The sequence below is a fragment of the Xiphophorus maculatus genome, chromosome 1, assembly GCF_002775205.1.
Source record: "Xiphophorus maculatus strain JP 163 A chromosome 1, X_maculatus-5.0-male, whole genome shotgun sequence".
NCBI classification, from domain to species: domain Eukaryota; kingdom Metazoa; phylum Chordata; class Actinopteri; order Cyprinodontiformes; family Poeciliidae; genus Xiphophorus; species Xiphophorus maculatus.
In genome coordinates, this window is record NC_036443.1 from 18,515,695 (window position 1) to 18,659,873 (window position 144,179).

At 37.9% G+C, this 144,179-nt stretch overlaps 3 protein-coding genes across 3 annotated transcripts; 1 reads left to right on the top strand and 2 right to left on the bottom strand.

Annotated features, from left to right (window-relative positions):
- Positions 1-11,421: 11,421 nt before the first annotated feature.
- Positions 11,422-43,023, bottom strand: slc9a8 (solute carrier family 9 member A8). Its single transcript, XM_023336767.1, has 16 exons — positions 42,652-43,023; positions 42,135-42,319; positions 40,657-40,737; positions 38,179-38,237; positions 27,911-27,994; positions 26,015-26,116; positions 25,778-25,812; positions 24,787-24,930; positions 19,735-19,876; positions 19,539-19,644; positions 19,327-19,443; positions 19,157-19,239; positions 18,955-19,066; positions 17,127-17,347; positions 16,386-16,532; positions 11,422-12,706 (listed from the first exon to the last, which is right to left on the bottom strand). Exons 1-16 carry the CDS (start codon positions 42,897-42,899, stop codon positions 12,593-12,595), a joined length of 1,980 nt encoding a protein of 659 aa, XP_023192535.1. The 5' UTR covers positions 42,900-43,023; the 3' UTR covers positions 11,422-12,592.
- Positions 43,024-44,799: 1,776 nt separating this feature from the next.
- On the top strand, positions 44,800-88,052 carry b4galt5 (beta-1,4-galactosyltransferase 5). Its single transcript, XM_014469743.2, has 9 exons — positions 44,800-45,486; positions 76,440-76,559; positions 77,180-77,293; positions 77,554-77,681; positions 80,994-81,110; positions 81,247-81,434; positions 81,865-81,987; positions 82,452-82,553; positions 83,909-88,052. Exons 1-9 carry the CDS (start codon positions 45,378-45,380, stop codon positions 84,054-84,056), a joined length of 1,149 nt encoding a protein of 382 aa, XP_014325229.1. The 5' UTR covers positions 44,800-45,377; the 3' UTR covers positions 84,057-88,052.
- Positions 88,053-95,313: 7,261 nt separating this feature from the next.
- Positions 95,314-111,123, bottom strand: emilin3 (elastin microfibril interfacer 3). The gene is made up of 6 exons (XM_014469753.2): positions 110,472-111,123; positions 99,169-99,291; positions 98,083-98,333; positions 97,680-97,993; positions 97,226-97,576; positions 95,314-97,130 (listed from the first exon to the last, which is right to left on the bottom strand). Exons 1-6 carry the CDS (start codon positions 110,654-110,656, stop codon positions 95,994-95,996), a joined length of 2,361 nt encoding a protein of 786 aa, XP_014325239.1. The 5' UTR covers positions 110,657-111,123; the 3' UTR covers positions 95,314-95,993.
- Positions 111,124-144,179: the final 33,056 nt, after the last annotated feature.

The following is a 144,179-nucleotide window of genomic DNA, read 5'->3' on the forward strand; positions in this document are numbered from 1 at the left end:
CGAGGGAGTTCACCTGATTTGGAGTGACAGTGATTCAAAACAGCAATGGATAATCACCTCAGTTAGAGAAATCTCACCATGTTTTTCTAACTCTGACTCTCAGCACGATTATGCAAAGAACCAATCAAAGTGATTTTTATTAAACATGCGGTGCTTCTTGTGGCATGAGCTGAGCTTGGTGTTGTCTTAGTGTAGTTTTACTTTTGTATCATGTATGTTATGTTTATTCCAAATAATAGCCCTCAGCTATATTACTTTAATGCAATAGTGTCAGGTTGTGTTTCTTTGAACGTACATAATGTAGTGACCTATTGTTTATAAGTAACTCACTTAATTCAGATTTAGGACCAAAGTCAAAATGAGAGAGCATGCTGACATATTATAGATCAAATATACTTTCAACTTTTTATATCAAGAAAAAAATGAAACTGATCTGCTCTTTATTTGGTTCTAGAACGGTGTTTCTCAATTCTGGTCCTCAGGGATGCCTGCTGTTCCGGAAACACCTGATTCAAATGATTGCATGATTTCCTTTGGATGCCAACAAGATTTGCAGAATCCTGTTAGAAGGAAAGCAACTAAAACATGCAGGTCTGTGGTCCCTGAAGACTGGAATTGAGAAATGTTGTCTATGATCCACTAACCTCAAGTGTCCAAGCACACACAACACACTTCAAGCTGCCAAAATTTATTAAACAATGAAGCTCAAATGAGAGATATATGTGAACAGTCATTTTTGCTACCTTAAGATTTGCCTGATGAAATAGGAACCAGGTACTGCTAATCAGACTCTGCTTCAGTTCTTCAGTGTAATAACATTCTGGACTAAAGTCTTCACCTCAAGGTTCCTCAATACCATCATTCTCCAAACACCCCTGTTCACCCTCACAGGCTGTCATAGTATATTTTGCTGCACCATAAACCTCCTTCAATGTGTTCAGCAGTATGTGGTTATGAGGAAAAAGCATCACTACAAAGGCTAAAACCAAACGACAAAATCAGCTCTCTAACCATCTTGTTGTAACAAATCTGTTGTGTAATGCAGAAATTAAGGACGGTGTTCTGTCAAACTTTTTGCTTCATACTTAGATGTCTTTTGAAATTTAAATGACTTAAAAAAGAGGTTCCACCGTGCATCTGGTGTATCTTAATTGTGTATCCTCCTACTGAGAAAGCAGGTATATTCTTAATCCCTTTATCCATGAAGATATTGCCACCAGTTTCTCCTCCGTATCACGACTGATCATTTTTCTGCCAGAACTCCTGCAGAGTACTAGAAGACATGCTGTGTAATATGACAGCGTAACATATGAGATAATGAAACTGAACGGTAGTCCCCCGGAGATCATTTGTGGCAGGAAACAGGGTCTTCAGTCGAAAATGTTGCATAAATTCGGTGGAAGGAGAGAATGCTCAATGGCGTAATGGCAGAGAACAAAACTCAGAAGGCATCTTATTTAAATCACCTGCCCTGAATGTGTTCAATTAAAGGGCCAGTTAAATTTCACATTCAGTATAAAACAGACATTTGAACAAAAGTAACTTGAGTTAGCACTCCCTTAAAGCCATTTTAACTTTTACAAGAGGTTATTGGTGAATTTTGTTTCCTTCTATAGCAAGTTTCTGTTTCTGTCAGTGAAATAAATAGAAAAGTATAAAATCTAATAACTGAGGCAATTTTGTCCCTCATTGCAAAGAAATTGGTCTTACAAATGCACATTAGCTAATGTTACCAGCAGGATTTAATGCACTTGATATTTTGTCTAATTATGTTACTTGTGATGACGTTACTAATAGACTATAAATTATCTCTTTTTTCTCCACAGTTCAGTTTGTTTATAGTAGATGAGTAGATGATCCAGAAAGGATCCAGAAAGGATCATGTACTCACTTATTTATACAAGTATCGCAGAATACCTCAAAGTTTTTATTTTGTAGCCCTAACTTCTGTGTTTATTCAGACTGCATAAATCTGACCAAAGTTTCATCTTTTTTTTTTATGGAGATGCAAGCCTCTCATTCCATCAGGCAGTTTGGAAACGATTTTGTGAACACAAAGACCAAGGGCAGCTCCACTTTATAGTCTTCTTAATGTCAAAAGTCTTCGACCTTTGTTGCCTTACAAACTTTCGATTTTATTTTTTGACTGGCAAAAGATTGAGAGAATAAAAAGAATCAACACAAATAAATACATATATAACTGGACAAAGAACAAAATAAAGCAGTTTTGCTGGCAAGATTTTGCATTGCTAAAGTACAGCATCTCTTTAAGCAGTCCAGATGTAGTGTTTGACAATGGTATTCAGAAAGCATAAAAGTGTTTTAAAAAATAATTACATTAATCCTATATGGCTGTTTTATCTGAAGACTTTGAATAGAGTGGAGTTACAACATCAGTCTAAAAGCCAGCCTTCAAGTTTCTGTGCTTCTTTTAAATCATGTAAATAGACCACCGAGTCTGGTCATCTGGTCCTCATCAGCTTTCTAAAACTAAAATCGCTCAAATAGGGCAAACTTTAAAGAACTGTTAATCTACATCACTGGGTGAATAAACCTAACTAAAGACAAGCAAAGTGCCATTTAACAAAAAATTTATTTGTATACTTCATGGATTAGCTGATCTCAAGAGATAAATGTTTGTTTGATTTTTGATAATTAGCCATCGGTCTTTAGTAGGTGGGAGGCATAATGACGTGTGGTCACTTTGCCTTCCAAAGGTATTTATCTTATTCGTTAATGTTTTTTGACCTGCTGCACTATTACTGCAAGGGACGGAAATGGCAGAACCCTTCAGAGAGAACCATCAGTTTATTATAGAAACAATAATTCTGGAGAGAGATGAAGCATCAACAGAGGAGGAAAAAAGAACATGTTGAGGCAAGAAACAAGAAGCCAAAGGATTAATGAAGCAACCCAGAGATTTGTGGAAAGAGGCAACACATTATAGCAATGCAAAGAGTTTAGATCATCTCTGAGGCCAGCTTTGCAAAGTCAAAGGTCATGTGAGAAAATTAACTACATCAGATTTTCATCAACAAAGTTGTTGGTATGTAGAGAGATGCAGCTGAGAAAAATGGGAACAGGAAAAGGAGTAGATCATGGGACCAAAAAATAGAGCCGCAGATGCTACTTGTGAGATCTACATTTAATCTCACAAGTAGCATCATTTCCTCCTCAATAGTGTGCTATCCTTACAACTATGTTTTTCGTCTCAGCTCTGAGTTATTTGGTGGAAGAGGAAGAGATTAAGGGAAGGAAACCAAAATGACTAAATAGACAAGATGAGTCTCTAAAAGATTAAAAATGACAACTAGAAAGGTTGAAATACAACCAATTAGAGCATTCAGCAGTAATGTTCATAAGTGCAACAATGATTTACAATAGAAAGAGACTTACAGAAACCACACACACTGTAAAACATTGAGATTTAAGAATTTGTTGAGATTACTGGGACAGATTCAATTTTATATTTTTGGTTTTGAAAAGAAAGTTCGACAGTTTTAATTTCTATTTTTGAATAAGAAGCCGTTAATGTAGCAGCCTACTTCCTGGTTAAATTAGCAAAGTGAAGGTGCTGATTGATTGTTCTTTCATTTGATAAAGTACAGGTAGAAAAAAACTAAATGTAAAAAAAATGAGTTCACCTCCCACATTGACGCTACAGGTAAGCTAAATCTGAACATTTAAAAGATTTCCAATTGTCTAAATTAAAAAAAAGAATTATATATAAACAAATTTAGCAAATAGTTTTGATCCTTCTTCCTGTGAGTTCAAATTAAAATTCAAAAATACTTTATTTCCAAAGAAAAATTAAATAAAGTGGCCAAAGCCTGAACAGTTTGAGAGCCATTGCTCTAGAGATAACAGTGCCAGTCTGTTTACGTTTTTGTCCTCATTTTACACCACTGGAGAGACTCAGACGGAGATAAGAACACAATTAGAAGAGTTTATTGACAAACAGAATTTAAAGTCTTTGGCGCTCGGGCCCCGGCTGGGGATAACGGTTATCGCAGCGTTAGCGATAGGCTTCAGATGAGCATCCCCGATGCTGTTAGGAACGTCATCCCCCAGGGCCCGGCACTGGTGGTGGAGGTTGAAGAAGGGTGCGGGCCTCAGGACCGGGCGAATGGAGGAGAAGGGGTGGTGGTGGGTTGAGCTCGGCTTTAGAGCGAAGGACGCCATGAATGAAGGTCCTTATCAGCTGGGACTTGGTCGGTGATTGGACGTGACGTGGCTTGGTCCGGCGTTGATAGGTCGACGATTGTGGGCAGGTCGCTTCAATTAACGGGTCCCGGTGGGGATAAAAGAGTCTTCCAGTTTGAATTTGCGCCTAGGCTTCATGACAGTTATGTGTCCTTGGGAAAACTGGCACATTATGTAATAAAATGTGAAGACTGTGTGACTTTCAGGTTTCATATAAGTCAATTATTCTAAAGCAGCTGTCTGATTGGCTGACTTTATGAATGTTACTTTTTTTTTTTCAACTAATTGAAGGACGTCATAATTAACTTGAATGATGTCGTATTTCACCTCTTTAAAACATGATTTGTTTATGTCCACATTATAATCAGATGCTTTACATACAAACACAGAATTGGGTAAATGCTAAAAATTAAAAGGAGTATATGTCTAAAACTACTTTTGAAAAGTTGTGTTGGACAGCCCTATGCTAACTCTTATTGATTTTGGGGGTCAGTTTCAGAGAGGGCTGTGACAAACTTGTTTGAGGACTGAAGACTGCAGGACAGCGTATTTAAATAAATAAATAAATAAATAAATAAAAATGTTTGTAGCCATGATTTTGATGTTTAAAAGACAGGAGTAGCAGGGCATCTTAAATGAGCTTAGAGATGGGAATCCCTTCATTCTGGTAACAAACTTTTGTGGCCTTTGCTTGAGGAGCAGGGAACAAACTTGAGCGGTTGCTAGTCAATCAAAAGCGATATGAAGGTAACTTAAAGAGACCAATAATCAGTCATTCTTCTTTTACTGAGGAAGGAAATCGTAGTACCAAGAGAGGACACAAAAGGAAATAATGTAATACATTTTAACAGTTCTTGCAAATTTGGAAACAAAAACACAATTACATGAAATTTTACTTGCTGTATAATTCTGTCTTCTGGCAGAGCTTTTCCCTATTGTGTTTGAAGAGTGCAAGTACATTATTTTTTTACGGTCAGCTTAACTGACATGACTTGGTCTCCTGATCAGATCCTAGTCATGAAGACTATCATTATAAAACAGCAAATGTAATCAGGAAGCCTGGATGTTCCTGCCTCCTACCCAGACAACCGGCCCAGGGCACTGATACACGACTCCGTCTTGTCCTCCGCTGCATTTTCCCAGCAGCTTCCACAAGTTCACAGAAGAAGACAAAAAATGAGTCAGTTGCCTAGTATCTAGCATTCATTTTAGATTCAATGCAAGATATTAATGAGAAACAACCCAAAATGTATTATTAATGGTTTTGAGGAAAGCACTATGAATATGATAGAGATAAACAGCCTGAGCAATGAAGCAAAATATGCATGCATATTTATATGTAATCAGTCATGTGTTTTTATCTGTTCATTTATTTTGACTCTGCAAATTAACAACAATTAAGGGCATGTGAAATATGAAAACCTTCCAACACTGGACTATGCTGACATGCCGGAAATCTGCATTAGAATTAGAAAAATGTCAGTTTTTGACACACATGCAACTAATTTGCAATAATCAATATAATTTTACAAAGTACCCCATCTTTATTAATTTGTTAGGGCTGTCATGTTGGACCTTACCTTACCATGGTTTGAATTCTGGTTGTTGATATTAGTTCATCTTTGTAACCAGGAGGCCAGTTTGTGTTCACTCTAGACTGTTTGCCAGTCTTTAACAGAGGTAACACAAATGAAAAAAAACAAGTACACAGACACAAAAACATACCTAAAGTCAATTTGGAGTCCAGTTTTGCCTACCAAGCATGTTCTGGGATTCTGAAAGAAAACTGTGGTACCCAGAGGAAAACCTTTACCTCCTGATGGGGGAAGACCACAAAACTGTATTAATACCAGGGATACTGTTCATTGAGTAACAGTTGCTTCATTTTTCTTGACTATTGCTTGGATTTACTCACAATTTCACTCAATGACCCAGTTTAACCTTTCTGGAATGTAATCCAAAAAAAAGTCAGGCAATTAATTAACATAATTATTATTCAAAGGAGATCCAAATAAGTCAGCTTCAAGGTCAAATGGGTTTTGCTTCCAGGCTGCAGCAAAACGATTCCAAAACAACAGCTTGGACTGCATACAAAAAAGTTTATTTTAATCTATTAACAACTTCCACCCCAGACAGCTTGTTTTCAGATTTCTCTGGATTTAAATTACTTTGACTTTAAGGCATTCAGTGAAACCCCATTTAGATCTTATCTGGCTAAGCCATCTGAAGTGTCCAAAACACATCTAACTATTCTGCTCTTCTGTGCATTCATGGCTCTTCTTCTATTCACGGCATTATTCTGTTATTAACCAAATTAAAACTGACTGAGAAATGACACTGCAGCCTCAACAGCATTTCACAATTATTGTCATGTAAATGAGATCAGTGTAAGTAATTCAATTATGCTGTGTGGAGTATGCATATCTTAGATGCATTATGACATCAGTCACAGGGAATATTAACTGGAAGAATTTTAGGAACACTTGTATAGTAATCTGCCACGTACGTTGTTGAGGATGCACAACAGTTTCTGTTTCTCTGTTGAACACTTTTCTGTAGCAAAACTTTTCTTTTGTTGCTGCTGCTACAATGGCTCCATTGGAACTGAGCCAAGCTGCTTCTCAGAAGATTACCTTTCTGTTAATCAGTCAATTTCTAATCATCTTGGCTAAATTGAAGGAAGTACAATTCGCAGAAAATTAAGGCATCATACTGGAGCTAAAGTTGGAAGTCTGATTTAAAACTGCAACTAATGATCCTCCATTTGAAATAAAAGGGAGACTGATTAAAAGCCAACAGTGTGCGCAACTAACGCAAACTTATTAGCCTGATCATGTGATTCAAATCACAGTGTTATTCATTATTCCGTGCTGCACATCATTGATTGCTCTTATTGCCACCATTGACTTTATGTCTCCCTTTGCTGATTGGCCAATTCAACCTGAAAACATACTCTGCGTTCTCTCTCATTTACACCAGTATCAAGTCAGCACACACTCAACCGTCCGCAGAGCACACACTCATTGTTGTTCACATAAAAGACCGTGTTTTATGTGTCGGAAAGCTGTTAGAGATTATTACAAATCCCCACGTCACATATCACCTCGAGTGCCAGGACAACCACAAAGTATCTCAATTTGTGTAAAATTTCTCTTCCTCACTGATGACAGCCAAATGACGCCAGTCCAGTTGGCCCAGCTTCTGTATCCATCTGTAACTCTCTTTGTAACAGACATAAAAGGAGAAAAGAACTGCACTCAATATTTTTCCGCTGACATCTAAATACAAAGCTGAGAGAAAGAGACAATAAACAGTAGAGATTGTAAATTAAGGAATTTTTTATTTTATTTTATTTTAATAGATCATTCAAAACCAAAAAAAAAAACCCAGCACAATTGTTAGTTTAAAATAGGTGCAATTATAACAAATATTATGTGCTGTTAATATTTAAAAAACAAACTTGAAACAATGAAACATATTTTTTGAGCGGTAAAAATAATCATTTTTGCAACTTTACCCTTTTAGTTGTGTTAGGATTGTTGGCTAAAGATGCAGGAGGATTATGGTTTTTAAACATAATATTTCCCATTTAGTTTTGTCATGCTTTAATATATAAGGTCTCTTCACATGTTTAGGTTCACATTTTGCCAAATTCTCTCATACATTAGTGGTATGTAATATTCATTGCTTGATTCTGTCAAACATTCACATGAAGTGCATTTTAAATTCTAGCCCAGTTTGGCTGTTTTGGCTTTACTCCAAAAACGTGTTTTGTATGAACTATAAACTTTGCGAGCACCACTGCAGAGAAATTTTAACCTTCCTATTTTCTGCCAGTATATTGTTTCCCTTTTGTATTGTAAGAGGTGTGCCTTGTGTGCTTGTTTAAATCTGACCCAGGTTCAAAATCTCCTGAGCTCCACAGCGGGGTCCAGTTTGGGTCATCTCAGCTCCCTGGCTGTGCAGCTTATTCTGATCTTGTCCTCTTATTCCTGCACCTGTGACAAGTGCCCCTGTCTGACAACATTACAATAAAATGTCGTCATAGTAACCCCTAAGAATTTAGTAAATAGCGTATATATAAACTCTAAAACACTGTCAATATAAATGGATGTAAAACAGTTCCTGTTAAAATGTTTCATCACTACTGTATATTAATTAATTGTTCTTAATTAACTATGAATATATGCTGTGTTTAATAGATGGAATTCATTTTTCTCACAACTTGCTTGAGACATTCAATGTTTACTTTGAAAATGTGTCATTTGCTCTTATTTTTATTTTTTTTATTTTATTTTACGGGGGAAAAATTTAAGTTTGCATTAAGACAATATGAGGGAATCACTTCATACAAGGAATATTAAACATGCCAATAAGTGAGTTTTAAAGACAAAGTGATTCAGCACTTTTTGTGATTCCAGTCGGTACCAATCACAACCTCAAGGAAGAGAACAGGAAAAAAGCGCAGGAGAAAATAGGATTCCACACTTCCACGGTGAATAAATGCTGTCAGGAAATTTGGATTTCAGAAATCCCCACAGGAGACTTGGAGACAAATAAGAATTCGTCAACATTCTCCTTTCCAAAGGGAAGCGGGGGGGGGGGGGGGGGGGCACATAAATAACATGCATAATCAGAAACCATCCATGTGTGACTGTGAATCATGCAGTGTGGAAACTGAAGTAAAATATCACTGCTGCTGCTCCTCTCTGTGTTTTCCTAACTAACGTGGTGATATTTTGTATCTGGCTGAGGCTGTAGCTTAATATACTGACTAATTATTAATCTTTCATTGAATTTTTCATTTAAAAAAAAAAAGTTGTAGGATAACATGAGTCATGATCTGCTCTCCCTTCAGGCAGAACATTTGGCTCCAGCAAAGGATAGATGAATAAACCCCAGATCAGAAGAAACAGTGGAGTGGAAGAATCAAAGCAACATGATAGAATGTGGTTACTGATGCTCTCTGGTTTCTGTGTTAGACCGCTGAAGCAAACAGAACAAAACAGTTGCACATATGAGGGGAAGATCGAGTTTATGTGGTTTGTGAGAGTAAAACATTCTGATAAAGGGAATACAGCTGATGGTCTGTGTTCAGTCATGGTGTGGTCAGTCTGTTTTAATATGCTGTGAAAATTGATTTATTGTATTTTATTTTTTAAATCACATATTCAGTGAAAGTCATTTACTCCTCTCCCAATGGTTTATAATCACTGTAATTTATTGGAAATAACTGGCTAATGGACCGTCAGTTATAAAGCATTATCATCCACTCTTATCTGCCGTCATTATTTTTTACGGACCAATGTGGTGGCTTAAGACGCCCCCTGCTGGCTCTAAATTGTTATTGCAAATCTTCAATCGGCAAATTTCAGGGTTGTTGTTGTTTAATCCACTCAAGCACATTTAAAAAGTCTTTCAAACAGCGAAGTGTGATCTCCTCCTACTTTAAATAAACTATAAGCTCTTCCCTGAGATGCACTCAAACCTGCTGCTGCCAACATCAATTACACTTCAGACTTGAAGAATGCAATATGACTTTTTATTTATTTATTTCTCTGCTGTCTACCATCAGCGCCTTCTCATCAATATCCTAATGAGATCTCAGGAGAGGTTTTTCAGACCATGACAGTATGGTGTTGCACTTGGGTTGAACATAAAAGCTTTGACCGTCAATCAGGGTATTTTTCCTTCAGCAGGACTATGCATTAACCTTCTTTATGTCTTTTAATTACACAGAGTACTGCGCCAGTCCGGTCCAGACTCCTTGTAATCTCCCGCTTCATGTAATCTATCAGCTAATTAGCTTAGACATCATATGAAAAGAAAATGGAAAGTGAAATGGAAAACCATCAGAATAATGATCAATTAGTGGGTACAGCTGAAGGTTTTCAGTTTAAGTGCAACCTTAATTTATTCAAATCTCTTAAAAGGCATATACACTTTCAACTAAAGTTTCAACTTATGGCTAACTTAGAGCCTAAAATTCTGTTTATCTATTTAAATAATAAGTAAAACTTTTATTTGATACACAAAGGTTATCTCATGAGGAAAGTTTTCAGACTTAGATACCAGCAGAGTCACTGACATCCTGCATCCTGGAGAGGATTGTAAAGTAAAACCCATCTGAACTTTGGACGCAATCCACAAGGCACAGACACATCTCAATCACATGGCTGAATGAGTTCCACTCAAATCCTCCAGAGTGCTGCTTATAACCGGATCATTTGACTCAGGCGTAGTGAAGCGGAGTCACGTATAATACCTGCAGGACGCCGGGCCTTGAGGCCTGGATTTGAGAATCTCTGCTCTAGAGTCTCTTATCAGACGTTACAAATTTCTGCCTTTCATTTGGAAGTCAAGCTCAACAACGGAAAAGCACATAATATGTAGTCCAATGTGAAGCTTCAACAGTCAATGATGATTTTGGCAGTCACGTCATCTGTTGGTGTCGGTCCATGGTGCTTCATCAAGTCCAAAGACAGCGCAGCGGCCTGCCAGGAAATGTCAGCGCTCCTTATGCTTCCCTCTGCAGCTTTGCTTTATGGGCATGCTGATTTAATTTTCCAGCAGGTCCTGCCACTTGCCAAAAGTAGCAATACCTGCTTTAATGACCATGGTTTGACTATGACTGATTGGTCAGTTAGCTCTGGTTACCTAAATCCCACAGAGAATCTACAGAGTATCGCTAAGAGGAAGATGAGAGACACCAGACTCATTAAGGGATAAGAGCTGTTAGTAGCTGCCATTGTTAAAGCAACCTGAGCTTCTCAGCAATCACAGGCTTACATTAACAGTATTGCAGTAATTCATTCAAAAGAAGAACAACAGTATTAAAGGAATACACTGAACTTCTACAAATGTCTGTAATTCTATAAATGTCCCAAGACATCTGTTAACTGAAACTAGCAGCTGGAACCTTTATGAAATCTGTGAGCTTTTAATTCTTGGCCTCCACATAAATTTTTTTCTTTTTTTTTCCATTTCTTGGTCATGAAAAACTCAAGTTTGGATTTTCATCATGTAGAAGCCATAATCATCTCCATTAAAATAAGTAAGTGCTTTCAATATATCCCTCTGTGTGTAAAGAATCTAAATGGGTCTCTGATTTATTTATTTTTCTAACTGAATTAGCAAAATCAACTTTTCATATTTTAATTTGAGATCCATGATCCTTCTCAAACATTGATGATTTTGAAGAAGAAAAAGTGTGCAGAATTTAGTGCATATAAGATTTAATTTATAATAGCTCCTTTCTTTTCCAGTAATCCTATGAAGGTCACAGAATTTGTACAAAATTGAACAAAAAGTAGATAAACATCTCATAAATAAAGAAAACAGCAGCGAATGCGATATGACAACAATACCCTTTACCCCACATTCATATGTATGCATCTGTTTGCAAAATGCATAAGGAAGCCTCTAAGGCCAGGTTCAGACACAGTGTAGATTCAGAAAATGTACCAGAAAATGAAAATAGGTGCAGGTATCGCACTCCGAAAGGAAAGTAATTTCCAATTTTCTGGGGCATAATCATGCTGTCGTAACTATGCTTTCTAATTAAAATGGCTACTTTTCCTCGACATGACTCACTTGTTTTAACTTTCTTCTGAATTTATCTTGGCTGTCTTGTTGCTGAGGGGGGGAGCCCACTTGTCATTTGCATTTCAGCTTCATGGCATATGGTTTACCTATATGTTTTTAAAAATAAATTAACTTGGACACCTTAAAGCTTACAAATGAAGAGGCACAGAGAGAATTAATGCTGGTAAACAAGGAGATACACAAACATGTAGCCAATTAAAAATTCCACTTTTGAAATCTTGCTTGAAGTCAGACTTATTTTTACTTCTCCTTTCTGATCCCAAGTGAAACTTTTACTTTAAGTGGAACTTAACCAAATATTGATAACACAAAATTCAAAGACACAGAGGAAAAATGTGTCGCAGTGTTGATTCACATTAGAAAAACTTCCCGTCACAGTTTCTTTGCCAATTTCCCTTTGGACAAAACCTTCATGAAAGTTTAAAAAAAAATTTAATCTAAACACATTCCTGTGTGCTGTTCAAAGAAAACCAAACCCAGTGAAACAGCCCATCTGTTCAATAATATTAAGAAACTAATAATAGAATATATTTTTTCTTTTTTATCCAGTGTTATAATTTCCCTTCATTTACTGTGAAGATAATTTATTCCAGTTTAATCACAGAGAAATAATTCTCCACCTTCACTGCCTAGAGATGTTTCACCAACATGAATTTGGTAGCAGGTGAAGAAATATGAGCTTCCTTTGACTAACAGTGAAAACAAATCATGCCTTCACTGAAAGACAGATCCACAGCCAAGGACAGATAATATCTGTTTCTTGTTTTTGTAGAAGCTAAATTGTTCATAGAAGTTCTGTTTCTTCTTCGTCATCTTCAGATCCTGACGGTCCCTGGCGGACTTCTTCGTACCACTTGTTGGTCAGCGTCTTCATCTGGATCCGTCCGTGTAACAAGTCCTGTGAGACACACGTTGCACACATTAGCAAGCAGGTATACAGATTACGAGCATGCTAATAAATAGAGGAAGTGACGAAAAGACTGAAGCTTGAGTATAGCAGTTTAGCACTGAAACTACATTGACTAAAGCACCTAATATTTTATTTTTTGTCAATGGTGTGAGAAATCTTCATAAAATATTAAAACCTGCAAGTTTAACTAAACTTAGAACTTCAGCACTGCCAATGTTTGCTTTTTATTTTGCATAATGTTTAGTTCAGCAACACTTTATCATGGTGTGACTAAAAATGTAAGTGATACCCACTGCAGATGGCGTGTGCAGGACTGGGAGACTTTAAAGACTGAATTTTATTTAATTTAATTTTTTACAGAAGAAATAATTTATGATCTTCTAGAGATGTTACATTACCTACTTGTGCTTTGCATAATTTTCTATGTTTTGTCCTGTTCCTAAAATTTTGCATTCTGAGACGTTACTAATGTCATCGTATCGTGATCCAGTTTTGAACCATGAAGGGAAAAGAAAGTGAATAAGAAAGATATTGTCCACCACGATGAGGTGGTTTGGGATTAATCGACAGACGAGGCTGCAGCAACATGACTGACACGTTCAGAGCTGCAACAAGCTGCAGAAATTCAGCTTGTTGCAGCTTTCCTTCTGCTGAAACTTTAAGTTTTGGGGTTTTTTGCCTTACACCAGGTCAACACAGATACTTTTGGTAGAGAAAGAAAACTTTATCTGCAGTTAGCACATTTTCTACTAAGGTGTGTGTCAATTAGTAGGAGTTGACTGACTGACTACTGCAGAGACTGTCACCTGATAAAACCCCACATGGACAACAGAAGGGAGAGTGAAACAGGAGCAGGAAGTCCACAAGTAAGAACAGAATGTGACTGTTTGATTTTTCTGCTTTAAGAGGCTGTTAAGAAAAGTAAAACTAAAAAATATATATTTATCTTCGTAAATGTGAGACGATCCATGCATATAATACAGCTTTCGATAGGATGAAGATGCAATTAATGTAATCATGGGTACAGTAACTAAATCACTTTACTCTTTAAGTTGGACAAAAATGTAACTTTTTATTTATCATAAGCTTTACTGTTAGTTTTTTATGTCAGAGTGGGGATGAAATTGGGATTGAAACTAAATTGCACTTGAACCCCAAACACGTTTTGACTAAATTTAATGAAAATGTGCCATCAAAATGAACACTGCTCAGTAACGCTTTTCCCCATCTATTGATTAGCTCATTTTGCTGCAGGGCTAAAACACGGCACAAATAAGGTTTTTGTGATTAAGTTGAACTTCATTAACTTTGCAATTAATTATATTAGCTTTCTTCATTGCAAAGATGATTGCCATCACAAAACCTAAAGCAGTAAAGTATATGAGAAACAAGATTTGTCAGTGTGTCTCAGTGCAAGAGACCAAAAGGAATAACCAAAAACTCTAGTTACACGCCAGTCATAGCCTTCTTTAAACAGAAATAACTAGACTAATGATTTTAATGTTACAGTTAAACAATGAGGGCAGCTCATTCAGTCTTCTGGAATACTGCTAAATGATTTTCTCATCTTAATTAGCTTACTGTGCTCCCTTTGCAGCAATGATCTGTGGTTCCAGCACTAAACAGAATTTTATCTTGAAGTGTCTCTTGCTATCTGTCACAACATGTCCAGAGAGAATTATAAAAGAATTTTAAAAAGTCACTTTTCAAAGATTAGAGTAGAGGGATGATGTACCTTTACATCATGTAATTCATAGCATTAATGTTCAACAGCCACCCAGAGACAAGCTGTCTAGCTCTGTGTGATGTGTCTGCATTTTTAATGCTTAGGTGCCTCTTTGATTCCACTGAAGCTTTGTAAAGTTTTGATGGCAACTTCTGTGCATCACACTCACAGGCAAATACAGAATCTTCTTCCATTTTGCACACAGAATATATCTGAAGGAGTGAGATGATGAAATGTGATTCTCTTCAGAGCTTACTTGCTGATCCCAACACCAAACTCCCCCAATCTTTAATCTTCTAAGGATTTCCTGCTGTAGCAGACGGGTGGAGTAACAAAGAGAGGTGAGGTCCTCAGAAAGAACCTCAACTAATCACCAAAAGTTATGTTTTAGAGGGGAAAAAAGGGATTGTTCTTTCTGAGGCAGTGATGTGTTTGATTATGCTAAAAATCAAATACATCACATCATTAAAACTTAGGGGCAATTTGGAGAGCAGGCTGATCACATGGAAGATTTCATCTGTGCTACAGTAGCTCAGCCCACAGGGGGAGACCAAGGACAATTCCAGTTTTTTATGTTTCACATGTCCTGTTCACATAATGATAGTTGTGCATTTGAAGCCCTTACTGTTACAGCATAGATACTTCCACAGCCTTTTTATGTTTTTACAAATGTGAAAAGTGTTTGATCTAGGTGTGTTGTAGAAGGGATGTATCTGAAATAAGCAGAATTCAATACAGTTTGTAATGCAAATACAAACTTGTATAAGTACTTTGACAATAAATACTTTGTCCATAAATGGACTGAATTCATTTGGTGCTTTTCTAGTCATACTGCTGACTTGAATCACTTTACACTGGAGGCATATTGACACAATTGCACTCACAAATGTGCACACACTCATACACTGACAAGCTGATTGTTACGGCCCCTGGCCTCTTGAGGCTGTGCAGGCTCCTTGTTTTTTTCTGTTATGCAGGATCAGCTGTGCGGGCGCACCTTTCTGATTGGCTGCCTAGAGGCTGCAGGAGAGCAGCCACCCGATTGGATCAGCAAAGCCAATCATACGTTGATGAGGCCCACCTGCACCATATTAAAGAAGTCTGAGTTCATTCTTCCAGTGGGGCAGCTAGCAGGAAGAGGTTGCGTAAAGCTGACCCCCACCTTTGGTGTTTGGTAACTGCTTTCGGACAGTTTGAACAATTTTGTTCTTGCTTATTTTGCTAAGTGGTTTGAATCTGCTTTAGATAAATCTTGAAAAAGCTAGAGGCTTGTGTTTGGGAGGTTTTAGTGCTCCCTTTTGTCCTTTCTTTTGGGTTGTTTTGAGTTACTTTAGACTGACGTGTTTGAACATCTTATTTAATTTGCACTCAGTGATTTCTGAATTTGTTGGTCCTTTACTTTTGTTTAATTGGGTTAAGTTGTATTGTGTTTTGGTTTTGTGAAAGCCATCTTTTGTAATAAATCATTCTTTCATTCCACTTTTTCTCTGGACACATTTTCATGTTACCGCCCCAGAACCCCTAGACCATGGGGGCGTAACACTGATCTATAGGCAAGATAAATGCATTGTGCAGCGGCCCATTGACACGCGACAAGAGGACCTCAAAACCACAACTTCAGAGTTCAAGATGAATACTTTTCCGACCGAGCCACAGTTGTCTCAGTGTGCAAAAGACTTCTTCTGAAGACTTGTATTCACTCCTAGATTTTGCACCAAACCAGAACTTCAAGACACATTGACAGACTGCATAAGGCCAAACAGCCAAATATGCATCTCTGCATGTCTTACACTAATCACCGTTGACGGTGCTGGTTTAATCATGATAAACTTAAGCAGGAAAATTGACAACATATCAATTGTACGAGTGTGGTACAAGCGGGAAAACTACAAACTGTGTTGAACAGATGGAGAATATCTAGCTTACACAAGTTTTTCTTACCTCTTGTGTAAGTCTGCGAGTGAAGAAGGGGTTAAGATACTTTGCATCAAGCCACATGAAGCCCTTTAGATCTTGTTTCTGGAAAATCTGAGCCTCATACTCTTCCTCTGTCAGTTCTGATAGGTGCTCTGTATCAATAGTGTTACCCTGGAGACAAAAGCCAAGGAGAAAGAAGGCAGTCAGACAAATAGAATAAAATAAAAAGGAAAGAGGCCCTAAGAATGAGCACTGGGTAAAAAAGAAAAAACCTAAAAGAGAGTACTGAAAATGATGCATGCAAACAAAGATTTAATTTCAACACGTTATAAGAGTAATGAGGGAAAATGAAAATTTACTTTATCAGGCAGCTGATAGTTAGCTTTGGAAATAGGTGAGACATAAGGCAGACACACTACCCAATGCTGACAGTGAATCCCCAACAGTGGAATGTACGTCTAATAAATGATCCATTATCTAGAGTTGGAGCCATCAGAGGCAACTGAAATATTTAACACAATGGCTGGTCTTCTTGCTCCTAGGAAATTGTATCGATGCCATGGAGTGCATCTGTGTGGGGAGAGAGCTATGCTCCCTGCTGACTCAGTGTCCTCATCACAAAGCCACATTCAACCTCTTTGATGTTTCCCACTCTGTGGTGAGCAAAAAGGACCAGATTGCAGATGAAAAGATGGCCCAGCTAACATAGATGGAGACAGCCAACTAACAATTCATCCAACCAAAGTGCTGCTTTGATTTCATTACCATTTTCTGCGTCTTGCTGAGATTAACATCCTTCTTGTTTTTTCGCCGTGACTGGCTGTCTTCAATGTCCATAATGCGGATGAGCGGCATTGTCCCGCCCCCAAGGAAGAGGATGGTAAATAATACAATAATAATGGTTGTGGTGCCGATTAGCTGACGCTTCTCGATGGGTTCCAAGCCCAAATGGAGGCTCAAAGCATAAGGAATGGCACCTCGTAACCCTAGCAAAAAGAAAGATATGAAAATTTATTTAAAAAGCTGCTAATCTCCATAAACTGATTATGGAGTATCTATCTGACTATTTTTTTTGTCTTATTACTATAATCATGTGGCTGTGAATAGAAGAGAAGATAGAGAATGACATTTTCTCTTTAGAAGTTACGAAAATTCTATGACCGCTCCGAATGAAGGCTTCTGATTCTTAAATAAAGCAAATCATAAAACAGATAACTTGAACTGAGGTTTACACAATCTAATATTGCTATTATGACAGGGAATTATTCATTTTCCAGGCACACAGTGTCATTTTAAAGCACAATCAACTAACTACGTTACATATAATGCTGTATGCATCAAAAAAGTCTTTAAAAAAATTACTTTTTAATTTGACGTCCTAAAATTGGGCCTTTGTCTCTTTAAGAAGCCCCTGCTCTTTCTGACACTCAACAGATGAATAGTTCCACCAGACGTTTGCTAATTACTGCTGCTGCTACTCTGGAGGAGCGGAGGGGGGAAAGTGCAGTGGATGGGTGCTCTGAGCGGCATAAACTCAGCTGGAGACTGCAGCTCCAAGTAAGAGGTTTGTGGAAACAGACACAAACGTCTTTTTGAGAACAAGCGTTTAGGCTCTCCAGAATGGCTGCCACAAAAATTAACGGATACGTCAAATATGCATGAAAGAATCAAACTCCAGGTATATTTTTGATGAGGGAATAATATCATAACATGTCATAAAGCTCTAAACAGCCACTTTTACATTATAGCCTCCCTTTATCTGAATAAATTATGTATATGTAACAAAAAGGCTGAGTGACTATTTCTTATTTTCAGTTTTTTTCTGGCCTGTAGTACGGTGTGGTTTTTACACTCAGCAACAGAACGAATGGTAATTCACACATGCAAAGGCTTGCAGTTTAATCTAACACCTGCACTGACAATTGCTATAATAACAAAGAAGCACAACTATTTATATCTGTACACAAATAATAATAATAATATAAAACAACAAAGATGCAGCCACTGTCCGCCTGACACAGACTGGTGGTAGTGTAGACTAATAATAAACAACAGCATGGAGAAAGAACCTCCAGATAATTGGAATACTTTGGACTATTCTGAAATGTGATCAAGGACTGATTACTGATTTTACCCACATCTAAATTTTTCACAATCCAATCACATGAAACAGTAACACAAGGAATAAATGGAGCTCCCATGTTTCTGGAGTGGTGTCTTAAAACATACAGTACAGACCAAAAGTTTGGACACACTTTCTAATTGAATTCAATGAGAAGGTGTGTCCAAACTTTTGGTCTGTACTGAATACAGACCAAAAGTTTGGACACACAGTTGTGTCCAAACTTTTGGTCTATACTGTATGTCAGTGACAGTAATATTGTGAAATTAGTTTTAAAAAAATAGATATATGTATATCAGAAATGCAGTTTGCTTTTGTGTGCACTCTTTGCAAACTGGTTTTTGCTAAACAGTGTTGTGAAATAATGGTCTATCATTTCCTGTTGACTGAGTTTGGTGCCCAAGCATTTTAACAGGATGTGGGTTGACAAGCAATTATAAAATAAATTAACTTGCAAAATTATTATCTCACCACTAAACCACATGATGAACATCATCTTTGGCGTAATCTTGTGATCTCTGAAAAAGTTCAGCAAGAAAGACAAAGGGAAAATGTTGATTGCTCGGCCAAGAAGAATCAGGACCTACACAGAGAAGCACAGAAATCAAACACTTTGAATCCAACTCAACTCACACCAACATTTTGTGCTGGCCTTTGCATAAAAACTACTTACAATGCACCAAATGACAAAGGATATTTCAAAGTTATGTGGGAAGCTGAAGATGGAGAGGCCAAGAAAAGCAAACACACAAGTCTCTGTGGACAGAAATTAAAAATAGTAACTGAAAATGTCAAATGAAATTAAATGAGAGGAACCAGAAAGCTAAGCAGGAAATTACTCACCACACATAAAGGCGACTGTGCGCAGCGTCTGCTGCATGAGGATCTGTGTAATTGGTGAAAGGTTGTGATGGGTGTAATGAGACATCACAATCCCCGCAAATAGGATAGACATTATGCCTGTGGGTGGGAGAAGGAGCTCAGCAAAAACTGCAGATAAACTGAAAACTTGCAACTGTGTGTATAAGTGTATGTCTTTTAACATGTGTGCCCACCTGACAGTTTGATTCCTTCTGCTAGGCCATAGGGAAGATATGCAAAGATGATCATCATGCCAAACTCAAGTGATGGCGTCTTCCTCAAGTCAAAGTGTTTTAGAAACTAAACAGCTGAGTTAAGAAATTTAAACTAAAACAGGGAAACACAAATATGAAACACAAAGAGGCACACTCAGCAAACCAGTCAGGATACAAGAGCTGAAATGAGTCCAGTCAGAGTTCCTAGAGCAGCAGAACCGAAGAACATTTTGAGGAAATACCCCAGCGCTTGCACAAAAGTCTCCCAGCCTGTTACCATGGAGTTATCAGAGCGAGAAAAAAAGCCTTCTGCTGTGCTGAAAGGCAAGAAAATGAGAGAATGATTGATGATGGCAAAATCCCTGTACCTTCTGTGTTGTAATACCTCAGTCTGACATGAGAGGGCAGTAAAACTCCACCACTGATGCTGGTGGAAGAGTCCATGAGCGGATTAAAATATGTTTGTAATCCTATCATCAAAATCTTGTTGGGTAAACAAAAAAAGATTACTTTGCATAACCCTTTCGTACATTTCATGACATGGGAAATTACCTGTTCAAAATAAAACTGGATGCTATCTAAGCCACAATCATTTATTTTTACATGATCAGCACTGCAAAAGTCAAGAGTCATTCTTCAGTTATTTATATTTGCTTCCTCTGTAGTGCTTGAAAATGGCTATGAAAATCATTTTGAGGTCTTTTTTTTGGTTTACTAAGCCACTAGATAGTGGCCAATGAATCAGAAAAAAAGCTTTTAAACTTAAAGGATGAGTGGTTGTGTCTACACATACTACATGACATTAAAAAAATAAAAAAGTAAACAGTTTCAGGTTGACTGTACGCACCTTGTAACCTGCAGCCAGGCAAGTGGTTCCTGTTTTACAAGCCGAACAGATCAAAATAGTAAACTAAGCAAATGTTACAAATAAAGCAGCAAATTTTTTGTGCCAACTTGGTGATTTTGAAAGAGCTGCTAGCTGGAAACTGGTCAGATCTTCGCTGGAGGTTTTTCAAATTTAAATGAGACCAGTACTATTCTTCTGATGCACTTGGCCCAGTTTAAAACAACAAGATAAATTAATATGTGTTCCTGGTCAGGTACTGAAACCGAACAAGTGAAACAAATTCAAATTTTAAAAGGAAAATGAAAGGCTAACAGAAAGTCAGCAGCACTATTGATCAAAGCAAGTTTAAAAAGATAATAGTAAACCCATAGACACAAACCTAAAGAGAAACAAACCAGAGAAACTTTGCCCACGCAGTAATATTACATTTTTTAAAGAATATTTAGAATAAAAATGTCCAGGTAATGTATACATTTTGAAGAGGAGGTAGTAGATGTCCAATTTTTCTCCTAAAACCTATAAGATACCGGAGGTTTTGTAATTACTGATAAATACAGTTATGTAAAAAACAGCAGTAAAATACTCTATAACTAATAATCTCTTTGTATTGTTTATCATCAGGTTGCAAAGTGAAGTAACCAGCTGCCCTGCTGCTGTAAACAATCTGGTTCAACCGTAAAGTTGCTTTCTAAGAAAGTCACAAAGCAAGGTGTTAACGGCAAACAAACTGCCAGGTCTGTTTAGTCCTTCTATTATTAATGGTTTCATTTACTCTGCAGGGGCACCCTGACACTTCAGATCACTTTACACTATTAACTAACTGTGAGATAAGGTGGGTATAGAGTGAGCATAAAGACAGAGAATAGAATGTCACTGATGATTACAAACAAACTGTAAATTCTTAGGTTCCATGAAACTCGTCTAGCTAGTTTCTGTCTGCGGCTCAGTATGTTTGCTGATTAAGTGCAAACAGTTCTTTTGCTCTGAGTGGAAACTAATAACAGAGAGTAGTGTCTGGTGTCAAAGACATTTAAATCAACATATCTCTCAATATCTAAAGAAATCTACAAAAATCAAAAATAAAAACACTGAAAAGCTGAATGCTGTGTAAGCCACTCTACATTCAACACGTCAAGTTTCAAGCAAATTAATCCTCAACAGGTGACAATGTGGATGTGTCTAAAAGTAGGGCGGGGAGATTTTGATGATATGATTCTTTTTCCTGTTGGTAGACAACAGAAACCACTGTTTCTATTCTCATCCTTCTTTCCTGTCACAGTTTATTGTGTAACCCTCAAGAACCAGATGGAGCGAGACAATCTTACTAGTTTAATCTGTAAAAGAAAAACTGAACAATTTACAGTCTACCAGGCTCAAATAGATAACAAAACTTTTAAAAGAGGGCGTGGTGTTGTGATCAGAAAAAGGACAAGAATATTTACCATAAAACTTTGATCTTATATATATATTTAATTATGCTACTGACAAGGCAGAAGGAGATATTTACGTGATGATTGTTAAATATAATCACCAAGCTTCTCTTGGCTGGGAATCATCATCTAGATAACAGGAAATTAAAGAAAATAAAAAAATATATATATACTGTAGATCATTCACTCTACCATTTGATCTGATTCATGGAATTAATTAAATATTAGACTGTGTCTCACCCCACAAATACAAGCAGGGTCAGGAAAAAGCAAGCAAGATGTCGCCTCATTTAAAGTGAATGAGAAGAGTGACGTCTGAAACCTGAACCATGTGCACACGGTTAACACCTTCCCAAATGGAAACCTGTGAAATTTAGCTTCAGAGCCTTAAGCAGAAAAACTAAAAAAGCTAGGCTCTCTAAACAAAAAAACAACTAAGAATAAATACATTCTGTGCTTATTTATATCCCTTAAAATTCTTCAATTTATCTTGTTATGACCATACCTGCATGGACTTTATTGGGTTTTTTTTGTGATATTCCAAAGCAAACTTTAGGGTAATACACAGTGTTAGACTTTATGCAGGCCAAAAGATTTATTTTCGTCTCTCCCAATAAAAGTGTTTCCTGTTTATGTTTTTGGATGGTTTGTGGTAAAGTGCAAATAAGTTTCCATTGGCTTTCTTCTTGTGACTCTCAAAACTGACTAGACCGCATGCCTGGCTGACCTGTCATCAGATTCTCCAAACAGAGCTGTGGATCTCTGCAGTTCCTCTTGAGATACCATGTGCTGATTGGCTGCTCTGATTAATGCTCTGCGTGAACAGCCTGTCAATTTAGATGGGTGGTGACGTCTTGATTGCTGTGCTGTTGTGTCCTCCTATTTTTACTTTTGAATGCTACATTGACCTTACTACAAAGTCTGTTTTTATCTTTCGAGCCTGCTTTAAAGAGTCCCTGAAGTTTAAATTCACTCAAAAGCAACAGCATTTCTATTCATCTTTTGCTAATGCATAATTGTGTGTTTATTGCAAATTTTCAGCAAAAACTGTAAAAAAAAGTATTTCTTACATCTACGACATTGCCTCAGGCTAACTTGATATGAAGTTATAGTCCGGAATCAACATGCAGAGTAACAAAGATCGAGCTGTTTAAGTTCTTTAAAGGGACAGTATTATGTGTTCTCCAGACAGGCCATTTTATAGCTCAATCAAGTAACTGCTATGTTAACTTCTCCATTAGCCTTTAACAACATTTTTACCAGTGCTGCACTAAGAAGTAGCTTGTGCTTGTTCCACCAGATATTTGCAAATTGCTACTGGCTAGTCTGCAGGAACTGAGAGGGGGGCACTCTGTGAAGCGAAAACTCAGAAGCTTAAAAAGTGAAGCTCTAAGGAAGAGCTGCGTCTCGAACTCTGGGTACTAGGCCCACCCAGGCATCTTGCACAGCAGAACGGCTGCCACGGGTGGTCAAATAATTTTTTTAACATGCATGAAAGAATCAATGCAACACTCCAAGTATGTTTTTGACCAGGGTATAACATTACAACAAGATGTAAAGTTCAAAAAAGTTGCTTTAACATAATACTGCTCCTTTAAAGAATTAAAATATCCCAATGAAACATATTACATTTCTCAGTTATAATAGAACACAAAATGTAGCAAAGTTCAAGAGGTGTAAACAATTCTGCAAAAACCACTTTCCTAACTAGTCACACTTATGACTCCCTGTCAATATAAGAAACTGCTGAGAAAAACCTTGTGTGAACACTGTGTCAATGACTATGAAAGTTACCATGGAGATTCCTTTTAGCCTTCTTTAATCAATGAATATCTAAAGCCCCTTTTTGACAAGCTTTACCTCAGATGTGAATGTGAGATATTTCTAAGATCACCTGCTGTGGTCATTTATTTTAGCTTTTTCAAAACTATGCCTTTGACTTCATGCTAATGAAACATACAGCAATATTGTCACCACTTGGGTTAAAAAAATGTTTCACGATCTAGACGTATTGTCTAATTAGCATAGCAACAGTGTTGGGAAATTTAGGTTAAAGGTACACGCTGCTGACCCCTTTTAAGACGAGTATCTCTTTTTGTAAATTATGCATTATAATAAAATATTTCTCAAAACTGTTATGACAATTTCTGTGTTCTTTTCTGCTTCAATAGATTTTAAAATTGCACCTTATTCCACTGGACCCAACTAAATGTTGGCCTTAAACAAGGCTAGGGCACAACATTCTGAGTTACAAGGCTATAAATACATGATTTATGCATCAGTTAGATTCTGTAAAAACAACTTTGTGTTTTTATATGTTCAGTGATTTGTAATAGTATTAACACCCCATGAACCTTCTCACAATTTATCACATTACAGCCACAAACTGATTTATTTTATTTGGATTTCATATAATAGACCAACATAAAGTAGTGCATAATAGCAAAGCAGAAGGATTTAGAAAATTTACTAGAAAATAAACAAAATCTGACAACTGTAGTCAGCATCCAGCCCTCTTTTATTCTGAAATTCCAAAAGGAAAAATAAGGTAAAACCTATTGTATTCAGAAATTACATAAAAGTACAAGACAAATACATCTACTTATCAGAGGTATGTTATGTTGAAGACACTAGATATAATATTTTCTAATAATGTTAATTTATCACATGAAATTCCAGTAAAACACTTTCAAGTTTACGGTTATAATGTCACTAAATGTAAAACAATTTAGTGTTTCCATTTTTTAGAATGGAAACAAGTTTTAGAATACGAAAATATTTGCAAGATGCACGACCCATAACTTTATGCAATGTCTGAGTATTATGGACTTCTGGTAATGTTGTTTTGGATAAATACGCTCTGTGTGTCATCATGAAGGCAGTTGGTAATGTAAATCTGTGTCATCATAAAGTGTGGAAGAGCTTAAAGCAACTACAGTAAGACTCTTACTTGGTGAGAACGATGGAGACGGCGTCGTTCAAGATACTCTCCCCAAACACCAGCATGTTGAGGACTGGGTCCACGTTGAGAGCATTGAATATGGCAATAGTGGCTACAGGGTCCACAGCTGAGATCAAAGATCCAAAAGCAAAGCTGCAATGTGATTGAAGAGAATTAGAAAGAGAAGATTGTGCTATAACAAATTAAAATAACTTTAACGTAATGGTATCTGTGAAGCAAAGGAGCAAAACATAAGCATAAAACAGCCCCATGCAAAACAAGTTTTCCAACTTTTAAGAACGCTAGAGTTCACATGAAAAAAAAAAAAAGCAAAAACATTTGTGACCTAAATGAGGAAGTTGGATTGAAATGGGAAGGCAAATTTGACTGTTAAAATATCAGAAGACATTTACAGAAATTCTGGCTTACTATTGTACAAAAAGGAGAAGTTAAAATAATTTACCAAAAAAATACTGAAAATACTACAGATCTTTGTGAGCAGAAAAGACTGTGTGTTTAGTCAAAGGTGTTCAGGCACGTTCAACAAACATTTGTTTGTTGGTTTTGTAAGGATTTATTCTGCAAATTATATCAAAAAGTATAGTTTGAGCAGTTTGTGACCAATCGTACAAAAACATGCAAGCAGGAAGGCTGAAAGACATATCCTCCTTAAAGGCAAGAATATGAATAGCAAACACTGTGCCTAATGCCAAGTTACACACCTTTGAATGTGGGCCAAGAAAAAATTTTGAACAACCCAAAGTTCCACCCTAATAACACATGGGTACGTAATTATGTTTGTGAGACACGTCTGATATATCATCTTACTTTCTAGAACCATTCAGTCAGAACGAACCATGTTCATAGTAAGCAGTTTGTGTCAGCAAAGGACATCATCCTAAAATTTACTTCAATGTAATTACAGAAAGAAACAATGTTTATACGTGAAATATTTTCTTTTACATGAACAAAATTGCAAATGGTTCTATTCAAACTTTACCTATCAGTCATGGTCATCTTATAAATCACATCAGCCTGTCAGAAAAAAAAAAAGAAAAGACAAAGGTCCACTGTGAGATTCTAGACATGATGATCCAGACACTAGTTTCATATTCATTAACATTTGGCTTTCTAGTAGAAAAATAATAGTTTTTCCCTTAACATTTCATTTATGGAAAAGCAATTTTAAAAATATCTTTTCCTAAATACCAGACTTGTTGACAGCTGGTTGTCTCACCTGGCCTAGGAAGTAGATACCTCCGCCCACTATGAAGGCAGAGATAGCTGTACCAATCACAGCAAAGAGGGTGATGGAGCCAATGTTCTGGAAGAAGTTACCCTGAATACACACACAAATACACAGTTCAGATATTCATGGACAGTATGCAATGTCAAATAGAACTATTATATAGCATGTGTCCAGCATTATAATGAAAGCTAGGCCACAGTACAGGTACATACGTATGTAAGAAAAGGCTGTGGGCATATGAAATGATTTGTACTTGGCAATAACTCACTGCCACTCCTAAATTGATTGACACTCAAGATACAAATACAGATATGCACACCAAAACATTAGAACGTTTTTTTTATTTAATCACAGTAGTGATTAAATAGGACATAGGAAATAAAAAAATATTTAACATGAATTTAAGTACATGTTTTCAGTGGGCAACGAAAATCCCACAATAAGAAATATTCTAATTATAGAATCCCCACTGCCAAACTGACTGGCACCCTAAGAAAGTCATCTAAAATAAATGGGAAAAAAAGTATTTCCTGTTATTTACATTTCAGTTTATGAATTCAGTTTGTGTCTGGAAATGCTGGAAATACTTCCTGTTCCTGCAACATAAATATGTCACAGGCTGCATTGTTGAATTACAGGAAGAAGGTTCTGGCGTTTGAAATCCGACCTGTTGCGTTTCTGTAAAGAGTTTAAATTCTTGGGTTCTTTCCAGGTTCTGCATTCCTCCCGCAGCCCAACAGGCTGTGGGAGGAAAAACAGGCTGTCAAGTTAATTAGTCACTCTGACGTTAGACAATTTAGTGTGACCAATTTTCAGTTGTGCAGATGAATGATTCAAAATACATGCGGAAGTTTAACCCAGAAATGGTTCAGTGCAAACACACTAAACCTTTCTTCTGTGGCATTTATTGGTTATAACAGTGGCCTTCAACTCCAGGACTTTAGGTCTGGGGTTCTGCAACTTTAAGACGCGTCTTTGCTTAAACTCACCTTAGTCAAATGCTGAGGGAATTGGCAGGACTTGAGTGCATACAGAGGAGGTGATTCAGTCATTTGATTCATGTATGTTTGACCAGAGACAGACCTACATGCTTCAGGACACAGAACTTCAAGGCCTGGATTTAAATATCCCTGAACTAAATTTACATCCCATTTAAAAAAACAATGACGAATGTAAAATAGAGAATTGGAAATTTTAGACGTTTAAAAGAAAGTGGAGAAATAGTAAAAAAAAAAAAAAAAGATCCCTGTTTGTTCCAGCCTTGTAAAATATAACAGGAAAAGATTAAATGCTATTGTTTTAAAAAATTAGGTTTTACAAAGTATTAAAAGAAATGTGGTAAAAAGTGCAAAAATGTTGTAAAACACAGCTGTCCTTTGAGGTGGTGTTTTCCCCCACTGAATTAATGTTCTAAGCATTCACACAATTATGATCCTGCAGTTAACGATATGGCTGCCAGTGGTCCCAAGAAAACTGGATGATTGCTGGATATATAAACTTGGCCACTGTTTGTAGACGGGCATGGCAATGGCTGCCGTTCAGCAGCCTTTTTAAACAGGAGGAGGAGGACGAGAACATGAATAATAACCCACAGAAACTAAGCACACCCAACTGTATTGACTTTTCAGTCAGAAGGCGGCCCAACCCAAAACCATATGACATATCATTCTTTGTGAGTTGCATGCTCATTCAGCACATTGTTGCCTCATTTTTTCTGGAGTCATTACTTTTTACGGTAATTATTGTTTTACCACCTACATAAACTGCACTTTTTATTTGCATTTTTCCCTTTTTTGTCCACAGGTTGAACCTGGAATTGCCACTTTAACTCATCAAGGGGTATGTGCTGGAAATAAGGGTGCACAGTTAAAAATGTGACCATACCTTATGTAAAGAGTATCCAGATTCAAATATGATGGGTGGAAGAAGCAGGAGGAAAAACATGTTGGGTCGAAACATTTCCTCTTCCTTGAGAAAAAAGAGAGAAAGGCAAAAGAAGAAGCACATTAAAAATACGCATGAAACAATCCGCAACATCAACTTTGGCTCTGAGTTGTCCCAGCAAGAATTAGAAAATGCATAACATACAGAAACAGCAGCTAATAAACCAACAATTGAAATAATGCAATGAGCAACTACTAACATCTATTCATTTTACAAAGCTGACTCCAGGATGACCACATGCAGACATCAGCTGCTTGTCAGGAGGAATACCTGCCTGCCAACACATGCCTTCAACCTCCATTAGCAACACATCCCATAAAAACAGCAGTAAATTTCTAACAATTCTTTTTTTAATCTCCAAGTGTCTTATTCATTCACAAACACACAAACACGCCCACGCATGCACACCCAGAATCCCAGTGACCTTAGCTCTGTGATTATTTCTGCAGTATAAGGAAGTCATTGTTGCTTCCCAGAAAAATGGGCCAGCCGCCCAGATAAGGCTTTGGCATCATGTGCCCGTGCGCTACTCTCTGGCTGTGCATGACGCACATGTGTTTTTGTAGTAGCGACATGTGTGTAGTTGTGTGTGCATGTACCTATTCTGTGCATATTTCATGTTTGTAAAACAAAAATCAAAAGACATTATGCATGCAAGAGTTTTTCATCTTCTTATTCCTGGTAGACGCTGGCATTGTTTTCTATCAGAGAAACAGAAAAGAGGCAAGTGAGTGTTTGCTGCAGCTGCTAAACAATCTTCCTCTTTGTTTAATGGAAGTGGTTTTTGACAGCTGGTAGAGCCTGACTCTCCACCTCAATAAGTCCACAAGACGTTGGCGATAACAATCGCCTCCATATTAACAAAAAAGTACAGGGGCACGTTCACAAAAATACTTCTAAGATCTGAATCAGAAGCATTGTATTGGCCAGTCACAAATCTAATTTTAAACTTAGAAGTATCTTACAACTGCTATGAAAATATCACAAAATTAAGGTTTACGAGAAGGGGCTCAGAGGGCTTTTGTGGTCACAGTACAAAAACTCTGACATAAGCAGTTTTAAAAGTTTCCTAATGATCTACCAGTGGTGGGCTGTCAGGGCCTGAAAAATCTTCTTTCCAGGAAACCCTAACAAATATATCTATAACTTAAATTCTAATGTTTGTTCAATTAAATTTAGTGCACTTTCAATCAGATTTCAGTCTCTCTGTGTTGCCAAGGTTAATCTAATCTGCCCAGGGTCTTCACAATCCATAGAGCAAGCCTACATCCTGTAATCAATATAGCAGGGGAACTGTTCTTTTAACCAGCTTACAGATTCACCTCACAGCACCTGCTCGAAGGCCCACGTGATGTCAGACATTTTCCAAGCTTTGATTGGATGATCAGAACAACTGTATCAGCCACAAGTTTACCTAGTAAAGGATGTGTTCAGCAATCTGTACTGTGGACATTAATACTTGTATTTTTTTTAAATTCCATGCCCACAATGGCTGACAGAAAATGAGAAATTGGCTTCTCCTTCTCAGGAATGATTAAAATGCATTTTCAAGACAGGCAGACTTTCCTGAAAGAAAAGAGAGCAGGGTCTCTCAGCAGCCAGGCTGCTGAATAAACACCACTCTCCATCTCGCTCTATATTATATTAATATTAATATATTATTATATTAAAAAAAAACATCTGAGGGAAACCTTCATAAGAAAATCCTAGCTGTCTTCTCTCTTGTGTTTATTTGCACACAGCACAGTTAGTGAGATCTGGTTCATGTGTCCACTCAGAAGGACACATTAAAATACCTGGTCTGAATGACGTATTCAGAGCAGGATGCTTGAAATCCGATCACTCAATAATGATATTGATGCAAGGTTTTAGCAAGATCTCTGAAAATACCATGTCATCCTATATTATGCTTTTTGGATTTATTAGTATTGGTTGCTTGTATAATTGTAATGTAATAGGGGTCCCTCTGAAAGCCCAGGTACCACTGTTATCTAAGTAACTTTTATAGTCAATCAGTCCTGTTTAACAGTAAAGAGAATATGAGATGTTGATAAAAACAGAAACAGAGGGAGGACCCCACAGGACCGCATGTTACAAAACAAATTTCGAATTACCAGTACTCATTTTCCAGTTAGAAGACAAACAACAACAACAAAAAAACACTCGGCATTAGAGAACGTGCAACTGACGTGAAAGGGTAAGGTTTCACTTAGTTTGTCTACTAATAATGCATTCAAATTTCAGGAAATGTAGGCCAACCATTGCTTCCAGGTTGGCAAAGTTGATGTTAGTGACTTGACATTTATCTCCAGTAGAGCTGCACCTTTCAGTCCAGCTTACAGCCACGGACACAGCAAGGCATGCTGTGCATTAACTGCAACTTGACATCTACAGCTGCACTCCTGCCGCATGCATGCGTTCAGATGTTTCACATGTTTCACTGACACACACAGGATTGTTGACTGGAGTGATAGATCAAGCATATAAAACATCTTTTCACACAAGCACCTAAACAGAGAAGAACTTGAGCAGAAATGGTCTAATCTAGCATCACAGGGTTTGGAAATGTAATCTTTTCTTGGAATAACAGTTGATTGAGAAAACAGAAAATAGTTATTTATTTCCACGTTACAAGAAGGAATGCTTAGACACTGGGTCCGGTTCTGTCAGAATTACAACAAAAAATGAGACCAAACAGCAAAGGGTAGAAGCGTCCAAAGTCAGTCCTCAAAGGTCGGTATCCTGCATGTTTTGGTTATTGCCTTAGTTCAACACCACATAGATAAAATAAGGACGCATTAGCAGGTATCTCCAGAACACTGACATGCTGAGGAGGTGGTAACTACCGCCAAGGGGAAAACTAAAATATGTATAACACCGGTTCTTGAGGCCTGAATTTGGACACACCTGTCATAGGGGATATAGTGTCTAGTAGAAACAAATATAGTCCTCTGGCTTTTTATAATTTTGTCATGTAGCAATCAGAATGTGTGATTGAGCAAGACAAAGTAGTACACATTTGTGAAATAGAAAGAAAAGGATACATTCCATTTGTGAAATACATTTGAATTTTGCCATCTTAATGCAAGAACAGTTACAAGTTTTTGTGGTTTATCTCTACCAGCTCTGCTTACTAGAGAGTGAAATATTTGACTATTCTGTGGTGTGTCTTTGAGCTACAAGCTCTACAACAAATTTCCAAATGGAGTTCACTAATCTGTACTTTGACTAGGCCATTTAAGCATTTCTATGTAATTATGGCTTCATGTTGATTACAACGTCTTTACAAGTTTGTCCCTAACCCATCTGTTCTGGTTCTTGGTCTTCACGATGCTGATTATTCACTGACTTTCTCTAACAAACCACTAAGACCTTTACTATTGGTTCCATTGGGTTTTCTTCAAGGATGTTAGAATAAAAGGATCTAATCACATATGGATGATACACATTTCAGATTTGTTATTTGTACGATATATCTAAAACTCATGTATATTTTCCCTCTTATTTTACTGACTTCAATTGTGCTGATCTTTCATATTAAATTCTAATAAAAATCCATTGAGGTTTGTGAAAGAGACGAGGCAAAATCTGAGTATGAATGCTTCCATAAGACACTGTATATTAATAGACAGCAGAGAAATATACACTTGAGGACAAAAAAAAGATGAAATAGATAAACCCAGAAAGCAGAGGGTTGATATGGTCTTCGTATGTGCTGAGTCTGAATGCAAAGCAAAGGTAATGAAAACAGATGAATGCCTAAAGATGAAGGAAATGCAGCTAAAAGTGAGCTGAGAGATACCAGGAAAAAAAATACATATGAGAGGGTCTATGGGCGAGAACATTGTTCAGAGCGGAGGGTCCCTGGAGGCTTGGCTTTGACAACCAGTGACATCGCCACAAGGGAAAAAGGCCCCTGAAACCACAATTAAAACTTGTCTCTATGTGTCAGTTTCTCTCTCTCCGTCTTCCTCTCTCTCTCTCTCCTTCTCTGGCGTGGGAGCCATCTATTAAAAGTATGTGCTGCCCTTTGGGGCTTAAAACACACCACTGCAGCCACTGAGGAAAACCGACGAGCCTGTTTATTTCAGTACAGACAACACAACACTATAATGGAGAGAATGCAAAATTATTAGCCAGGTTGTAAATATATTCACCTGCGTTTCTTTGTCAGTTCTCTGCCTAGGAGACATATTGCTGCTAGAAGGTTACTTTGTACCAGCGAGCTATTTCTTCTTCAATCTGTGTCAGAGCACAAGGGAGAAATCGGCAGATGAAGAGGGAAAAAAAAGGAGTAAAACGAATGAGAAGAGCACACAGGGAAACGTTTGTTCATCTGATGAGAGAGAGAATTGGTAAAAGAAAGTTGGTTGTTCATTTCAGCAGAACTTTATTGCAATAATTGCAGATTTTTTGCATTTTAAGGGTATCACACCAATCATTTTTCATGTAACTGAATGAGTTACATAAATATTTATTTATGTCAAACAAAATTACAAAAAAGAACTTGAAAGAGAAAATGAAAAAAAAAACAAAAGGAAGATGTATGAATAACTAAAACTAACTTTCTTGTTTAAAATGGCTATACCAAAAACGGCTTTCTTGTTTAAAATGCACATGCGCACAGATCATCAACAGCAGTAAATCCAAAGGGGTCATTGATAGGCCACCATTCAAAATGTAAGTATCTATAATTTGGAGCAATAGTTCATAAAATGGAGATGGGATCTGATGTGGTATTCTTCCACATTCGTCTTGACGCACTTATCAACTAAACTATTAGAACATACCAGCAGCTGTGACACATTGTTGGGGAAATCAGCTTGCATGAACACATCACCATTTACAAGCATGAGGAGCATTTGCACAGATGTATAAAAACATCTTGAGCTAAATTAATGTTTTCTTATGATAGTATAATGTTACACTGAAAACTGGAGATAAATCCAACTACTAGTTTGAGTGCAAGTTGCAAAATTAATGTTTTTAGTTATACAAAGGATGCCACAAACACAGAGGCCACATATTTCCTTTAAAAATAATTCTAACTTAAATATTTTGTTTATTTTTTTCTCCTTTACTTTTTTAGGGTGAGGAGAATGACAAGCAATGTTTCATTTAGTAATTGAGGACGGCATCAAAACTCTGAAACAATAGAACACGGCGATGAATGTAATGTGTTGATCTTGGTTGATGAGGAAGTAGCTGAAAGAAAAAAAGCTACATACCTAAACTTGCTCATATTTAAGCTCATACTTTAATGTGTACCAACAAAATGAGAAGAGGTGATTTCTGAAAACTTTTTCTTTTGAAAAATTTAGAGACTTGTGTGATTCTCACCACATAATTCTGCACAAGACATTGCTGCTACGTCAAAGGAAAAGAAAACAAGAATTCACTTTCAGATCTAACCTTTAAAGAAATTGCTCGTGCACATGTTCATGTAGCCACAGCAACAACAGTTTGCCTCTGCATGACACTTTTGGTGGCTTGTAGAGAGAGCATGAAGGTTTGTAACAAAGACCAAATTGTCCTTAAAGGAAGATATTACAGACACTTTTAGTAAGGTATTAATATTATTTGGGCACTGTTTAAGAAGGCTGAAGTCAGTGTGTGACAGTTTGTGATATAGAATAGAATAGAATAGAATAGAATAGAATAGAATAGAATAGAATAGAATAGAATAGAATAGAAGTACTTTATTCATCCCAGCAGGGAAATTACTTCGCAGTTACAGCATAGAGACAAGACAAGACAAGACACAATCACAACGTCCGGGTGTTTAGTCTGGAGTTTGGCTGTGTCAGAGCTGACGACGTTAAGTGCAATCCCGCCGCCCCTCTTCTTCCGACTCTTGGAACAGTCCCTGTCCCCCGCACCAAGGAAAATCCAGGAACCTCCACACTGTAGTCTGGAATAAGCGAGTGTAGCCAGGTTTCCGTGAAGCAGAAGATCCTGCACTCCCAGTACTTCTTCTGGGTCCTAACCAGCGCCGTGAGTTCGTCTGTCCAATTTACCAAAGACCTCATGTTCCCCACAATAATCGCTGGTAACGCTGGCCTGCGCCGTCTCCTCTTCTACCTCCGTTTAGCTCCAGACCCACAGCCCCGTCGTCTCCTCCGTAACTCCTCCAGAACCACAGGCCCGTCTCCGGGCAGCAGCAGAGGCCCACACAGCGCAATCAGCCGTTCACGTGAGCACACAATGCCGCTACTCCGCTCGGCGAGGTTCTGTGCAACCAAGAGTATAAAAAGTAGCAGACGAACGCGGAGAACATCGACAGAACCACATCCAGCCATTGTGGAAAGCCCAACTGATGAACCCTGGGTTCTTCAAGCATGGATCATTAATCGGTTACAGCAAATATACACAGACAAACACACACGACGGGAGCTGCATCTGCAGGCAGCCAGCTGCGCCGGCGCCATCTTGACGCCGGCATGGACAAATGTTGAAGTGCAAGTCTGATAAGCTCTCTGAAGAAACTTATCAGACACACACACACACACACACACACACACACACACACACACACACACACACACACACACACACACACACACACACACACACACACACACACACACACACATACACATTAAGAACTGTGGGAATCCCAGTGTTTTTCTCAAAATATTTCAGTAACATGCATCAATAACTATTTGGAGTGGAGATGGGGGCAGAGCGCAGGTTTCCTCATCATGTTTTCCAACCAATCATTGTAATTTTGATTTCATGCCTTTGCACTGTACAAAAACTTAACAGGACCAAGTAGGATAGTGTCAGTAGAAATGTAGTTGGCAGTTTAAGCAGAAAATGCAAAAGGCATTAAGATTATTCATGACCAAGAAAGAGTGACACTAGTGTTGTGCAATTTTATAGTGTATTAGACTGAAAAGGATTAGAAAATGTTGATGCATTTGACGTGAGGTCTGTGGTAGTGCAGGCGTTAAGCACAACCCACATATGGAGGCCTTAGTCCTCAACGCGGGCGTCACAGGTTCAATTCCAGGCCTGGCGACCTTTGCCGCATTTCCTCCCCTTCTCTCATTACCCTCTTTCCTGTCAATTCACTATCAAATAAAGGCCATTAGAGCCAATAAAACTTTTTAAAAAAAGTTGATGCACTGCCAAAGAAGATAGATAGGGAAATTTTCTATAAGGTACATTCTATGCAATGCAGTTCTACATGGTTGTTCAGACAAACAGCAGTTTAGTATTCCACTTTTTCCCTCAATTAAAAAAAATATATCATGGTAGTAGCATTAATATAGTTAACTGAATATAATATTACCAATAAAACTATATTTAGTAATAATGCTTTAAAAAAAACAAAATCTGAGTTTTTGAGTGTATAACAAAATAAGTGCTCTTGTCCTCACTAAGGGAGCTGTCCTCTTCCCAACCCCTTCTAGATCTAATGGTGAGTAAATAAGCATGTAGCTGAATGTTTACACACTTCAGATTGGTGGTTTATTTGCTTAACCAGCAACCAGCTTGTCAACTTTATTGGACAAGAAGCACTCAAAATGAAAATGCAAAAGGCATTTTGACTAAATACACTTGGCAGAGCAGCTAAGGCAATTATACCACATTTTAAGGCTTTATTCATAGAGCTAATATGACAAAACTTCATGATAAAAGCCTTATCTAAATACGGCATAAAGCTCTCTGAACTCCAAAGAGCATAAAGTCAATTAAACATGCTAACAGTAGCTTTACTGCTCATAAAAACCCCACAGCCTAAATGCGGAGTTTATTATGTTTTCAGGCTACAGGGTGTAATTTATCCCTGGCTGATTTCACTTAGTACAGAAAACATTCTGAGTGTGTTGGTGAGAGATTAATGAAATGATGAAAAATTTTACAAATACCACTGTTACCAAGAATAATGCTAACATTAATTATCATATTAAATTGGTAAATTTGTTAATTTTCCCCCATAAAACATGATACAACACTTTTAGACTGTTACATATTATTTAACAAGAGCAAACTTTACCTGTGTGAATTTTTTTCTATTTAAAGATAATGTTTTATAATGTCATACAGAACAATTGGAGACAGTGTCCTAAAAACAGCAATGTATTTCTAAAATGTCAATTTTGCTTGACACATAATAGTGCAAGCTCAATTTAGTTAGAAATGCTTTTTGTCCTAAATGATGGTGGACTGATTATTTCTGTAAGAGCTCCACTGTATGTGGAGAAATTGAGATTGGGATTTTACTGTAAAAAAAAAATAAAATAAATTTCTGTCATATCGCCCACACCTACAAAAACTTGCAAAACATTTTTATAACCTTGAACTACTATTTTGTAATTTTTACATCTTTGGTACATTACAACAGCAACCTGTAATGCAATGTAATTTCTTGGGATTTTGTGTCATACAAAGTGCAGAAATGTAAAGTAGAAGGAAATGCATAGTTTTAAAACTTTGAGAAAAAAAACATAATTGTTGAGTGCATATTACACCATCCTCATTTACATTCCAAATACAATCCAGTGCAATCAGTTACATCACTAGATTCACTCCTAGTAATCTAGGAGTGAATCTAAATGTAGCTGTTCTGTGAAGGCTTCAGATTATTAGAGAACAGAATCATGAAAACCAACAGCAGACAGGTCAGGGATAAAGTTGTAGAGAAGCTTAAAGTAGTATTAAGTTATAAATCAATGTCCCAAACCGTGAACATCTCAACGAGCACTGTTCAATCCATAATCCAAAATAAAAAGAGTACAGCACAATTACAAGCTACTAAAACATGACTTTCCATATAAACTAAGAGGCAGAAGAAGGAGCAGCCAAGAGGCCCTTAAATGTCTTCCACAACTCAGGTTGATGCACTGCCAAAGAAGATAGATAGGGAAAGAATCTGTTGACATGACAACTATTAGATATGCACTCTACAAATTTTCCCTTCATGACAGAAAAATAGACAATGTTGACAGAAAGACATAAGAAGTCATCTTGGAATTAGATGCGTTCTAGTCCTGCCACAAATGGTCAAATGAGATGAAAAATTAAAACATTTTACCAACACACAAACATTAAGGGGGATTTAGCACTGCACAGCTTGAATCCACCATGCCCACAGTGAAACACAGCAACAGCTGCTTCATGCTGTGAAGACAGCTTTATTCAATAGAAAAAGAGAAATCTGTCAAAGTTGATTAGAACATGGATAATTCTTAATACGGGGAAATCCAAGAAGAAACCTGACGTGGCTTACAGCGGAACAATGACCTTATGGCTTTCTCCATAAATGTATGCAAGTTAAAGTCTAAACATACATTTATGTTTACAAACACTCTCCAATCAAGTCTGACTAATGGTATTTTGCAAAGAACAATGTGTAAGAATTTTAATTTCTATGTGCAAAATTGTTAGAAATATGCAAAAAGACTTATTGGTTCTAGAAAGTTTCCACACAGCGAAGTTGGATATAAAGGCCCGATACACTTTCCAGATTTTGAAAAAAAAAAAATCTCAAGTAGATTAAAGTTTGTGCTTGTAACATGAAAAGATTGTTCTGTTTTCCTTTTTTATGGTTCTTAGTATTAACCCATTATGAAGCCTCAGGCCTATATGCACAGCCTGATTGTTGAATCAACTACAATCACAGAGACGGTCACCTGCAGATTTACCGGATGGGACAACATGGGCCGAGGGGCCTTGGGGCCTCTAATTACTTCTGCCAATGACTCAGCAACACCCCGGGGCCCACAACTAGGAAAAAAAAAACAATGGGTCCCTGTGTATAAGAAACATCAACAACCTGCCCTCTTTTTTTCCTTCCTCTCTCACTCAGCAACGCTTTCTCTCCACCCCTTGATTGTCCATTTTCTCACTAGTTGGTGGGGAAAGAGGAATGTTAATGAAAGGCGCAAAAATGAGAAGTGATAAAGAGGAAGAGACAGCCACCAGATAATGACGTGTGATAGAGATGGTGGAATGAGATTAATTTCTAAGTGATAATGAAATGGACCAAAATGTTCCCTGCTGTAACGGCATTGTACAAAAAGAAGTGTTATTCTGTCCTAATATACGATGCCAGTTTATATCACTCTGTACTTCCCAAATATTTTGCAGTGCATACATGGTGTATATCTTTGTCTGGTGTGTGATTGTTTCAATGCATAGAAAAAGCTTACAGTGTGAAAAAAAGAAACATGAGTTATGGATCCAGTTGATGCAAACTTTACCTTCCAGTTGGCCAGTTCCTGGAACTCGATGATCTTAATGAACCCTCCCATTAGGATTCCTGGAAAAGGTAAGAACAGGAAAGAACACCCATCTGATTAAATAGCTTAACGTCTCCCTTGAAGAAAAAAAAAAAACATTCCTGAAATATTTCCTTCTTTATTTAAAAAGAACATACCTAAACAAAAAAGGCACAAAAGAAAAAGTAATAAGTTAGTGTTTACTTAGGGTTTGCAGGTGCATTAATTAAGAAGAAAACAGCATTGCGTACGAGGTACAGCAAAGGACACAGGGACACAAAAAAAATCTTTGGATGCTGATTTATTGTGAGATGTTAAGAGATAATGTAGACCAAGACAGACAATAGGCAGATGGAAAAGAGGAAATGATGAAAGGGAGCATTTCTTCTGATTTGTTAACACTGTGTTATCTCTCCACTGCAGACTCCCCGGCTGCTCCAAGCACTCAAACAGAAGTTCTGACCCTGTGCAGTATGCAGGCCATAAAAAGAGAAAAGCCCTTAAGGGTCAAGATGCCTGTGTGTCACTGAGGTGTAGAGAAAACACATGCGCGAGCATGTGAAGAGAGAGTACAGTTACAAGGAGGAGAATTCACCTTAAGTGATTTTTTCAAAATGTGTGGAGCCCTATCTCTTTTGTTACATAACACAACACACTTGATTATTAAGTTAAGCTGCATGATGGGATGCAGGGGACGTCCTGGCATAAAGTTGGCCAACCTGACGAGCTTATTCTACCAGCTGTAGATAAGCCGCAGTTCCAACAACTATAACATAAAAGATGGATGATGCCACCACAGAATCAAATAAGGTCTTAAGAAGACACTCCTTCAACACATTATAACAACAGTGGTTTGACATGATGCCATTTACAAATGTTCTTACTTCACTGCGTTAAAAAGTTTGTATAATAAGTGCAGTATTAGCAAACACTGTTTCATCAGGTGTTTGCTAATTGCTGCTGCCACTAGTCTTTTTGAGCTTTGTGGGGTGGAAGGTTGGCTGGCGACTGCAATTCCAGTTAGCTATTTGTAAATAGACAGGCAGTTTAAAATACCCAGAACCAGAACAAAACATGGAGAAGCAGCATTTAGATTCTATGCACCACAAATCTGGAACAAACTTCCAGAAAACTGCCAAACAGCTGAAACACTGAGCACTTTGAACTGCCTTATTGCTGAAATGTGCTATACAAATAAACTTGATTGATTATTTATAGAATGAAGCCAGCTGAGTTCTTATCAAATTTATGTTAAATAGGCAGCACACTTTAAAAAAACAAACAAACAAACAAAATAAAACAAATAAACACTAACGTTTACAAAAACATTTCAGAAAAAGGTGAAACAAATTGCTTCATGACTTCATTAGTCATGTAGGAATTTTAAGAAGGTGTCACGTAACAACATTCATAGGGCTAAAACCAACCTTTTCTTTAGTACGCCTTTACAATTTACAACTTTGCTTGTCTCTGTATAATTTTGGTTTAAAGTCACAAAGAGCCACTTTGTAGGGATTTATTAGCAACATCTGGCTCTGGAGCCACAGGCTGAAAAGCCCTGCTTTAGACCAACAATCAACTGAGTGAAAAAGAGCAAAGTTAGTTATTTTGCTTGTAATAAAGTTTTCTCCACTGGATTACATTGCCTAAAAAGTCAATCAGCTGATCCAGAACACTAATGCTCGCCTCCTCACTAAAACTAGGAAATACAGCACATTATTCTAGTCTTAAAGTCCTTATACTGGCTCCCTGTAGCTCAAAGAATAGACTTTAAAAATATTGTTGTTAGTTCATAAATCACTGAATGTCTAAGAACCAAAATACATTATGGACCTTTAGTCACTGTATCAACTATCCAGACCACTCATGTATTCAGATTCAAGTCTACTCTGCATCCCAAAATCTGAACCAAACTTGAAGAAGCAGCATTCAGTTTGTATGCTTCAATAATCAAGAGCAAACCTCCAGAAAACTGAAAAATGCTGAAATACTTAGCTCCTCTAAATCAAGATTAACCCCATTTGCTTAGAGCTGTCTTTGATAAATAACTGCAACAAAGATTACATTTAGTCTTCATTATAATTTATGCTGATGATTATGACATTTGAAAAAAATGTACGTCTCTTGCTTGTTTCTTGTTTACATCATGTAAAAGTACCTTCAATTGACTAGATGTTGAAATGTGCTGTACAAATAAACTTGCCTTGCCTAATTTGTTTCCTGTGAAGTTAACATGTTTACACTTTGTACACTGTGAATGTTTCAAAACAAAAGGCAAATGTTTGTGCAAACAATCTTGGCCAATAAAGCTGATTCTGACAATAAACTAGCCTCACCCATTCTGCTTTCCGATTGTTATCCTGCCCTTTATATTTGCATAGAATTGCTGTTAAATACTGAAACTGCTTAATCAAGGACATATTTGTGCACAAAGCAGCAAGTTACATGAGTAATACTCACCAAGAGACACAACAGCCACACTCTCAGGAAGAAAATGCAGCTTGAACTTGATAAGCAGGTGCACCAATATGATGCAGATACCTGAGGGAGAGAGGATGTAGGAGACAGCTGAATGAATATTTAGGACAAATACATCTACGTTCAAAAGATGATGTCATACTTGCTCACATCAGGCCTAAAAAAGCTACCACCTAATATGCTGCTACAAAGGCTTTTCTAGATGTTTGATTTAGATAACTGCAGTGAGTAGAGGAATGAAGAAATAGCATTGGGATGTAATGACATTTAAATAATTTTCAGAGGCACATTTGAACCACACTTAGGCCTAATGCGTGGTTTGTAAGAAATGGTTTCTCATGCACCAGTCTTCAGCTACTATACATTCAGAATGCAAACAACACCTGAGTTTGTTAAAGAATAATAATGTAGTGATCCCACAGAGTAAAAGGGAAAAATATCTACAGTTTAATAAAGATTAAGAGTACTATTGCACATAATGGATAATAGCTGTGACTAAAGTAACAATTTACAGTTACACTTAGTAAAAATGTTTTTTCTTTGTTGATCACTTTTACCTCTTAAATTGTATGATGCACTAAGAAGAGCTATGCTTAATGTGCGAATCACTATGTATATTTCTTGCTGTGCATTTTCACTTTTCATTCTGTCCTCAATCTTTTTAGAGACAATTATATTTTCCCTGGAAAGCAGTTCTCAGAGTACAAGAAGCAAATTCAACAGCTAATCTCCATTTAATAAACAAAACTAAATTCAGAGTAGTAACAGGTTAGCCAACAGAATGAACAAGTAAAGTCAAAATGTTATGTAAACGCATTCTTTATCATTTAAATCAAATGCCAGAGAAAGACCCTGAATGACCAGCTTTGTCTCTTCCTATTTGTAGCCAAGAATGAGGCAGTGCTGACCCTTCCTCACCTGTTGCTGCTGACCGCTGATTGGCCACCTGAAAGAAGACTGCTAAAAATTTTCCCTCACAAACAATAGAGGGATGGCTGGCTGGACATGTTTGAGGTCATGCGCATATGGCCTGCTGTGGGGTAGAAACAAAGCCCCTTTTCCACTACATGTTCACAGCGTGGGTGAACTCAGCTCAACTCTACAGTATACAGTTTGGGTGGTTTTCCATTACAATTGACAAACAGCTCCAGTGGGTAGTGTAGTCATAGCAGGGTGACCCTCAGACATTATACTTTTCAATGCAACACTGATGTGGAACATTTGTTAAGTAGGCAAAGGTAAGCAGCCAGACAAATACCCACCTATTATTAGCCTGTTTAACTTCCACTATTACTTTATTTAAGAAGTGTTCTTTTTTTTTTTAGCTTCAGTCCATTTCAAAAATCAAACTAAATAAATGATAGATCACACTACAACAACTGTAATAGCCTATTGTTTCTGCAGATGTACGAAAATGCCAAAGTCAGATTAGTCAGTAAAATGAATGAATAGCAGCCCACCAATGACAAGCAGACTGAAGAAAATAGTCAGTCCACTGGACTGTTCCTCCTCCTGGGCCTTCACCCCGGTCTGCACAGGCAGGATGGGCTTCGGAGTTGGGGGTGCTGGTGTGGTTGGCTTGGCAGCAGCTGCTGTGGAGTGATGGGTCTCATTGCTGTAATTCTCAGTAGTTTCATTGGACTTTCTGGAAGAGAACAGTGAAGATGACAGGTATAATGGCGGTTTTATGCTCATTGTTAGCCAAAACTGACCATGTTTGGCTTACGAGACAATAAACAGCCATAAGGTAAACACACTTAGACTGAATATTATACCGTTTTAGGTGTTACCACATTTGACCTGAAATAAACAGTCGCCACTATTTTATATAAAATGCACACATTTTCTTTATAGGACAGAAGGATTGTCATTGAGTGTGGGATTTAAGTGTCATAGTCGAGAAAGTGACAAGACAAGAAAAAAAAAACAGTCTTGCTAGCGTAGATACAGTAGATAAAACAGGAAAAGACGAACAACCTGAAAAGCTTTCCGTCGCCCTGCGAGTTGGTTGAGCCAAGTTTATTTTGTCGTCTCTGTTTATGATCATGAGGTAACTGCTTGTCTTGAAGTGGAGCGTTATCCTTATGTAGCACATTCTCCTCGTCGTTGTCAGTTCTCTTGTAAGGGTCCACAGAGTTGGGCTTTTCGAGTCTGTCTGACAGGCACAGCTTCACGAAAAACAGTAACAAGAACCACGAAAAAAGTTTAACCCTAACACCTCTCATCCTCAACTAAGTGTTTTTAGGCCTAAAGACAATATATTGCATTAAAAAACACAGACGGATTCATATCTTCAGCTTCGCGTATCTGTTGACATCCCGGCCTTACTTCCTACAGAAATGTTTGATGGGAGTTGTAGTCGACAGCAAGAGCTTTACTGATAAAATTACAACGACCCTAGTAAACAAATCAGACGTGGTTGGGTGCATGTTTTGTGTAGGAAATGTGCACATGCTTTTATGTTGTAGTAAATGTTAAGCCCCCCCCAAAAAATGTATGTAAATGTCATGTGAACGCTGATTATATTTTTTATTGACTCCATTTCCCATGTGGCATTGCACTGTACCGTCAACCCTCTGCTTCACACGCCATGCAAAAAACTAAAAAGATAAGAAGTCTGTTCTTGTTTAAATAGTTTAAATTTGTCTTGCGTGGTTATTCACATCATTTCATGATTATTTTTAATCCTGAGATAGGCATGTCTTATTATGTTTTTTCAACTTGTATGTTTCCTCAAGTTTATAAGACTAATTAAATGTAATTATGACCTCTTTATTTTATTAGTTTATTTATTTCTCATTGAAAGGCCGAATTTATTTTTCTTTTCTTTCTAGCTCACTGTGTTGCATTGTGTTGCGATGTCATTTATAATATTTTTAATCCTGAAATTGCTTTCAAAACGAACCAAAAAAACGTAACTGTGTCCCTATTCAAAATAACTATATCCCCCTATTTGAATGTAACAGTGTTTATTCAGCTGAGGCAATAAAAACATGACGTTTTAAATAGTTTACTGGGAAATGTGAGAGGAAGATTGTATCAATATATTTTTATATTCCTATTTATTTACAGCCCCATCCTCCGGGCTAGTGAAAAGTACATTGGTTCCCAAATGCACACTCCAGTACTCCCAATCCCCCAAAACACGGAAAAAAGTTGTCCTTTTTTGTTTGAGTATTTTAGCTGATTTCATATATAAAACAGATGCAAAGCAAACATAAACAAATGTAAATAATATGCAAAAATAAATTCAGTAACAAAGCAAAGAAACACAGCATCTGGGGGAGCGTTTATAATCTTGAGGTGGCATACGGTGAAATAAAAAGCTATTGAATAATTTCGGATAAATAAATAAATGCAATTAAGTGTTGTTTCTTAAATTAGTAATTTAAACTATTTATTATGTATGTAAGACCAGAGGTGGGTGACTTAATTTATTTGCATATTAAAAGAAAATTTAGTTTTATAATATTCCCTTAAAATAAGCTCTTAAATTTTATTCCAAACCTCACAGAACTCACCATATCTGCTGCTTATATTTTGTAAATAGAAAGCACTCTGAAATATGTAAATTGACCCCCCAGCCCATCCCTCCTATGGTGGCGCCAATGAAAGCAACAAAGGAACTCTTAGTACAGTGCTTTGCTGGTGATTCTCATATGGAGGGAGATCTTTTGGGAGGCAGGAGTAGGGGTTGTATACCATTCATACCCTGGAGTACAGAATGTCGAAACTGCCTTTGCGGCTCTCCTCCCCCAAGTTACTCAGTTTTTCTTATTTTAAAACTAAATATATTTTTGTGAAATAATCACATCAGAAATTGAATCTTGCATTTCTGATTGTAGTCTTTCAGATCCCTTATTTAAATATACACTTATTTTCTTTTTATGTGTTGCATTGTGGCACTGTGTATTAAATTCCGTTTTTACTTACTGAATTAAGAATAAATAGGTACTCTCGACCAATAATTAATTCTGTGAATGACAAATTAGTTTTAAGAATCGAAAAGTTTGATTTAACTGAAATGAAATGATTAATCAATCAGTGAATCCATGTCTTGTAATCTTGGCTGAGGCAAATAGCTTACGGTCATACAATACGTCATTGGCTTTCCAGTATTGTTGAGAAGGTTATCGAGAAGGCTTTTTTTTATTCCAATGTTGGTTGCCAGGTTACGTCGTCTACGCCGTACGTACTTTGCGCTGAGTAGGAGCTACTGCGTTAACGCCCACTTGAGGTATTGCTCTTTTTTTTCTCTCTGCGGAGAGACCGCTCCATTCATAGGGTTGGGCAGGCAGGCAGCAGAAAACGAAGAGTGGAAGAAACACCATCGGTGGAACCGAAAGGATGGTCTCGCGTTGAGCCCACCAGGCCCCCTTAATCCGCGAAATCTTCGCTGGCCATTTTCCCTCCCATTAGGACATACCCCGAATTTAAACCGACACCTTCTCTTCAGGAATGGGACTCAAGTGTCTCGGCTGAATGCTGGCGTTCCCATCCTTGTTTTTTGCAACCTGCCGCGGAAATAGACTGACTTCCTCGTCGCCTGCTCATCTGCTGCTGCCGCAGACCTAGCGCTCGATTCGACTCATTTAGCCCAGACCGTCCACGGACTCGCTGGCTCAGGCATCTGGACACATCGGGGCTGGTCAGTCGTCGTTGGAAAAAAGCAAAACGTGCCTGTGTGTGCTTTTGCTGCCTGTATGATGCCGACACATTTGCGTTTCCGGAGAAGGTCATTCCTTGGGCTTTTATTCCTTTTTTCGCTCTCCACCTCGGTACTATATTTCATCTACTCCGCCCCCGGAATCGGTAAGTAACATGAAATGGGAGGTTTTGTTCTGAATTGGCCGACCGAAGGAGGATGATGAGGATGTGAGGTTGCTTGTATGGGCCGTTAGGTCATGTGTGACAGCTCGACCATGCGTCTCTGCTTAGCTTAGGTATCACCCAGTTGATGATGAGACGCGGCTGGATGCTGATCCCATAATATCCATGTACCTGGCCGTGATAATAACAGTGCGACTGATGAGCATGGCTATTATAATCTGGCTGATGTTACTAGGCCTTTTGGCTGGGATCACAGTCCTTACAGTGGCCCGATGTCTGGAGACACAGACCAAAATGCAGTATTTTGGCCTTCTTATTAATACCCTTTGATACACGTTTGGAAGCCATTAAGTCATCAGCCTCAGCTGTTGTCTGATTGTGTTTGGCAGGGCAAAGATCTGATTAAGAGTGTACATTCTTGAGGCCAAAGTAAATTTCAACCTAGCAATGCATTCCTTACATCATAAGCTGACTGTTAGTCACATGTAGTTGTGTAATATCACATGTCCACAATTTGCCTATTATTAATTCATTAATGTGTCTTTTCTTCTCCTCTGCTTCTTTGTTCCTCTCCTTATTTGTTGCAACACCAGTCATATCACAGCTCTTGAGTCAATTAACCATCTTCCGTTTTTGAAGCATTCCAGTGTACAGCAATGTCCACTTATCTTATCAGCCCAGATACATTAGAGCAGTCATGTTTCTATTTTATATCCTTTCACCAGAGGCGGGTCAAGAAATGTATTTGTGGGTGTGTGGAGCACAACAGGAATATAAATAGTGAAAATGAGCGGTAAATGTGAATGACTCAGATATAACTAAAAGCAACTCTACCCAACTTACCATATGTATGAGACTGAATCATTGTAAGTAGCAAGATTTGACATATTGCAAAAGGTACTTCTTTCATTGTTTATTCAGGAATATGCTGCATAGTATGCCATTAGAAACAATAATTAGGTCTCAAAGTACTATAGAGCCTTTGGAGAGAAGAAATGCAGTGATGTAGACTGCATCAACATACAGTTGTGCAAGTAGTGTTGCTGGATGATCAGTGAAAAAGTTAAAATATTTAAGTTTAGTTTTTCTCATGTCCTGTATGTTTTTCTTGAATTATTCTGCACCAAATTTGATTTTCTTTATTTTAAGGACTATTTTATGTCATTAACTTAAATTGTAAGTAGCACTTAGATTTTGATCATTTAGCTGTCGATCGCAGATCAGAGCAGATCAAGGAAAACGTGTGTGAACGATGCAACTCTAACTTCAGTATCCCTGCTTAACTTGACTGCTCAAATTCGGTGTTGTAAGAATTGAGCTCTTGAATTAGTCTTTTTTTAATTCATTACTGTACGTTATTATTTGTGCACAAAATGACTTGTGAGGGTGTCCTGGCCAAGGTGGACATTAGCTCAAAACTATAAGACAGCTAAATCTTAGGAACAAAGACATTGTTTTCCTGTACTTTAACCCTACACCAGTTGGTGATTGACCATATTAAGGGCAGTATTCTGAAGCTAAAACCACTAGTGAGCAGGGCAGTGGCCTGTAGTGATTTTAGACAAGTTAGGGTGTAGCTAAACTCTAACAGGGCAGCCAGTGTTTTGTTGTGGGGATTTAGCATCATCAAACATAGATTTATCAAGTTGTAACTGCAATGTTGGGATGTTGTTTCCTGTGGTACACCCACTTATACAAATCCAGATGAAATTGGATTCAGCTTGTTTTACATTAAGTAACTAGGAGCAGTTACAGAACATGTCATATTTTGAAGAAAGACGTTACTGCCATGTGGTTCTGCATAGAAAAATGGTAAACATCTCTCCTCCACTACTGGACAAAAATTCAATCCAACCCTACAGTTTCATATTTTTTTCCAAAGAAAAGAATCACAAATACTTTGAGATCTTTTAGTTCCAATATTCTCCTCTCCCATCTTCTATATATTTATGATTTGGTCCAGAAAAAATAAAACTTGTTCAGGTATTGAAAAAATTTACAATAATAAAACATTGAGGTATCGTGCCTTTAAATCCTGCTATAAAACGCAGTATTTTCTGAAATGTCTCATTACTCATTTTAAATTTAGATATTATTCAAATATTCTGTTTAAAAATTGAGGCTCATGTTATGTGATCACATAAATAGTGGAAGTTACTGTTTGCAACTCCACCCTTTAAATTTGTGGGCAGTTTTTCTGTCACCACCAGTATTTTCTAGCTTAAGCTCTGAAATGCTACCCTTTATTAGCACTCACAACTAAAATCTTTCTCCTCTTGCTTTGGTTACACTATTTACAGTTATGGCATCACTTGTCCTTTAGTCATGTACTGCTATCATCAAATGGTGTTGACCTATCACCCTCATGCTGCCATTTCTGACACTCCTCTCCCATTGGATAACCTCATGAGGGAGCGTGACATGCAATTCATTGCATTCCGCTTTGCATTTAGTGGTCCCCGGTTTACGGGGCTTCTCACCACAACTATTGCCCCTTTGTTATTTGTCTCTAAAGCATGTAGCTTGGCTTTAAATGCATGACTTTTAAACATGGGAAATGCATTAGCTTCTGTCTTTGAGTCTTAGCCAACCACATTTTAAAAGTGTTATCTTAGTACTGTCAAGTAGACAGATTAATGTGAAGTTGAGCATCAGCAATCAGGATGACTATGCTCTATCATTGTAACTAAAAGTATTGGCATAATCTAAATTAGGAACTCCTCCTTAACATGTCCAACACCATGTACATGTTGATGCTCTCTACTTTGGTAATGTCCTCAGTTGGAAAAAGAAATCCTGAATGGTCATACCTTAAAAAAATTAGTATTGTCCACTGAAAGCTTGATTGGCGCATCTCTATGCAGGGTTATAGGTATTGAACACTTAGCTCTTTTAAAATGAACAACGAGAAAGGTCATCACTGTTACTCATCAGAATGAGTATTGACTGATTTCTACTTCTTACCATCTGAGGATAATTTAGTCGAATCAGTCAATTTTTAAATGCAGAACATGTCTGACGGTAAACCAGAGTTACTGAGAGTGGCCATTCTGCTAAATACGACAAAAACAAACAAATCAGGAAATGATTGACATATAATCATACCGTCATTTCACTTCTTTTTATTTTTAGCTCGGGCATTGATGGTGATGAGAGCTGTACTCGGCCGTATTCATCCTCCATGGTGTTGACTGTTGCAGGGCTTTAATGGACACATGGCCTTTTGGGGATTAGCTTAAAAAGAGTACAAGGACCAGCAGCACCAGTCCATTAATTATACATGCTAACCGGGAACCAAGCAGGTTTTTTTTGCTGCTGTTACTAAATACTGCCATTTAAGTGTGTGTTTTTCTTACAGCAGGGTCTAGCTGGGAAATCATGTGACGGTTTGGAGAGGAAGCTTAGCAGAAAAAGGACCCAGCCAGAGATATTGATTCACAAGCATTAGATGAGGTTTCTGAACTTGTGGTCAGATATGAGTCTTTGAGCAAGTATTTTGCAAAACCAGAATTTGCAGTGCTAAATGGGAATGTTAACAGAAATGATATGGATGCCAGTAATGCATCTGAGTCTTCCTGAGTAATTGTACAGTGCTTAGTAAAGGCAGCTTGATGCTGATTTGTGCAACCCAGTCATGCTTGTAAAATTCATATTCAATGCAACATTTTGGTGCTATTCTCTTCAAAAACTGAAACAAAGTACAGGGGAGATGGCCAGTTCACAATTGGTCAGAAAATTAATTCAACTATCTAAAGAATTTGTATTTTCCTCCCAGTAATTGGGCAACTTAAAAACATCATAAAAAATGCCAGCAAAGCTATTTCTGAAAAGAGAAACATCCAGATCACAAAAATTGTACTCAACAGTGAAGATCACTGAGAGTGAATAATTTGTTATTTTTTGGAAACACTATTCTTAACAAGAGATTTTGGACAGATGCCAGCTGGGTTATGAAGCATTTTGATCTGGTCTTTGACTTTCTACCTGAGGAATACAACTTTGATGAATTAGATAAGACAGAGGACTAAAGATTAGCCAGAATATTTCTCTGATCATACACAAGCCATTATATAAGAATGGAAACATGAATAATCACGCTGAAACCATTTGTGATAAGTATAATAAATTTGTTCATAACTCAAACTGTAATAAATGTTGTGAACTGATACCAGTTGAGGCTGGTATTGCTTCAAGTGGTATAGCGCAGAAGGCTCATAAAGCAGCTATATAAATATTATGAAATGCAAATTTAGAGCTCTACAAATTGCCTAAACAGATTTGATGACTATCTGTCCAAATGACTTCATCTGTGCAAACAAAAAGGAGCTAAATATTAGATCATCACCTCCCAACAGCACACCTTAATATGTTGCAATTAATAACGTACCTTGAATCATGTTCTTTTTTTTTATTGGTGTTTGTTTTATTTGGTGTCTGTCCTGCAAGCAGAGGCTTGGTGGGGCTAACTGGTTTGACTGGATCCGTCATAAGTTGGTTATTTCAGTTTGTCCTGGTCCTATTTATGAGCTTCTTCTGTGGAAAACACAAATGATGCTGGTGTACTAGCCATACATAGAAAGTGATGTTGGTTTGTTTGAAGATTATATTTTATCCTGTAGTCCAAGTGCTGACTGTGGTATTTTTTCAGGACAAACTAAATGTTACAAGAGTTTGATTCTTAAAGTGAAATGTGGCCAGTAACTTGTAATATGAGACATTTTAAAGCGGTAACACATGATTTGTGTCTGTATGACTCTTCATACAGACAGTTTGCTACACTCACAAACGGAACTATTTTAACCCCAACCTTGAGTTCAAACCAGCCTTTGCAGACAAGCCAGGAAAGCTACCTTTGCTAATGGAAAACGATAACTTCACCACATGTAACATGTAGGCACTCTGCATCTTTAAATTCACAACAACACACACTGCCCCTTTCCTGTGTTAAAAGGTAGATTCATTTTTGCTGCATTTAGACTCCAGTTCTGAAGAGCAGAAATGTGTGGCTTGGCAGCAAAGCATGTGGGGCAAGGCCTGTTTGAAAAGCTTTGGTGGTGCACTCACATCTGCTTTGTTCACTTTCGCTGCAGAAAAGGGAGCCATTCAGCCAGGATATGCGTTAGCATCAGGTCTGAACAGAAGGTTCATTTGGTTTACCATGCATAAACGTTAGGAAAAATAAACCGTGACTGTTTTAAATGAACAGGGTGAGCTTGACTTCTGGCTGTGCTTATACTATTATATATTTTTTTCCTCACTGCAAGTCAACAATAGATTGAAAACAGCTTTTTAAACAGTAGTATAGACTAAATAAAAAAAAGTGAACACCACTAATAGGAAAGATGATATGGGGAGAACGATGAAAGGAATGTATCAAGCTCCTGGTTTGCACATCGGGGAACCCATCCAAAACACCTGAACAGGGCATCCTTTGATACCCAGGTGGCCTCTGTGCAGAATGCCCCAGTTTTATGGCATGGTCCATCTCACTGTTCTTCTTCGCCATCTGCCTCCATCCTTATGTATTCAAATGCACCGTCGCCCCGGCCTCTACGTATGTCACCCCTGAGCACGGATGCTGACTGACGCAGGCCGGGGATGCAGGGCACAGCTGGGCCTTATTGCTGCAGTTTATTTAATTAAAACATGAGAGGATCCCACTGGAGTGAGCGCCAGGGAAGACGTTTCCTCTATTTATAGGTTTGAATGCAGATAAACACATACACGCACACACCCGCACACAGACAATGGCAGATCCAGAGAGTGCAACAAAGACAGGAGAGCAGGTGCTTCTGCTTTGTCACAAGAGACCGGCCTTATCCCCTTGCCTAAATGGCTGCTGTGGTGGTTTGTATCTGTCTTTGATACTGTGGATATCTCAGCTTGTACGTATCACTGATTCCTCTGTAGATGCGGATAGCTCTGTGCAGTATAGACCGTGTTTTAGGTGCTGCTTCAGTTCAAATGAAGCAACGGCTGCACAAAGTTACCAAGCATAATAGAGATCCGCCGCGGCTTTAAAGTTGCCACAGAGAATTGTGCATAGCTGTCTCACTGTGGCGAGGTACGCAAACAAATCCTCAGACAAAGCTGTCGCCTCTACTCGACATGTAACAACACTCTATGTCAGCAGTAGTGTAAGCTTTGTTTTTATATGTGTGATGGACTGACTGCATGTGAGGGGGTGTGTGTGTGGATGGTGTGTTGAACCTTAGCAGCCTATCGTCATTGCAATGATACCTAGTGTAATCACGCCTACTCATCCTTTTCTAAGAACTGGTGACTGTGACTAGGTCAGGTGATTACATGTCTCACAAGTCTGCCAGATGAGAAGCAATGTCTTCCCAGGGTTGAAAATATGCAAATAGAAGGCAGGGGCAAATTAGGTGGAAAAATGTGTAAACCTCAATGCAAATGTTTTCATTTCTATAGAAGATCTTTGACTTTTAATAAGCATTGTATTCTTTTAAGCTACATGTCTCACAAAACATTTTCTTTGTATTTTCCTGGACTCGGCATTAAGTTTTGTCATGTTGTTGCATGTATTTAAATGAGGAGTATTATGTATTTTCCAGGCACATAGTGTCATTTTATGCCACAATCAAGTAAATATTTTACCATCAATTGGTATAAAAATACTGCACATATCAAAAACAACAAAAGAAATTAGATTTTGCATTAAAGTCATATATGAGGCCTTGAAACTGATGCCTTAACAATCTCCTTAAGAACCTCCTACCTTTTCCAAACTCCCCTTCAGTCAGTCATCACAATAATGCATCTCAACTTGATCCATTGATGCTGTTTACAATTGTTTTTCTGAGCATTGTAGTTTGTTTGATAAGCTCAGCAGTTCCACCAGGTGTCCAAATGGGAACTTGGGTGAATAGGCGGCACACTGTATTGTTTATGCAAACCCATCAATAGGAGATTAAATGGTTTCTGAAAAAATTCCGAGTCAAAACAACACTCTGGATATGTTTGATGTGGAATGATATCATAGCATGATAGAAAGCTCGGAAAAGTTTTATTTTGTATAATACCTACACCTCCTTCTCCTAAAAGAAGAGGGTTGCACAATGTCAGGAAATTATTATGTTAGTGAATGTTGTGATGGCCAGATGACTTGCAGTAAATAAATAAATACCTAACTCTACAGTGTTCATGTCTTTTTTGTGATGGGTGCTAGAAAAAGTATTCAGTTATTGATTTAATAAACAGGGGACACAAAAGTATAATGAAATACCATACAGAAACACAGCTGCCCTGGTCACCAGCTTGGTCACAAATGGCTGTGGGATGGCATTCCATTCTTCAACCAGTTTCTTCATAAGTCAGCCAAAATGGATATGTTGGTCCCCTTGGTATGAGCAGGATGCTCAAGCTGATCCCTCAAGTGTTCAGTGAGGTTGAGGACAGGCAGGCAGGTTCATTTCATCCTCTCTGCTCCGAAAATCAGAATTTAGTCTATGACAGATCCTGCTCTGTGTGGGCACACACTAACATCTTGGAGAGTAGTGGGGATACGGGACTGCCTCCAGGTTGCAGAATCTCATTTCGATATTTATCTGCAATACGATTGTCTCCAAAGATGGTAACTTTTTTTTTCAATGAGGGAATGTCACCCCTCACCATCACACTACCTCCACCAAAGGTTGTTTGGTATTGGCAGAAAGGATTTAATAAGTTTTTTTTTTTCTTGGATACAATCCACATGCTTAGCTCTCCTGCTCAACCAACAAATAAATTTTAATTGGAAGAATACAAGTTTTCCAATGGAACAAGTGTTTTTGCCATAAGGTACTTTTATCAAAACAACAAAAAATAAATCAACCACAAATTTCATTTGTGGTAAATTTGTTACTAATATGCACAGCATTGTAAACATACCTAGGTAGCATGTTTTGCAGTCCAAGCAATTCTTAGTGGCACTGATATTGTTGTGCTGATAAATTAGTAATATGTTTTGCATATTAAAACATTTTAAAAACATCACAATATAGTAAACACCATACAGTAATTTATTCTAATTTGATGGAATGGTGCTTAATTAATCCCCAAAGCATAATTTCATTATTCCAACATATACAGTTAACACAAAAAGGGTCAATTTAAAATATAAAATAGGAGTCATTATCGGAGTCTTTTTATTGAAGAACTCAATTAGACTTAGAATACATGAATCCGAGGATTTATTTTTCTCTTTAAAAGCAGCTGACAAACTGTTGGAAAGTTACAACTGTAGCAGAGAGGGAGGTTGAAATCTTTACAGGCGCAGTTCGGTTATTGTGTTTGTAGCCTGGCAGCAGTCGAGCTGATGATATCTTTTGCGCTTAAGACAACAGCATATGGCGATCTAGATATATAAAACTAATACAAAAAGTATCGCTTTTAGTGTACAGTCTTGCTCTATGTTTCCAAAAGTAGACTCAAGACTGGTGGTTCTGCTCATTGTAATTAGTTTTCACTCAAATTCAGTTTAATAGAGTTAGCTAATAATTGAAAGTTGAATATTTTTTTTCATACCCCTCTCTCTCGTCTACATAAGTGGATTAATCAGCAGAGTGTAGCAGTAGAAGCCCGTTTTTAATACTCTCAGGCCTCTGCTCTGACACCACTTTTAAAGCCATCTCTGTGAAGTCATGCTACTGTTTTCTTTCCTCAATGTTTCATAGAACTCCGTTTTCCCAGAGGTACTTTCACATTTACAGTAGACACACCTCTCTTTGCTGTCCCTGTGCCCACATACGTGATGCTTCACCCACCTCCATGTCTGATTATTCCTTCAGCCGCTTCCTGTTCCTTTCCCGGTGTATTCGCAAGTATGGATGCCTCACCTCAGGACAATTTGAATCCTAATTTGTTTAAAAAGTTTTATTTGGAAGTGAAAGCAAAGCAAGAGAGTTTTATCAAGATCAGAAAATATGGTTGAGGTTGTGTGCAGCTTAAGAGGAAGTGATGGTGTTTATAAAAGAGCAGGTACTGGCATATTCATGTGGCAGACCTGTTAATTGTTTTATTTTTTAGGAATGAAACAGCCTGTGTTTATGTCACTTGCTAGATATTGAAATAAATCTGTATATGTTGACTACACTACTCCATAAACATTACTAAACGTGGTTTACTGCGGGTTCAGAGTGGAGTAAACTCGGTGCTCCTCAGAAGTTTGCTGGAATCAAACTTTATTGCATTGTTGGCAGTTGCCATAGAGCTAAGTAGAGAGAAGAGTCAGATCCACATGTTTGTGGTAATGGCAGTGTGCGCCTCTGTGCACTGCACTGTGGTGAGAGAGAGTGTCTGCTTTAATGTGCAAGTGTGTGCCAGCCAGAGAATGACACATGCTGTTGTCTGTAGTCCTACTTCTCTGCATTGTGTTTTTTCCACTTTCCTGTCTTTGTGTCTGTTGTGCATATCCATCTCGAGCGCTGAAGGTCCAATGTGTTAAAACTATTGCTTCCTCTTTCTTCCTACTTCTGATTAAATCCCTCCTTGAGCTTGATTCAGTCGCTTCATTAAATTGATTTCAATAGATGAGAGGTTTTACTGGTGTTTCTCACTGGTTCAGATATTTTCCATCAGGATGAAAAAATCAACAAAATAATGTGCAATAAAGTGGGCGAAAAGTGAGAACGTACAAAGCTGAATGTCGACTGTCACTGCTTGACTGCTTAAGGTCTGCTGTTTGACATTTTCTCTGCAGTTGCCATGGTTCCCTCAGGACCTGTTCCCAATGAGGACTGACTCCATTTTTATGCAACCACAGAAACATGCCATCCTCGTTCTCATGATGATTTGGTTGGCAGCAGATCCGCCAAGGATACAGTCATTTTGGACAGGGGCATTTCTTTTTGTCACACAACAGTCCCCCGTAAACGTCATAACAGCATGTATAAATAGCTTTAAGCAGTGCTAGATTTGCTCTGTGTTCTACCAGTGACAGCACCAGACAGCCCTTGCCTCCATTATTTAAATAAACACATCAAAATGGTTACTTCTGCTTCCGTCTAGACCCTTTCTGGTTTTGTGCGTGGCTCTGCTGTGATGCTGCAGCCAAGCTTTCCCAAATGCATGAACACAGTACACAGTCATGTGACCCTGAGCATTCTATTCACAAAGGAATTTGGTTAAACATCAATAGAGCAAGAGTCCACTGCCCTGTTCTTCGATTCTCTAATATCCAAATATCTGTATTAGGAGCATTATTTTTTTGATGCATGCTTGTCTTATTTTGAGAACTACTTGATCTGGGATTTTTGAGAAAGATGTCACATCACTGCAGTTTCTTTTTTCTACTGTACACCTAATATGACCCCAGATTTACGATGTAAAAGTCATTTGTCAGCACAACTGAGAATCTTGATAACATAATGTTTTTGAAATTCAAAATAAGAGTCTCGAAGATAGAAAATGTGCTCAGCTTAAAGCGCAAACCTTTTACCTTGCAGGTTTATATCAAAATCTTAGATTTACTTTACCAAATCACATTTAACAAACCAAATCACATTCTAACCAAAACTCTGAGTTTACTTATGGGATATCTGTGAAAGGTAGAAATTATCTGTCTTTTTAAAATAAACATTAAAATACAGTTTTACAGAGGAAACACTGTCAAAAGTATCACACATTTATTGTTAGAATAGCAGGGTTTCTTCCTGACCAGAGCTGTGTAAACTGTTCTTTCTCTTTAGAAGTGAACACAAAAATCTTTGTGAAATCCCTGTAAAGTTTTTTTAGTCACACCTTTTCCAGTAGTTTTTAGCATCTCTTTTTAAATCACGCAGGGCATTGATGTGACAGAACCCTTGTTTACTTATTGTTGCTTTCCCATTCTTAGTCGATAATGACAATGCACCAAAGCATTTTCCCCTAACTTTGTTCTTACTTTACCAAAATCAGAAATTGCATTGAACAACATACCTTTTTGAAAAGATCAGCAGCACTTTCCTTCATTGATGTGCATTTCACTAAGGTGTCCTGCTTTGCATATATTCTGAATTACTTCCTAAGGTTTTACATTGTGTGCTGTACATATAGCTCCATGCAGTCAGCTTCCATCATACTGACTGCATGTTCCTGTAATAAATATCATTGAACCAATACCGCAAACACTGCTGATTCAGAGGCTATCCTCACGCACATAGCAATCATGCTTTTATGTTTTAAACTGCTGTCTGTAAGATGACCCCTATCCAGCCGCTGTAGTCTTGATATTTGACCGTAGACAGATGGCTGAGCTGAGTGTGGAAGAGCTGAGGGGGTGGAGGTGTATCACTGCTTAGACAGAGAGGAGTGAGTCATTTTAGAGGTGGACGTGGGGTCTCGTGTGGAGGCTCTAATCATTTATGTAACCTAATCATCCTGAGGAGATCCCCTCTCTTTGTTAACCCATACTAAGCCTTCCTTTGTTATTGAGATGGTTACCGTGGTTACTTTTTAGTCATGCGTTTGAGGGGTGTCTACAACTGCGGTTTGTGATAAACTGGTGAACGTTACTGATGTTGCTGGTGAGGCAGAATCCAAACACAGTGAGACGATGGAGAACTGCTGACGGTCAGGAATCTTTATTGTGAGGTTTTACACCTAGCCCTCAATAAATGTTCACTGAACAATCTGTCTAATCCTTACTTAGCTTCCCGTGCTCTGCACAAGCACGGGAAGCCTGATGTTTGCAAATCTGCTGAAAGTATAGGTTTCTTTTGAAGCACTATTTGAGCACCTGTACACATGGCAGTTTGCTTCATTTGAAGAAAACACTTTGTCCATTATCAGCGTTTTTCATCTCTACATTGAAGCACCACTCCTCCTTATAATTGAAATCAATGCCTTTGGAATGATAGCCAGGGTTACTCTCTGAGCATGGGGCAAATGAAATAAAAACTGCATGGTCCAAAAAACAATGTGAAGCTTGAGCAATCTGACAGACAAGTTTAGGCAAGCATTAGTTTTTGATAACAACTTCATGCTTCCTATTGTGTTTTATGTACATGGCTAAGTTGCAAGAACAAGCTTTGGATGTAAATGCATCCCAGTAGATTTAGAAAATGAGAATTAACACTGCATTGTTCTGCTTTTTTTCAACCTATAATTGTCAAAATGAAATAAAGGCTAGTTTTTTACTAAAGTATTCTCTTAACAATATTTTTCACTTACTGAATCTTTAATTGTCCATGGGCAGGTTACTGGTTCAAGTTTTTAAAAATATCAGTTTTAAACTGATTACAATTTAAGTATTGCTCTTTTAAGTGTAAAGTTCTTTTATTGAGATGCCTGAGAGAGTGCTGAAGTGTGTTTTCTCTGGCTGTACAGGGCATTAAGTAATGCACTCCTTCCCCATCCCCCATCTGGTTCTGCATGTTGTTGGTCAACTAGCTGAAAGAAACTACTATCCAACAGAGACATTTGGCTTTTTGGTCCCATGTTGAGATCACCACCCAAGGAGCACCACCCAAACTCATAATTTTTATTCTACAGGTAATTCTCCTTGAGAAAGATTTTTTAATTTCCAAGAGAAACCTGTTTAAATATACTGAAGAGATAACAGTACTACTAAAACATTATAAAACAAGATTCCTGAAAATATCAAATAAAAGAAATCTGAGCAGCATGTCTGTTAAGGAGCAAATTGCAGGCTGGCTATCTAATAAACTAGCTAATGAATTAGCTAACATTAGTTATTGTATTTGCGTTACTTTTTAGGAACAAAATGTCAAAAATGTGCAATATTCTGCATAAAACACACTTGTATACTACCACTAAAATTTGTGGTTTGATTCAGTATTTCCACAAGTCAGTGTTTAAAAAAATCCTACAGATACAGATGTTACAGACCTCTAATAATCAATCAGTATTATTTTAGTAGCTGTAGGACTAATTGCACTTTTCTTTTAAATAAAAGTGGTGTATATATCAAATTTGTGTTTAAATACTGTGATACCGTGGTATTTTACTCATCCTACCATAAAAAACCTCATAATATTTCGTTATGAATATTGTGAGGCTTTCAACTATAACAGTTTTATGTGGACAGACTTGTTTTGGTTGAGTTTTCCTTCGATATCTTAGTTTCCAATCTTTTCCCAAATCCTGACATACTCTGTTATGCTCTGCGAATTTCCTGTGATGACAAATGCAAACAAATCTGCACAAAAACAACCTACGTAAGAGCTTGATTGGAGGGCTTCTCTGACTAAATCTCAGGAGGGCAGAGCGTAGCCGTGGAAACAGTAGATGTAACATCACTCAACAGTACAGATTGAATTGGTGCTAATGACCTGCACTATACAGAACTAAGGTGTGATGAGAAAAACAGCCACCTCTCCTCACCTTAAAAATTTTTGAAAGGCGATGTGAGAATAACTGAAACTGCAAACACAGATGCATTACTTAGAAAGACAGACATCCTGCATTGTTGTTCTGTGACTTCATACTCCCTCGTTCTTCTGTTATCTTACCTGTTTGGATTTCACTGATTCCTGGAGTTAAATGAAAATATTTGGTACAAGACATGCAGTATGCAGTCTTAACTTGATGGTATCGCTCATGACATTTGAAATTCAAATGGAGATTTGCCTTGGTATCAGTATTTCAAAGAGATAAGGTGTTTGGCTCAACCACATTGCTTTTTGCAAGATGTATTAAGTTGACCAGAAGCACTTAGGCACAGAAGCTATATGGTTATTTTGCAAAGAGGTAAATTTAATAATCCATTGGGAAGGGCTCGCTCCACTGAGTGTAGCTTCTGTGGCAGTGCGGTATACTAGCTGCCTGCTCTGGCCCATTTGTTCAGTCAGCAGGAGTAACCTCCAGCTGTGAAAAGACCTCATCTTTCTGCCAGGGGGATAGGAATATAAAGGAAGCAGGGGAAAATAGACAGTATGGTATGTGTGGTTAGGAATGGGATTGGGAGGAATGGAGTATAAGCAGGGGGCAGGGTGGTTCATCATGTGGCAGTTGTGTGACTTGTGTGGCTCTTGAGTGTACCTGACACATGTCCTGTTAGCACTCTGCAGACTGAGCCTCTACAATATTACAAGAATGTCCTGGAGGTCAGCCAACTGCAAAATCAGGCAGAACTGGACAGAAGGGTGCGGCATAAAGCAGGAAAAGATTTGTACAAACAGCCCCTTATTTCCAGGTATTAATTACCTGGGTTTCTTAAAGCAGTGAAGCTTTGGAAACTTATTATACAATTTGAGATCATGTGGATAAACTGGTTTCACCAAAGCTGTTTTTGTGCCATGTTTTGCAATAGAGATACTGAATGAACAAGCTGAGCAAGGTTAAAAGGGCTGGGCCGGTGGATAAAATTCTTGAAAAGAGGTATGGAATGAGACAAGATGAGTCATCTACGGAACAAGTTAACGAAGGGTTTGAATAAATCATAAGTAGAGTTATTGACATGTCGTAGCATACTGCTGATGATTGTTGGAAGTTACTTCTACCTGCATTTGAGGGAACAATGCAGGTGAAACTGAAAAATTCCAGATTGTGGAGAGGCAGTGGAAAACTATCCAGCCTGTTTTCATTAGATTCTCTCAATTTTGTTTTTGATACGTGTAAAAATTTAAATATACTTGACTGACCTTACCTAGATTCAGAATTCAGTCCTTCCAGTGCTGTAAAATGTGAATGTTAAGTCTTATCACTCTGTAAATAGTGTCCTGTTATGGAGGGGTTGTACAAAATAAATCATTAAATTAATTACTTAGTTCATTACAGAGTCGCTGATTTTGTCACAAAGCTGTCCCTGTGTGACATTTGAAGTTGTTGTAATAATAATAAATAAAAAAAATCAGTTTCTTAAAGTTTACAAATAACAGCTTCAGATGAATAACTTTGAACCAGAACAGTACAGTAGTTGACTCATTAGATCAAGAGTGGCCAACTTCCTGTTACACAAAGGAAATTAGATTGGACTGCTGCCTCAGCCTTTTTATAGAGCACTTTTCAGTAATGGATGCAGATCATAGTTCCAGACATCAATTAAATGGAGCAAAAATATAACAGATTTAAATAAGGTAAATAGTAAGGAAACTAATTGCACATAAAAAGACAAGCAAATAAGTAAAACATTTACTTTTAAAATATAAAAGATGATCGTAACGTCCACTTTCCTAATGTCAGTATATAATTGTTACAATAGGCGCTTTTCCACTGAGTAGTCGCACACTAACCCATTAATGTGCGGTTTGGATCTACCCCAGGCAGTGGACTTCTACATACGCTCTATTCCTCCCTATTGTGGGCGGGTCGTGAGCATGCAGCAGCTGTGGTGAACTCTCTCGTTTAGAGGCGCTGTAGTGGAAAAGTGCCTTATGTATTGAATTTTTTTTAAATCACTTTTATACAAGTAGCAGTTCCTTTTTACAAATGTGGATTGTTCAAATTAGGTGTCAGTATTCAATACACAAGCTTAGGAGAGAAATGGCATGGAACATTTTTGAAATACTTGGTAGGTTATGTAAAGCTACAATCCTCTGAAACCCACTTTGGCTATTTAATTTTTTCTTTAAGAACTAAGAACTTTTTTTCTTTTTTCCTTTCTCCTCACTATTTTTTAATCCTCACTGTAGTGAATTTGGAGCAGCATTTTGAAACTCAAGACAAGATTAGGTCACATGGTGAACAGTTTTTTGCAATTTATTTGCCAATATCATGGCTAGCAATAATAAGACTTCAGTGGTGCACACATATTTTTTTACATCTCACAATCAAGGTCCCAACATAGAATATAGGTTAAAGTCGACCCACTTATAGTATCCACCTGATCCACCTCAGGAGGATGTAAGGAACCCTCAGGAATTATGAACTGTAAGGGGTAATTTGGTATTGCTAAACAATTGTGTCCAAGTGATGTTAAACAAAGGAATGATCTGCTGGTGCAACCAGAGCAGAGGGGCACTATCTTCACCTGATATGAAAAATATATGGAACATAATCCGATGCACATAAAATGTATGGATGACGATTATGACACAGAGGTTAAATCTGTGTCAATCGTCATTTTAAAGCACACATGGCACTCGATTTCTGTGAATTGATTGGTGTAATTTGAAATTACAATTCAATACATATAGGAGAATTTCCTGGTTGTGAGTTTATTGTGGAACTATGATCTGAAAAGGGGTAAAGACTTAAAGATCAAAAGGATGAAACAGAGCAAATGCAGTCTTGATGAGTCACATGGAAAATATGATTTTCTAATTCGAAGCACATGGCACTCGATTATACACATACATATAATTTAGTGGGCTTTACATTATGAATTCACTGATTGGGGAAAAACAAGTTTTTAAAATTCTGTTTCTCTGACCACTAATCTGGGGCAATCAAGCTAAAAAAATGGCTACTTTGCAGTGGTGGGAAGTAACGAAGTACAAGTACTTCGTTACTGTACTTAAGTACAATTTTCGTGTATCTGTACTTTACTTAAGTAGATTTAATAATGGATACTTTCTACTTTTACTCCACTACATTTAACAGTAAGTATCTGTACTTTCTACTTCACTACATTTCTATATAGCGTTTCGTTACTCGTTACATCCAAGACGCATTTCAGTTTTTTGATTTGTTCGTTAGTTTGAAAGTATCCAATAGCGAGAGCAGAATCAGTCCGCTGAACCAATCCAAAGCGGGAAATAACCATTAGGCCCTCCCTCAAGAAGAGCAGCACAGTACGCAGGACCTGCAGAATCATTAACTCCCAGAATGGAGTCCAAGGATAGTCATCCTCCAGAAGACCTGCCCCACCCATGGCCTTATTTAAAAGATTTCTTTGAAATAACTGGGTCAAAAAACGCTTCCTGGAGATTCCAATGCCGCCTTTGCCTTCCCCGAAAGCATGAAATTCTATCTTTCAAAAATTCACCATCAAATTTGAAAAAACATATTGAGGTAAGTTAAGTTGCTAAACGCTATCGATGTTAAATTAATTTGTGTTAGTGAAGTTTTATGTAATCTTAGCAAGCTTTTTGTTGAACTCGACTGCAGTAAATAAATACGATTACTGTATATTGTTATAAGCTAGCATGAACTTGCAAGTAACAGTGATTACTGCGGTCGTGATCACGTCTCCCGCCATGAATGTTACATATAAGTTGACGCTAAACTCCTTCACGTCCTGGTTATTGAATAAATGTTAGCGCCATTAAAATAATCTCCATGTAACAGTTATATTCAATAAATTAGAATATGGGTTCCAATGAGACGCAATTGTCGCAAGTCCGGCGACATTGGCGGACATGCCCGCCCACAGAGTCAGCCGTACCCCCCCTGCCTGGAAGGTGTTTATTGTCAGCCCCTTTCTGTTAACAGTTCTCTCAAAATAGCTGGCAAAAAAGTTAAGTTCATGTTTTGTTAGGACGAAAGACTAGATGTTTCCAAATCGCTTGATGTTTGTTAGGTCAGTTTAAAGTCCCTTTTTTCAGGGAAACAATTTTCTTTTGAACGTGTTTATTTTGAATTAAATAAAACATTTCAAAGGTATAATAATTTCTCTCATTTTGCCTAATTACATGTAACCCTGCAGGTCATCCCTGGAATTCTGATGCATAGAATAAAATATCTAAATCTAAACGGTCACAGGGGGTAAACACAATAAAAACATGCTTTATCTGCAGCATTGCTCATTAAAATGGTACATTACTGATTTATTAAAACTAAATACGATAGGTACACTTAATGACATTATATAAGCCGTTAGGTATTATGGTCGGCAAGTACTTTTACTTTTAATACTTAAGTAGTTTTAAAAGCTTGTACTTTCTTACTTTTACTTAAGTAAAATAATAATGTGGTACTTTGACTTTTACTTGAGTAAATTTTTGTCTGTGTATTTGTACTTTTACTTAAGTACATTGTATGAGTACTTTCTCCACCACTGCTACTTTGACAGCATGTTTACATGTTCATCTTTAATTAAGAGATGGTTGTTTCTTCACGATCTTCTACTTGTAATAGCTTTTTTCTTCTTTTTTGTTTTGCAAATATTATCCACATCTGAATTGCATGTTTTGGTGGAAGAAATTACTTTTCAGCCATGGTTCAAACCTGCGATTAACACTGGCACGAATGAGTTAACATTTACACAAATAACTCCCCACATTTCTCTCTGCAGTCTATTCCACGCTATGTTAACGGATAATAGTTTTTGTCAGGAGAAGAAAGCTTTTTCTAATTCTCCCAGGCTTACACATACATATGTTCTCACAGTCTTTCTGTCCCTGTCTCTTCATCTCTCACTTTCCTCCCCTCAGATCTGTTTCCCAGTATTTGCTTGAAGCAGAGTAAAAACAGGGGGCTCTGGCACCACTGTGCCATTTATGTAATTCTCTTCACCATTTCTGGACCTTGTGTTTCTCTGCCATGCAGTTGCTCAGTGGCCATCATGGGAGCATCACACATGCACAAACTGATATGGGCAAACACACATTTAGGACAGCAGAGCGGCAGACGGAGGGGAGAATATGACATATTTTTAAGCTCATGCACATATGGAGGTTTGAAAGTTAAAGGATCAAGAGTAACCAAGTCAATTAAAGTGTAATTTTTTTTATGTGCTTTTATTTTTTTCTTCAATTTTACTTATGTTAATTCAAGCATAGCTATTTTTCTCTTTTGACTGTTGTTTTTTAAATATGCAAATCATTGTTTTCTATTTACATTCCTACGCTTTTTTACATCTCTGAATGCACACCTGTCTTATTATGTAATAGTGGGAGACTGTCTTTCAATGTGTGTCATCAGAGGAATGCACAACAAAGCAGAAGAGACAGGTAGCTAGCACATGCAATGTTGCTGAAATGGCTTAAAAGCAGTAGCCCTTTTCACACAGCTCTTGATTCAACTTGCGAAAAAGCATTTTATGCATTTTATGTTGTGAGAACATAACATGCGTTTTGATATGACTGCAGTGCAACAGAAAGTGTCATTTTCTGATTTTGTTTCCTTGCAATGGAAGGTGACTGGAGCTCTGGTAATTTAACAGTGATTAGAGCCTCCTTACTATAAACTTTCCATGACACACATTTCCATTACAACACACCTCAAGTTGCAAAATACCAGGTTATTGGAGGTTATCAGGCTAATCCCTTTGTCCGTTCTTTGGTGTACATCATTATCAGTGGGGAAAAAATGACATTTCAATTGAGTTACACCCAGATGTTAATATATAACAAGTTATTTATTTGCTTAGGAGTTCTCTGTATGGAAACGTAGTCATTTAGTGTCACTGATTAACCTCGAGTCATTCAGTATAGCCTTAAAAAATTCCAAGGCGAAGAAAGAATGAAACCTTTCCAAAGAGAGATGAGACTTAACAGTGCTTCATAGCATGTTGTAAAACATCCATTGAGTCTTGGATGTTTTTTCACAGAATGGTCAAAAATAATTGTTTAAGCTCTACAGATGTGTTTTACTCTGTAAATAACTGCCAATAGTTTATTTAACCACTATTCTAGTGAGGTTATTTCTGGTATAGGTTTAAGGCTTCTTTTTAAAAAAAAAAAAAAAAAAAAAAAGGTTTTATTGGCTCTAGGGGTGTTCATTTGAGAGTGGTCAAACAGGAAAGCGGGCTGTGAGAGAGAGGAAAGACATGCGGCAAAGGTCATCAGGCTGGGACTTGAACCCACAATGGCTATGTCGAGGACTAATGCCTTGGTATTTGGGTGGTGCGCTACCCCCTGCGCCACCGCAGTTTTGTGATTTTTACAACCTAACCAAGGAGATTAGTTTTAATAGTTTTGTTGTATTTTACATTTAAAAAAATTTCACATGAACACCCACTGATCACATGGAATCAGTCTAGAGTCTAGACTGACTGTAGTAATTTGTCTTTTAGTAGGGATCTAACATGAATTTTTTTCTCAAATATTGCAACAATTTGGTTAGTATTTTCTAGGCTTCCAATAAAGGAAGTTGCATCTTTGTGTTGACTACACCACAGTTTATTGTCTGGAAAGTATTTCATAGACAATTTTGGACTGTAATTCTTTGTAAAGGGTCACCACTAATGATAGATTTAGGGCTGTGTATAAACAACTATTTTAGAAACTGAGTTTAAAGTGATGCCACACCTTTGACACATTTGGTGGCATTTCTTTCTGACTCAGTCCATAGCAGCAAATAGCACTTAGCATTCATCAACAGCTCATCAGAGGAAGTAAGAGCGTTGTTCACCACAAATTATCATTTGCTGTTTATTTTTGTGCTAAGTACTAAAACATAATTTATCGAGGCAGATGATTTGTGTAAAGGAATTTTAAAAATCAAGGTTTTCCAATTATTCTATAAATCATTACAGTCTTAGATAGATTAAAAACGTTTTTTGCTAATATCATTCAAGACTAATCAGGTTTTAATCAGGTTTATTTTGCTGCAAGACAAATCCAAAGAGTAAAAGCTGCACATTTATTAATAGACATATACCACTGTTCCTGACCTGCTTTCCCGTTTTCAGTGGTTCAAAAAAAAAAAAACTCACTACATTGATCCAGTGGTGCAACTTCCTCAATTTTTCTTGTCAGTGATATATTTTTACCAACTGGAGTTTCTGCAGCTCATCATCAATCTTCTTCTCTTCTTAACTAATTTAAGAGGACTTCTATATCTCTGTCAAAACATCACTTAAGATTTAATAGTTTGATCACTGGATTTTAAACATGAAACTACATCTGCAGGTCCAGCCAGACTCCACAATTAACTTGTCTTTCTCTTGTTGATGTGCTTCAATGCTAGGCTAACATTAGGATGTTGAGTCTTTATTCTGACTCAAAACACATTTTTGTTCCAGAAAATCACTCAGCATCATAAAAAAGGAACATATATTGTTACAGCTGCTGAAAAGGTCACATGACTTAGACAAGAACCCTCTACAGCCTCTCTCTCTCGCTCGCTCTGTGAACTTTACTGCAGAAAGTGAAAATGAGATGATACTTTAAGCTAAATTTCTGGATATATAATTGACAGCATACGGGGTGTTATTTATTTACAGTTTTGCATGCCAAGCACAAATAAAGACACAGTGGTTATTAAAAATTAGCTGTTCAAAGCATGATTTGCTTTGCACAGCTGATGTGCTCTACCATGATGAATTACTGTATATGATACATAATGTATCATATTGATACTTTTTTGAAACAAAAAGTATCAATTTAAGGAGGAGAATTGCTCCCTTTTTTTAACTTTTTGAAACGCATTTATGTTTTTTACAGATGAGCAGAAGAAAGCTTTTCTCAGAGACCTTATGATTGCTGTTTTTTGCTGATGGCATGTTGTGTTTTAACTTTAGGGTTTTATTGCCCACACAATTGGACTTCTCTCTATGTTACTCCTGCAGAATTAAGTTGACCTGCAGTGGCAGACATAGTGGAAGAATGTAACCCTTGGTTATGTAATCTCTATCTGCAATATCACCCTTGTAGAAAAAAAAATGAGAAAAAAGTAGCTAACTAAATGTATTTGGGCAATATGGCTTTGAGAGTGTTAGGTTCACAGTTTATGGAGTCCTGTCAGTACTATAACTGTGTTTGTGTGTAGCTTTACTTTGTGAGGTTTGTGGGTGGAGGTAGCTAAAAGCAATGTGATGTTAACCGGCAGTGTGTAATATAAAACTAATTTAGGGAGGGAAGTGCCTACAGTTCTCCCGGATGCTTCAGCTGTTTTACCTTTCAGTGGACTCATTGGAGTTATTTAAGCATACTTGACTCACCCCACGCAAGCATGAATATGATGGACTTTTGACTCACTTGAGTCAATGTTGATGTGCAAGACTCAAAAAAAAAAAGTCCTCTAAAGAAGTTCTAAAGAAGATCAGATGCCCCATTAAGAACATCTTGATAGTCTGAGTCAAGATTACTTGTGCAGGTAGCGAGTTAACTCAGTTGAAGAGTGAGCATGGAGAAATGAAAGGAAGAACTCTTAAATATGAGGTACAAGAAATGCTGAGTGACATTGTGTTTCCAAAAAGAAAGTAGGAAGAGGGTGAAAGAGTATTGCTGTGCTAGTAGTTTGAAAGCACTTCAGGAAGTGGGCAGTCAGCCAGCAATTCTGTCATTTCTGTGGAGATAAATGAACACTCTGCATGTCAAGAAGACATCTGCTCTCTCAGAACCTTGTCTCTTTTGTCAGACTACCAATGGTTCTGGCTCTTTATCTCTTGTCACTCAGTTTGCCCGTCTTGTCCATTTCAGAAATTGAGCTTTGCTGAGAAAATTTTTGGATTGCCATGCACATGAGAATTCTTATGAATGTAGACATGACTTTACTTACAATTGTTGTTGTAGCCATACACACATGCTTTTCTTTTCAGTCAATTCAGACAGAATCTGAAATGGGTGCATGCCAGCTGGCCTGTGTGTGCAGAACAGTGGTGGGTTTGGAGGAATCCTCATGATTCACGCATGACTGAATGTCATGTGACCACTCTTGCACTGGACTTATATTGCCTGTCATAGCTGCTACTACTTGTGTTTTATTTGTGTAGGCTTCAGGAAACAGACGAAGGTTAAACTAATTTACTCATAAAGTCTCTGTCATAAATGTCCTCTGGCCCTGTCAGTAAATCAGTGCTAATCCTATGTTACACCAGCTACATTTTACAGTAATAATAAGGAATGGACCTATATGATATTCTTTCTGTGTGATAACTTCGGGTAAAAAGGCCTCGCTATATTTTTAGAGTTTACTCAGAAATGTAAATAAGTAAAATATTAACTGATTTTCAGCAACAAATATTTCCAAATCCTCTGAAATTATATAGCATATTGATTATAGTAGTTATGATATTCTACAGTATTTGTTATTATGGTTTTCATTACATACACTTAAAGAGACACATTTTTTAAAGGCGTTTATTCAAAATACTTTTGAATAATAGGTCCCTTAGCTATAAGGATATCCTATCACTGTGAATTCCTCGAAAAATCAAGATTGTCAGAGCATTGAAAAGCTAGCAGTATGTATGACTCATTGTTTGAGCTAGTTTTGCTAGTTTTGATCAGTTCTACACTTTCACAAGACTCAAGTTTGTTTCAATTTTTGTTGTACAAAAGTGAAGTTATTCTGGCAGATACTGCTGTTCGCATCAGGATTGAAAACAACTGGCAACCTCTGTCAAAATAGCATGTACTTAGCAACACAGATGTTGTTCAACTAAGAAAATAGAAACAAGCTTAATAACTGTCTCTTGTGATAGTGTAGATATTTAATATTTGCTAATATGGGCAGTGAACATGAATATCTTTTAGTTTGTTTTTTTACATTGTTAAAATCAGCTAAAACAGAGATTCATCAGGTTAGCTCTAAGCCTTCTACTGCTCTGAAGAAGTATTAAGTTTTCTACAATCTGCAATATAATTTTTTTTGCAATAGAACAGTAAATATTACTAATCACATACATTTCCCCCTTATTATAATAATGGAAAAATGTAATATCCTTCTTCATATAAGCTGTAAAGCAGTTTGAAACAGGTTTGGTGGAGACACTGTGTTGCTACTGTTTTGTCCAGACAGCCAGAGAAAGCCGGTCTCTAAGACTCTTTTCCTTGCTTTTCAATAAAAGAATTAAAACCATAAAGATGTTTTTTCTTGCAACTTTTAGCATAACTTTAAAATCTTAATATTACTTGATACCAGTAGCGCTCCCTTGCCCAGTAACAATAGTAGTGCTTCTAGGAGTCATCTGGGGGTTGTTGCCTGCAGCATGTACTATTAAAAATAGTAACTACCAAGAACACTTAGACCCAAGGTTTTTCTGCACAGCACCACACTACAACACAATTGCATGTTAGTGTTTTCAGTGTCGTGATGGATCGGTATGTGTGCCTCAAATGGCAATTTCTTCGGGAAAGAATTACAGATGCCACACACGCTTATGTTTACATAACCTGTAGCTACCCCCTGACCATATGAGCGCCACTGTTACCAATAATATTGTACAAACAATATCTAATCAGGGAGTCAAACATTTAGAAATACCAGAGGTGCTATCAGACAAATCTACAAGTAGAAGTAAATGTGTTTTGGCACAAAGGCTGTGTTTAGATTAGGAATGTTTTTCAGAACTTTTTCAAGAGAATTTCACGCAGGCTCCACCCTGTAGGATGTCTTGGCTAAACATATCCTTGTACTTCTCAGAATCGCTTACAGAACCCAGAGAGGCTCTGGTGATGGTCAACAGTGAATCTTGTAAAATGAATCTGAAAGGTTTTGCAAAATGTAACATTGCCTGCAAAAAGGAGGAGGTTAGCTTTAAATGGTTGAACATGGCAAACAGGATGTAAACTTACCTCTGTGTTTGTCTGTGGGACACACTGACGTAGAAACCATCAGTCACAGGAAACTGGACAACCAGAAGCAGAAACTAAAACATCCTGTCTTCATGTTTTCATTTGACCTTTGAACTATAGGTTTTTGACAATGGATAGGATAAAAATAGCAGTACCCCATACTACTTCTAAAAAAGCTATGGTTGTTATTTTGCTTTGGCCAGTAATGAAGACCACTTTTTAAAAATCAATTATTTATGCTGCATGTGTCAACCTCCACAGCAGAGCAGCAGTTGGGTCTGTAAAAACTAAGCAGCAATGTTCTTCAGAACCCTGCAAGGAGTTATAACACTGCCTTTTATAACATGTCCTCTATTCCCATTCTTGGGGTGTTTTGATGACATTTGTTGAAACAAAACTCAATCCATACAGATACCGTTCCATAATTATCAATTTGAATATAATCCACCTAAGATCAGACAGTCCAAGGCAATGTTTTGGCATTCTGAGTTGACGGTCAGTTTTTGATGGTGAAAACCCAGTGAGCTTTTATAATTGAAACCAACATTGTGGAACTACAGAAGGCGTGGATTGGAAATTATTGGTTTGGATCTAGAAAACTATGCATCAATTGTGGAACTACAGAAGGCGTGGATTGGAAATTATTGGTTTGGATCTAGAAAACTATGCATCAATTTTGTGTTGAACATTTTGCTTTTTAAAGGATAAAGACCATTTGAGGTTTGTTGCAAAATAACTTTGATTTATAAGAACCCTAATCCTGCATAGTAAAACGTCCCTCCACAAAAGTCTGAATTTTTTATCATAAAGTCCTTTCAAAACATACCGTGGCTAGAAGGTTGCATAGTTTTGGCTTGGCTGTGTAAAAAGGGGCTTATGATTACTAGTTGTAAGACTGAACAAAGATGACACATAGGAGGTGAATGTCAATGTTCCAGATTTGATTTTAAACCTGGGACCATCAGATGTGGGATTTGCGCAAAATGACATTTTTGTGGGAAATGAGTCGAAGAACTAGTGTATATATTAAAATGTCAAATATGTAGCTTTATAATTTCTAGCTCATTTTGTTTATGAAATAAAAAAAACAGAATATATATTGGGGCTTTTATTTTAAAGATTAAAGGGAGGTATGTCTCAGATCATCTGATGTATTGTAAGCAGACCCCATCCATTGTGAAGTTGGTAACAAGTGAAATAGACAAACAAGACTTTTTGATAGACCTCATACATTCAGATGCAATTTTACATCCTTGGCATTTGCCGCTAAGCCACCAGTGGCAGTTCAAAGCAGGTGACTAGCATAATTCCTTTTTGATGTAATACAGTAATAAAGTTAAATTTAAGAGTCAATTGGTGTGATTTCACTACCTTCTGATTGTGGATGCAATAAAGTTCTGGCGACGCTGGGTTTGATGGACACTTACAAAAAAAAGTTTGATTGCACTGTAGTCATGCATGTTTTAATGGTAATTTAATTTTAAAACAATAATTCCATTGATGGGAAATTTAAGCTGTAACACCTAGGAACAATTTAATCTCTATAGTACTTAAAAACTCAGAGCGTTGGTTTTGCATTTATTGAGAATCTGATCATTCAGCATCTACAATAGTTCATTGAAGTGAATTGTGTAATATATGAGTTTCAACAAAATTGAATATCCCTCTTGGAATAATAAAGTATTATTTAATAGAACTGAGTCAAACGGCTGCAGGATGCAATTATTGATCCAATAAGGACACTAGCTTTCTGTGCCTCATTTAGTTTATCTAGAGCGGCAATGATATGCATAACTCCCCCAGCTAAAACATGTTTCTTGTGTTATATATATATATATATATATATATATATATATATATATATATATATATATATATATATATATATATATATATATATATATAAAAAGAAAGAACTTACCCTGTCATATGCCTATCCCAACATGGATCAGTGGATCAGTATACTCGGCTCACAGCAGTAGGACCTAATTGTGAGGGATTTACTCTTAATGCTTTGAGTAATAGCCTGTTTACTTTCCAATAAGGTATTGAAATTGACTTGCTTAGTCATCGATAAGTTATGTAATGGTGATTTCTGATAGTGTAGATGACAGCTGAATTAATTACAACGCCATAATATACTCTCAGGATTCACTCAAATATGAAGAGCATGTGCCTGTACTGCATGGAGTCCTTCTCCTCTGATTATCTCCTTGAATGTGTGGATCTGTGGGTGTCACTGATAGACCGCGGCATTAAACTGACCCTCTCTCAGAGTGACAGCTTTAAACCCTCAAAGCTATGAGAGTGAGCATGGCATGTGTGCCCACAGAATCCAATTCAGCCTGGAGTAAAGAAGAACTGCCTTTCAGCTCTTATCAGGGCGCCAGCAGAACGGGACAGATCACCTCCCACTGCTGAGTTATCAATGTAGAGTTAATTGCCTTGCAGAGAAAAACAGGAAGATGCCATGTATCTTGTCTTTTTCATTGTTTGCCGACATTTTTTTCTGTCTTTTTTTAACTCTATGTAGTGCAGCATTTTGACTTGGTCTTTGCTTAGAGTTGTCCCCATGAGCCTGCAAACCCACTCTTCAGATTATTCACTTAAGAAATAAGAACAATCACATTTGACATAAAGTGACACAAAGCAGCACTGAGAGAAGAAGAGCGATATGGGGGCATGGTCAGATAAGTGGTACGAGGACTTAATGTAGAGAGAGACAACAAAACAAGGCACATGGACACCATGTTCTGTGAGCTGTTGGAAGACAAGGTTGTTCAAGGTCTACTGCCATTCTTGATGGGTTACAGTGGGTGTGGGAGCCTGATGGGATAAAACACACTAGCGGTTGGCTAGTCCTTTCAATCTATAGGTCTTCATATTGTTTTTGCTGACTACAGTTCATTAAAGTGCTGCGCGTGTATGTGTGTATTATATGTCGAGTGCTAATGGCCTTGTGTTGTAGCCTATTATGTTAGTTTCCTCCAAGGTCCAGGTCTCCCATGTCTCATTGCACCTGTCACAGTTTCTTGGCTTTAGTACGTCAGCAAGAGACATTTCTTCAGAGTCTGGAGGGAACATGTTGAAGTGCAAGAAATTGCAAGCCAACTGCCTTGAATATTGTAGATCACCAGTTCTCAAGTTTTGTTTATATAATTCTTTTTGTGTCATCTCAGCATATACTTAACTTTTCAACTACTGACATTTAAAAGTGGTAAGAAAACAGAACTTCAGCTTTTAAATTTAGTTTTTTCAGTGTCAGGATTGGTGTACTTTTTTACTCAGAAGTTAAAGGAGGAAGGAAGGCTCAATGAAGTTGGATTTGTAAGGGAAATGGAACTGGTTTAAATCCAGTATTTGTGTCTCTTTAGGGAATAAAAGTAACACTTGCTATAGAAATATGGCATTTATTTGCACATTTGATAGCTTGTATGTCTATAAAACTTTCAAATTGTAAAGCTCTCCAAGAACTATACCAGGAATTAGTTTCCGATGATTACTGTTGGAGTCAGTCTTTTTGTTCCCAATAACAGTAGGATGTGAATGGGTATACTTACTGTATATACTCTTGATACTTATTAGGTTTTTAAAAAGTTATGAAGTTTCCAAATTACCGTATTTATCTTAATGCAAGTTATAAAAACTTAACTATAATCAAGGTTTCTCTACTAGGTCTTCAAATACTTTTAGATCTATCTTACATTTGTTGATCTCCTATGTTTGTTTATTTATTCCTTCTTCTTTTTCTGTCTTTTTTGGGGTCAAATGGGATGTCTTTAACTAAAGCCGTCAACAATAAGTTTGGAAACATAAATGTAAAAGTTTGAGATGCATGCCAGTAATTTGAATCTGTAAATTAAATAAAATATTAGTTATTTTTCATAATTCATGTAGATCTTGATTTTGAGTCATAATGGTCTCAAAAGTTCTTCAATAAATTGAACTTAGTGAAAGAAGAATTTCTGTCTTTGGGGATATATTCTTATACAGACAGATTAACTGGGTTAAGGCTTTGTATGTTTATTGGACTTGCCTGGAGACGCTAGAGATCTATTATCAGGTTACCCTACGAATACATTTTGCTAAACATATGCAACATATGGAGATTTATATATTGTTTATATATGTGACTAGCAATTGTTGGCTTTTGTCAAATTTATTATTCTTTACTTATTCACAGTTTCTCCAGTCTTAGAAAATCTATGAAGAGTCTCAAAGCATTGATTCCTCACACACTACAGACGTTGTCTTACTTTGACCTACCTTCACAAATTGAGCTCCGTCTCTCCATTAAATAGAATATTGCTTCACTTAGGCAAAGGAGACACTATTATCTCTCTATCAAGTAGTCTAGCTCTAATTTGATTATCTAAAATCCAAATTAACAGTGCAGTTCGCTTATCACTTAGTGGAGGAATCAGCACACCTTAAAGTTTTAACTGAAACACCATAAGTTTGGAACTCATTCCCGGATCCATGCTCAGACTGCAGTGATGAATAAGTAGCGACCAGCCCTCATTTTAGTTTTGCAGTGTTTGAGGTCCTGAAACAGTTTTGCTCTGACCTTATCTTTTGAGTATCTTCAATTTGAAACAAGTGATTAGTTGTTTTTGGTTGTCGCTTAATAGCACTACCACACAGTTAGCTAGCTTTCTATTTACACTTCCTCAAAGTATAAGGGAATGCAGCCTAAATAATAGTAGTGGTACTTGTACCACAGTGTGAGAACCTTGAGAGCAGATCAAGTGTAGAGTACATGTCTAGAACCACTTCAGAAAGTCTACCCCACTATTCTGCCACCAGAAAAGACTATTACTGACCTTCAGATGTTTTTAATAGTGTAAAAAAAAACAAAAAAAAAACACACAGCTTCAGTTGTACTTGATTCTGCAAATGTCAAAGCGTTTTGGCAATGTTCTCCATCTGAGTGTTCAGGATGTATGTAGGTCAGGTTTGCCCTGATAGGCTAATATATAAATCTCCATATGCTTGGAAGGCATGAGAACGAAACATGTCAGAATATGTCTGCGCCTGCCCTAGGCGACGAAGTCTCTCAGCGATTTTCCATCATATGCTGTCTCAGAAGGTTATCTGCGAGTTGTTAAATGCAGTTCCTTTTTTACCCTCTCTGGTTTCTAACGAGCAGTGAACCACATCTTTTCTGTGTGGTTCCCTTATTTTTGTCACCATCTACGACAGATTCTTTGTTCCAGCTGCACTGTAGCCTTTGCATGCTGCGGACGTAAAACAGGAACATTGATTTTAGTAAGCTCTTTGCTGCTAGTCTTGACTCTTGCAAGCCTGGCAGTTTGTATAAAATAAGATGAATGTGATGGAAACTGTAATACAATTACTAATGACAAATCACATCCAAAGGATTTCTGGCTCAGCAGTGCTTCACTTGAGTGCGCACACACTGCACTCGCATGGACATCTATTGTACTGAAGCGTGTAGATCATATTGGGATTGATTTAACATGAATGCTTTTTCTTTTTTTTTTTTTTTTTGTGCCGGTGATTGTGCATAGAAAGTAGAATCAAAAGGACCAGGATTCTTTAATGTGGGAGAACTTTGGTTTTCTGCATTTTTGTAGCAGTGCACCACTTGACATCTACTTCTCAACTGCATAAGTCAATGGAGGAACTTAATGTTTTTGTTTTTTGTTTTTTTTTGCTTTTGTTCTTCCTGAAACTGCTTAAGTGAACAAAAAGTGCAGAATTTTACTATGCATATATATTTGCTTGCAAGGTTTCATTGGAGCGAAGGTGTGTTTTTATTTTCCGTTAGAACGTTGACTCATTTAGACCACAAACCACCACTCAATGTTCCACTTTACTGCTTCTTTCTTCGGGAGGCTAACCTTTGCGGTGGTGTTATGTAGGTCAGCCCAATCTCATCAAGTGGAATCTGCTTCTTTGATAAAATATTGTCTATGACAAATGCTCTCCTAAAAGACAATTTCCTAAAGACACCCCCCCCAAAAATCCCCTAAAAGACATGGGGTGAGGTTTCATAAGATTTGAAATGGCATTTTTTTAAAGGCATCATTTCTAAAAATACCAAAAGACAAAAATGGCTCCTAAAAACTTTTAGTGGCTTCCACATTCATTCTGCCTCTTTCTCTTGCTATTTTTTTTGTGCCCTTATCATTTTTGTCCCCTTTTATGTTTTCCTATTACCAGCAAAAATATACTCAACTATTTACAGTGTTGAATGGAAAAAGTGGTGCATCATAAGATGAAGCGCTCCCATTATCGAGCACTGAAAGCAGTAACCAGTCAGTTAATTTAGCTACATCATCTCAGTCTCTTTGATTCCTACTTTATCCCTTTTTTAAAAATTAACCATTCAGTTGTTCCCTTCTCCTCCTTGATGTATGCTTAGGAAGTTCTCGTTATTGAATCATCTCTACACACAATATGTTTGTGCTTAATATAAAAGACAACTTTCTTGCGCAAAGTACACATGAACGTCCTTAAATATGAGTATTGACTTTTATTGTTCAACAGTATGGTGACTAACTAAAATGAGGAAGGTCTTGCACAGGATAATAAAAAGGGAATAAGTGTTTAGCATTTTTCTGGTATTGTGACCCTATCTGACCCTAATAATTTAACTCAACTTCATTTTCTCTCTCCTGCTTGCAGTGAATGAGTATGTGTTCATGGTCCAAGCTAGAGGCATCCAGATTAGAGAAAACGTGAAGAACATAGGGGCTCAGGTTCTGGAGCAAGTTGTGAGAGGGGCCTACAGCATCAATGGCACAGGTAAATACGTGCGCATACAGCCATATCTTAATGTCGATAGATTTTTAATAATTTATTTCAAAATGTGATGCTTTGCTAGAGTCACTAGGCACAGAGTGACATATTTCAAGTTTAATTTTCTACAGATTTTTATTGTGACCACTTTCAAGATTATTTTTCAGTGTTGAAATGATATCAGTTTTGGTTAATCAAAAGTTTTAACTCTCCTCTTTTTCTCCCCAACACCCTCTCTGAGCTTCAGCATTTTTGTCACTAAAATCTAAATTAGATGTAAATATTTAGGGAAATGAACATATATTGAACTAGCGAAGCATACAGATGCATTTGAACATCATTGAAAATATAATTTATTTTATTACGTCATTTGAATAAGTGGATCTTCGATGCTTATGTGCTTATGTCTGTTTATTTGGATGATTGTGGCTTGCACCTAATTAAGAACCAAAATTCAGTTCCCAGAAAATAAGAATACTTAATTTCACCAAACTATGTTTAATACAGAAATGTTATAGTATGTCTTACACACAGTCATGTGGAAGAATGATAACTTAACAGTTATTCAGTAGAAACATTAGGTTTCCTTTGATGTCTTTTTGAAACTTGTTCATTTGTGGCCCCAGATTATTCCTATGACTTCAACGAGAGCGAGAGCGATGCTCCTCCCACCACTTACCTCCCTGAGGGTTTCACATACCTCCCTTCGCAGGTTTGCCCTGAGAAGCTGCCCTCTATGAGTAAGCACACTGTTGACATTTTGGATTAGACTTCCTTTTGCTTACAAATTGAGTACACATTTATTACATAATTATTTAGAAATATATGTCCAAATTTGCTCAACTTCATTAATATTCCTTCATGTTACTTTGATCATTTTTCACTTCTTGTCTTTCTGCTGACTTTGTATTCTCCTCTTTTCTTCCACTGTTATGGCATTTTTTGCCTCCTATAATCTCTGACTTTTATTGCTCCTCTCCCTTCCTCCTTCCACTCTCAGAGGGCAGGTTGGAGGTGAACATGAGTGAAATATCTCTGGAGGAGGTGGAGAGGTCCTTGCTGGAGCGAGAGCCCACCATGGCTCTGGGAGGCTTCTGGAAGCCCAAAGACTGTTTACCTCGCTGGAAGGTAAGTGTGCTTGTGTGTGTGGCACTCTCAAAAGCAGAGCAGGTTGATGAGCATAAACTGACTGGCCAGTGGGGTTGGCAAATGCATGACTGCTCCTGTTTGGGGCACAAAATGTTACTAAAAGCATCTTACAAATTGTTGGACTTGTTACAGAATTGCTGTTCATCCTTTCTGGAAGGTCCAGATAGAATATTTACTGTGCTATCCAGGCACAGTTGCCTTCCTAAGCAATTCTGCTCAATTCTCATTTGGAAATATTTCTCATCATGAAAAACACAGTCATGGTAAAAAGTAAGCGCCACCCATCACCTGTATTTGGGTACCTAATGTAGGCAAGCTACAGGGAGAATGTCTCTACAGCCAACCTCAGGATAATTACCAGAGAAGATAGCACAATCCATTTGCCAACTAAAATGTTATGCTTGTATTCAGTCTGTGTACATGTCAGAATGGTAAAAACTGTAAAATTCTGCAAAATAAGCTCTTGAGAACTGCAATTAAATCTATCAGATGTGCACAACAGTGGTATTTTTTGTAAGGGTATTACACCAAATAAATGCTATACAGATCAAAATCATGGCTGGTTGATTAACTAGATCTGATTGTATTCATTATTTAGCCTTAAGCTGTTATTAACCCCAATGCTCAAAGTTTTAGATGTGCAAAACAAAACTAAAAATCCTAAATACAAAAAAATAAAATCTGAACTTGAATTGTTTCCTCTGTAGTACACTGGAGCCAACAGGCAGAAGCAGAACTTGAGAAGAAAAGATTTCAGAAAGATTCTATCCATCCATCCATTTTCTTCCGCTTTATCCGGGGTCGGGTCGCGGGGGTAGCAGCTTCAGAAGAGAGGCCCAGACTTCCCTCTCCCCAGCCACTTGTTCCAGCTCCTCCAGGGGAATCCCAAGGCGTTCTAGCCGAGAGACATAGTCCCTCCAGCATGTCCTGGGTCTTCCCTGGGGCCTCCTCCCGGTGGGACGTGCCCGGAACACCTCACCAGGGAGGCGTCCAGGAGGCATCCTGACCAGATGCCCGAGCCACCTCAACTGGCTCCTCTCGATGTGAAGGAGCAGTGGCTCTACTCTGAGTCCCTCCCGGATGACCGAGCTTCTCACCCTATCTCTAAGGCAGAGCCCAGACACCCTATGGTGTCCCTTATCCATGGTTATTATGGTGTCCATAGATAAGGGTGGGAACATAGGTCGACCGGTAAATCAAGATCTTTGCTTTTTTGGCTCAGCTCTCTCTTCACCACTGACCGGCATCCTTCCCCACCACTGGAGCCAACTCACCACCAGGTAGTGGTCAGTGGACAGCTCTGCACCTCTCTTCACCCGTATGTCTTGGCCGTATGTCCAAGACATACGGCCGCAGATCCGATGAAACAATGACAAAGTCGATCATCGAACTCCGGCCTAGGGCGTGCTGATGCCAAGTGCACATGCCTTATGCTTGAACATGGTGTTCGTTATGGACAATCCGTGACGAGCACAGAAGTCCAGCAATAGAACACCGCTTGAGTTCAGATCGGGGGGCCATTCTTCCCAACCACGCCCCTCCAGGTCTCACTGTCATTGCCCACGTGAGCATTGAAGTCCCCCAGCAGAACAAGGGAGTCCCCAGGAGGGGCACTCTCCAGTACCCCCTCTAAGGACTCCAAGAAGGGTGGGTAATCTGTACTGTCATTCGGCCCGTAAGCAACAGTCGGGACCCGTCACCCCACCCATAGGAGGAGGGAGGCTACCCTCTCATTCAACGAGGTAAACCCAAACGTACAGGCGCAGAGATGGGGAGCAACAAGTATGCCCACTCCTGCCCGACGCCCCTCACCGGGGGCAACCCTAGAGTGGAAGTATGTTCAGCCCCTCTCAAGGAGACTGGTACCAGAACCAGAGCCATGCGTCGAGGTGAGACCGACTATTTCTAGCCGGTACCTCTCAACCTGACACACTAGCTCTGGCTCCTTCCCCACCAGAGAGGTAACATTCCACGTCCCAAGAACCAGCTTCTGCAACCGAGGATCGGACCGCCAGGGCCCCCTCCCTCAGCCACCATCCATCACACATTGCACCCGACCCCTTTGGCCCCTCTCATAGGTGATAGGCCCATGGGAGGGGGAACCCATGTTTCCTCTTTGGGCTGAGCCCGGCCGGGCTCCATGAGAAAAAGCCCGGCCACCAGGCGTTCGCCATCGTGTCCCCCCTCCAGGCCTGGCTCCAGAATGGGGCCCCGGTGACCCGTGTCCGGGTGAGGGAACACCAAGTCCAAAGTTGCCGTTCATCATCGAAGTCTTCGGGCTGCGCTTTGTCTGGTCCCTCACCTAGGACCTGTCTGCCTTGGGTGACCCTACCAGGGGCATGAAGCCCCAGAAAGCATAGCTCCTAGGATCATTGGGGCACTCAAACCCCTCCACCACGATAAGGTGGCAGCCCAAGGAGAGGGCAATCAAAAAGACTGGTTCTGCTTTAAGGTTGCAACACTTCTCTATTAGCATTTTGTAAAGGGGATGTTAATCAGCTGGAGGTTGAACTGTTGAACTGCATTTGGTTTCTTACATGCCCTATTTTTTTTTTCAATCTCTGATAGCACAACACAGCTATATCTTTCCAGAAAAGGATTCATCTAGCCTGTGTTTCACTGGAATTATTATAGAGCGTAATTAACCAGCATTAAATTGTTTTATATGGTCTGTGCACTTTGCTGTTTATGCTTTGATGGAAAGTTATGTGGCCAATCAGTTTGCCATAAAAAAGGAACAACTTACACACACAGTACAAGAAGCTAACAAAGCAATTATACTTGACTCTAAATGCAAAAAACACATTACTGTTTGATTTGAAGCAAGCCTTCTTTTTTTTTTTATTTCAACAGAGAAATCAATGCCCTCTTCCTTTTGTATGTAATTCTGCAAACTGTCAGATAAGCGATCAGTAATTTGTTAGTAGGCAAGAGCCACTTTATCTTTTTTTGAACTACCTATAAGCCCTTTTATTTTTGTCCATTCCACTGAATTTGGAAAAATTCCCACTTGCATGTGCTCATTATAAGTCAGAAATATCAGATCTAATTGTGTAGATTAGATTCTATGTTTGAATTTTTTGTTCTGTTTGTTGTCAGACTTTCATATTTTCTTTCTAGGACACAAGACTTAAAGTCTCTAACAAACTCTAAACAAACTCAGTAGAGCAAACTAAACAGCTCTCCCCTTTAAATATACAGCAGCCCCGTATATTTTCACATTCAGCTTGCTCTATTTGTCTTTTTTCTTAGTTGATATTTGTTGTATTATCTGCTGTTTTCCATCCCCAGGTGGCAATCCTCGTTCCATTCAGGAATCGTCACGAACACTTACCCATCCTACTGAGACACCTGGTGCCTGTGCTGCAGAAGCAGAGACTCCAGTTTGCCTTTTATGTCATTGAGCAGGTATGCACCCCCCCCTCCCACACACACACATATGCATGAAGAGAAACTTCTTTAAAACCATGCTTGGAAAAATTCCATGTGTTTTTCTGTCAGAAATGGCTGAAGATTTTTTTTTTATTCCCTTTTTTTTCTTCAGGGAGGAACAGAACCATTTAACCGAGCCATGTTGTTCAACGTGGGCTATAAGGAGGCCATAAAGGACCTGGACTGGGACTGTCTGATCTTCCATGACGTGGACCACCTCATGGAGAACGACCGGAACTACTACGGCTGCACGGACATGCCCCGACATTTTGCAGTCAAACTTGACAAGTACTCCTACATGTGAGTGTCCGCCCTGTTCCTTGTAGAGAGAAAAAAATTATATTATATATAATTATATATAATATATATATTATTATATGCGCAAAAAAATAAAGGGAACACTCAAATCACACATCCTAGATCTGAATGAAAGAAATATTCTCATTGAATACTTTGTTCTGTACAAAGTTCCATTTGCACAACAGGTGAAATTGATTGTCAATCAGTGTTGCTTCCTAAGTGGACAGTTTGATTTCACAGAAGTTTGATTTACTTGGAGTTATATTGTGTTGTTTAAGTATTCCCTTTATTTTTTTGAGCAGTATATATATATATATATATATACAGTACAGACAAAAAGTTTGGACACAACTGTGTGTCCAAACTTTTGGTCTGCACTGTATATATATAATACTGAATCTCTCAAATATGTGTTATTATCTCCCCCAAGGCTTCCATATAATGAGTTCTTTGGTGGTGTCAGTGGCCTGATGGTGAAGCAGTTTAAAAGAATTAATGGATTTCCCAATGCGTTCTGGGGCTGGGGAGGCGAGGACGATGACCTCTGGAACAGGTAGGAAAAACAGCACATAAAACACACAGACTCCAGCTTAGTGCATGCTGCTGTAGCACCAGGCTTGCTGCATTGTTAGCTTTGGACATTCTTACTAGATAAGTTAGGTAGGTCGGTCATAGAAGGCCTTTGTGTTGGCTGTTTTTTTTTCCTCCATGTGGCTCTTTGCTGCACAGCATTTCCCACCGCCCACACAGCACACAGGCAGCTGTACTGGGCTTCCAGTATAATCTGCTGACTTCAACTGATCGACTTATGCTTTTCTTTCTTTTTTTTCCTTTCCTGTCAAGAGAGCCTCTTTTGCATGCAGTGACTGGACAAACAAGCGCCAATATCATGTTATTGAAAACTGTAACACGATAGCACAGTGGTTTATGGAAATGTCTCAGTGAGCGCTAATATTGAAAACCTTCTATTTAACTGTGTAGACTACTGGTTTAAAATCATTAAATTTGTTTGCACAGGGTGCAGTTTGCCAATTACAGTGTAAGCAGACCATATGGAGACCTGGGACGCTACATGTCTATTCCGCATCACCATCGTGGAGAAGCCCAGTTCCTGGGAAGGTGGGTGTTCAAATACACATAGCTCATTTCCAAAGGCAAAATCCACCAGACAGCGTTTGGTTAAAGAAGGAGTTGATAACTCCAGTGAGGCTTACACTCATGTGATGTAAGCCAGTCACATGAGAAGGCGAAGTGGTGACTTTGAGTGAATTTCAACTCATTTAAAGACTTTTCATGTGACGTGTTTGAATGCTGTGGGGCTGGATTCATATGTGACATAAAATGAGCAGGAACAATTGCTATTTTGAGAAGGTTTAAGAAGAGTTAAGTTACATTTTTTATTCTTTTGAAAACAAAAAAATATATTTAAAACAATGCACGGTTTCCAAAACTTAAAATCCATAATTCCATGAGAACAGTCTGTATCACCTTTCACTACAATTACAGCTATCAGCCTTTTGGGGTACAGTGGATCCCCACCTATTAAAGGCTCAGTACTAGTGAATTTTTATGTGCAACATCAGACAAAATTATTTCCGCATTTTTTCTGCAATATTCGAAAGAATATGCAGATTGGAAATAAACGTTAAAATACCTTGCTTCTGCAGTAGTGCTAAGACAATTTCCACTGAATGTATTAATGAACATTAAGGTATGTTTGGTGTTTTAACTATTTAATTAGGCAGTTATAGCTTTTATAGAGGCAGTTTCACGTATTCATGGATTTTTAATATTTGGGCCTGACCGTGGTTCCTAGCTCCGGGGAATACCAGGGAAACCATTGTATGTCTTCCTACTTTTTACATCTAGAGAGTGAATTGTTTTGCTTATTCTTCTTTGCGGTGTAACTTAAGAACAGTGAGACTGGATGGAGATTGTGTGTGAATACAATCGCACACAATGACACAAGTCTTAAAACAGATTCTCATTAAGATTTGTTGTTTTTTTTTTTTTACCTTGACTAGTCTAATCTAGCATTTGAATATGTTTTCACCTTAACCATCCCATTTTATTACTGACTGGTCATTGGCATCCTCAAAGGTGCCATAGATGACAAAAATGTAGCTCTCCTGTACCTCCTCCAGACTAATCTCTAATCGTTTATCTTCTATCTTTCCCTTCACAGTTATGCTTGACCAATGTTAGTCTGTCACATTAAATCCCTCTAAAATACCTTAAAGTTTGCAATTGAAGCATGACAAAATGTGGATAAATTCTTGAGGTCTTTCTCACATTGGACCTTTAACTATTTCAGCTAATCTATACCAGTTTGTTTCTCGACATTGTTTCCCAGTTCTCTGTTGTATTTCACCATATATTGCCTCTGTCTAATTGGTGCATGTACTGTTGTGGTTTTCTGCTGTTCAGATGATTGATTTATTTTGCTTCTGTTTTTGTTTTGTTTTTACTCACAGGTATAGTCTACTACGTCACTCAAAGGAGAGACAGAAAGTGGATGGTCTTAATAACCTAAACTATTCACCCCTAATTTCAAGAAGTCGACTCTTCACCAATATCACAGTCAGCTTGAGCAGAAAGCTTGCACCTGTGGCTGACTACTGACGTAGGCAGAGCTGGACTGCAAAAACACCTGGGAATCAAAAGTCCTTTAGGACATCAGCCATATCTCACCAGTCGCAGCACTGCTTAGGACTTATTTAGTTTTTTGTTGTTTTTTTGCTTTGTTTTGTTTTGTTTTGCTTTGTGTTTGTTTGTTTGTATGCAAAAACAGAAAAAACTGAAATGGAGACTCAAATTAGCAGATTTGATAAATCATCTTTAAAAAAAAAAGAAGTAGGGATAAATGCTGCACTTATTCGTGCCACAGTTCATTACTCTTCATCTGGGCTTGTGTACACGTCAGTCTCCACATGCCTTTTGCACCATTTTGGCCTTCAGCATCCCATTTGTCAAGTTTGTTCCTTATTTTCTCTTTTGATTAGCTCCGCCCTGAGCTGTTGTGCTTGACTACAGAATTAGGTTACACATTCAAGCACACACACACACACACACACACACAGGCCACACACACACACACAGGCCACACATGTATGCACACAGGATTATGTACTTGCATGTGCTGACATGGGGGTGGGGGGGCGTTGGAGCTTAGATCTTTGATTTTAGTTTTGCTCTTCTGATTTCATAAATGCAGTAAGCCTGTGAAAACATTTGCATGTGCACACAACCCTTACAGCGCCACGCAGCGACTTCAGTTGAGTGGATTCATGCAGCTGGTTCTGCAATAGGAATGCCAAATCTAAAAGTAAAGATAGATAGAGAAGATGATATATTGTGCGAGAAATAGTTTATTCCAAGTAAAAAAAAAATAATTATTTCCTTAATCATTCGTATTCCGTCTTGTGAACATACCATTTAAAGACTGTGATGTTTGTGTTTGCGTTGTTTCATTGAATGTTCTGGCTGCCTGCTAATGGCTGTATGTTGGAGTGCAATGCTCATCCTGTTAGCAATAAGCTGCAATATCAGACAGCAGAACTTAGCCCTGACTTCCTTATTGTACAGATGCAATAGCATGGGTGCTAGCATTCCCTTGTTGGACTAAAGAAAAGGTGTGACTGCGTATGCAAACCTTAAATTGAGCTCAGCTTTGCTTAAGCAAAACGTGGCGCCCCCTTGTTTTTGTTTTTTTTTTTTTTTTCCCAGAACTCACGTCTGCCTTGTGTCTACATCTGTGTGTGAGTGAGGGCAAGCTATGCAAATGGCCTGCATGCGTCTGGTCGCCAGGAAAGGAGGAGACGTTGTCTCCCAACTCTTGTTTGGCCGACTTTAGACCTCACTCTGTGTGCAGCGTGTAAATCTAGGTCAGAAAGAAATAGGTGCAGGTCTATTTTTAGACGGTCTTAATGTTTACTCACCTTCAATTTTTTTTTTACAGCACAAAACTGGAGGTTGCAGATACTTGACTTGTGTCACCATCACTGGTGTTTACAGAATCTCAATACTTGTCTAGTGTTTGTAGCCAGCCTTCCTCCGCCCAGGGTGCTGCAAGCATCTTATCTGTTCAGCAACCCTTTTCTGGCTGCCTTTTTTGTTAAATTGACCCTTATTTTCTCGCATTGGAAAAAAAAAGATGATCTGATTGGGAAAAAAAAGATGATCTGAATGATGGTGTTGTGTGATTACTACTGATTGGCTTTATGTCCAAGCTTTTCTTCGTCTAAATCAAACTTTGAAGTGTTGATCTATGTAGAGATTTTTATTTTTATTTTGGAGAGGCATGCTGCCTGACACTGTGCTATGACACACACTGACAGTCCTCTCAAGTTACACAGCAGCTCCTCTCTGTTTGTTTAACAGTGTTCGTTTTTGGGGTCAAATATCCCCAAACCAATGTAGTTCCATTTTTAAGATATCACACAGACATATACTCTTCACTGTCTTCTTGTCATGCAGCTACATCATTTCACACAAATCGCCTTGTATACATTTCTAAACATGTTTCTCCTAGGAGGCATGTACGTAATCGAAAAAGAAAAAAAAACTGTTGGATTTCAACGATAAAATACAAACTAATAGGGGCTGGCCCTCTTGTCTATTTATTTGACGAATTACTTACTTTTAATTGTTCAGTTTTTATTTTTCTTGCGGGTTGACGTGATGACTTAGGAAGTGACAGACTGTGTTAGATGCACTGAAACATAGCTGTGTGTAGTAGTGTGGGATTCTGAGGTTCGGTTCTGTGTAAATGGGGGCAGTTCCGTTTCATTCAGACACAGATCTTATTTCTCTTTAGCAGCGGCGCCATTTGCACCGCCGTAATGAGATGAAATGAAATGGAATGGCACCCATATTGTAGCTTGGTGTTATTACTCTTCTGAGCAGAGGTGTTGGAGGAGGCCATTTTGTGTGATAACCACAGGAAGAGCAAGACAGAGTTTTAAAAATGCTAGTGGACTCTTTCTTTCACTGATCACCTCCATTACACTGATGATAATCAATGGTACTGACCTTCCACAGCTCCCTTTGGGGGACGTACTTACTGGAGCCAATTTTACCAGGACATGATGTGATACTGAGTGGCAAAAAAACATTATTGAGACTTCTGGCTCTTTCATTTAGTCTATTCATCATGTGGGCTAGATACTATTATGATATCATTCAGTGAATTTATTCATGCTGCCATGTTAAACTAACCCATGTGTGAATTGTTATGCTAGCAGATCTCAGTAGTGCTTACACCCCTGTTCAAATACAAGGTTTCTGCTGATTAAAACAATGAGGCATTCTAAATTACTTTACTAAAAAAAAAAAAAGTCTGCAAGGAGCATGTCACATCTTAATTTGCTCCAAATCTACTATAAATTAGTCAGACTGTGAGGACATTTCTTATCCATGTTCCATCTCCTGTGATTCCTTATATTTTCTGTCACACTTACAGTAGTTGTGGATTTGGTCATTCAAAAACTTAGTGAGGTATTTTTCCTGTTGGTTTTGAAGTACGCTTAGAATCACATTACTGTTGGAAAAATGAAATCTATCCTCATCTTCTGCTTTATAGCAAAGTTAATCGAAACTATGAATCATGTTCTCGTCCACCTTTGCCAAAAAACAAATGGAAGAAAAGATCCCCCAGAGTATGATGTTACCACCACTGTGCTTCAGTGTGGTGGTGTGTAGTTGTGGTTGTTCTAAATATCTTTAGCAGCACAATAGTCGAAGTTTTGAACTATGAAACATTTTAGGAGACATTGGTATTACAAAAACAAACATTGCACATATGGAGAATACTCTTTTCAAATGTGGAGAACAAGCAATACCAGCCAGAAATTCTTGCAGCACCTTCAGGGTTGCTGTCAGGGTATTGGTATCCACAGTGACAAGTTACCATCTTGGTATGTCTTCGATTTTGGAGAAATATCCAGATTTTGTTACGTCTACGGTGCCTCTTTATTTTCTCCAATCAGTGAAGAGTTTTTTCACAAGAGTACATATAATTTTCTGACTGAGTTTGGGTTCTTTCTAACTTCTTCACAAGATATTGAATAGCTATTGCTCCTTTAACTTAAATCCCACAGATGTAAAAGAATCCCATCAGGACATCTGACCTCTGTTTCACATTATCAGAATCACAATAGCCAATGGCAGATTTGAACCTAAAATGAATGAAAGCTGAAACTGAATCAAAAATATGCTTCATCAAAGTATTGAATTAAGGACGCAAACTTAAGTAAAATCAGTTTTGTTTCTTGAAATCACTGCAACCTGGAATTTTAACAGTGGTGTTTACACTTCAGAGACGATCTGTGTGTTTAGAAAGAGCTGTGGCTCATTTTCAGAAACGAATCATGCAAACCTCCTCGCTCCAGATTACGGAGGTGCCCAGTGGAAGTTAGGGACAGTAGCAAGCAATTGTGTTAAGTTTTCTATTCCATGTGTGTTTGAGTGAAATGGCTAAAACCTTTCAGAGGTGCAACCATCCTCCATATGAACCTTCTTTTCAAGTTTTTTATTTTTTTTTTGTATTTTTATGTTTTGGATTTTGTTTACCAGCACTGATATGAAGTTTTTCTTTCCTGGTAGTGAACAGCTGGCAAGTTCTCCGCGTAGTTCCTCACATTTACATGATACGCTGTATATTATCTCTAAACACAACTATATATATATATATATATATATATATATATATATATATATATATATATAAACTTTCATTGCTTTAAATTAAACTTAAAAGCTAAATGGACATATAGCAAAAGCCAAATGGTTTTCAGTGTGTGTGTTCAGGTGAAGATTCAGACTGTGACACCCTCGACCTAAAGAGGCCCTCTGCTTTTTCAGAGTCAGTATTAGGCTCTATGTTCACCATACACGATAGGCAGCCGCATCAGCTCTACACTTTCGACACTTATTTTCTTTGGAAACTACTGAACAGCTTTGGCCACTAGTTTACTCACCAGGGACTTGTGTTTAGAATGGTAAATATTTGATTACAGTGTGAGGAGAGCAGGCACAGACTCTCTAAAGAGGCTTCTTCATATCTTAATCTCACCTGTCCTAATCCGTTTTGTGCCAGTTTAAATGAAGGGACCATTTTTTGGGCGTCTGACAAGACTGGCAGCCTTAAAGCTTTTTAATTTATTGCAGTTTTTTTTTTGGTTCTGTTTTTTTTGTTTGTTTGTTTGTTTGTTTTTTCACTTGAGTTTTTATTTTTTATAAGCAAGAATATTTAAATTGAAAAAGAAGTGCATATCAAGAAAATGATCATTGTAAATATCGTTGTTGTGTGTAGTGTTTTAGAAATTCTATTAAGGTCTTAAATCACTACAGATGCTAGCATAAAGAACAAGGCTTCAGGAGGGCGGGGAGGGACGGGGGGGGGCGGTTGGCTCGGGGTTTATCTGGTGCCATTTAAGTGCTAGTGGAGCTTACACATCAATGTTTTTACATCACTGCTTCCAAGCACAAGCTGTTTCTTTTCTTCTTTTTGAGAAAAAAAAAAATTCCATAAGATTTAAAATTTCTCTCATAATCGCAGAATTTTGCACTTCCAGTGTCTCCACCATGCTTAACTTGCTGTGGCAAACGCGAGAAGCGTATCATGTTGTAAATCGGCACGGATTCTCGCACGTGCAGAATGTCCGTGGGACATCTCTAAGTGTGATGGCATCTGAGTTTAGGTGGAGGTCACAGGAAAGCGCTGCAAGATAGTTTGTTTTTTGTTATTTATTTAAGCCAAAAAAAAAAAAAAAAGAAGTCTTACATCGCAAAGTAACAAAGGCACCCAAACCAGCGACACAATCCACATAAAAATAATCACGGATATTTTCTTTTTTGTATGAACTATTTAAGAAGAAAAGGAGACAAGATATCTAAAATATCTTCAAAATATTTATTCTTTGATTGTAAGGAGAGACCCGTCTCCTTGAATTGAAGCCATTCGAAGCCACTTGTCAAAACTTGATGTCAGCCTTATGTGGATCTGTTTGTGTATTGGCATATTATCATTTGATTATTGAAATTTGTATGATGGAGATTTTCTTTTATACCATCATTGTTATTGTCAGAAGTACACCAATAAAATGGAAACTTGTAAAGTCTTTCTGCACATCTTATTTTTATTTTAAGAGCGGGTGTTTTTTGTTTGTCTGTTTGTTGTCCGTTAGTGTGTAGAGTTCCCCAAAACCCACACTGTGGGTTCTGGGGAATAGATTCACCTATTAAATGCTGTGGAAAAAATTATGTGGTTTTAACTTAAACTGTGCAGATTGTTCACACATATGCACACGCATACATGTGCAACTTCCTGTTAAACTGATGTTTAGGTTTCACTTCATTGCTCAAACTAGGAACTATACATGCAGTGACCACAAGTGGGGACATAAGCTGCCAGTAATAGCTAAAATAGGAGTATTAAAATCTCATTTGAACCATGCTCTCCATTGAAGCCTGGTTGGATAATGGGGGGTGATTATGGTGGAGTAGATGCAAAACTTAAATGTTCCATAAAGCTAATTTAAATACATTACAGTGATATATGTCAGGATCCCCATTTCACTTAGTTAAGAGGAGTGCATGCTTGTACAGTCACTGAGGAGCTTTGCAGAGATATTAACAGCATCACTTCCCCTCTTAGACGACCTAACAAAGGTTTGTTTGTCTCTGTTCTTTTGGCTCAGAGACACAGCTCTTTTTAATCCAGTTTATAATAAAATGTCCCCCTTCTTGGGAACAGATTCCTGTCGACTTTGCGAACTCTCTATAATTGTCCTATTCAACACCCATGTCGCCTCATAACACCCCTGAAAGGAACCACCCCCTCACCAAGCACACACATCCGGACCCAGAAACAGAGGTGACGCTTGTTCTTGTCCTGCAGCCCGTCACCCAGTGAGTAAAATAAAACGCAAAACGAAATGCTTTCACTAGAGTTCACTTAAGATTCATTGAATCAGAGGAGCTCCGGCCCTGTGGCGTTTAGCACATTAGATGCGCATCTCTGCTGGTTAACGGAAGTGACAGCTAATGATTTAATTACGCTCTCGGAAAAGAAAATGCTATGTGGCAGGGATTGGACACAATGATGCTGCTTTGAGAATATTTGCAGGAACTATGGATCCTTCCCCACGATAAGTTTAAAACAAAAACATGGAAAAGGCTATTTATCTATAAATGAGAACTGTTAAGAAACAGTACGGCATGTATTTCAAAAAAAAAAAAAAAAAGAACTTGATAAAGACGAAGAAGCCCAGTGCAGCTACATCTTAATGGAATCTGGGAAACATAAGGCTGTGGCATGCTTGCAGCAGTATCACTTAGCTGTCAGCCACACACAGAGGGCAGCTCTTAAGATCTCAAGAGTTTCCTTGGCATGTGTGTAGAGACATGCAAGGACACACACACATGCATAACCATTATGAATCATCCACGCACATCCCTGGAGTGTTGTGCCACTCAGAGGCTTTGATATGATCTGTGGCGCCTCAGCCTTTGTGCACCGCTTGCGTATCTGTTTCAGTCCAATTCTCCCTACAGGACGCCTCAGACCGAAACCTGCATCAGGATCTTCAGAATTTGTAGCTTTCAGTTGTGCCGAATAATTATCCCTCCCTTTCTCTCCACGTCCTCTGTGCTCCTTCCCTTGTGTATAAAGAAAGAAACAAACACGTCTTCGAGTTTCCCATAATTTAAGGCTTTCTGTTTACAATCTGCAATAAAGTTTGAAGTTTGAGTAGAAGATGTAGCATTTGGTTATTTGGCTGGGAAAGAAAATTATATATTGACTATCAGCAGCTTGCATCAGTCCTCCAGATTAACATGTACTCTGCAGGATCTAGGAGGGTTTCCCTAAACTTAGGTCATATGGGTCACATTTTTATCGACTTAAAGTCAATTGTTTTCTTGATTTGGTCTTTCACTAGTCTTGATGACCTGTCCATTTAAAGCAAGCGTTTTAAAACAGCCGATTTTCTTAAACACACAGGTCAACAGCCCTCTAGTGTGGGAATTCCCCAATCTTTTTCCCTTAAGTAATGACGCATACCTTTTGTTAAAGTTGCCAAACAGGTAGATCAGACATAACAATTGCACTGCTACCCTGCTCTATTTCTTCACAGAGACTTGACAGAAAGTCTAAATTAGTTTTATAAACAAAATATAACATAAGAATTTCTAGCTGGTAAAACCAAAGCATATGTATGTATGTCAAACATGACATAAAGAATTGGCAACTAATTTCTTTCTGAATGATTTGAAAGGTTCACTAAAACTACCCACTCTTCCACAGAGCTTAGGTGAAGGCTATCTTCAAGAACTGTTTTTTATGCTGACCAAGCCTAACGAAAGTTTGTTTAAACAGAATAGAAGCAAAATACACCCCCTTTTAAACAACAAAAATAAAGTAAAATGTTTATCAATTTAAAAAAAACCATTTGTTGGTTCATCACTGTCAATAAACTACAAGTCTCTGAGGTTGGAGGGCCTTTGTGGCATCTAGTATTCTGGTTGGTCCACTCCAATCATTATTACTTTCAGCAATCAACTGTATTTCTTTCTGAAGGTACATTAAAAATACACTTTTATTTTAAAAGCAAAAAAAAGTGTGAAAAAGCTCTTGACTTCCTATTTCTTAGAAGCTGTGACTATAGCATGACTTGAAGTTGATGTTGTGGCGAGATAAAGATGAGGGGAGCTAAATAATTCTGCACTGAACATGAAATGTAACTCAGAAATTTGCCTGCATATCTGAAATGCTCTCTGAAGGAAGTCATTTCTAATAAAACCCAAAGCCACAGACTTTTTTTGAAAAGACTTTCATTTGGAAGCTACTTTAGACACCTAAATAAATCCCCCAAAATCCCAAAATTACACTTTAGTTGTTTTGTTGTCTCATTACTATTTTATCTTTCACAGAATGTGAAAACGTGTAGAATTTGCTGGACTGAATGTTGCAGCTGACATAAATTCAAAGACCCTTGCTCTCATGTTGCATTAAATCATGTTTCATTAACACAGAGCAACAATGCCTCGTGGCACTCTGTATGTAAACACAAACAAGAAAGGAGAGAATGCAACAAAACTAGTGTAGGCCACATGATTTTGGCATTACATAACCATTTATCATTATTTAGCATTAGAAAAAAAAATCTGCTGCCTCCACCTTTCCCCATATGCACTTCCTTTTCATCACCCTCTCTGCCCCTTCATGCTGCATCTTCTCCAGGTCACAAACAGGACAAACCTTTGTGTTATGCCTCTTGCCATGGTTGGCAGGAAATCCAGCTGCTTCAGCCCCCTGGGGTTTAAACCTTTGCGGCTGCTGCTAGCCCTGCTTTAGCTCGCTTGTTTCTGAGACTTAGCGGGAAAGCGTTTTCTTTTCTGAAGCATGTGTTGTGGCTCTCCTGTCAGGACACGAGGCGTACAGCTGAGAAATGAGGAGGCTGTAAACACATCTATACTTCCACCTCCCACGTCGTTCATCGTGCTTGACACTGTTGTGCTTTCTGTCTTGGTGTCCATCCTTTGGCACCCCTGTCTGGCCCGCTCTTGTCACATCCCTGTCTGTCAGCGGGAGTATTCCTCGTCAGTGAGTCTGCCTTGTTCTCTCAGCTTGCCTCTTTCTCAGCTGACTGTGACATGCCCGCTCACTCTGCTCTGTGTCCTTCTGACTGCATCTCCTCGTAGTGTTCCTACAGCACATATAATCATCTGTCTTCAACCCCCTGTTAAAATGCTCCACTACTTTAAAATCCAATCCTTCTTGCTAAAGCATCAATTAACAGGAGGGCCCTCTCTTATTTAGAAGCACAGTTTCTTCCACGGTAAGTGGAAGAGTAATTGTGATATTGCAAAAAAAAAGAAAAGAAAAAAGAACCCACTGGGCAAAAACCAAGCATGACTAAAGCAAGTGAAGACGATGCAACTGTCACAAACAATTACTAACAGAGGATATTTACATTACTCAGTCGACTAGAATCTTAACCAGATTCCAGAAATCAAATCTAGTCTTGATTATGACTGCTGAAAGTAACAGACTCTTCACTTGTGGTAAACGTACACTAAGGTGGACTCCAGCAACAAATTAGGTAGCGTCTGACGACAACTTAAAAATAATGAAGTAAAATGTTTTGTTCTACCTTTCAAAGTTAGATTTTTTAATTTGGCTTTGTCACATAAATTTACATTAAAATACATTATTGTTTGATTCTGAAAATAAAAGGAGTAGAAAGATGATGCAGAGTACTGTAACCAGAGCAATTGAGTGGCAATAAATGTTGCCCCAACAAAAGTGAATGTGGGGAAAGTTTGATATTTTAGTGTGGCTAAATCCTAAACTTCCCATGCTAATTTCAGGTAGCATGGGAAGGTTGCTAAAAGACAAACATCCAAGTAGATTCTGTAAGGAGATGAAAACATTCCTCCACATGTTGAGATATATAAATCATGACAGAAGTGCTGTAGCTTGCCCACACATCAGGTCTGTATCCCCTTTCTGTATATCTATATTTTCTTTTTCCATTGACCTCAGCCTCCTACATCTGCTCCATGTTTTGCTTCCAGCACTGTCTTTTTTTTATGTACAGCCTCTGGCTTTCATTATGCTGAATAACTTTATCCTGTTCTGGTTTCCGTGAAATGTTGTCTTTTAAAGCTATGTGCTGATGGCCCACAGAAGACCTGCTGACGGAGCTTTTGGCCTGCAAGAGCAGCTAAATTTCACATCTCGCTTCCTTGCTTGCTTCACTCATTGATGTAGAATCTCAACTGTTGATGTGGCACACATTGTAATATCTCTCACATTTTCACCTCATGCCCTTATTTGGGCTGAGTCTGCTTGATGCGATTACCGTCTCGTGTAGTGACAGTTTGTTGTTTTTTGCAAGATGCTCCCTAACTGTTTGAGAAACATTGAGTGAGTACAACTTCCTGCGTGTTTTAATTTATTGGAGTCTGTGACAGCTGTGCAGCCGTTCCTAAGATTCTTCTGGCCCATATGCCGCACAGTGTATATTAATGACATATTTCTGGTCCCTATTACCTTCTGACAGGCAGTTAATTAATAGAAGATGCTGCGTTCTCAAACTGTACGATGATATTATGTGAAACCTGCAGTAAGTGCAACCTGACAACTGGCTTTGCTGTAATTCCCACCATATTTACAGTCTAAATCTGTGGTAACAGATACTGAGAGGAATTGACGCTGCTGTTTAACCATATGCTGAACTATTTTTGGGTGAAAACTTGTGGGTGGAATTTCATATGGAAACCTTTGACAATCTTTTACTACCTGGCTGGCTTACTATTTCTGTCTGTTCTTTGCAGAATCTTAAAGGAAATGTTTAACGTAAAGTTTTTTTTTTTGTTTATCCTTTTCCTTCTGTGTTGTTTAGTTTCACAGTAAAAGTAAAACCCTTTGCTTTTTTTTATGCCAAGGGGAATTTTCCCCTCCAATAGTTTGCCTGAGTCAAAAGAATAACCATTTTGTTACACAGGTTTATCTACTTCCATCCTAAAATATATTTGCATGATGCTGCTTCAGTGGTTAAAATGAATATGCATCAAACGGAGGATTAAAAGCCACTTATAGTTCACACCAGATCACCACTTATAAGAGTTTTATTTTATATATATATATATATATATATATATATATATATATATATATATATATATATATATATATATATATATATATATATAAAATAAAGCTATGATTTCCTTTTTTTTACATACAAAATGATATGGACGTGTTTTCTTAGGCCAAACAATTGCACTGAGCTTAACGTAGTAGACTGTCTTGAAGTGTTGACATAATCTTTTGAATAAAAGGGACCCTAAAAGCACTAGAAAAAAGCACCAGTCTTGAAAATTCAGATTTTATTTCATTTTCATTTTCATTTCAATATCATGTAATTTGCTCTCACTGTCCCCTTATGGTCAATCGTGGAACACCTCTGTAATTTAGAGCAATGGGTCTGGAATTATGGGCAACTCTTTAAGCAGATATGTATGTAAGCAATTCTTAAACACATTTAAAACAAAGATGAAAAACAATGTACATAGCACCAAGTTGACATACAGTATTTTTTTTTTTTTTTTTTTTAAAAGACAAGGCTAGTATCGACATGGATGGTGTCAGGTATGCTTGTCAGCAGAAACCTGTAGCAGCATTTTCTCTTTTGTTAGTATTTCTCCATAAAAACATTTTAACGTCATCATTATGCAGTCACTTCATATAAGTTAAAATGATAGCACATACACAATCATAATACTCAAGAGAAAAACAACAAATACCCTACAAAAACAGTTATGGAAATATGTTTGCCATGTTACAGAATCAGAAAGAAGTTTTTCTTGTTTAGCAGATCTGGAGCCACTGGGGAAAAAAAGCTTATGTGTGAGAGCCTTTACCAGTTGCAGTAATTTGCATCTGTGCAAATGCTATATGAACAAGAGAGACAGAAACAAAAAAATAAGGCACTTGGGCCTAGTCAGAAGCACACATACAGTGTCTTTCTTATAAAAACTGTAGCCAAAATGCTACTGGTCATTGTTTTGTTTGGTGGCATCCTTGGATGCAAAGTCACCTTTCAGATCATCCAGCTGCTCTGAATGAGAGGTCATTGTACCGTTCACCTGCCTAAGAATGGCAACAGAGTGTTTCTCCAGCTCTGCCCTGATTCTTTCCAGGTTCTCTGCAAGTTCCCCAAGGCTGCTGCACTGGCTCTCCACCTGGCTTACTCTGCTGTCAACGACCTTTACCTCTTTCTGCACCTCCATTGCTGTGCTGCGGCAGCCTTGTAGCCCCCCTGACAACTGTCTCTTCAGAGCTGCTAGCTCACCCCGAAGCTCTGCCAATCGCCTCTCGCTTGCTCCAAGTAGGGAAGCCTGATGGCCCATGAGTTTGGTGATTCCTTGCACTTGGTTGACAATTTGATGTTCCTTCTGCTCCCACGAGGAGTTAACATGGCCCACTTCAGTTGCAATGAAGCTAATAGAGTCTTTCAGGCCCTTTAGAGTGCGGTTCACAGAGTTTATGTTGACCTTTAGCAGGGTGATCTCTCCTTGAACGGAGCCCTCTGATTCCTCCTGAGCAATGCGGAGTAGCAGGTTATTCAAGGTGTTGTTTAGGTGGTCCAGCTGGGTAGAATGGGAGTCCAAACGGTTTATCATCTTCTTATCCATTCCTTTACATTCCTCACCTGTTAAGGTGTCTGTGATAACTTCCTCTTGTGGGGTGGACTGGGCACAATTGGAAGTGCAAAGGAGCTCCAGGTCTAATAGCTGTTTCTGAATTCCACTCAAGTCTCCTTCTACTCTCCTCCTGACTGAGTCAATTTCTGTCTCCAGTGCAGGAACCACTTGACCCTCCAGTAGAGCAGGAGTTGTAGCATTGCTTAGTTCTTCCACTGCCACAAACACCCTCTCCTCTAGAGTCTTCAACTTGTCTTCAAGCAAGGTTTTGAAGCCATCCAGACCACTATGAAACCCTTCAACCCCACCAGGTTCACCATTGGTGGCATTCAGTCTACCTTCCATGTCCACCAGACGCGTCTCGACTAGGGTCTCTATGTGAAGGGTTTGGTCAGAGAGGACCGTCTGCAGCTGCCTCTGAGATTCGGTTATATCTTTTACAGATTCTTCTAGCCGCAACATGCGCTCAGACAAGCTGTTCACCTGTAATTATCAACATATATTTTTAGAATTAATTATCAAGATTTTTATTATTACAAAATTTGGGAAATTGCTGACCTTACTAAAGTCACCCATACCTGTCCACAACAGCTCTCAGTCAGAGTTAGACCCTGAATCTGAGCTTGCAAGGTGCCCAACTCCTCCCTTAGGCCAGTTTCTCTGCCGTCTAGAGATTGCTGCATTTGCTCCTGGCCATCCAAGTGCTCCTTTTGGCACTGCCGCTGCATCTCCCCAATCTTCTCCTCACAGTGGTTCTCCATGCCAGTAAGACGGCGTTCAAAGCCGTCGAGGATCTCAGCTCTCACACCAGCTAACTTAATATCCAAGATCTCGTCCAGATAAGAGGTTGAGCCTGGACCAGGGATGGATTCGCCGGTGGCTCCATCCAACAGTTTCTTCAGCTGGCCATCATGACCTATGACCATACCCTAAAGAAATACATATATATTGAAAAATGTATTAAAAAATTTAATAAAAATCATAGAAGAACTGTTATGATTTCAATCTTTATATCATATCTAGACAAGGTACCTGGATTTCTTCCAAAATGTGAGACTTGGCTCGCAGCTCATCCTTCACTTCAGTCACTCTTCCTGCTAAGTCTCCAAATCCAGTTATGGTTCCTCCTCCTTCCAATCCATCTGGGATCACCCCGAATCCCACCGTTGAGTCCGGTGTTCTTGGAGGGTTGGTCAGCAGGGACACCAGTAATTTGTTGGTTTCTTCACGGAGGGATGTTCGAAGTCGCTCCTCGAGGCCAGTCACCACACCATTGAGGGTTTCTAGACCCTGGGTGAGGCGACGTAGGTCCAGCTCCATGCGGTCCAAACGTTCACCTGTCACTCCTAAAAAGTCACATTATTACTTGGAATTTCAAGAAAAAGATTGATACACAAGATGTATCTGGACAAGACAATCGTGACTCATTTCTTACCATAGTTAGGTTTTCCTCCAGGGAAGAGTTTGCCTGGATCCAATGGAGCTCCTCCAGGCTTCTGGTCCACTGGAGGTCTTGGTCCATGAGGAAATCCCTTAATACCGGGGCGATGGGGACCTATGATGTCAGGTAGTGATGTGGGCCCACCATGGCAAGCTTCACCAGAGTAACCAGGGCAGCATTTCCATTCGAGTTCTGTCACAGTCTTATACCCCACTTTATATGTTGGCCTGTGAAATGTTCTGTACCTGAATTAATCGAGATAAAAATAGAATGCTTTCTGTCGGTGCAAATAGAGATGATTCAGCTATATAAATATGCTTCTGTTTGTTAAATAATTCAACTTGGAGCACAGATTCCAGATGGATAGATGGCACAGAGAAAAAAAACTGCAGGAAGTTGTTTTCTATGGGATTAAACGTGGATTAAAGGAAGATTAGGAGATTAAGATAAATTGTAGTGTAAATGGTGTGGCATCAGAGGATTGAGTTCAGATCAACGCCCAACTTTAATATTATCTTGTTTACAATCAAACTCACTCTCCTCCTTTAATGCACACACTCACAAATTGAACTTTCATTTTTGAAGATAGAGTTCAGTTAAATTTTTCTGTCAGTGTGTGTTTTAAATACATATTGCATAATATCAGAGAGGATACAGTACCATTTTCAACATTTGTTACCAACCCATTGGATTATGACTCAATTATAACTGTTAACTGACACATGATCTATAGTTTGGAAATCTCTAATCCACATGTAAGCTGGAAAATAATTAGAAAATTAAGGACCGATTTCCCTAATTTTCCCTGTAAGCTGTTAACAATAATAAAAATAATTAAAATAACAACCTCTGGCACAGATGCATAAAACCTCCAGCTGTAAAACAATATGTGATTTGATCACTAGAGGGCAGCACTTGCATGGGTTATGTCAGTTGTCTAATGCAGTTTTTCTAAAAACATAAAGTCACAATTGCACACTTTAATCATTACATCCAAGGATTGTGAATTTAGATGGACATTCACTAGTTTAAGATCGTTTTGAAATGCTTGGATTTTGTTGATCAGGTTGATTGACATACATGATTACAGGGCATTTCTGACCCCAGATGCACTTGGTGGTGTATTCGGCCTTCACATAGGTTTCCACTCCATCCTGGAGGATGCAGGTGATGTTCTTCTGAACCATGTAAGCACAGTGGTTTCTGCAGGCATTAAAGAATTATGTCAGAGTGAAATCAGGCCTAGTGAAGAACAAAGACAGGTTAAACATAAATCACTTTTATTTAAGATCACAAGCTTTGTTCTCCAAATTGTAATTCTAGACAAGACTCGGGTGCATCGGCAGCTGAAATCACTTTAGCAAATCTACTAATTGAAAAAGCTCTCAAATTAGTGTTATACTACCGGTTCAGAATATTGGACTGTTTTTTGATGTTCGCCCTGTGGAATATTCAATATAATGATCTGAATTCATTTTAGCCGTTATCTATAGCGCTTGAGTCTTTGCCAGGCCTGCTCAAAGAAACAAAACTGTGCTGGCATACTGAACAGCCCTGAGGGACACCATACAAAATGTTTTGTTTCTCAAAATTGTCAGATTCACTTTAAACAAGCACATAGACGCTTGAAAGCTTGCTTACATTATGCCACTGTGAAACTTTTACTCTGCCCTTAGCAGAGGGCTGGGAATGTTTCTGCTAGAAAAAAGATATTTGCTAAAGACAAAGCTGCAAAAGACAAACCCCAACAGATAGATCCAATTATCTGTTGGGGTTCTCCTTCATGTAAGTATTTCAACTGGGTAATTGTAAGTCTGTATAGGTTATCATCCATAACTAAAGCACTGGTTTAAAGACAACATTGTATGAATAGGCAACACTGCATTAAACTACACATGAAAGAATGGTTGAGTCCTTCAGGTGGACTCAGAATCCACATAACACATAACAACTTGACTGCAGCTACTTGTTGCATCATGCTGGAGTTGGGCCTCCTCTGTCCCCTCACTCTCTCTTTCCAGCTAGCGCAGCTATAGCAACTGTTAAATTTTTCACTTGGACTCGCTGCAACTCAAGAAGTGAGGATCCAGACTCTTCAGGTTCGTATGTGAAGAATTGTTTTTTTGGGGGGTTTTTTTTGGATTCAGAGGGGAGTAATTAACAGCACATGTTACTTAACATCGCCTCCCAGCTGTTTTGGCATAAATAGTCATGTTGGATGCAGCAGGGAGGATCTGAGGAAGGTTGAGTTAACAGGTTCAGGGAGCACAACCAGTTTGGAATCTGTGAGGGAACAGCTCTGCTGCAAAATTCTGACTGCATGGACAGAATGTTTCGCAGTGCCACCACTCTGAAAGTGTTGACATATGTTAATGGCATCAGATGGGGAAGGGCTGGCGCCGGAATGAGAGAGCTCCTTTCACATGACCCTGACAACCTGCGCTGATGTGGTATGATGGCGGCATTCAGACTCACACATGCAGCTGCAGCTGGTTGCTGCAGACAAACAGAAAGCAAGCAGATTTATTTGGCTGAAATAATTTATTAGATGGGGTTTACTGTAGGTATGGTGGGTGGAAATTGCACAACAAATGTGATAACATGTTTGGTTTCTCGTCAGATCCTTCAAGAAACAACTTGACACATGTACAGTGAATATGACTGCACTGCTAATGGATTGATTTCATGTTGTTTTCACCCAGGACCACATTTGGAGGCTCTTTTTTTTACGATCTCTGAGAAATTTTGACACTGATCACTCCCTCCGCTGTCATCTGTTGCTCTGTATGCCTCAGAGGAAACACACACACAGTCATTTTTCTTCTTTTCCTTTATCTACAGTACTTCTCTTTTTCTTCAGGGTGTTTTACAATGATGCAAAATTGTATGTAATCTAAATCAGATTTGATATCTGAGGTTTATCTAGAGCATTAAAAAGAGTTGCAGTTTGTATTTGAGAGTGTGAATGTTGAGCAAAATTTACATATGTACTTGTAACAGAAGACAGAAAGCAGCTTAGTGTAATGTAAATAAATCACAGGAGGTGTGTGACCCTGTTCTTACACACATGTATGGAGTGCTGCTGAGTGAAATGAAAAGTGAGCATGATCACCGAGTTGTTTGTCAGGTGCACATCTGGAGGGTAGAGCCCCTGAAACTGACACTCAATCAGCAAAGAAGACATAAGTCCAGAAGAAAAAAGGGCAAAGCTAGACTCTCTCATTCATCATCACTGTTTCTGTTTTCACAGTTTGAGGTTGTCGGTGTCATTTGGATGCTTTTCTGTATAATATTTAATTCTCAATACTCCAAAGAATGACACCAGGGAGAGTAAAGTGCTGGAAAACAGTTTGGCTGAGAATACTGTGCATGGTGGAAATCCAGCTCTGCACTCTGTCGCCATGGTGACGCTTGTTGGTGGTAGCTGATCTGGGGATGCTTTTCTTCAGCAGGAAGAGAGAAGCTGGTCAGAATTGATGAAAAGATAGCTGGAATTAAGTACCAGGAACTCCTGGAATAAAATTTGTTATAGGTCTGAAACTTAAGCAGCGGCTTACTTTCCTTCAGGACAAGAATCATAAATGTATACCCAGAGCGACAATGAAACTGATTCCTGGATTACAATGGGCAAATTAAAATCAACATTAATGTATAAAATTGAGAATCAACGGTGGGACTTACAAATTGCTGACTTACTCCACCCAGTTTGGCCATACTTGAGATATTCTGGAAACAAAAATAAGTGAAACTCTAGCTCTACATTTGCATATTATATATAATTTTTTGTGGGGTAAGAATTGTTTTAATAGCGTGTGTACTTTTTCTTCCACTTCAAAATGTTATTGATTTTTTGTAATTTTTATCCCATATTTTCAGAATGAAATACATCCAAGTTTGAGGTTCTGTGACAAAATGTGAAAAAAATAAAGTTTGTTGCAATGAAAATCCTGTTGTTCCACACTGCGGTGTTGGGCACATTAGATCAACTCCTCTGTTGTATCAATAAATATTTGAGTTCTTACTTGAAGGACAACAATAATATGCCAAAACCTGCACAGTCTACACAAACCCGATTTCAAAAATATGATCCCTGGATATAAAAGTTGAGAGCCATCTTTAGACTTTGTTATTTTTTCTGCCATGTCTGCTCCAGGGTGGGGAGAAATTTGTTTTGGCTCTCACTGCGTTCCACAGCTGGGAAAAGTCCTAATCTGGGAACTTTGGAAAAATAATAAGACAATTCAGATCCATGTGATCTGAGATGGATGTGAAGATCAACGGTGAAAACATAGATCAGAAAATCTATTCCTAGATTGTCCCGAAAGAACAATTTTGCAAAATAAAACACCCCTCTTCAACTGCATGACCAAATATAACAGATACAAAAATAGTCAGAGCTTCTCCTTTATCATTAACCTTTTCATGTGTGTTTTTAGGGGATAAGAGACATGACTTCCCTTTCCTGTGAGCCTCCATGCTGAACTATGTTTCAGCAGTCACCCAGAACAAACAGACCAAGCACCGGTTGTGAACAAGCTTTTTAATGATTTTTTCCATTTTGAGGGCCTTTCATGTAGATCCAAGTGTTGGGAATATTTAGGAACAAATTTAGAAAAATATATTGTTCACACAAGGCGAGCAAAGGTAAAAATAAAAATAAAAAGGTAAATGCGTCTCAAAATTGTTATAACTTGATCAAGTGTAGTGCATTGTGAATTTGTATGAATTACCTAGCAAAGGTGTTTAAAACCCCCCAAACTTCCATTTGACTCATTGCAATTCGAATCATAGATGTCATTTTTCTGAATTGTATGTGACCAATGCAAAGAAGCAAAAAATTGAAGTGGGATCTTAGACTCACTTTTTTCTAAAATAAAATCTGAGAGTTTTGGAGGGGAATGCATTTTTGCACATAAACAGCTTTGCACATAGGATTTAAATCAAATCTAATTAGGAAAAAAGGGCATTCTTGAAGAGAAATATCCCCTCAGTATGTTGCTACCACCAGCTTGTTTGATGGGGGCAGTGATTATGTTCCGGGTAATATTCAGTGTCAGTTTTCATTCAAAAAGGTCAAAACTTTCAAATTTGGTCTCATTTTACCACAGCACTTGTTTTAATACTTTTTCTGTGCTCCTACATCTGCATTTTTGCATATTCGTATTAATTATAAAAATTTCTGTAACTTATTTTTTGTTTAATTTATTTGCTTTCTTTAGAGTTTAGTAACCTTTTTTAACAATTAGATTTACCCAATGTGCTACCACTAATCTTATTTTTCTTGGTATTTGCCCTGTGAGAAGACTCCTCACTTAAACTTTAAATCTCTTCAGAACTGTCTCCTTGATCTGTTTGCTGTGTTCATTGGTCTTCATGATGCTGTTTGTTCACTAATGTTCTGTAACAAAAAACATCAGCCCTTCACACAACAACTCACATTGAAATGACATTACATGCAGGAGGAAACTGTTTACTAATTAGGTGATTTCTTCATGCATGCAGAACAAGACCAAAGAGCAGAGAGAGAAAGAGGAAGTTCAAACCATGTCTTTGATTGAACATAAACGGATCACAAACAGAAGATAAACAAAATGACTCTAAAAACTGAGAGGAGACACCTGCTGTTTTCCAAGTATCAATAATTTATCTCTTGTGGATAATAAGACACAAAAACTGCATCAAGTTTCTGGTGAGAGCTTGCTTTACTCTAACTTTTGGTTCCTTTTATATGTTAAGATTAGATTTTAGAAATCCTGACGTAGTAAGCTGTTTAAACCCATTAATCCAACTGCATGTTGTTTGGTGTCTGTTTTGTTAAATATGGCCCAATATAGTGCATATTTGACCAAAGACTGGACTGACAAAAGAGTCCAGATTGGGTAGTTTTTTTTAACCCAGCAGTTTTTAGAGCATGTGTTATTAGAAACTCCCTTGCTGTCTTCTTGAAATTTGCAAGAAAACACAACCAAAAATGTAAGAAAAAACAGATGTCCAGTGTGGGTGTATACCCTTGACATACCACCCAGTTGTAACCTCTCCAACTGAGCCAAACTCTGTAACCTCTGCTGTATACTTCCTCACCTGACTTTAATCTTCAGAAATGTCCTCACTGTCACATCGCACAACACTTTTGGTTCACTTCTGCTGACTAACTGAATTTTTTAACCTCCTTTCTTCTCCCTTAGTGAAAGGTTCCAGCAAATAACAGTTTTACAGCATCATAGGGAAAAAGCAGAAGTGCCGCCAAAGACTGTCAGAAAAATATTACATCTCTACGCTTCTTAGGCTCAACCTAACTCACCATTCAATCTTCCATTTCACATTGCTTTCTCTTTCCTTTTAAAATGTAAAAACTGTTCAACCATCACTGCATACCAATCGTTTGCTGGCCTATGTCACTAATATTTTATCATTTATCTTTCTGATTGAGATTCCACTTGGCGTCCATCTGTTGCCTCATCATCATCAACCTCTGTTTATTTTGATACTGTGACACTCAGTGGCTCATCTTCCACGCTCTCACCTGCAGGGGTCCCTGACTGTTTGAACCCGGGCCACCGCTGTCGGCTCAGACAGATTTACGACTGGCCGGGGGCTGATAGGAACCCATGCAATCTTTTATAAGGCCTTCAGCAGCTGTGTCTATATGCTAACAGATCTCCTCCAGGGCCCATCTCTTTTCATAAATGCTTTTAATGATGCCAGCTGGCATATCCTCAAGCTCTATGGTCTGGTTGACTGAGGCTTCTCCTGGCTAATGATGGAGGTCAAAGATACTCCCAGCTCTAAAACCTTGGGGGATCCATCTGACATTCGGAGGAAAATGTCAGCCAAGTCACCTTCCATTATTACACCTCAAAATAATGTGCTTTTCATTTCAATTCCCAACTCTTGTAATTGCTAATAGAGGTATTACATGTTATCTATTAGCTCATGGATTTGAACAGCATAATCCTTCTCTACTTCTTTTAGGCAATTTTTTATTTATTTATTTTTTTTAGCAGGAAGAAGCAAAGATGCTCAAGTTAGAAAAAAAAAATCTGCTTCACTTATCCCTAAGCATTTCCCAGAGCACATAATCTGCTTTACTTTTTATGCATGTGGAAGAAAAATGTGTTTAAACTGTATTATTAGATTAGTTAGACTCACTGCAGCTACTGTGTGGGATATAAGCTTCTCAGTCGCTGAATAAAAATGCTTGAAAACAAGAGCAGGGCACACACCGTAGCTGTAGGACAGAACTGAGCCTTTCATTGAAAACAAAATATGAATCTCAATTAATTGATTTTTGCCTTTTCATTCACCAACTCAGCACAAACCTTAACATTTTAAGAAACAGAGCTCAGTTTTTTTTGTTGCCATAATTAAAATAGATAAACAGAACTATAATGCAATCCCTTAAAAGGGGGAAACAAATCTTTCAGTTTTGCCATGCTTATAAAACAGATTTGTACTGATTTGTTTTGTTTTTGACAGTAGTCCTCTGGCTACTTACTTAATGTGGATACCATGTGGGCAGAAGTGCTCACAGTAACCAAATATCTAAGCCCAACGCCAAAAATAATTACATCTTAATTTCCAGGCTAATCAGCTAAATCTTCAGAAACAATATCCTTTGGCGTATTTGCAACTTATATGTTTTCAAGAAGAACGGGCTGTTGTGAATGGGAAATGGATTGAGAAATTTAGAGACTAAAGTTGTTTAAATTCTGAAAGGTTGTTTAGTAAGCAAGATGTTAAGATTCATAGCATGATTAATTTGCCCTCTTCTTTAGGAGAAAATTCTACTAAAGTACTAATTTTAGTTTGAACAGAGGGACACTTTTCTATCCCTAAAAGGCTCATCTCAGCTTAGAGTATCTGTCCTCTAGACACATCTCTAAACCCCAAACAAATTCAGCATCATACCTTACCTGCCTTATTTGTACCTTTGTCAGGTTAAAATGCAGTACTAATTTGATCCTTTTATAGTGCTATATAATTAAATCCAGTTGCTCAAATGATGGCAATAGTAAGTCCAGTCAATTGCATTCACTGCTCCAATTCCTCGTCTCAAATGAATGACTCCTATTAACAGGTAGGAACTGGTTCAGAGTGGCTCTCTGCTGCAGTTTTCTTCATCAAACAAAAGTGTCCTAAACAACTGGTCTCACTATGGCAATATGACGTGATACTTCAAAGAAAAGGTAATGGACGTTATCCGTGGTTTTTCTACCTTTCATCCGTTGTGCTGTAGTAATAGAAAATTAAAACCAACTCTTGCACAAAACTTGCAATCCAGATGGGACCTCCTGAATGTAAACCTGACGAAATACCAGATGCAGCTGCTGAAACCACACAAAAGCCTCAATTAGAGAAAAAGGGGAAGTAGAGTTATTTCTTCCGTGATAAAATCAAAGCTATTCAGAACATTTGAATCATCCTACTTTCATTAAAAGGTAAAACACAGAATGAAAAATTGCCTCCGTTTCTTTGGTACGCCTAAAGCCTTTAAGTTGCACCAGATAGAGCCTGAAGTTTGATTAATAACTCGGTTAAAGGGAGCTTGGGAGTTTACTGCCCAGTCTTTGTAATTCTTAGCAGGAGACTGGCTCAATTCCCGTCCTCCACTGGGCACTCAACCCAAGCTTACAAGAGCAACCCACAACCTCTAACCTCTATCAGCTTCCTGACCTTTGCCCCTTGATCTCTGTCATATACATCACCCAAAAACCCACAGATATAACTCAAATCTGATCAGTGGTTACACGTGACACCCAACAAATGCCAGGTTCAAGATGATATAGGGAAAACCTTTTTTTTTTTTTTCAAATGACTTGTTTGTTGCTTCTGTATTTAGTTATTCTTCCACTATTCTACAGTAGAGAGGATGAGAATCTTCACATGCAATTGTTTTTGTGTCTCTGTTTTAATAAAACGAAACTTTAAAACAGAAGGAGACGAATATCCTAACATTAGACACAGTGTCTAAGCCGTCTAAGATGTCACTGGCAGAGGCTTTCAGGACCATAAATTGTCTCAGAGCAGCAAGTGGTTGCATTGAATGAAAGAAATGACTGTGAAATCAAATCACTCGCTTTGCTGCCAAAACATAGATGATAATTGAAAGTGACGACAAACCAAGCTGGGGACTCCCAAATATTTCAGCAGCAGGAATGTGTGTCGTAAAATGTGACTGTGTGCTCAGCAAGAAACAGAAAAGGTTTGACCTTGAAGATTTCCTCAACGCAACACAAATCTACAGACATTATTAAATATTTTCACACTTGGAGATAATATTGTGTACAAGTTACAGAACAAGTATTATTATTAGGCCTCTATTTCCACTGAGCTGTCAGGTCGACAACAACTGAGCTCACCTAACACAAGTGTTGGTCGGACACTTACACGTTCTTGGGCGCTGTTGCTCCAACAAGGACATCAGCTCTCGGTAAACATCATTGTTAAACTCACGGGCATGAATGTTAAGAAATAATGCCTACTAGTACTCAAAAATCTATAGAGAACAACAAGCATGTGATAGGTACAGTAGGTAGGTAGGTAATTTAATTTATGTAGCACATTTTCAGCAACAAGACAATTCAAAGTGCTGGTAAATGAGTTAATACGCAGAATCAGGCATGAAATATTTTCCAAGATAGAAATAGATTTGGCACCATAATGAGCTCCTTAATGGATGCTTCTGTCTTATGACACTGGCATGCTGCAGATGTGTGGAGTGATGCTAAAAACACCCGAAGGATTGAGAGTCAAAACTGTAGGGATTGTCAAATTAAACGTTTTGATTAATAAACACTGACGTAAGGCCGATTAAAAATGTATGGTTTTTAATGTCAATTCAGCTTTTATTGAGTCAATGTCAAAACTAAGCGCTTGCTATTTATGCTGGAAACTCGTACTGAATGGCAGCTTCCTATGAGCTGCTGAAAGATGAGATGCAGAGCTCACAGGAAAGTCCTAAGAACGGTCAGAGTGAAGCAAGAATCTTGCTTTCTTTATATGTTTGTTAAAAATCTACCCGTTCGCTGTTTTGCAAGTTGTCACTGGAGCTTTGGCAGCTCTAATAATAACATGTTATATTCAGAGCTGTGTGAGCCCTGTCACTTTATAAAAGCTTGCACTCAATGCAGAGAGGCTGAAGGTTGGACCCCACCTAAATAAAAAGCTGAATGCTTGCACGTGTTAGTAATTTGGAGTATGCTGGTGTGATGCTTTTCAAATGCTCCTGTGACAGAGCTTTTGTTTGGATAACTCCATCAGCAATGTGTTCACTTACTTTTCCCAATTAATAATGATGGCCGTTTTTCTTTTTCTTTTGAAACATGCATTAAACTAATTTATAGGGTTTGATATACATTACATTTCAAGTTAATGTGAGGAGCAAATCCAGTTTTGCTTTTGCAAGAACAAAATAAATGGAACAACAAAGAAGGTTCTGTTTCAATGTTATAAGCCATTAATAGCTTACCTGCAGGTGATCATATTCTTTGTACATTTATTTAGTATAAATCTAGTTGATGCTGGCAGCTGAAGCTAAAGGGTTGTGTGAGAGAGGTCAAAACTAAAGCAGAGTTGGTGTTTCCATGAAGAGTTCAAGGAAACACTATTTTGTGTACGGTACCTTAAAACCATCTTTATGTATGTTTACTGTGATTGTCCATATTATTTAGTTACTACTATTTGAAAATGCTTTACATGTTCAGATTGATAATTAATAATGCACTACCTCGTAATGCCATCCATCCATTGTCTATACATGGTTAATCTAACAGAGTTGGGTAGAGGTTATGGGGAGGGGCAGTGACGACTGGTGTCTCTGGCAGTTATTGGGCAAAAAGTGGGGTGCAGGTTGCCAGGTTCTAAATAATCACACAATACATGTATTGATATGTTTTAAGGCTCATAAAACAGTACTTGCACAAACTGCTGTAACAGTTTGTACGATAATAATTGTTTTAAGATTGTAGACATTTGCTTTGGTCTTGGTTTCTCTCACAGAACTTGTTAGCTTTAGCCCCCAGCAACAACTAATAGAGATTTATACTAACGGAAGGCACAAGGAAAGTGACCTAATGGATTAAAAATAACAAAATGTTTATAACCTTTAAGCAGAACATCCCTTTAAAAATCCTTAACTAACTTTTTAATGCAGGTTAAACTGTCCCCCTTTATTTTTTTATGTAACATCAAAATTTGGCTTACTTCTCATTTTGCACGTTTGTATAGTGCACATCCCAAAAGAGGTAAACAGAGCAACCATGTTCATATCAACATTAATTTGGCTGCTTATGAGGTTATTATCCCAACAAAGTTCTATACTGTGAGCTTTTAAACACCATCTCACCAAACTGAAGTACTTTTAAGATAGTTGTTTTAAGTCCTTCTCAGTTTTGACTCTTTTTTCAGTCAAGCTGCTAGCTTCAACCTTCGGGACCAATTAGTCTGGATTTATACCAAATGAAGAACCCAAGAGAGTTATCTTCTGCAGGTATGATATTAACTGCTTTGACCTTTTTACAGAAGATCACTTCCAAAATCCTGAGATTTCCCTTTACTGGTACAGGATGAGGAGAGGCAAATTGAATGTAGGAGAGCCAATAAAGTAAGGTTGGGCAATCAGCGGTCTCCTGGGGCATTTTGAGTGGAGCAGCAGGTAGCTGGGGAGCTGTCCAAAGATATAACAGTTCTGATGGGAAGCCAAGCACAAAAAGAGAAGGGGGAGGAGAAAAAGGGAAGAAAAATTGAAAAATAAAAAATCTCTGCAGGTCAGGCAGTCACCACTATCTACACAAACATATACGCAAACTTTAATTAACATCACAGGTGATGTCTATTTAATATCATCTCATAGGTAGCTGTGTTAATTCAGCTAACAGCTAACTGTTTTCTATTCATTAGAAATGATTGAGTAATAGCACCTCATATATTTGTGTGGATGGGGAGAGAATTCATCAGAGGACACAAACATAAACCCACAGTGTTATTGTTTTAGTATTGACTGGAAATCCTTTGTGCCACTCCCTTCTGGCAGCAAGCATCCAGCTGCGCTGTCAGGCTCTGCCACTAACGCCTTCCTCTTACAGTTCGCGTCCACTGCGAGGGATCCCATAATTCACTCTGTTGCATCATAAACACCATAATGATGACTTTGTTTCTGAGTACGGCGAGCCTGTTGTTGCTTTTTACACTCTGCCACGGATGGTGTTTAGGTCTGAGCCACAGAAATGTCAATTAAACCCTAACTAGAGCCAATGTTTCTGCAACTCTCTGGTGACATGGCTCTGTCGGTGGATGTTCAGCATGGGCTGGCTCCAGCTTGTAGTCTAGGCTCATGTTTAAACATCTGATAGGGGAAAACATTATTAACTGTAATCGACACTTACTTGTGGCGGGTCATAGGCTTGTTTGGTGAGTACTGAGGATTGAGTCCAGCTTTGTAGAGGTTGTATCGGCTTCCATAGAATGGGTTGATGTGGCCTCCATACAAAGTCCCTTTGCTGTTCACCACTGACAGCATCACTCCCAAGAGAAAGATCTGTGCTGAAAGCTGGCACAGTTTGCTCCACATTGTTGTGATAAAAAAAAAAGCCTGATCAGTCCCAGAGTCTCAAAAAAGCAAGTGCCTAGTGATGCAGACAGGTTAAAAAAGTAACAGCTTTAGTTCCACATAACGGTATATAAAGTCATCTTTTGCTACAAGTGGAGTCTTGTTTTCTTTAGTGGACCCTGAAGGACACATGGAGCCCAAACTGCTATAGCATCCTGTCCCGTGTGCACTTTCAATTTTTCAAGTAACGCAAAAAAGGTCTGACCACACCAAACATGCAAGTCAGAAAGGCATAGAGGATGAAGAGGGGAGGGGAGGGGAAAAAGGCAAGGAAAACAACCCAAAGGTAATCGGGAGGAGGGGAGAAGAGGAAGAAGAGAGCAGAAGAAAGAAGAAGATAAGGGAAGAAAGCATCTAAAATTCAAGCTCCATATACACACGTGCAAGATTGTTCAAGAGCTGCCGACAACGCTCGACCCTCCCGGCAATCGGCTCTCTGCACGAATGAGGGTGTGTGTGTGAGTACAAGAAGCAGCGTGCTGCTCTGCAGCCTCAAAAGGGGCAGGCAGACAGCCGGTATTTGCATATCCCACCCTAACTCACTCTGTGTGCTGAGGGAACAGAGTGGCAGCGTCATTTGGTCACTGCTTTTATTGTTTGTTTTCCCACATCAATACAAAGAAAGTTCAGATTAAAAGATGTATTTTTTTTTGTTGCCCTCCTAAGTTTGTTAAAGATTTTGTGCCTTTGCCCATTTTTTCCCTCCCTTTCCATGTCTTACAGAAGCAGCTGTGCATGAAATATATCCCAATGTGCGACACCATGTGTGTTACTGAGACACTGCAGAGCTGGCCACAATAGACCTCCTCCTTGCTTCACTGCAGTCAGACATTAAATATCCTAACAAGATCTTCGGTCAACTTGCACACCCGGCGACCTGCTTGTGCTATACTGCGTTTCTGTTTGATTTTCAAATTCAGGCTTTACTGCCCTCTGTACCTCTCGGTTTTCAGGGGAAACTTCTTAGATTTTAGGTGCTAATGTTTGATCAAAGAGGCTTTGTTGCTCTATACATTTTGGAAAAATTACCCAGGATAAAATTTCTGCAATCCAAGCAAAGTAGTAAAAAGATAAGGGTTCTTTACAACCCTCAATGAGGTGTTTTGATGCAGAAATTGAAGCTAAACCTGAAACTTTAACTTAAATCAAAACCCGAATGTTTGAAGCTCAAGGAAAACTTTAGACTGCCTTGGAAAATATTAATACTCCTTTAACTGTTTCACATTTTCTCATGATACAGCTCCAGTCTTTTACATGGTTTCGTAATTTGTTGCAAAGAAAAATGTCAAAGTGTGGCCTCCATATTCACACAATCTTCATTTGATATCTCTACATAAAATACAGCGTGATTTAGAATTAACCTAAAAAGTATAGAAAGCTTAAAAAAGCTACACCACTTGTAAAAACCTTGAGACTGGGGCAGAGGTTCACCTTGCCTCCTTTTCCTTCTATTTCACAATTATTTGCTACTTTTTGTTGGTCTATCACTTATAATCCCAAACAATACTTTGTGATTTTTGTTGTAATTTCAAGACATTCAAAGAAGCTTGTACTCAGATCAGATTTGAAGCAACATTTCAAGCCTCACAATTGAATTATGAAAGGATGTTCAGATGATAAACACTGTCAATGCCATATAGAAAGGACAGACATGGAAGAAGTGATTGTCTAATCTTCTTGTTGAACGGCTGCTTGGCAACATCCTTCTCACCTTCGTGCTGACTAGGCATCATTGAACTTCGTCTATTTACTCTTCATTTGCAGGTTGATGTGAAAGAGAAAACCGTAGTTGTAGTTTGCAAGAGACATCACACAAGTGGTCAACTTCCTGACCACTGAACAAAAGCCACTCAAACTCAACCAGCGATTGAGGATTCAGGCTTTATAACTGCTAAAAGGCTCAATAAAAATGAACTCAGATCCTTGAGCAGAAGGTTTGATTGATAGTCCCTTCAGATTCCTTTATGCTATTCCAAAGTATGCCTTGCAGTGTGAAATCATGTCCTGGTTTCTTTTATCAGCTCAAAAAGAAACTGTTCAAAACCTGGCCGTTTTGGCAAGCAGTGGTGTACCGAAATACTGTTTTTCAAAGAAAAGGAGGGAAGGATTTTACAGAAGTCTGAGCAAACAGACAGTCCAGATGGGTGAGAGAAGGCTGTAATTTATCTATATGTGCAGTATCTGTTTATCAGATGTTACATTTAGTTTAAGTTTAAATCAATATGGGCAATTTTTAAGATGATTATTACTTTATTTGGCAAAACTGAAAGTGCATGCAAATATCCTCTACTCATAATGCTGAACATATAAAATTGTTAAGCTTAGAAGTAAAACAAAGTTGGTAACGATACATCTGGATTTTTTTTTTTAAAACAATGGTTTTGCTTTCTTTTTTGTTTTGTATCCCTGTACTTAATGAGTATCCTGTGTGCCACATCTGTGAGTAGTTTTATTAAAATATCCTCATCTGCTCTACATAACCTGATTTTAAATATCAGAACAGACACATTAAACCTTTCTGGAGGCTTTGATCATTTGTAAATGGAGGACATATTCGAGTGTCAGTTAAACAGTGACAACAGAAGCCCAGATTGTGTTTTATTCGTCATAAGTTCTGATATTTTATTCTCTTTGTAGCACAGTGTTTCTCAATGAAACAGGCATCCTGTTCTGCAGTATTTGTACACAGCTCTGTAGTGAAGAGAAACAAATTTAATTAGTCAAATTTGGCAAAAGAGGACACAACACAATTAGTTTCATTTGTCTGGCCTTTAAATGAACTGTTCCCAACATTTGCCAACAGTTTTTTTATATTTATTTTACAGTGCAAACATTAGATTTGTACAAATAGATAACATTTGAGTGAAGAAGATGTACAGAACATAAAGAGAAACCAGTTTATTTACTCAGCAATTGGTAGATGTTTAAACAATTTTCAGACTCGAAAAGCAACTTTGTTTCATAAGGAGTCCAACTCAATTCAGGTGAGCAGTCCCAACCATAACAAATAAAAGTGAAGTAAATATAAGTTGTTTTGCTATTTGGCCATATTTGTGAATTAATGTCACTCTCAGTCTTTTTTTTAACAAAAATGCTAAAGAAAATGTGACATTAACTATGAAATCAGACTTTCATCTCGAACAGTTCAAAACCCTTTGACAGATAGTGATTGTTCTTTATACAGTGTTTTTTTTTTTTTGGTTTTCTTTTTGTTCTTTTAATACAAGTTGAAATGGCACAATAATAGTTGAGCAGTGTGTGTTTTCAGACCTAAACCTGAACGGTATTCTGTAACCAAGGGGATGTGGCCTAAAACTCAGCGCTGTTCAGATCATGTGATCTGTTCAAGTACATTCAATGCCCTGAATACAGTTCTGTAAAAAATGAGACACCCTAAAAAATGTTTGTGTTGATGTATTTAGGAATATGACTATTTGCTATCAGTTATTGCAACATTAATAAATTCTTGTGAAACTTAAGATTTTCTTTAAGATGTAAAAAAAAAATGTTTTCTTGTAAGAAATCAATTACTATCCTCCACCCCCACTACCATGCACTCCCAATTATAATGTGAGAACTTCACAGAACATGTATTATATTTAAACTGGCTGAAATGACGCATAGTTATATATCAGGTGAATATGTTTATAACATTATTCAGCACTAAGGAGGAGGTTTGTCCTGTCTAAAGCTCAGACATTTACAGTGCTGTGCTTCTGACTGCTGAAGTGAGACTGAATGAGCTCAGGCATTTAGAGAGAAGCTTATGAATCTGGAGACGGGTTGAGCAGTTAAAAACCAACCTCTTGTCCTACGCTTTTTGCTTTGTACAATCGTTTCTCTCAGCTATTGAGAAACAATTATTTCCTGGAGGTGTGGACTCTGTTTAAATTTTGCCCAATCGCAAAGGTTTGCCAGTGATGTATGTAATGCTCCAGTTTGACAACATGAAGCTTACCGGAACTTTCCATCTTCCACTGCAAAGAGAGAAGTGCCAGGCCGAAAGAGGCGGCTGTTCATGTCAGTTCAATATTTGAAATTGTGGCAACATGGACTCAGAGGCTTTGTTCACTTCCTCCACTGCCATTGCTACACCTATGGGCAGACTACATTCAAGAACAAATTTCTTTGGGTAAATGAAAATAAGAGTGCATTATTTGCACATTAGAATAGAGGACATGTTTGGTATGAATCAAATACAACAACCCAGAAACAGAACTTAATACCAGCTGTGAAATATGGAGCCAAAGGTGCCATGGTTTGAGGATGCTTTGCTGCAGCAGGAGCTGGACAACCTAACATCATAAAATTCACTATAAATTCGATAATATAACTGAGGGAGCTTGAAGAAAATATAAGATCTGTATATAAAAAAAGAAAAGAAGTAAGCTGAAGTAGTACTAGAACCTGCAACATGACAATTAACCAAAACATATCTGCAGTGGTACAGTTGGTAACTCTGTCACCTTGCAGCAAGAAGGTCTTGGATTTGAATCCTGACCTGGGGTTCTGGATGGAGTTTGCTTGTTTTCCTCATACATGTGTGGCTACTCTGTGGGTCCTCCAATCTCCTCATACAGTCCAAAAACATGACCAATAAGTTATTCAGTCTCTCTAAACTCTCTCTACGTGTGAGTGTGTGCATTATTCTGCATCCTGAAATGTGGAAACAGGAAGAAAAACAACCATAGTAGACGATCATGAGGATAAAGTTGCTAATTTGCTGGCTCCAGTTAGACAACAGCTTTAAAATCACAATATGTGCTCTACCATTATCATCCATGTTTATTTCCACTGAGCATGCTCACTACGTATGATGTTACTTGTCCTCCACTGCACATTTTGTGTTGTTTGCAGTTCAGACTGAAGAGCACAAACAAATCGCCTAGACAGCGTAGCCTTAGTCAGTACCTTACAGTGCGACTTTTCAACAGTGGCATTCCAACCCCAAATGATTGCAATCATTTGGGGTCAAATACAGGGGACATTTTCACTGTTTTCACAGGGGTCAAACAGGTCTTCCTGTGATGGAAACTGTTTCTGTTTCCACAATAGGACCTTGAGGATATGAAGTCATAAAGAGGCAGGTGTGGGAATGGAACGACATTTCACAATGTTCGCAAAGACACACACTTATTCCCCCTCTGTGTCACCACTCTTGTTCTTCTTAGGTATGTACTGATATTTACTGCCAGGGAAGGTCTTCAAACAAGAAGAGGCCATCTGTTCTTGGAAAAGAGCAACAACACCTCTGTTAGAAGTTAGTAAGAATCAGATGAACAATCTTGTCAGTGTGAAATGAAATTGGATTACAAACTTTGAAATGTCATCAATAAATGATGAATAAGCCGGTTGTTAGCGCATGTGCTCATCTTTTACTACCAGAAAGCTAAAGGTCAATTGTTCCCAAACCTGGTCCTCAAGTACATTTGTTCTGCATGTTTTAGGTGCTTCCAACATCCTGACTTAACCTAATAGGTGATTAACATTTGGTGACTGCAGAAGAAGTCATACAATCATTTGAATCAGATGTGCTGGAACAGAGACACATCTAACATGCAGAGCACAGGGACTTGAGGACCAGGTTTGGGAACCACTGCCACAGGTCCCACTGTAATGTCTCACTACTTCAACAACCTATTGCATGGCACCCATTTATAAAACAATTCAGAGACATGTTGTGTCAAAGTGATTTTTTTTTCAGATTTTTCCATTACATTTTCATTAATAACCTATTGCTGCAGCATGCTCAATGTCAGAACAGCTTAATTGCTGTATGAAAAGCCATCATCCTCCCAAGAAATCAAACTAACATTTTGCATTGGTTAAAAATAGATCATTTATAATTAAGGTCATTCACTGATAATTATAGAAAAAACAATAATAAAGTAGAACGATCTGCAGTTCAAAGTCCAGGTCATTTTTCATTTTCAATGAATCTCTGGTAGCAGATGAAGCTTCTTTTTTTTCTCCTTTGGCTTGTTTGACAAGCGCCTTGTGATATATTGTAACATTTCTATACTTGTTATTTATGACGTGGTGAGATTTGAATACTAATATTTATGCTAACTGGCAAAGTTGATCCTGTGTAAGCTTCAACATAATGATGTCGGGAGGTCCGCTGCTCTTGCTTCCAGTATAAACTAATGTTGTGCACCAGAAAATTACAATGTAAACATAACTATAACTCATAGGAGCCCAATCAATATTGCTTTGTGCAATCAAGCCCTCAAATTCTTAATTTCAAATTAACATACAAAATCAAGGGATTATTTTTCTTCAAACACTGTACCTGTGGCCAAGTATTTTGGCTTGCAAATAAAGCAAAGCGACGCACAAGATAAATACAGAAAGCTCTTCATCAGGCCTGCTGTATCAGGTTATAATTAACAGTTGGTTGGTCATTTGTACGTACTGTATTAATTCTTCTTCACTGAAAGCTCAGAAGAGGAAATAGCCATCTTAATGTCCAGTTTAATAAGAAAGATTTAGTTGGCACGTTGCAGCTGAGAGCAACGAGATCAGAGCACTGACTCAAAATACGAGCTGCAGATCCACTGAGCAGACTCTTGCAATGCCAATTTATTCATTTCATCCTTGCCTGTTTTCATCAGATGGAAACATCTGACTGCTTGAATGACTCTTTTCTTTCTCTTCATCAGAGTTGCCTGCAGTTTCACTGGAAGAGGAAACATCAGTTTGGGAGGGAATGGCATCTAGACTGCTGCAAACACAGCAAGCATTGTGCACAAAAACATCTGTACTGTAAAAATGTTCATCAGATGAATGCAGTGTTCTCAATCAAGCAGAAATACTTTATTAAATTAAGATCATTTTTACGTCATGAAGGATTTTTACTTCATGACATTAGGTCTTTTAGGGGTATTTGTCAGGTGGCTTTTTCTTGGAAAAATGACTCTCACAACCTGTTCTTTAAACTAATTATGTCATGTCATAACCATAAATGCCAATGTATTTCATAGGTTTATTAGGTAATAGGCCAACACAAAGTTGAAAATAAATTGTGTTTGTATCCAGGTTCCCTCAGTCAGTTCTTTGCTGAATCACCTTTAGCTGCATTTATTTGGGTTACCTCTTTAGCAGCTTTAATACATCTAGAAAGCAAAATATTTTTTCATTTGTGTTTGCAAAACAGCTCAAGTCAGTCAGTCTGATGTGTAACATCTTCAAAGATTGATTTCCTGGACTTCTAGAACTTCCTCATTGGATTTAAGCCTGGACTTAAATGGGCCATAACACACAACTCTTTTATCTAAACCAGAATATTGATGCTCTGTGTGTTTGGTTAGGGATATTGTTCTGCCTGGAGTCAAACTTCTGCCCAGCAACTCTCAAGTCTTTTGTGGACTCTAACAGCTTTTCTTTCATTAATCCAGTATTGAGCTCCTTCCATTTTCCTATTATCTTTGACGAGTTTTCTTGTCTTTGCCAAATAGCAAAGCATAGTTCTTCTACCACCACATTTCATTGGTTAGGCTGAGGGAAGGGGGATGGATGGGGGCCACACATAACATTTTGCATTTTGCACATTGGCTAAAATGTTCAGTTTTAATCTTGTCTGACCACAGCATCTTTTGCCACGTTTGTTGCTGTGTCTGCTGCATGGCTTGTGGCAAGCTATAAACAGAATTTCTAATGGCTTTCTTTCACAAATGTTTTCTTCTCCATGCAATGTTTGTGGCGTGAATGGTTAATGGCTGTCCTGTCTACATTTCTTCCTACAGGAGGTGTCAATCTCTGCAGGTTCCCCAGAGTTTCCATGGTCCCTGATGGCTGTTTCTGTGTTTATTGCCTTCCTTCTGGTTTAGCTGGATGGTTGTGTCTTACAGCTGGACATAGTAATGAGTCTAGCAGTGCTTTGATTATTGTTTATTTTTTGCATAACCTCATCTTGCTTCAAACATCTTTACAACTTAATCTCTGATCTGTTTTATGGCTCTGCTTGCGGTTTGTTGATCAATGCTCTCTAACAATACTGAGATTTAATTTCTCAAATGTGGATGTGTTTAACTAATTAAGTGACTCCTGCTTGCTTGCATTTGTTATTATAAGATCAAAGGGGCGGAATATGAATGCATGCAACATTGCAATCTTAAAGGACTTTTTGGAAGCAATATTTGGTGTGCTATTATATTTCAAGTGTGATACATCCAAAATCAAAAGCATAATTTATGCTCTATTGGTGGCTGAGATACTAAAACTCATAAGAGTTAGTATGTTACTAAATATTACATTTAAAAATATACTATATACAAATAAAGGGACAACAGGACTATAAACAAAAATGTGTGAAATAACTCATCAATGTACGTAAGTTCTGCATATAAATTCTAAGAAAAACATCTATCTCACAAACATTTGTTGCGCTAGGACCGTCCCTGAAAAAACACCTGATAGTGCCAAATATCTGCATTTAACAGGACCTGTTGTAAAAACTGTCCCTCAGCCTATTTGTGTGTTTTAAGCGCCCTGAAACGTTTACCAGAGGGCAACAGCTGAAACACACAATGTCCTGTGTGTGTGTGTGTGTGTGTGTGGGTGTCTGTGTGTGTGTGTGCCGTCTCTCAGAAGGCTGTGCACCCTCCTAAAACAGCAGGTGCTGCAGAGGTCCTTTAGGGAGGGTAGAGGGTGGCCAGTGATCTCCTGAGCAGCATTAATAACTCTCTGTAGTGCCTTTTTGTGTGCCATGGTGCATCTGGAAAACCACACAGAGATGCAATAAGTCAGAGAGGAAAAAGAAGCGTCACATAAATATGAGTTAATCATGAAAGTTATCACAATTTTCAGAAAGAGTATGGCAATTACATGTTTTCTTTAAAAGGTCCAGCCCTCATACATACATACATACATACATACATACATACATACATACATACATACATACATACATACATACATACATACATACATACATACATACATACATACATACATACATACATACATACATACATACATACATACATACATACATACATACATACATACATACATACATACATACATATATATATATATATATATGCACACATGGTTCTTTTACCCTCAGGCTGGTATGAAAGTCTGCATTTAGACCACATCTGGTTTACATCACAGCCAGACCACCAGAACCTGAATCTATCATGCGACACACAATTTTTTTTCTATCGCTGTTTTCAAATGACGACATCATGCATCATGCAGAGCTTTCTTTCGGGATAAATCACAGAAGCATAAATTTGCACATCACTAAACAAGCAAAACCAAATTCACCGTAATCCCTGCTGTTTGAAAACAATAACATGCAACTCTACTGTTCAGGAACAGAAATGCATATGGAGATGCAAGCAGGCGTTTCTGTGGTGTCTGCATGTGAGTGCGCATACAAACATTTTAATTGCTGGCTTTGTGTTTTATTATAAATGCTAGCGGGGGTCAGTGGTCTGCAGAAAATATAAGGTGTGTTGAGATGAACGCAGACTCACAATGAGCCCCTTGTTTCCACTGCAATGTGTTCTCAGTTGTAAAGCAATTAAGGACTAGTTTACTGGCAGGGGCTGCTTTTAGCTCCTTGCGCGTGACGCAATCCTCCTGGTTTGCCCAGCTGTACACTGACTGATGGCACACACACTAGCACATTCACGTGTGTGGGGTGCGCAGGCGTGCACACCCCAACATACACACATCGGTTAGCTCTCAACCAGAGTTGCCAGAAGGAAAACACTTCACATCAGCAGCAACACAAGGGATACACTGTATAAGGTTCTCCCTTCAGCAACATTACAATAAATTCAGATGAGTGACAGAGACATCATGTGAACTTACGGTCATTAACATGTTGGCTTAGCAAAACACAGATGTTGAAGCATTTAAGCCTAATGAGCCTTAGGAGGTGTTTGCTGATAGTATTGACTATTTTGTAAATAAAAAATAATGATGAACTTTCATTTAGTAGTTTTCTACAACTTTTCCACAGTATGTACATATATGTGATTTGCAAGTGAAAAACATAAAAAAAGTACTGAATATATTATTCTTAAAAAAAAAAAAATGCAGCCCACAAATTCTCATTTAAAGTTTGAAGTCATTTAAGTTTAAGTCTGTAATAGCCTCACAATCTGTCTTTTTCTTTTTCACAGCGTGAATCTAGTGTATTTCAAAACTTTATGAACTCCTTGACCTTTCTCTCATTTTGTTCAATTGCAACCATGAACTTTAACTTAATTTAATGTAATTTTATGTTACAATTTTATGTCTCTCTTGGCTATGCACATCTAGAGAAAAAAATGTTTTCCCTGTCTACTTTGCGAAATGCCCCAACGTGAGATAAATTTGATGGAGGGAATCATGCATGAATACATTGTGCTTCAATGCAGCTCTGGCGGTGATGGTTCTACTGGAAACCTGTAGAAACCTTTTGCAGGTTTTTGATCAAGAATTCTACTGTACTTTGCCTAATCCATCTTCCAATTAACTCTGGGCAGTTCCCCTGTCCCTTAGCAAAAACATTCCCACAGTATGATGCTGCCACCATCATGCTTCAATGTAACGACCAACTCCGCTTGAGAAATCTTGTTTGCACACTGCTAATAAGGTTTCTTATGGTTTTCTTTTTGCCTCTCTCCCACAAACAGCATACTTGTAGAGTGCTTCTCTCTTTGTGACATATTCTCACACTCGAGTTGTGGATCTCTGCAGCTCCTCCAGACATACCAAGGACCTCTTGGCTTCATATGTTCTTAATCCTCTCCTTCCTCATCCTGTTGCTTTAGGTGGTGGATCGTCATGTCTTATAAAGTTTGCAGTTGCTGGTCATTTATGAACCATGCAGACCCCTCGGGTCGTCTGGAAACACTCAGTGTTCCCTGATACAGAGCTGAACAAGCGGAAGAAGCTTTTAGTTTCTAAGTTCTTCAGCTCTGGAACTAACTCCTTGAAAACCTAAGACTCACAGAAACCTCTGCAGAAACTGTTGCTAAGCATTATTGTTTGCTGCAAATCGACTTGAGCTTTAACATTTTTCTTTCTTTTTATGTGACGTGTTGTCCTTTTATTGTGTATTTTGTGTGTTTTTTTTCTTTATTTTGTGTTTTTAATACCAAAACTTTGCTTTACCTTGTGTCGCTTGATTGTTTTATGAGCAAAAATATAGCATATTAAATTTTGCAGCTATACCAGTGTGGGTACACGTTTGTTTTTGCTTGTTTATTTTGTCTTCTGGGCTTGGCTAATGCTTCCATTGCAGTTATGCCATAATTTGTATTCAGATGATAGATTGAACAACATTTTTTGAGGTTTTCATAGCATAACATAACATTTTATAACCTAACCCTGAGTGCATTGGTTCATTTGGGTTCTCTGGCTCCCTGCCTCTGTCCAAAAACGTGCTTGTTAGATTAACTACCCTCAATTACGACTGTTCATGGTTGTGTTGCCCTGTGGTGGGTACAGAATGTACCCTGCCTCTCGGTTATTGACTACCGACCGCCAAGCAGTCCAGTAAGAATTGGTCAAATGTAAAAAAATAAAAATAAAAAATATGGATGGACGACTTCTGAATCATTTTTGACATTCCACAACTAAACATCAGTTCTTTGTTCTGGAAATTGAATCTATAATTCAATAAAGATATGTATATCTTTTTTCTCCTGAGATTAAATGTAACAAATTTGAATGTATTTATTATTCTCTGTCCCTAAAGAATAAACCGGTGAGTCAAATTGTTGAGTGTTTGCATATCGTGTGGTCAAATATTATTGCTTCTCAGTCAGGCGTTTTCTACAGCTCACACTGCTATGAGCTGTATAGATTGTGTGTTTTCACAGAGGGACCACGGCACCCGTCTGGTGTGTCTCGTGTTAGCACTGCATAGGAATGGGAGTCGTCATAACTTTCTCCATGTGTGTCAGACATGATCTTTACCTTTTTTTTTTTATCCCCCTCGCTCCTTCTGAAATCTCTCCAACTGCAAAACAGAGATGATGAGGAAGGATTACTGTTATTTAAACAAGGCTCCTCTCACTCAGGGTCAGTGGGTTTGGGATTCTTACTGTGGTTTGAGTGGGGTGTTGGAGTGGGAACAGTGTGGAATAAGGACTAGCGTTGGTCCATCACTTAAAATGGTCTCACTAAAATAAATCAATCAAATAAATTGGCCCCACTTCCTGTTCTCCTTTCCTTTTTGGTGGTGGAAGCTGCTTTGCGATTTGTCGGTTCTCTTTCTTGCAGTTCGGGGTTAAAAACAACAGAAATCAGCCACTCTGTCTTAAAAAGTTGTGGAGATACTACATGTGCTGTCCTTTTGTCGGCTGGCTTTTGTATGTTCACCATATTCACACTGGGATGTTTGAATAGTGTCAACTCTTAATGAGGCCATAAACTCAGAATAATAAATCTCCTTTTCGTTTTCCTTTTTTTTTTTTTTTTACTATTATTTATCCATCTGTAAAGTGTAAATATTGAGTCCTGAAGTGCTTTCTATCCCAGCACTGTTTTTACATATAGAATTTCAGTTTGTTTGTTTCCACATATTCCAGTCGATTCCCCTCCCTTTCTTGCTTCAGCACCCCATCACAATGCAGTCATTTATTTCTCGCAGAAGAGCAAAGAAGCTATGGAGTTTCAGCTTAACTCACTTGGTGTAACATTAGTAGCTGTTCAGATGGAATCACCCCCAAAACCACAGCTAAGAATCAGTCAGTAAAAGATGAAAAACAACTTTTAAATTTTCAACAGATTGTCAGATGGCTTCATTATGATTGATTTGTAATCTTTTTGTGGAAAGAAATGTCAGGAAAATAAACCAATCTCCATTGGTTTTATTTTCATTCCAAAAAATACTAGAGGTCTCAAAAGCATTAAAACAAACCAAAAAAAAAAAAAAAAACTTTAATCAGATATTGTTACATATAGAAAAAAATCTGCAAGTGGAGACCAATTCAAAACAATCACCAACATTCCCAGGTCTGGCTGTACAAGTTCACCATAAAAGCAGATGGCAAAAGTTTCCAAATGCCACAAAATGTAATCATGGGACCTGCAGAGTCTGCATGAGTTTAACTTTTGACTGACCCACTGCAGGCTCTCGCTGCCGTCAGGTTTTAACTCTGTACCTAAATTTATTGTGAAGGAGATCAAGTCTATAAAACTATTTAAAAATCCAGCCTGATTTTCCTGGTTATACAAAGAAATCAGGCGGTTTCACACAACACCGCTCCTGAGAAGAGATGTGTTCATAAAATGCATCACTTTTAGAAGGTGGGTGACCTAAAAACACTACAATGTGATAATGTAAGCTCTTACTCGCCTCTGTTTTCCACCTCAGATTATTTCGTTGTAATTAGTCAGATATTTTTAAGAAAGCACAGTGACTTTACACCCTGTGTGTGTTTGTTTGTGATTAGTTGTTCTGTTCTTCCAGAGAGCTGATCAGATCAGAGCTTCGCAATGGTTCACTGAGTGTATCGCAAGTTTGCTGGTTATTTTCTGTCTCTTAGATAATGCCTATACCTCATATTCTGTTCTTGCAACTCAGTGCAAGCAACATCTGACATATGGAGGAAATATCATCTGAAGAAAATACATTTAATTCGCTTTTTGTGGCTGAATGATAAAAATGTATGATCCTTAACCATTTTATTGTTGCCTGTCATTGTTTTTCCTGCACATTATTCAAAAAATAATCAACAAATCCCTTCAAATATCTTCAATTCTTTCTAACAAGTCTGACCAACTCAAAAGTATAACCAAACACATGTATGTTGGACTCAGTGTGTTCATCCCCTCTACATGAACCTTTTTTTTCCCATTTTCCAGCTGACTTGCAAAACTCCTGTGTGTTTTACATCATTCCCAATTATGTGTTCGTATTGGATCCGTCCTAGTTTTTTTATGCTTGTATGAGTAGATCCAGCTATCCACCCCACTAATGAGGAAGTTTCATACATGTTACTTTGGCTTACAATGCTCCAAAATTCAGATTTGAAGGTCAAACTGACTGAGGCCCAGCAGTTTGACTTGTAGTTTCTCTGTCAAAGGTCTCTTCTCGAATGGATGATGGGAACGGGATCTTAAAGAGTTTGGACTTGTTCCTGTCAGAGATGTTATTTCAGATGCTGTTATGTAGTAAAAAAGAAGCCTGTTGAGAGCTGTCATCTTGACCTTTTTAGTGTTTTGACAAAGCTCATGTGCAAGATTTGCATAATAGATTTGTAATGTGAATCATCTGTTTTTCTAGTATCATAAACAGTCCTAAATTCTGTGGGAGATTTTCCCGTCTATCCAAAGTCAATACCAACTAAAGGGAAAGCAACTGCTACAAATTAAAATGATTTAATAACGTTTTCTATTTCCCTTTGCCCGCTTGAAGCTCATGTGACTATCTGAGACCATTCCAGGTATCTTTGACTAGAAGGAAGGTAACCGCTGGTCATGTCAATATCCATCACATGGCCTTATACAAGTAACTTAGAGTGAAATTGGAGTCCAAGAGCATTAGCTCACATTTTCTTATACATGAATTCTTGTTATGTGACATAACCTTTCATATTTATAACCTTTAAACTTAGGTAACAGGCAAAGATAGTGCATGGATGTGAAATGAAAGGAAAATAAAAGATGGCTTCAATTATTATTTTTAACAATAATAGCCTCAATAATAATATAAGTGTGGAAATGGTTTGTATTTACACCCCCACCTGTCTGAAAAGAAAAAAATTAAATAAAAGGCAATTATTTGCCTTCAGAAGTCAAGTCACTTCACAAATGACATACATTGCATTCGGTATACTCAATTAATTATCCAAAATAGATTTAAAAGTTTCTGTTTAATTTTATTTAATTGCATCGAGTCATTGACTTGTAGCAATAGTTCATCTGTAAAATACTGACTTGGAGATAGTGAATATTTATGCAATCACTTACTTTATATGTTTTTATTAAATTGTCCTTATTTTGTAGAAATCAGTTTTCGCTTTGTCATGAAATGTCAAACAAATTGCCATTTGTTGTTGTTATTTCTAAAAGCAATCAAAACATTCCGGTAGGTAGAGGGAGTACTTTTTAGGCATTGTAAACTCAGCTGTTCTGGTGTTTTCTGGAAAACATTAAGAAACAAACAGCATCATGATGACCAAGAACCACAGCATCATGTTTGATGCAGGGTCAGGCAATAAACAATATCCTATGAGCATCAAATAGAGCATTGTTCACGCATCATCAAAAAAAGGAAAAGCATAAGAAACACCTAGCAACCACCCAATACATTACACCAGTATGGCTTTCTTTGTAGAGGACACAACAAACACATTCAAAATATTTTGTGTGGCAGAAAACTACAAAAGCAACAAATGGTGTTTCTATACAGCATTGACTCAGGAGCATTTTTAAGTTGTTGGTGAAACATTTTGTAAACCATCCATCAGGTTCCCCCTGTTCCATAATTTGCACTTCTTTGTGTTGGTCTACCAACTGGATTTTTTTTGACTGCAACAGGATAAAATGTGAAAGAATGAATGGGTATGAATACTTTCGAAAGGAATTGTCGGCTAACATTGCATCCTGCCTGTGGTCGCTGAAGCTCCTGTAATATTTCTTTGCAGGGGAAGAGAGACTTGATAGGATATTTTTATGCTTCAGGATTCTCTGAACTGCTTAATGCAGGTTTGTGGTCTATGAAGACCTTAGATGGAAAGTTGCATCTTGGAAATAAAGTCTATAGCACTCTATTCACCTAAGGGTCCTAACCACAACCTCATTTTTCTGTGCTGGTTTTCTTCTTCTCCCTTCCACTATCATTAGATTTTTGTTGCTGGCAACCCTGATTAAAAAAACAGACCCTTGCTATGTTCTGTAACCTTTCAGTAAGTTTAGATTGATAAACCAAAAACATTCAAACAACTGCTTTTATTAAAACGATTTTCACTGCAGCTGTTAACACGCATGCATGAAAAGATTTACTTCAGAACTTAAGGGAGGTCTATTGTATCAACTCTGTATATCACTGTTTTTCTGAACGTGTGTTGAGTTTGTGATTTATAAACATCTCTTTGGGGTGAAAATGACTGAAGAAAACAGGAGCTTTTGGCAGGAAATGCTTGCCAAGAAGGACCTTTTATTTTGCAAAAGTGCTGTGATGAAGGCTTTTATTAGTTTGGCTCAATTGACAAAATGTTCTGGGTTATTTGCCCCAGAAACACACATGCAAGCATTTGTTAGATGATGCTTTCAATATTCATACATTTTATCAATCTCTTTTACATGCAGACAGTTTTGACTGCCAATATTTTTAATGTGTTTTTTTTTTTTTTTTTTTGTCAAATAAGGCATCAGCATGAATATCTCATCGCATATCTGTCTCCACAGTTATTTAACCTGGAGTTGAGCTCAGTCAACAGAGCTTTTGAGTTTAAACTTGGGTTAATTTCCTGTGAGTTGAGCAGAGCGGACATAGTATTACAGGACTCATCTGGGCAGCAGTTGAATGCGATGAATGCCAATAACCTCTGGCCTGAATACCTGAGTGAACAGAGAAAGGGCAAAAAAAGGCAGAAAACAGCAGCATCAAACAGAATGTTACCATTTGACAGTATTATCACGAATTAAATAGAAACTAGGTATTACAATAAATCCCGAGAAGCTAGTATGATTTACTAATGATTCTTTATCTAAAGTTTTAACAAAAATGCTTTTTTTTTCATTTTAGGAAAATGTTTCGTGGAGTATTTTAAAAATAGTCTGTACTTTATCTGCATTAGTCAGAGTGTAGAGCAGCTTTAGTTTGTGGAGTCCTAGATAAGATTTCATGGGAAGCTAAAAACAAATCTTACTCTACATCTTTACATATTATTACTTTTGCATGACACCATTTTTTTGCTTGTTTTTTTTTTTTATCTTACCGTCAATATTCTGCTCTGCTACATAAAACTGTACTTGTCATAATTCTTGAGTGTTTTGATTTTGTCTGTTCATCACTTAATATTTATTTTTCTTAGCTTATTCTTGGATTCTAGTCATTTACATTTATTTCTCTTATATCAGTGTTACTCATTTCATTTTTGTTTGCAACTTCTTTGTGTCTCATTCAGTGTCCTTAATAAGACCTGAATCCCTTCATAAACAGAAAAAAAAACATTTGAAGACTGTTCAAATGGTTTTTGAAACATTTGAATGGCTGCTGTTGTTTCTGATGATCAGAAACATTTAAGTGTGACAAGAAAGTGAAAACACAATAAATCTGGTCGTTGTGGAGAATTATCCTTCTCCATGCTAAGTTCTTGATGTATGAGACTGAAGAAGAGTTAGTGAGTTGGATTCATGAATTCCACTTATTACAACAACAAATACCAAAATACAGTTAGATAAATTCTCAAGCTACCTTTATGAGCAAGCAGAACAGAATGGCAATAAACAGCAGTTTCTTATTCCCTTTGTTAGCCTCTACCTAAGCTACGCCCTAAAGTTGGCGTTCTCGTGTGTCATTTCCTTCAGCCTCAGCTTTGCCCGTGTGTGCTATGTGAGTGCATGTATGTATATACGAGCATGCAAATAGCTAAAAGAGGTTGAGGAAAACACAGAATTATTTATTCTCAATATCGCGAAAACACTTTTATTTGTTGCTGCATGAGCCATCCTACGCACACAAAAGGATGTTTGACGAACTGAGTGACAGCTTGGATATTGTGTCTGATTTAAAGGTGGCAGAGTGTGTGCTAAAATTAAAAATGTTTTTGATTTCAATTCTTCTAGATAGTGTAAATTCACTCTCGAATGCATCCTATTCTGAGAGGCTTTTAGTTAGTTAGGGTTTTAGTTAACAAGCAAACAAAAAAAATGTATCCTACAAAAGTAATATTTTCAAAAATGTTTATTTCTCTTTCACTTTCAAAACTGGGACTGCTCTAGCTGATACCTTTTTATAGGTAAGGTGGAGACTGATCTAAAAAACTGTTTTAAGAATAACATAGACTAATAATATTGCTGTTGGCGATCCATGTAGGCAAGGGTGGGACTTTATTTTAATGTGCAGATCAAAATAAAGTTTGCGGTACGCCCCAATCATGTGGAATGACATAAACATAGGAAGCCGGATTTAAACGTTAGCATATTTTGAGTTTTAAACGTCTAAATAAACTGTTAAACAGTAAACCTTTTTTATGATTACCACAAAACCGTATATAATTGTTAAATTAAGGTAGAATTAAAGGCTCTAATTGAGACTTAATGCAAAATCATCAGAGACCCATGAGGACCGGTTCTTCTAAGAGATCCAAGCCAAACGAGTTGAATCTTTGAAGAGCGCTGTCCTTCCCATCACTACCTAGTGTATTTAATGGATCACACGTGCCACAGTCTAATTTGCAACTTGGTCCAGTCACTCTTAACTCCCTGGGGCCAGGTCTAGTAAAAAGCCTTCTATAAATAAGGCAAACTGCAGCTCATAAATCTCAGAGCGCTGGATTTCTCTTCATTGTGGCATCTGGCATCATTTGTCACATATGCGGTGAGCAATTAGGTATAAAAGAAAATCAGGAAACCCAGTTGAGGCCACGCTGGCTGGTGCCTCCAACCATAGCTATGTTAAACTCTCCCACAAAGAGGTCTCATTACAGATGGGCTGTGAGAGAAAGCATGAAAAAGCATGACAAAAAAAGACTCAAATGTGGCTCTTTTAAAATGATGTCATTGTTTCTAGAGATAATGCGGTTCTAGCTAAAGAGATTCTGTTTACGTCGGACAAGAAGCATACAAGCGTTTCAGGTTTAAATTCAGATTGCAATCAAAAGTCCTACATAGCTGCTGCAATCTGGGGATATTTTCTGTGGTTTTGAACCTCCAAACAAACAGCAGCATGCTGTAAGTCACAGCTCAAACAGTATAAACTCTAACACAGACGGAGGGCATTAACATGTTAGCATGAAGCTGAACAGTAGATTAAAGGGTAAATTATTTGCATCATTGTGGAGCATTTCCTGACTTGGCTTCTCAAAAGTTGTAGCTTTTCTCTGTGCTTGTTCAACCATGCTAATCTCATAATCATTACACTATTCAGCACACACACACACACACACACACACACACAAATAGAATTTCCATCCATGTTAAACCACATCTCTTCCTGAGGGCAGTCAGTATGCAAAAAGAAAACAAAGTAGAGTTTTTAAAGTCTTTTACTGTTTTACAGTATTTTCTTTTTTTTGTGAAGAATGAAGTCACTGTAGAACAAAAAGGATGCTTAATATTAAAATATATTTCACTGATAATTGAATATTTGTGGGCAGCCATTTCCAAGTCTTGCATGCTGGACTTAGATCTAGATTCGACTCAACCATTCTAACACATAGATGAAGTACGTTTCGATTCTGACTAGAGAACTCTCCACCATATTTCCTGGATTTCTTACTTGGATTGTTGCAAATTGCAAATGGGATTTCTTATTGCTTTCTTTCACCAAGCCTATTGTCTTGCTTCTCTTTCAGAAAAGCATTTTTTCCAAGTTCAGAACAAATCTCCTGGACCCTTTTTTGCCCAGTATTTAAGGTGAACAGTTATGTCTTGAAACCACACAACAGGTTTGCAGTTGTGTGGGGATCTTATTTTTCGTTAACAAATCATGCTCTCAGTACAAAGCTTGGATATTTCTTTGTTAACCTCTCTTTGCTTACACTTCCTCACATCTTCATGACAGACCCTTTTCTGATGTGCTTCTTGGTCTCCATTGTGCGATTTGAACACTAATATTTTCTAAAGAACCTCTAAGGCAATTACAGACCAGCTGTATTTTACACATGTATTGTGGGGTATCAAAGAAAATGGGGCTATATACGAATGCATGTCAGAGTTTTTGGATTTTTATTTGCTAAAACCAGGTATCTGAAATTTGAAAACCAGGTAAGAAATTACATTTCTGAACCTGAGTGTAGGTCAGAGATGGTCAAGTCCAGTTCCCAACAGCGGGTGCCTGACAAGTACAGTATGTGTTCCAATACGCCTGATTTAAAGGGTTGGGTCTTTTTTCTTCTCAGGCCTTGACTATGTTTGCTAAACAATCCTCCCTTTAAATCTGATGTTTTCAAGTAGGAATCCATATAAAACACGTACGGGTGCAGACCTTGAGAACCAGAAAAAGCCTTACCCTGCTGTAGACTAAAGATCATCTTAACCCCAAAATGAACCCAACTGCGACATTGGTTATATTCCACAATAATCCCAGTGTATTCGGTTTTACCACACAAGGATAAAAAAATTGCAAAGCTAAGCACTTAACCATCAACACAGAAACAACCCTTTACCTTACTCGGTGTTATACAGACAGAAAAGTTTCTTTTTCTAGGAAGTTCAAAGTCAAGGAAAACACAGCAGCAGCATGTGTTCAACAATGTTGAAGCATGTTAATCCCGCACAGATTTAACCACATGCCAATAGAGTTTCACACTAATACAAAACACACTCAGGTAAAATACATAGAGTGCTTGAGCATTTTTATTTGGATTATTTTAGCTGATTATATGAGTGTGGCTTATCAGATCAAACATCTTATAGTTACTAGACCTGATCTTCGCAGCTCAGACTTCAATGTTTAGGAGCAAACTGTAGATTTAGATATGCTGGGAATAAAAGCATAAGGAAATTATTTCTCTTTTATGAAAGTTTTTTTCTGTAATGTTTCAGAAAATGGCTAAACCATTTCTCTGAATGGGGTCTTAAGATTTCAAGTGAAAAAGTTTTTTTGAATGCAAATTAGAATGAAGGAGTGAGTTTGTATGGGTTGAGAGAAAGGTGAGATTAGTGATGCACTTCAAGCTATCAGGACCCAAATTCTCATTCTGCTCCATACCATTGCTCTCCACAGCCTTATGTTCCCTCCTGCCTCTTTTGCAACCTTCTTTCACCTCCAAACCCTCTCTTTCAATAAATCTGCCATTCATGCTTTCTCTTTCTCCTACACTCTGGATTATATGTCAGGGAAAGTGGTGGATGTCCCTGGAATGCCATTTATAGCCTTTTCTCCAAGTTAGGGATAAAATAGCTTTATTTATCTTTTCTTTATATGTAAAAGTGAAAATGTCCTTGCAGCACTTAACAAGTGCCTGTGGAAAACAAAACAAGCAAACAAACAAAAATCTCTGAAGTTCATTTTGCTTCTTAATCTATGTAAATCTTTGGCAGCCTGTACAGGGTTTTGTTTTAACTCTTATGCTGCTGAAATGTTTCTCCAACAGGTGCACAGGGTAAAATGAAACTAAGTGATTTATTACCCAACCTGTTGATTGATTCAGTACATCAAAAACATTTTAGAGAGCATTTTCCTTAAAATAGTCAGTAAAACCTACGTCATCTTTTTTGTCTGTATAATTACGGTAATAATTTGTTGGTGAACATTTGGTGCAAACTGTCGCAGTTGCAAATACAAAAATCTGGCCTTATGCAAATCAAAAATCTTAGTGATCCTAAGATGTTAATGCTATTGCGTCTGTGAAGTATCTTGCTGTTTTGACTGACTGTTGGACACACAACTCCTCACTTTTGCTCTCAGGACTTTGACAATCCATTGCATTCACATCAAAACTAAATCTAAGCTTTCATTTTAGGTGTGTAACTTAGTGTTTAACTGTCTCTGTCTGTATGTTTATCTGTAAATATTGCATATCTTATATCTTATTTCTAAAAATGATAATAAATCCTTTTAAAACTAAAATCAAACTTGATATATAGATCAGACTCTCGATTTTTCAAGGTCCAACCAATAAGTGTGGTGTCTGCAGGACAGATTTAAAGTTCAAATGTCATATCCTCTCTGGATACTTTGACTTGTATCTGTTAGACAGCTGTTGCTGGGCAGACATTATTTTGAGTGCTATTTTTCTTCCACGAGGAATAACTGGTAAAAATTGTATTTTCTCCCTTCCAAATTGTGTGTTCACAAAGCAAAGGCAAAATGTCATGAACACTAGCTCACATGGTGACCCAGTGCCCTGACATTTCACTCTGCATGATGGTAACCATACACACATCTCCAAGAGCCAGAAGTCCTCCTGCCTTACAAAAAAAAAATATAATGAACTTAATTTAGGCGAAGCACAATGCAGCTTCTGTTGTTACAGTGAAACTTACCCCTCTCTGTCCCCAGTACACTTTGGGAAAATCATTAACAGATGTCTAAAAAGGGTTCTTCAGCCGATTTATCACAGGCACACACTCTACCTCATAATGTGATGTAGTTTCCCCTTGCCCTGCCATTCCTCTCTGCTCATGTGCTGAAGACTGCAGGCCACAAACATGCACACACTCAGTGAAAAAAAAAAACCATGAGCTTTAGAAGGAAACTTGCTCACTCATTTATTCTCACTGCTGTCATCTGGTTCTTGCTTCTGTTAGAGATTCATCCCTTTTCAAAGCAATATTTACTAAAAGCACATACAGTGTCATTTCATGTTTTGTAGAGCTGTAGGAATGTCACAAAACATTTTTTTTTGTTTTACAAATAAAAATCTGGAGTGTTGTGTTGTTGTTTTATGTTTTTTTTTTTTATTCCTCCCCTCAGGTCAAGACCTTGACGAACCATAAATGACCACAAGCCTTTTGGGGATACATTTGAAGATAAAAGCGCAAGTAAAAAGACACATACTTTTTTTTCTCACTTTCTGAAGTTAAATCAGACCAAACATCTCTTGTTTTACATCAGTCAGAATTACTAAGATTATTTGCTAAATGTTAGAAACCCTACTGAGAACTTTTTTTTAGAGAATTTGTTTGTAATTTTCTTCAAATTCAGAATTTTACACACATTTTGCCGGTCATTGTGTTTCGAACTTGGGTCAAACCATTCGTTCATTTTCTTTATCTATTCTGAGATCCCGTCACCACAGAGTAAAATCAACAGGTTGCACTAGATTTTATTTAGGGTTGTCAGAGCAATGAAGACTACAAATACATATACATGCCACGCTTTTAAGATGTTTATTTGTAAAAATTAAAAAAAGTTTCTGTTTTGTTTATAAATCATACACTTTGTGTATCTCTGTTGCACGCAGTCTCAGTATTATGCGGTTTGTGTGTGTAACAGGACAAAATGTGGAAAGGTTCAAGAAGCATGAAAAGCACTGTGTAACTTCTCTCTTGTGTCTAAATCAAAAATCTAATCAAATTTTATTTGTATAGCACATTTCAGCAGCAAGGCATTTCAAAGTGCTTTACATCATTACAAACACAGAAACACAATGCAACATAGAATCAATAATCAAAACACAGCATTAAGTCAGGTTCCATCAATAAATTTGTAATTGATTACAATTCTAAACAGGTGGGTTTTTAGTTGAGATTTAAAAGAAGTCAGTGTTTCAGCTGTCTAGCCTTTTTAAAGCACTTTCTTAGGGAAAATATTTTATCTATTAACTGAAAATAACAGGGAATGAAAACACAGGAAAAGAAAATGCATGAAGTCTACAGGAAGGTTTTTGTCTCTTCTTTGCATCTGCTAAACAAGTTAAACTCGCTTGTGTCCATCGAGGCAGAAACCTTCAATGGTGGCACCGCAACCTTCAGAGCCATCATCAGCTGCAGCAGATAATTATCACCTTTTATTGTTGCTCAGAGGTTTGACGAGGTTTCTACAAAGTGTAAAGGAAGTGCCAAGGTAAGTGTTTGGCAGTCAGTTAAACCAAAGGAGGTCCAGTTCTGAGGAATAAAAGAAACAAGACTGTAGACCACTGAGAGACACAATTCACTCAGGAATTTACAGTTCCTCTCATAAACCCGATGAAAAGCAGACCTCTGAAACAACAGGCATAATCGCCCAAAAATAAATACTGCAAGAAAAAAAAATAAATCAGGGTATACTTACATTCCCTGATATTGAGAGGGATTGGTTTTTAGGCTGCATTGATTATGAAACACTGAATAGTAAACAAGTGCTGATTGGTCAATGGAATCTGACTGACAGCGCTGTCGAAACCTCACTACTGCCTGGCTACGAACAGAGCAGCCGGGTTTAATTAAACAACATGTGGGTTTCAGAGTGAAGTGATAATATCTATTAGGGTTTACAGGATTAGTCTCGGTTACAAGCGAACTCTGGAATGCGGAGAGAGTGTGGTTACTCTAGTCAATCAGCGCAAGTCCACAAGGCATTAATCTGCTAACAGATCCATAGGTTGGTGAGTCACCGGTAGCGGTCGGCGCAGAAAATGCAGTGGCTCTGTTTGGAGCAGGGCTAATGGAGCGCTGCCATGCACTACCTCATAACCGGGCTTTGGCTTAGTTACACTGGCACTTGGCTAATTCTGTGTTTGCATGCATGCATGAGAGAGAAAAAGAAAATGGATACAAGACCGAGCCAAAGCAGCTGTATTAGTGCTTTGGCTGCTTTAAATGATCCTCCTATTCATTTGGTTCTGACTATATATATATATATATATATATATATATATACATATATATATATATATATATATATATATATATATATATATATATATGTATATATATATATATATATATATATATATATATATATATATAAATGTGCATTCACAAATACAACAAATGAAAGTGGAAGCAATCTGCAACGTGGACAAAAAAATCTTGTGGCTTTTGAGCCCTGTGGCTGACTGAATGACTACAACCAATCCTGAGCTAAGTTTCCACCAAACATTTTAATGAACTCTGAGCTGTTGCCCGTCCTGGCCTTCTGCTTCATGTTCCGATGTTATATTACACTAACCATTGAAGCTTTCCAGAGGAGAATACAAGAAGGGGAAGTAAAGAAGGAAGAGAGAGCAAAAGAGGCTCATTACAAAGACAGATGGATGCTCTTTGCTTATTTTTCTTTTACTTGTTAGGGCATTTGGTTGGTGTTTACTATTAGCATAGAGGGTCAACATTCAGACCCTGACTGTGAGACTTTTCTCACAGCAGAATGCACAACAAAACCAGGAGTCTGCTAGTCTGCACATGGAGGTTGCAAAGCAATGCCAAACTGGGGCCCTGGGGTCAATTAATCTGTCCTCTGGCCATGTGTGACGAGCAGGACAAAAGTGGGCAAATGTCCACATTTATAGTCATTCTACATGTCGCATGGAAGCCGAAATGTGGCGATGAATTAAGGGCAACTAAAATTCCAGATTTTTAATGATCCTTTTTAAAAAATATTTTAAATCCAAAGGGTTTCTGGTACAGATGGCCTTTTGATTTAAGTATGTTTGTTTTATTATTTTTCTAATATCTGTGTTAGAATTTGAACATTTCAAAAGATGTCCTTGAACTTGTCACTGCTCCCACATTTGCATGTCTTTCCACATTGTTCAGTAATGGACAAACATTTGTTGGCACCCCTGGTAATATTTATATGTTACTGCAGTATACTGTAATTTCACAGTTTTTTCCAGTCCAATTGAAGCACAACCTTTAATTCAAGAACATAAAAAAATCTAATGTTAAGAAACAATTTTATGCATGCAGACAGTGTCTACTGGTTGTTATGGAGTCTTGATGATCCCAAGATGCTGCACTGCAGCTGAACTTTAATTTCTCCCTCTCTCCTACAACCTTCCACGCTGTTCCTATTGGCAAAATATGAGTTCAGGCTAGTGGCTCAAAAAAATTACGTCTGTCATTCCATTCCGAGGTTTTTGAGATCATCTTAGAAATGTTAAGTGTATTGCATTATTTTAAAGTTATTATTGAGGGCGCAAAGAACTGTACTCCCAGTGATTTCTTCACCAAAAGTTATTTTTTCATACATGATTTTTTTTAGCATCGACTTAAAAGCTTTATTGTATGTTAACGCTTTTTACAGATATTTATTAAGGCTGGAAAAAAGCAGAGCATCACGAGTGGCTTAGATGGAAGTCTGAATCGCATTGATACTCTCTTTGAGACAAGTCTTCTCTGCTAAAAGTTCAACATTTCCTTCATATGTGGTAGTAACTCCTAATTTTATTTCAAATTATGGACCAGACAAGCTTGGTTCTTGGAGGCTCCAGAACAAATGTAGACACCGCTTTAAAAGAACACTTTTTTCCAGTTTCTTGATGGAAAGCTCCAATATTATTAATAATAATAAAATAGATGTTTATACAATGATGCCTTATCAAAACTCAACAAAAGAGTCTGTTGATAAGAGCTTGGGTGTGCTCATATTCAGCAGTAAATGAAGCAGAAAAGCAGTCGGACTAAATTATACCATCTAAACACTCAGCCACTTATGTTTTTCGTATCGTGGCATGACACTCTGAACTTCTCATTCCTAAATGAAATGCATTCCTTCCCCCAACTCCCTGGTTGGACTTCTTGGCTTCCATACAGGTTTTCTTCTGCTTTCTTAACTCCACTGTCTTGTGTCAGCAGCATTTGTAAAATAGCTGAAGACATTTAAATTACGGCCATTTAGAAAAGATGATAGTTTGAGTTGGAAAAGTTCTTCAAACGATGCACCTCATCAAAATAAAGATCGCTCATGTTACTGAGTGAAGATACTGTAGTTTGTTTACTTTTAATTTTTTCACTAAAAACAAAAGGTTTAACTAACCAGCTTCACAGTTGGGAAAACAACATTCAGTAACGTAAAATCAGATAGTGCTTTGGCTTAATAAAATATAAATGTTATTCAGCTAAACTGATATTTGGGTTATAGGAAAGCTCAGTTTCACACCACCAAAGCCTGTGTTGCAATCTGAGAGAAAAGTGCAACATCTCTTCTCCCCCAATGATAATAATGACCAATCAGTTCAATTACTTATTATCCAAAAAGATAAATGTCACACATGTCCACCAGTAAAATGGATGAGGCAATTTTGTGCCCCAAGACTCTCACACTTGCATGGAGCTGTTGTGATCATACAGACAGTATGTTTTCCATAATATTTATACACTTATGTTAGGAAAGTTACAGCCAAAGTATCAATCTGTTACCAAAACTCAAAACTTGAAAAAAATATAAAGCTATTTTTTGATCAAGTTTTTAAGAAAAGGTCAGCATTTTAACATCAAACTGGAGAGATTTTAACGTCTAATTCATTTCTGCTGCTGATGGTTAGGTGGTATCCAGGCGGTCAAGGATCCCAGCGGTTCGCTCTCTTTCAGCAATGCCAGCTGGATGCTGCTGAGCCCTTGGAGCCGATGGGACAAATGACATCTGAGCCAAGCGGTTGGAGAGCAGCGTTTCTGGCACAACTGGCCTAATATGTGACAAAAGCGTCATGTTTCAGAACATCTGCTGGATTAGGAACATCTTTGAAAGAAGTAGCCAAGGACAAAGCCCATTGTGACCAAAGACTTTGGCACTGTTTTTGTGCAGAAAAAGTAAAAGGAGGGGGGAAAATGTGTGAAATGAAGGAGAAGGGAAAATGAGGTGAATGTGTGACTCAAATGAAATCACAGTGGATACAAAGTGAACGTACTCCATCATGACAGGTCTTCTGATAAATCACAAATCCCTTTGAAGTTTAATCCGGGTCTTCAAGACTGGATCCAACACCGGCTTTAGTTGCACCTCACTGTCCCTACTTGGAATGCAAAAATCGTACATCTTTCTGTCTTTGAATAAAATAAAAACATGATTTTTCTAAAATAGATCTAAGCCACAGAAGTCCAAATAAACTTTACATCAGCGTTATCGTCAAAACAATCAAAGCTAAGGTATTTCTATGGGATCCAGGGCAGAGGGGGTGGTTGGTGATTCATCATAGTTTTAAGAGCATGTAGGTAGAATGTCTTACAATTAAATTAGAAATGCAAGAGCCTGAAATTTTCAATATTATCACATAGAACACTTTTCATATAATACGGATGATACTTAACAATGTACTTTTGTAGGTACATCAGCAAAGTATGAAGTGAGGCGTCAAAATGATTTGGCTGCACTGTCGACTTTTGATGCACCAAGTTGAAAACAAGTGTCCAAAAAAGGTAACAAGGTATCAGTAGATTTACATGGTAATAAAATAGAAAGTAGTTTTGTGTCCAATTTGAACACAGTTGGCTTTGATATTGTTGTCAACACTCAAAAATAAATGTTCACATCTGTAAAGCAGAGACTAGCAAAAAGAAAAAAAAAACAACAAAAAAATGACATCACAAAGACAGGGAGGCAGACACGTTTACATTTCCTAACCCCACGAAGATACTGAGGAAGAACTTAAAAGGAGAAACACATATGTGTAAACTGTTATCTTGTTCTATCAACTGGGATTCATTATCACACTCTGATAACTGAAATAAACACCGATATCGAGTCAGCTGAAAAAAATTCAGCAACAACACAGAGTTTAATTACAGGCACCAATTGGTTTCTCTTATATATATTTTTTAAAAACTTCCAAAAACAGCACTGCTGATGACCAAATTCTATTAAATCATTACACTGTTAATACTTGCTCACTCTTTTGTGTTTTTGCCTTTATTTTGTCAAATCTGTTTAGCTCTGTTTCTAGCTAGGCATTAGCTTTTGGTTCAGTGATTTGTGTCCTAGTAATTCCCAGCAATTGTATAAAACTGTCAATTTTTTTGGTTGAAAAAATTGTTTTTCTTTTTCTAAACTCTCTGCTCTTGCGCTCCGTTAGCTTTATATAGTGATCAAATTCATGCGTAATTGAATATGATGGAGGAGGTCAGTTTCTGTTAAAGGCACAAACGTTAACTGCAACAACAGAAAGACATATGTCATTCCATGACTGAAAGACAAATGTAAGCTGAGTCCTGCTCTACTTGACATTTTCTTCTCTTAAACAACCATGCAGTGAAATTTTCTCAAGTCAGTTGGAGGAAAATACAAACACAATTTCACACTAACAAGGCTCAGATCTTATGGAAAGTCCTAGAGTTTCACAGTTCTTGGAAGAGCAGAGTAATCATTCCTGGAGATCAGGAGTGGTACAAAAGAATCTGTATCCTCACAGATAAGCCTCAGGTCCACTCCCATCATACTCTGACCCTAACCCTTACAAAGTTTCACAAATGCCAGCAGAATTCAGTAGCCTGTTTTCTGAAACATCTGAACTTTTGCATCAGAAAATGGTACATACAAGTGGAAAAAATGTGCCCAAATGCAACACTTCGAAAACATTCTTTGATAAGTTTCCTGTTAAGCTCAACATGTCTGGAAAACTTTTTGTGATGGGATACATCACGTCCTCATAATAATGTTTTTACAGTTTCATTGTGGTGCAATTAAACTACCACAAGTAAAACCCGATCACTTTATGGCTCACCAGAATACAGTCAACTATTCTAGTAACACTTGCTGGAAGGAATGTGTGGAGGCATGCCTGTGTGTATCAGAATATAAAATGCTGATCCAAAATGGAGCAGAAATTACAACATCTGTCTCAGTGCTGCCAGATCTTTAGTGTTATGTATCATAGTTTTTGTCCCAAGTGGACATTCTCCACTGTGGGGAATAAATGATATGTACACAACATAGACTGCTTGTAGATCTTTGGGTATAAAGATGCTTTGCTGGGTCTCCAAATTACAACATTTTATATTCTCTGCGATCAACTTATTGCCAAAGAAAGAAAGAAAAAAAGCACAGCATTCAAACTTGATTTAGTAACCAAAATAAAAAAAATCAAAAATTGTTACCTTGTTATCTTTTCAAAATATTTTCCCCCCTCAAAACTACATTTTGATATGTTACTGAAATGACACAAATGTATGTCCAACTCCATTTTTTAAAATGGTGTCTACCTGACCCCCCTGACTCTGCAGTCAAATTGTAATACCTCTTGTGCACCAGCAGGTGGCCATTATGCCAGCATTATCTGCAGCAAAATTTTAAAAAAAAAGATCCTAAATATGGCTAAAGTAGAGTTAAACTTGTACTTCAACCAAAACTACTGGCATTAGCAAAGAGTTTGAGTCTGAATGTTTACACCTCAAAATAGGTTTTCCACAAATTTAAGTTTTTCTATTAAAAATCAAAATTTACTAGCAATAAAAACATGCACCTGCAGCAAGTTATATCTTTTTGCACTTTGCATTGCTCTCACAAAAAAAAAAACAACTTTGTGATTACTATCATATAAACTCAGGACACAAATCAATATACACACACACTCACTCACAGAAACTCACAAAACTAAATGAGTCTTGCTGTTGTGGTCTTTGGTAAGAGAACAATAAGAGGGCAGGATTTCTCAAAAAGCAATCTGAAACTTATTAAGTTGTACAGTTATCTATCTGATTGGGTTTGACATCACAAAACAAAGTAGTGCAGTTTAAATCACAGAGAGATGATAGCATTCGGTCCTTCCTCTAAAAGAGGTTAAGAAATTTAATGAGGACCACACACCGCTCTGTTAGGTCAAAGAAAGAGCATCCCAACGTGACTATCAGAGAGTCCTGCCTTCTTTCTTGTGAGAACTACTGATACAGCTGCTAATCAACACCTGAGGTGTGCAGAACCACATCTAAGGCTCTCACTCTGGAACCAGGGAGCCAGCATTTGACTGTCCAGCGGGCTGGTATGCAGACCCACATCAGAACAGGCAAAAACACAAACAGACACCATCTTTAAAGTGGACAGCTGCAATCACTGCACTGTGTTTGTTTTTGTGCGGACGGCCTGGTTCCAATGGGCGGATTTTCAAAGCCGTCTCCAATCCATTTGATATGCTGAACCCAAGAACCTGGAGTCCAGACAAAGAGCTCTTTCACACATGCAACTCCTGATTACAGCTCCATGTGATCTCAGGAATCCTTACATCACAACACTTTCTCTGACTGCCACCTCTCTGCTTCCTTTGCTCTCAAATAATCATGCATGAGAAACCTGGTAGTTCCAGTGACATGCATGCACTCAAAACCTGCTGTCAGGATTATGCAACAGACTTATTTTAGATAGGTTTACCAGTTTAAAACAACTCCCAAGACTTCTAAGGTGACTACAGGAGGCCAAATAAGAGCAAAAGAAAACTGTATGGCTTTTATAATGTAGAGTGACAGGCTTTGTGTTTCCAAAAAAGAAAAAATACTTTGGAATTTAGGGTGGACTGTAAAGCATCAATTTGTCAAATTTCCAAACCACATGTTATCTGGTCCTTGTTACTATGACACTGGATACTCTGGTAGTCCACAAGCAAAGTAGCAAACATTTACCAAGGTAAAGCAATACCATCATCAAAACTATTAAAGTCTGGTCTGTACTACATTATTAAACAATTTTATAATAAACTAGTTTATCTATCTAATGTTTCTGTTGGAAACCAGCACTTTAATGTAGATGTTTAGGTCTATACTAAAAAACATATTTTCCACAATCTGCACATAACTACAAAAGCTAAAAAGAAAAACTTTATATTGAAGGTGTATAAAAATTTTCTACATTCAAACAGAATTATAAAATTACAGTCAATTTTAAAGGTTTAGGCTTTAAAGAACCTTAAAAATGCACTAAAAGGTGCAAATTGATTTATAATATAATTTATGGCAACTTTAAGAATGAAATAATTTCATTCAAATTACAAGCTTCAGACATTCCGCAAGCTGTAGTTTAGTTCGCTGTCACTATGTTAAAATAAATCCAACATCTTTATTTTACATATGCATTTTACTTATACAAGTATTATTAGCTCTGAAATCATCCATTTCCAAAATAATTCAGATCAAAACCATTCAGAAGAATTGGATTCTTCTTCAGTGTAAATCTTTTATCCATAAACATTCAACTCTATAGCATACACGCCCAAGTCTGCTAAAAATAAAGGCATGCCTTTATATTTAACAGCAGATTGTAACTACAGCATTCAGTATGCACGCTGCAACATGCTTTAAACTTTCTACCCTTACTCTATCATACATTATATAGAGTGTAGGGAATTTTTACAAGGTATTTTAATGGCCTGGGTGGGGAAATTCTGCCCAGAGACCTCATAAAATATGTGATTGTTTAATTTTCTTCTCAACAGGAATATTCCAGCGAGGAATTTTCAGACAGAAAATCTACAATCAAGTCAGTGTTACGTCATTGTGCTTTAAACACAATGAGGATTATCTTTGCTTATTTAGGATATTCAATAAGATAAAATATTTAAAACATGTTAGTGGTCTCTTAGGGTTTGAAAGTTCTCCACCAGCTGCATGAAAAAAAATGCATGTAAAGGTTGCGACACAGTCAGCAGATTTAAAACTCAAAACTGGCTTTGAAATGTGAAAAATAAATATGATGTACACAAGGAGAGCCATATTATTACCTATTGTCTGTTTTATAAACAATTTGCAAGTGTGCATTATCTAACCCTTTAGGAAAAAGGGCAGTTAGAAAAGTTGACTATATTAGCTTTACTTCTTCTGGGAACTGACTGAACAAAATCTAGCTTAAACATTTTTCCAGAACCAAATTTGTGACTTCAGACACTGACACTGAACTAAACGACCCTGCCTGCCCTTCCAGTCTCTAATTCATTCCGAAGGTATTCTATCAGGTTTAGATGTTTAGATCACAACTCAGTACTGAAAGCAAAGTTGTGCATTGTGCACCGATTCACAGCCATGTTTGAGCTGAAGGGGTTGTCTCCACACTGTTCCTACAAAGATGGGAGCATTAAACTTTCTAAATGCCAATGCTGCCGGAGACGAAACCAACTCCTGACAAACAGACCTACACTGCAATCCATTCTGCACCAAACAGTTGACAAGATGCAGCGAGGCAAGAGTCTGTCTGCTGGCAACTGTGAAGCCCAGAGCTATCCACTGGATTGTCAGACAGAGAAGCATTATTCATCTCTCCAGAAAACGCATCAGTACTGCTCAAATGTCCAGTGGTGACATGCTTCACGCTGCTTCTTTCCACACTTGTAATGTAAGGCTTGGATGCAGCTGCTCGGTCATGGAGACCAGTTGCATTAAACTGTCTGTGCACTGATCTTTAGCTAATCTGAAGGCTACATAAAGCTTGGTGGTCTGTAGCTATTGATTCATCAGGAAGTTGATGACCTCTGTGCACAAAGCAAACATCTGCTGACCATGCTCTGTGATTTTACATGGCTTACCACTTCCACAGTCGCTTCTCTTTTTTTTTTTTTGTTTAAAAACAACTAAAAATTGATTTTAGTAGTGAGTACGTTTTATGACTGGACTAATTGCACAGATGGCCTCTTATCATGGCAACAAGCTGAAATTTGCTGAAAAAAAACAAATGTTTGGTAAAAGCAGTCCACACGCTGCTGTGTTGGACTTTATACATCTGTGATCACGGAAGTGATTGGAATGTCTGATTTTAATGATTTTAGAAGTGAGTGAATACCTCTGGCAATACAGCGTTTGTTGATTTTGCCTTTAATAAGTATCAATATCTTGATTTCACTGTTTGCAGCTCTGGCTCTTACCCATTAGGTATTATGCAGTGAATCAGTATGTGCAGCTCTGACTATACAGTTATGTAAGCTGTGTTGGCTAACTGTACCGGAGCTACTTCATTCCAAGCATTTGAGGTCTGCAGCCAAAAAGTATTTTACAGAAGCACAACAGGTTCAAATAATAACAGCTGGAC

Bases quoted from the DNA above. Each gene is read 5' to 3' on its own strand.
- slc9a8 (XM_023336767.1), bottom strand. From the start codon at position 42,899: ATGAGAGGTGTTAGGGTTAAACTTTTTTCGTGGTTCTTGTTACTGTTT. The intron at 19,444-19,538 runs GTGGGCACACAT...TCCCACCCACAG, and splicing joins AGAAGGAATCAAACTGTCAG to GCATAATGTCTATCCTATTT. The intron at 16,533-17,126 runs GTAATGAAATCA...TTTTGTCTCCAG, and splicing joins TCAGCAAGACGCAGAAAATG to GGTAACACTATTGATACAGA.
- b4galt5 (XM_014469743.2), top strand. From the start codon at position 45,378: ATGATGCCGACACATTTGCGTTTCCGGAGAAGGTCATTCCTTGGGCTT. The intron at 81,111-81,246 runs GTATGCACCCCC...TTTTTTCTTCAG, and splicing joins CCTTTTATGTCATTGAGCAG to GGAGGAACAGAACCATTTAA. The intron at 82,554-83,908 runs GTGGGTGTTCAA...TTTTACTCACAG, and splicing joins GAAGCCCAGTTCCTGGGAAG to GTATAGTCTACTACGTCACT.
- emilin3 (XM_014469753.2), bottom strand. From the start codon at position 110,656: ATGTGGAGCAAACTGTGCCAGCTTTCAGCACAGATCTTTCTCTTGGGA. The intron at 99,292-110,471 runs GTAAGTGTCGAT...TAATGCCTGCAG, and splicing joins AAGCCTATGACCCGCCACAA to AAACCACTGTGCTTACATGG. The intron at 97,577-97,679 runs GTACCTTGTCTA...GTATTTCTTTAG, and splicing joins ACATTTTGGAAGAAATCCAG to GGTATGGTCATAGGTCATGA.